Raw genomic sequence first — 143,886 nt, 5'->3', positions numbered from 1 at the left:
GGATTATTGTTGCCTAGAAAAAACTAACAAGTATGCAATGGTACATTAAAGATATTCTATAATGTTATATTCAACATAATATCTACCTAGTGATATACCTAGCATTATAAAGTAGTTTTAGACAGAATTGATCAAACTTTATAATGCTTGAGAATATGGATTCTAATCAAAACATTTAATACTGGTAAAAAGAAGGTGAAATCATTTCAGAGGCGACAACCAACCACATAACTCAGTTTTACAGAAGTCAAGTAAAATCTGATTGGGACGGTTCAGGATATCTTCACTTTAGTGCTCCCTAATTTGGATCCATTAAATATAAGCTGATCCATGAAATTGTTATTTCACTTTAGTGCCACACGGAAGAATTGAACTACATATCAATTGTATCACCATCCACACCTCAAAATCAAATTAACTGACATTCGACACATCTTTACACTACGACTTCATAGATTATAAATATCTAAGAATCACATAAATACAAGGAAAAATATGTCGACGCTTAAGATGTGCAACAAATTAGCTTCGCCTTATATGTTTCGAGTCAATTGATCTCTGCATATGTTTTTTTATGCTTGGTGAAAAACATCATTTACATAAATATTTGTAGTGGATTGATATATATTTCACAACTCAAATTGCCATTCACAACAACTTAGGCCATGTAGAAGAATTAATTGAAGTACATATCAGTTGTATCGTCATCCACACATCAAAATCAAATTATCTCCCATTCGACCTGTGTTTGCACTAGTACTTCTTGGATTACAAAAAATATAATAATCAAATAAAGATGAGGAAGAATATGTCAACGCTCAAGATGTGCGACAAATTAGCTTCGTTGTATATGATTCAAGTCAATTTTCATATCTTTCGTGATGTTTGACTCGAACATTCGATTCAAAATGTGGAGCTCACATTGATATATTTCTTGACCATACATTTTTCTCATTAAAATCTGGTTGATTAAATGGACATATGTATATGCCACACAAAATTACAACACACCGAGATACATAATCAAAAGCAATAAGTCCTATATACCCTTAGAAAAGAATCTAAGACAATGTCCTATATATCCTTGCAAATGTAGTTTACTTGATTATACCTAATCTTAGAGAAATATATAATGTAGTTTCATACTCTAAACACAATTTAATTAATATGTTCTCGAGTGAATTGATGTATACTTCACAACTCCAATTGCCACTCGCAAGAACTTATGTCATGCAAAAGAATTGAACTACATATCATCTGCATCGCCATCCACACCTCAAAATCAAATTAACTCACATTTGACATGTGTTTGCACTAAGAGTTCAAAAATTAATTGAGACCTCATTTTTACTATAATAGCTTTAGCATGTGGTGGCTTTAGCATGTGGTGTCTTTAATATGATGACCTATATGCACACATTTTACTCTGTGGCTACCCCTTGCTAACTCCTAGGTAACCTTTTGGAGGCTGGAACCTTTTTTTAGGACACACTCGAATGTAGCTGAGTAATACAAAAGGAACTTGGTTGCATCTATGAATCTATATTTTTGAGCTATTATATATTTTAGCCCAGGAACACAATAACCACATAACACATTCCAATATTTGATTATGCGACGTTCTCAAAAAAACAATTGATTATGTGGAAATTCCTACCAAGGATTGTATGTAATTGTGTGATGGACAACTTGTAAAATTTCCTATATTGTATCCAAATTGATTTCTGCATATATTTTTTATGCTTGGTGCAATACATCATTTACATAAATATCTACAGTGGATTGATATATACTTCACAACTCCAATTGGCATTTGCAACAACTTATGCCATGCGGAAGAATTAATTGAAGTGCATATCAGCTGTATCACCATCCACACCTCAAAATCAAATTAGCCCCCATTCAACAATGTCAAAACCCTACACAACCAGGCACTGCACCACGGCACGATGGCCGGCATCAGAGAGAAGAGGGGGGGCATCACACGGCCGGCCAGAGAACCGACTACGATGGCTCGGCAGGGAGGGGGATATGGACCTACTCACCGGCGGCGCTGCACCGCGGCACGATGGCTGGCATCACAGAGAAGAGGGGGGGCATCACACGGCCGGCCAGAGAACCGACTACGACGGCTCGGCCGGGAGGGGGATATGGACCTACTCACCGGCGGCGGCGGCTCCTCCTCGGCGCTGTCAAACTCAGCTGTGGCGGCTCCTCCTTGGCGCCATCGTACTCGGCGGCGGCAGCGGCGGCTCCTCGGTGTGGTCAACCTCGGTGGCGGTGGCTCCTCCTTGGTACAGTCACACTCGGCGGCGGCGGCTCCTCCTTGTCGGGGGCGGCAGCGGAAAGGGAGAGCGCGGGAGGCAAACGGATGGACAGCCTGATGGCGTGGTCGATGGTTTGTGAAAGCACTAGGGTTTTCGGGGCCGCGCGCGCTTATATAAATAAAAATGATTTCCACAGGCGGTTGACTTAAGAAACAGCCTATGGAAATAATTTCCACAGGTGGTTCATTAGGTGAACCGCCTGTGGAAATGGATTTTCACACGCGGTTCACCTAAGGAACCGCCTGTGGAAATCAATTTCCACAGGCGGTTTCTTACGTTAACCGCCTGTGGAAACTTGTGAAATGATTTTTGCTTGTTTAGGAAATACTATTCTATTACATATTAAAGCATCTTAAATATTCTATTACATATTAAAGCATCTTAAATGCATACAAGTCCTTAATACAAATTAAAGCTTATCCTAATTGTATACAAATTTCAGGGTTCTATCACATTGGAAATAATTCGCATAACATAGCACTATTTGCCTTGAACTGTTTTCCCTACACCATCCAGACGCATGTACGGCATCACAGATCTATCGAGGGTTGCTTCTATAAGTTTGATCTTTTCTGGATCTCCAAAAGACGGCACGTCATCGAACTGATTGTATTCTTCCTGATCTTCCACATTCTCGACTCCGACAATTCTTTGTTTTCTTGCAACAACTACGTGCTTCTTTTCATTCGCAGGGTCGAGTATATAGAAAACTTGTGCGACGTGATCAGCGAGTACCCACGGGTCATCTTTGTGGCCTACAATGCTGAGGTCGACAATTCTGAAGCCGTAGTTGTCCACCGCCACGCCATTTGGGTGTTTGACCGATTTGCACCGAAAGACGGGGATCTGCATATTCACTCCATAGTCGAGTTCCCAGATTTTTCTACGAACCCATAGTAGGTGACCTTTTCCCCTGTTGTGTCATAGGCTTCTGTTCGAACGCCGCTGTTTTGGGTCGTGCTCTTCTTGTCTTTTGCTTTGGTATAAAACGTGTACCCATTAATGTCATACGCTTGGCATGACGTAACTAAACTTGATGGGCCACAAGCCAACATTTTCACATTTTTTTTATCTAGAGATTCACCGTCCAGAAGGTTTTGGTTCTTGAACCATGTAGTGAAGCGACGCTTGTGCTCTTTCAAGATCCAATCATACGAACGGCCTTGATTTTTTGTGTAGAGCTCATTTAGGTGTTGCTCGACGTACGGTGCCACTAATTGGATCTGCTGCAAGATGGTGAAATATGCTTCTTCCACTGCTTTGTAATCATGATCGATGAATCTTTCCTTTCCTTTGGTCCCTCTCCCAGACAACCTCCCCTCATGTCGAGATACAGGTACACCAATCGGATTAGAATCTTTTATGTAATCGATGCAACACTCAACGACTTCCTCGGTACTGTAGCCCTCGATCATGGAACCCTCTGGGTGAGCACGATTCCGTACATAGCCCTTGAGAATGCCCATGTACCGCTCAAACGCATACATATGATGTAAGAATACTGGGCCCAGCGCAATTATCTCATTCACAATGTGAACCAAGAGGTGTACCATGATATCGAAAAAGGATGGAGGGAAGCACATCTCAAGTTGGCACAAAGTCTCTACCAAGGAACTATGTAGAGCACCCAGTTTTTCAGCATCGATCACCTTCTGAGCAATTGCGTTGAAGAAGTGACACAACCATGTGATGACCACCTTTATGTATCTTGGCTTGATACCCTTGATAGCAATAGGGAGCATCTGTGTCATCATCACATGACAATCGTGAGACTTCATGCCGATTAGCTTCAAATCTTTCATCGAGACTACGTTCTTAATGTTGGATGAGTAGCTAGTCGGGACTCTCACCCCACGTAAGCACTTGCACAATACCTTTTTCTCCTCAAGTGTCAGAGAGTAGCTAGCCGGCGGAAGATAATGTTTTCCATTTGGTCTGTCTTCAGGGTGTAGCTCTGGTCTAATTTCAAAATGCACCAAGTCCTTACGTGACTTGATTCCATCCTTTGTCTTGCCTGGTATGTCCAGTAAGAGGCCAATGATGCTATCACACACATTCTTCTCAACGTGCATGACATCGATGCTGTGACGGACGTCCAAGTCCTTCCAGTAGGGCAAATACTTAAAGAAAATTGGCATCTTCTTCCACAGCGTGCTGGTTAGCGTCTCACTTTTCTTCCTCTTTTTATCCTTCGGCGGCTTCCCAAAAACAACCTTGATGCTACTGACCATTTCAAACACTCGTGCCCCGTTACGAGGTTTCGGGCCAGTATCTTCCTCAACCGTGTTGTCAAAATGTTTCTTCATATTGCGGTATCTGTGAGTTCTGAGTAAGAACCGTCGGTGTCACGTGTACACTACCTTCTGTGAGTACGGAAGGTACACAGACGCAGTTTCATCCACGCACACTGCACATCCTTGCTTCCCTTTAACCTGTCCCGATAGGTTAAAAAGGGCGGGATAATCATTGATGGTAACGAAAATCATTGCTTTCAGCGTGAAGTACTGTCGTCGAAACTCATCCCACACCCGGACCCCCTCGTTCCACAGTTTCGCCATATCTTTCATCAATGGTTACAGAAACACATCTATATCGTTGCCTGGTTATTTCGGTCCTTGGATAAGAATAGATAGCATAAGGTACTTTCGCTTCATGCATAGCCATGGAGGAAGGTTGTAGATGGCCAGGACCACTGGCCAAGTGCTATGTGAGGTGCTTATGTCACCGAAAGGATTCATTCCGTCGGTACTCAACGAGAACCTTACATTCCTTGGTTCTTTAGCGAACTCTGGATACATGGCATCGAACTTTCTCCATTGCCTAGCATCAGCGGGGTGTCGAAGCCTAGTTCCATCCTTCTTGCGCTTATCGAAATACCAACGCATCAGTTCAGAGTCCCTAGGGTTCGAGTACAGGCGCTGCAAGCGGGGTATCACTGGTAGGTACCACATCACCATCGCAGGACTTCTTCTCTTCTTCTCTGCGTTGGAAGAAGTGTCTTCTTCATCGCGACCAGCATTACTCTTCTTCTTCTTCGTGTTGGCGGAAGCATCTTTGTCCTCACAATCATCATTCCTCTTGTACCGACTCGCATTGCACACTGGACATCTATCCAAGGCTTCGTACTCTTTACGATAGAGGATACAGTGGTTCGGACACGCGTGTATTTTTTGCACATCCAATGACAATGGGCAGATAAGCTTCTTCGCCAGATAAGTGGTGGTGGGCAAGGAGTTAGGCTTCGGAAGCATGTTTGCCAAGAGACTCAACAGATTCGAGAAACTCTTGTTAAACCATCCATTGCTGGCCTTCAACCTTAGAAGTTCAAGCACCGAATGCAACACCGTAAACTCCTTATCACAGCCCTTCGATTCCTCATTCAAAAGTTCCTTCGATGCCTTTTTTAACGCCTCGAAATTATCTAAACCTCTCGTGTCCCTTAAAACATGCGGTTCTGCGTGGCGCAGTATTTCCTCCAGATCAAAGTCAGCATCATCATCCATCATAACATCAATGTCACCTTCGATTGCTCCCTCATCATCACCATCTACTTGATCAGCAGCGATGTCCTGGTTTGGTTTGCTTATACGTTGTTTGCCATGATTGGACCAACATTTGTAATCCTCAACAAAACCTCTCAAGATCAAGTGCGATTTGATTATACTTGATTTATCTCACAATTTCTGGTTCTTGCAGTCAGAACATGGACAGTATATTTTCTTTGTCTTCTTAGTTAAAGCGTCATTCTCTGCGGCTTCAATAAAAATAGAGAGTCTTTTGATGTATATTTCTCTATGTCTTGGCGCATCATACATCCATACTCTGTCCATCTTTAACTTCAACCACAAAATTAGATACATTAATTAATTAATTAATTAATTTGAAAATCAGAATTAAAAAGATTTTTTTAAAAAAGAAAATACGGGCTTGTTATGATTATAATATGTCTACGTAATTGAATCTACATTAACGTAAATTTATGACTCAAAATAATGTGAATTCATTACTCTCTCTCCATCTCCCTCTCCCTGTCCCTAGATCTAGATCTAGATCTAGAGAAAATATCTCCATTCATGATGAAACCTCCTAAGGCTAAAAAACATCACATTCTAGCTACATTTTTAAAATATAATACTAGAATCATGTGAATCTACACAATTAAATCAATATTGCAACAAATTTGAGCTAATTTGATGATCTAAATGGCAAGAACCATGAGCATCTCTAGATCACATGGAAACTCTAATTTAGCCTTAAATCTAAATCTAAACTTCAAAAAAATGCAAGCTAGGGATGAGATATACATACCTTATTTGGCTCCTCAAGGAAATCAAAAACAAAACCTTCCCACCTATTTTTCAAATCGGCCGCCACAGTAAATGCTTACTGTTTCGAATAGTAAATCTGTCTGAATAGAGCTGGCCGAGAAGGAGTATTTATGGACTATTTGCATAGGCGGTTCCTTATGTGGACCGCCAGTGCAAATGACATCCATTTCCACAGGTGGTCCACGTAAGGAACCGCCTATGGAAACTACTTTTCACAGGCAGTCCTCAGCCGCACGGGGCCGCAGCCACTTTCTCAGGCGGTTCTTCCTACGAACCGCCTGTAGAAATCAAACCTAGGTGTCTCGGAAAATAGGTTTTATAGTAGTGATAGTCTAGTAAAAACATTTTATCATGGATGCAAAGCAATACTACTAAAAAACTATTTTTAGAGGCGGTTGATAACACGTTTTTACAGACGTTTAGCTCATCCACTTGTAATCAAAGGCCTGTAAAAATAGACAATTTACACATGCGTAAAAGAGTCATCTGTGAAAATCTATTACCACAAGCGGTTCACTTAAGGAACCGCCTGTGAAAACCTATTTTCACAGGCAGTTCCTTAAGCGGGCCGCCTGTAGAAACCAATTTCCACAGTTGGTTCCTTAAGCAAATAGTCTGTAAAAATTAATTTTCACAGATGGTTACTTAAGTGGACCACCTGTAATAATTGGTCCCCGAATCGACAGTTCTTTATTCAAGAAAAGCAAAAAAAAATTAACCGACCATGCACCCTCCACGGTCGCAACATCGCAAGTCACAAGTCATAATTTTTCAAGCACGTGTAGTTCTTAGCACTCGAACCCAGGACCTCTCGGCTCGTGCGAACCTTACTTACCATCCCACACTACTACAAAAAGGCATATCAATGCCCGTTGAAAAATGGCTTCACTACCGGTTTTTCAACCGACACTGATTATTCGGCACTGATAGTCACCAACTATCAGTGCCGAGTCTGCAACCGGCATAGTAACTCAACATCAATGCCGGTTCGAGCCACGAACTGACACTGATGGGTGGATTGAGAGAAAAAAAAAACAAAACAAGCCGACTTGGCTGCCGGTACTACCAGCGCGCTCCGCCGCCAGTCGCCGCTGGCGCGCTCTTCCTCCTCCTCACGCCAAATCTGAACTTAGAACACTTGCACCATGTAAAATTAATAAATTCACCACACAAGTCTTTGTTGGAGTCGAATCACTCAACTCTCTTCCTCTCACTCTCTCTGTATCTCTCAGTGCCTCATGCACACAATACAAACAAGAGAGGAACAAATTACACATAAGCAAAAACATTGTACTCCCTCCGTTTTCATTTAATTGACACCCATAACCTTAGCGTAAAGAACTAGGCAATCATTTGTTTATAATTTTGTGACCAAATTGCCCCTAGCCAGGCCCTCCACGGTGTGACACTACAGATGAAAAAAAATTGGGCCCCATAGTGGAAAAATTGGCATCGAACTCTCAGACTGCAGTGTGTGGCTTTGGTTCCTCTTCCTCAACCAACGTTTCCTTCGAGCGATAAAAATTCCCTTCTTCCCGTCGTCCTGAGCCCCAGCAAAATCCCCAAATCCCATCAATCTCTCGGTCTCCAAAAAAAATCGAGTTCCCTTCTCTCAGATCTGGGCTCCCTACCACTTCTCTCTAGCTGATTTGGTGTAATAGGAAGGAGCGCGCGTGCGAGGTTCAGCGCGTGCGGGCAGTAGGGAGGAGGAGCTGGAGGAGCCGCGCTGGGGAGGACGCGGCTAAGGCGGCGAGGCCCGCGAGGAGGCACGCTGGGAGGTTGGCGGGGTCCGCGGCAAGCACGCGCGCGAAGGAGTGCGGCGATGGGAGGGACGGGGGCAGGTGCAGCAGGACGAGGAGCGTGCAGCCTGCGTCGACGAGCAGCGTCGCCGCCGCGTCGACGACAGCGAAGGGGGTGGAGGGGAGGGGAGGACTGCAGGAACACTGCCTGCCTGCCTCTCACTTTCTCCCTTTTTTAATCGGCTGGCATCGACGCGAGAAGTGAGCACACGTGTGCAAGCGAGCACCACACAATCGAAGTGAGCAAATTGGCGGGCTGTTCAAATTTCAGAACTGGCGGCCAATTCTTGCGTGCTCATTTTCTCTGTTTTCCTAGCTTTTCCTCTCCTCCTCATATTCCCTTCTCAGCCATGGCTTTCTTTGACTTGAACAAATGCCTTGATGAAGATCACAGTGGGCAAGGAAGGAGCGAGGTTCTACAAGACTTTGATTTGAACAGATACCCTGAAGAACAAATACCCCACCAAGACTATACCTATCAACTGGTTCTGAGAGATTTCGATTTGAACCTCGTACCCCAACAGGAAATAGAGGTGGAGCGTCCCTACCAAGGTTCAGCAGCTTCCAATGGTAAGCTCTATTTTTCTAGCTTGTCCTCTAAATACATTGCTCTTCCCCGGGTGGAGTTTTGACAGCCTACCAGCCTGCCTCATGCATACGGCGAAGTAGAGGCATATCGACACAGAAAATTGCATCCCCTACGAGCTTGTCAACTAACGGGCCTATGCAATCTAGGATCATGACTTGGTCTTGCAAAGTCTAATTCTCAGTTATTAATGTAATTGTGCTTATGTACATCGTGGTTCTGTTGTGGAACGTTGCAAGGCACAAACAGTTTATTTTAGTTTCAGTCCCCTGCAGCACATGTTCTTATTGCACTCTGTCATTTTCTTATCCTGTTTGATCTTTTCTTCAGGTCATATTATTAAATATTCTTGCAAGAAGGAACTCACTAATGATCAGCGGAAGGAAGTGTATAAAGCTCTTGCTTTGAGAAGTACAAAAGGAAAGGTATCACGGGAAATTGTCAAAGACATTGCAGCATCATTCTTAGTTAGTCCTCGAACAGTTTGGCACATTTGGCGGCGTGCAAGTCAATGTTTCAAGCAGGGTGAGAACATAGATGTCACTAAAAAGAGGTATAACTGTGGTCGTAAGGATCTCCTGGTTGATCTAAGCAAGATGCAAGATATCCCTGTTTCCAAGAGGACAACATTGGATGATCTGTCAAGACACTTGCATGTTAGCAAAACCAAACTTTGGAAGCTTAAACAGCAAGGTCAGATAAAGAGACACTCAAACACAATAAAGCCCTTGTTAAAGGATGAGAACAAGAAAGAAAGACTCAGGTGGTGTATTTCCATGCTTGATCCAAGTAGCATAAATTGTGACCCAATTTTCAAGGACTTCTCTGATATTGTGTATATAGATGAAAAATGGTTTTATCTTACAAGGAAGACTGAGAGATATTATCTTCTTCCAGATGAAGAGGAGCCTATTCGGACATGTAAAAGTAAGAATTTCATCCCAAAGGTAATGTTCCTCTGTGCTGTTGCTCGTCCAAGGATGGCTAGTGAAGGAAATTGCACATTTGATGGGAAAATTGGGTGTTTTCCTATGGTTACATATGAAGTTGCTAGAAGGTCAAGTAAAAATCGGGTGGCGGGAACATTAGAGATGAAACCTATTATGTCAATTACGAAAGAAGTGATGCGGTCCTTTATTATTGAGAAAGTTCTCCCTGCAATTCGAGCAAAGTGGCCATCCGAGGACATTGGGAAACCAATATATATCCAACAAGATAATGCTCGCCCTCATGTTGATCCTGGTGATCCTTTATTTTGTGAAGCAGCACAACAATATGGACTCAATATTCAACTAGTTTGTCAACCGCCAAATTCGCCGGACTTTAATATCCTTGATTTGGGCTTCTTCTCTGCTATTCAGTCCATCCAATATAAAAAGGCTGCTAGAACAGTACCTGAGCTTGTTGCTGCTGTTGAACAGGCATTCCAAGAGTATTCGCCAATATTGTCAAATCGGATGTTCTCGACATTGCAGCTTGTCATGATAGAGGCGATGAAAGTAGGAGGCGGCAATAACTATAAGATCCCCCATATCAACAAAGCTTCATTAGAAAGAGAATACAACCTTCCAACCCAGATGAAGTGTGATCTCAATTTGGTTCAGGAGGTATGTAGGAAAATTGATTAATTAAATGGAGCTGCTGGTTCATGTGAAGTTCAGATGTCCATATTTTGCTTAAGGATGTCCCTTGTCAACTTACTTTGCTGGAATATCCGTATGCAAGTCTCTTTTGATCGATGTAGATATGTATAGAGAAGTCCTTTGTCACCATAAATATGTGTAGTCTTTTGGTCTATGTAAATATGTATTGTACAGTCCTCTATATAGAGAAAATATCTTGGTCAATGTAGTTCTCTGTATAGTAAATTGGTCTAATCTATTGCATTTGGAAAGCTGACATCTATGTGAGAGTATCAGAACGTATAAAGACCACTATACTTATATTACAACATTCCAAGAAAATTGCATCATAAAAACTAAACGCAGAGATAGAAGTATCCTTTGGTCATCAATTCCATGCAATGTTGGCACTTAAGCCTTGATTACATGCAACTTGACAAGAGCATACTTGTACAGACATTTTGCCAAACACATCGGCTACACATATGAGCATGAATGAAGAAATATACATAAGCGTCACAGTCCTTATTAGCAGCCTTGGCTCCGTCCTTTGGCACGACAGGGACGCGACGATGGGAGGTTGACATCCATCTTTGGCATCTGTTGCGAGTGAGAAAAATTCAAGAAATATAGTATGACATGTGAGTAACAAAATAGGCTTGGGTCCCTAAAAATATCTGGTGGGGGGTAGAGGGGCAAAATTGAAAACTTTGCATTGAAAAGCGTGTGGTGACAAGTATTTGCAAACGAATATTTTAGTCAATGGTGTCAGTTAATTGAGAACGGAGGGAGTACTTCACTCTCACCATAAGAATCAAAGCCGAGTACTTCACTCTCATTATACGAATCAAAGCCAAATGGTGAGCAACAGCTCAGCCCGGCATCGCTCCCCTCCTTCCAAGTCCGTCGAGCTCCAGTAGCTTGAGCAGCCCGTCCACAGCTGCGTAGCTTGAGCAGCTCGTCCACCGCATAGCAGCACGCGCCTCCTCAGCCTCTTCCAGCAGCGTGGTGGGAGGGAGAAGGAGATGGGGAGGGGAGGAGGCCTTTGGTGGGAAGGAGAAGGAGATGGGGAGGGGAGGAGGCCGGCGGTGGGAGGGAGTAGGAGATCGACACAAGAGCGAGAGAGAATAGGGAGAGAGCCAGAGCGAGTCACAAAGAGATAAGGATGGACGTGAGCCGGACGTGAGCCAAAACTCGATTGAAATATTTTTCGGGCCCGAACATGGTATTAGTGTCGGTTACTATTAAAAATCAGCACTGATACTATCAGTGCCGATTTTTAATACTAATCGGCACTAATGTTATTTATCAGTGCCAGTTTTTATTTGAACGGACATGTGGATGTCTAGTTTTGGTACGAACCGGCACTGATACTATATCAATGTTGGCTTTGGCTGAACCGACACTGATGAGCCGACACTTATGACTGGTTCTGTAGTAGTGCCACTAGAGAACTGCTAGTGATACTAACACCATATGCAATCCTTTTGATATCTTCTATCTGAAACTTCAAATGATTATTTGGGCATCTAAATGACTTCAAATGAAAAACTTTTTCAACTACAAAGTTGTAGATCTCGTCGAAGGCTATAATTTTCATATAGCGTTTGTGCTCATCCGACTTAGTATGAAAAAGTTATAATTTTTTAAGATACGTTGTCACTTATTTTCACAGGCGGTTCCTTATGTGAACTGCTTGTAGAAATGACCATCATTTTCACATACTGCTTTGTATGTGAACCGTCTGTGGAAATAAGTGACAACATATTTAAAAAAAATCATAATTATTTCATACTAAGTCGGATGAGGACAAACTCTATATGAAAATTATAGCCCTAGACGAGATCTACAACTATGTAGTTGAAAAGTTGTTCATTTGAAGTTATTTACATGTCCAAATAATCATTTGAAGCTTCAAACAATTATTTGGATATATAAATGACTTCAAATGAAATATGTTTCAACTACAAAGTTGTAGATCTCATCAAGTGCTATAATTTTCAAATAAAATTTATCCTCATCCGAATTCATATGAAAAATTATTGTTTTTTTAAGATAACCAATCACATATTTCCACAGGCGGTTCCTTATGTGAACCGCCTATGGAAATAACCTATTTTTACATGTGGTTCATATAAGAAACCGACTGTGAAATGACTTTTTACGTAGGCAGTTCTTTATATTAACTATCTGTGATAATCATCATATTTTTAGAGGCAGTTCATATAAGAAACCGTCTGTGAAAATATATTTTCACAGGCGGTTCTTTATATTAACCATCTGTGATAATTATCATATTTTTAGAGACGGTTCATATAAGGAACCGTCTGTGGAAATATATTTTCACATGCGGTCCATAACCACAGTGAACCTCCGCTAGCTAACTGCACAGACTGTTTTTTAAATAAGCCACCTATGAAAATGCACTTTAGGTGTCTCGAAAAATAGTTTTTGTAGTAGTGCAAGTATAGCCAGCATGGACATATTAGATGAGACAAGGTGCATTTTTTCCTAAGGATAAACACTAGGTGTGCATTGGTCTCTTGCGTATACATCTCCCTTGCTGAAATAATTGACGATGCACATCTTCATGCATATATAATTGTAAGTTATTTGTAACAACTACCAAATGGTCAGTTAGCGGAGTGTGTGTATATATATATAAAGTATATTTGGTATTTTCAGAGTATATATTTTTACATACGTATCTTATTACATAGGGAGTATCTCGTATGATAAATAGTATGTATATGGAGCATATGAGTATATAAGATTATCCAAGTGGTATATATGATTTTTTTAAAGTAGTTTGCACATTTTTTTTAAGTGCATTACATTTTATGTACATACAAATGTATTATCAAAATCTAATAAAATTGATAGATTTCTTTTCTATTTTTCATGTAGTTCATATTAGAGTATCTTAGGATGAGTATATAAGTATACTCAAAGGAGTTGAGTATATCTAGTTTATTTATATGGTATATTATAGTAAGGAGTATATACTCTATAAGTTTATTTATGTGGTATATCATAGGAGTATATACTCTACAAATATAGACTAGTTTTCCTATATATATTTAGTAATTCTTTTGATCACTTACTATAGACTATCGGCAAGATGCATGCATGAGAAGGGCGTCCTGTCTGGAAGACCGATGCAGCGTCTCTGACGTGTCGTCGCTGGAGGAGGGGTTGGGGAAGGAAGAAGGAGATGAGCTCCTAGAAGACCAGATCCATGCATGCATGCGGGCATGCAGAACGCAAACAGGCCGGCCTGCGATTAGCTAGTTGGCAGGCATACATCTGTCGTCACAAACAATTGCTCCCCCCGGCCCGATCGATTGAAGAAACACGTAAAAAACACGCATGCGTGCATGCATGGAGGGGCCGCGCGTGCAGGTGCAGCGTACGCGTTCACGTCAATCTCCCTCTGCCAATCCATCGGCACGTCTCCTCTAGCTAGCTCGCGACGGATGATGGATTGCATTGCATGGCTCGTTCGTAACTTTTCCAAGCTGAAAAACGTACTAGTAATATTACATCATTTTCATATGCCACGTACCGAGTAGTTGGCGTGCCATCATCTCCTTTTTGCCACATGCTCACTTACTAAGCCTTGGGAGTCAAGGAGAGAAAGATAGTGCGAAAAATGAATTCCTTCTACGTACTGAAAATAACTCTTTTTCTGTTGACAATTTTCCAATTGGCAATTTTATCCGACTCTCACAGGTACGTGCATGAGTATATCTTCCCCTAATTTGCAATTACTTTTCTCGGTTCAATTATATGCGAGTCAGAGTGATCCTATTTTGTGTGTAAGTGAGGTAGGTACCCAAGAGTAGTTCTAGGTCAGAACTTAATTCATTTTTTTAACTTAATTGGATGTGAGTGAATTTTACCTTTTTTGAGTTTTGGGCCGACCCAAAAGCTAAGAAAATGCAAAACTTACATCCTACATAAGATATATCAAGGGCATATACATGACAGAGAAGCCTAAATGAAAGAAGGGCTGAGGGCGGCACCAAATAGTTGACACGTGTGTGTGTGTATCTTCAACTTGACTATTCTTAATTTGTTATAACTCATACCCCCTCTGTCCACTTTATAGGCCTATTTTGATTTGAAAATGTCAAACTTGTTAGTTTCCGTTAGTCATGTGCATAGTTAGTGTACAAAAGTTGTATCAACGTATATATTCATATTCCAAAGAATTTTTAATATGATATTAATTTTGTAGCAACTAACAACATATTGCAGGAGAAATTAAATATTGAAATATACTTTTGAAGACTTTTTTATGCCACAATACGCACTACAATAATGGACAGAGGGAGTACATATCTGTCTGGCTAGCTAAGTCGATTATAACAGGGAAGATCCACAAATTCCATGTAAGTCACTTGTTTTTTAGTTTGCTAAAATATTTTGTTCTCGAGTATTGATGCACTGTATAAGTAGATGTACTCTCACAATTTTCCTCTACTTATTACATTTTTTGTCGAAGGACCATGTTATATCGTGGCAGATGAGACACGAAATGCAAATTATTTCAACCACAAATAAAATATTTCACACCGATATGATTAAGTGTGCAAACTAATAATTCAACCACAAATGCATGGCAGTTTTTGCTGCACCTAATTAATTGATTAATCTTTTAACCCTGTTATGGTATACCGTGTCAGATTGGTTAAATTTGTAGTCTGATATAAATGGATTCCTGCAAGAACCGCGAGATATATAGCGGGAAAAGAATGGTGGGAACAACTTAACGGGGATTTATTGATGACATATCTAACCTTAGAGGTGTTATGAGTTATGACAGGCAAACTGAAGAGAGTAGGTGACCTTTAGGGTTTATGTATTATTAATACAATCTGTTTGTTGTGAAATATATAAATGGATGCACTACTACATAACTACATATCAATATCGGTTGAATAATTACTTCATTTCCAGTTTTTCAATAGACACTCTTTATTTGGTACTAATACTTAGCTAGTATCAGTGCAGGTTCCCCACCTGACACAGTTGCATTTTCCATAGATTGAAAAAAGAGAAAATTGCCAGGGGCAGCATCCGAGCTCCTGTCATCGCTCCCCCGCCACCACTGTCACCGCCGCTCCCGCCTCTAAGCTCCCCTTACTCCGAGCGCGCATGACCCCTTCTCCGCCCCCCGCCTCATGCTCTCCGCCATACCCACCTCGCTTCCTCCGCTGCCGCTCGCACATCAGAGAATTTATGGTCCTCCACAGCTGCGGATCTGATCGACGGACTCGCCACCATTGTCGTGCTCCTCCACACCAAGCTCCTCCATGCTGTTGCCCTCCTCCATACCGTCGCCCTCCTCCACGCCGAGCTCCTCCATGCCGTCGCCCTCCTCTATACCGTCGCCCTCCTCCACGTCGAGCTCCTCCACACCAAGCTCTTCCCCGTCGTGCTCCTCCATGCAATCGCCCTCCTCGCCGTGCTCCTCCACGTCGAGCTCCATCTTAGTGACCTCCACATCCGCGTCGCCAAGCCTAAGTAGTCGATTGTGCTGCTGGCGATATTGAAATGAAATGAGGCATTTTAGCGATCAAGGAAATCGATCAAACGATCCCAATACCGTGAAAGAGAAACTTCCCAAATCCAGGCCATTCTACAGGGTGATTCGGAAATTACGGAAGCCTTATTTTATCTTCTAGAAAGTGTCAAACTTCAAAAAGCCAGGGTTGTTGATTTTGATTGATTGCCTGAGCAGGGGTAGTTATGTGATTGAGTACAAGAGAGAGAGAGGAGAGTTTGAGAGACTATGAGAGAGAAGAGCCGAGAAAAATATCTGGAGCTAAACTTGCTTCATCCAAAATTAGATTGGAACAAAATTTTAGGTCCATATAGATTATCAGTGCCGATTTGATCAAAACCATCACGGATAGTTGGAGTCGGATGTTTGATCAAGCCAAAATTAGAATGTATCAAAATTTCCAGTCCAGAAGAACTACCGGTGCCTAATTTGATTAGAACCGGTATTGATGTATTAGTGCTGATTTGTAACACAAACCAGCATTGATATAGACTATTAGTACCGGTTTTTAGTGTCTGGATCACTGTTTGGACGCGGGAGGTTAAGAACCGACATTGATACATCTTCAGTGACGGTTCATATACAACTGGTATTGATGTGCTGCTATTTTTTTAACTAGTTCTATAGTAGTGATACAATTAAGTCTTATAATCACAAAAGAAAGAATACGAATAGTATGTATTTCATAACTGAGGATACGCAGATAACGGGATCGCTACAAAAGATCTTCGAGTTATGTCAGCACAACAATTTGAAAACAGGCCTCTGTTTAAAGCGAAATTTGTTTACCTCCCCCCCCCCCCCCCCAACCCACAATCCATACAACTTCTTTTATATATAGCAAATGCTCACTTAAGGTACATGATAGTTTTGTATTGGCCGCTGGCAGCCCCTAATCTAGTAGAATTCCTTCAAGTATAGAAATAATAGAACTCAAAATACAGTAAAGCTTCTAAAAGTTGTTTAAATGAGAGGCCCTCGCGTTCCTTTCGGAGGGTGTGCGAGAGCGTACTCACACCCGCAGGTGTTGTTAGGTACAAGCTAGCGTGTGCAGGCGCACGCAGTTAGGCCACAACTCGCTCACATGGCTGGCGGCATGCCGCCGTGCGAGGCTTGTGATCGCTACGTGTGTGTTGAACCGCGTCTGCTCACATGGTGACGTTACGTCGGGGTCTGAAGTAGTCTGTATATTGGCATCTTGCTCACGGGGCTGTTTCTCCTGCTTTCTTCTTTCGGCAAGATTATTTCTTCAGCATCTTCATGGACGACGCTACTGTTGGGGCATAGAGTCACGTTTACTAGTGTCACGAGTGGTTGACTGCTACGGCTCACTCCTGCTGGAGGAAGGGCGCTGAGGTCCGGTGACCCCAATGGCATCATTACGGATCTGCCATTGGCGCCATGCTTCACGCGCACGGCTGGGGACCTACCCGAGCCAAAAACGTGCACGCCAACCGGCCCAAGTGCTGGACCCACCTACCTCCCACCAGGAGTCGTACACAAAGCCCGCCACTGATCACATCATCGTCCGGCCACCTCCACGCCGCACCGGAGCCTGCCCACCACCGCTCCGGGACGGAGGCACCCCTCCGTATGCGCCGGCCGCCGGAGCCCTCCGTCCTCCTCGTCGGACGCCGGGCTTTATGGCCACCTCTTCACCGTGCCCCGTGCTGGAGGACCAACCACGCAGCCGGAGCCCTCCATTCCAGTCACCGGAGGCCACGCTGCGCTTCGGGCGTCCGCGCCGAAGGCTAGGCCGCACTCCGGGCGTCCGCGTTCGAGGCTACGCTGCGCTCCGGGCGTCCGCGCCGAAGGTCAGGCCGCTCCCCGAGCTCCTCGCGTCGGAGGCCGAGCTGCGGTTCGGGTGTTCTGCTGAGGAGGCCACGATGCGCTATGGGTGTCCGCACCGAAGGCAAGGCCGCTCTCCGGGCTCTCTTCGTCGGAGGCTACGCTGCGCTTCGGGCGTCCGAGCTAAAGGCCAGGCCGCTCTCCGGGCGTCCGCGCGGGAGGTCAGGCCGCTCTCCGGGCTCTCCGCGCCGGAGGCCGGTCTGCGCTCCGGGCGTTCGCGCCGAAGTCCAGGCCGCTCTCCGGGCGTCCGCGCCGGAGGCTACGCTGCGCTCCGGTCGTCCGCGCCGAAGGCCAGGCCACACTCTGGGCTCTCCACGCCGGAGGCCGGGCTGCACACCGGGCGTCCGTTGCGGAGGCCAATTTACGCTCCAGGCGTCCGCGTCGAAGGCCAGGCCGCTCTCCCGGCGTCCGTGCCGGAGGTCGCGCAGCGCACCGGGCCCTCTGCTCCGGAGGCCACGCTCCGGGCCGCGTCCCGCACAGGGCGTTCTGCGGCCACCATCCATCCGCGCTCTGGGCACCTCCTCCCCGGAGGCCCACCCTTTGCGATCTGCGCCGGAGGCAACGCTCCAGCCGCACTCCGGGTCACGCTCTACGGAAAGACTCAGAGCTCCGGGCCATCCTCCTCAGCTCAGGCCGCCTCCACACCAGCCACCTCGCGCCTCGTGCCACCACCTGTGAAAATTTTATCGTCGAAAAAAATCGATAAACCCGATAATTCTGTTTATCGACGGGGCCGGTAAATTTACTTATCGGTCAAAAATATCGGTAATTTTTGAATTTGGTATCTTTTAATTTCTGAATCCAACATGCGAGCAAGAAAACGTCGGTCCACAGGCCGCAGGCTGCCAGACCACCCCTTCAATCCTAATTCATTTATGTGTTATTATTTAGTCAAATAATTTGGATGCAATCTATGTGATTTTTTAGGTAAATTAAGTTTTTTTTTCAAATTTTATCCGAAATATTTTGTCTATCTTCGATAGAATTTCGATAAATCCGATAATCCTGTTTATCGCTAACCTCCGATAAAAATTTTTTATCGATAAATTTTTTCTTGGCACCGTCACTCCAGGTTGCAGCTCGCGTACTGCAGCACTTCGATGCTACCAATAGGTGGCAGCAACAGGCCAACAGCAACTACATCAACGAGCCCGCGTGCATGGTCTTTTCTGCCATTCTTCAGGCGCCACGAAGCCTCGCCGCGCTGCACGAGCATCCGTCTCCCTGCACCCCCTACCTCATCTTGTGGGCGGAGGAAGAAATGGACGGCTTGAGCATCATGTTCTCCGAGCCTGTGAAATCCATATCCCAAGCTGAAGCTGGCCGGAGTTTAGTCCTGGTGCTGGAAGCTGCAAAAGGCGCCCTCTCCTACTCCTTGCTGAGGCCCCTCGACACCGTCTCCAAGCAAGATTTGGTTGACCTCATCGTGCCTCATTTGCGAGAGGTCGAGACCATGTATGCCAAGCAGCTAAAGGAGGACTACTGCAGATTAGGCACTGCCTGCTCGCAACCAATGGAAAGGATTTGTCACCCTCATACAGGAAGGGCGTCCACCCTCCTACAGGAAGTATGGACTTGTTTTCTACGCCAGAGGCCGTGCTCCAGCCGTCCTCAATGCCGGAGGTTGATCTCCTCGCCAGAGGCAACGCTTTGGCCGTCCTCCAGGCAGGAGCAAGTGGAGGAGATGGCCATACTGGTGGTAGGGCTTAGTGAGTTCCTGCACGGCAGTGGTGCCATCCCACGCGATGTGGCCAAGGCGTGCGAGCGGCACAGGTTCTACTGGTGGCAAACCACGGCTTGGGCTCGGCGCTGCTCGCTGAGGCGCACCACTGCCTAAGCACCTTCTACGCACAGCTGCCCGCCGGACAGCACCGCGTGCAGCACCACCTAGGGCTGTCTCCATAACTACAGCTATAGGTACCCACACAACCCTTTTTAATTGTCCAAAAAGCCAGAATAAACTCTCAGAGAATATTTACGTCAACTTAGATGAGGACACATCAATGCTACAGTCACATATTTGGCTCTCAGCAAAAATTTACGTAAATCCTTACTTGGCACTATTACAATTAGCTATTTGTCCATAATAGTACGTGCAAATCCTTGCTCAGATAGTGCTACATAGTGCATAGCAATAAAAACCCTTCGCCATGAGCTTCGAGGTCTAAATCCTTCGCTTTGAGCGTCGCGGTCTAAAAACCCTCTGCTATGGGCGTAGAGGTCTAAAAATTCTTCGCCATGAGCATCGAAGTCTAAAAACCCTCTGCTATGAGCGTCGAGGTCCAAATCCTCCACCATGAACGTCGAAGTCTAAAAACCCTCTGCCATGAGCGTCGAGGTCCAAATCATCCGTTATGGGCATCAAGGTCTAAAAACCCTCTACCTTAAGTGTCGAGGTCCAAACTCTCTACCATGAGCGTCGAGGTTCAAAAAACCTCCACTATGGGTGTCGAGGTATAAAAACCCTCCGCACCTCAACGTCATAACCTTGGTCGCGGCAGGGTCCAAATCAGCATATTGATTAATCCTAATTACTTCACACAAATATACATGGATGCATACATACATGCATACATATACATATACATATACATACACGTGGCATACATACAGCACCGATAAAACACACCATCTACCCGCTTGCGATCATAAGACACGAGGGTGTTGGGGGAATATTGCGTAAGATGTGAGATGCACCCTTTGCTCTCTCATAGCTGAAAAGCGCAAGGGGGCGCGGGGAGTCAGGGGGCCAAAAGGCTTGGTCGATCCTGCACAAGTTGCAGAATTTCGCTAACCCTACTAAAATGCACTATTTCAAGACAATTATAGGACCAAGATAGGAGTCGAGATCTCTCCTCTCTTCCAACTTATTTCATGTGCACTATTAAATTACCTGAAAAATCATAGAGCAGATTGATAAGTATCGTCGGCATTGTCTTTGGAGGGGTTCTGACCTAAACAAGAAGGGTAATTGCCTGGCAGCTTGGAAGTAGGTCTGTCGACCGAAGAAACAGGGTGGTCTAGGTATTATTAATCTTCGAGTTCAGAACAAGGCTTTTCTCCTTAAGCACTTGCATAAATTTTTCAACAAGGCTGATGTCCCTTGGGTTAAGCTAATATGGCAGGCTCATTACTCTGCTATGCTTGCCCCTCAAGCTCGCAGTCCTAGAGGCTCCTTTTGGTGGAGAGATTTATGCCGTTTCTTTGATGATTTCAGAGGTTTTGCTCATGCACAAGTAGCTTCGGGTGATTCTGTTTTATTCTGGAAGGACATTTGGGATTTTGGATGCTTGAGTATCACTTTTTCGTATCTATTTTCTTTTGCAAAGGAGCCAAATTGTTCAGACTCCAAATTCATGCAGCTGTGCCGGACATTGCTCAGCTATTTCATTTGCCTCTTTCGGTAATGGCTTCTTCTCAGTTAGCAGAGCTACTTGATCTTCTCTAGAGTTGGCATCGGCAGATGGGCAATCTTGACAAATGGATTTACATTTCGGGTACTGGTGATTATTCTTCCAAGCGAGTTTATGATCATTTGCTGGGAGTAACTGATTGTGCCCTCCCCTTTCGCTGGATTTGGAAAACCTGTTGTCAACCAAAGCATAAAGTCTTTTTCTAGCTCCTTCTGAATGATCGACTCAATACAAGAAACCTCCTTCGCCGTAAGCATTTTGATGTTCCGTCAGTTCTCTGTGTCTTATGTTCGTTGGCTACTGAGGAGTCGGTAAAGCATCTCTTTTTTTGCTGTCCTTTTGCACAACTATGTTGGACATCCCTTCATCTTTTTTGGGATCACTCGTTGCCTCTGGTGCAAATGGTTCAAGAGCAGAGACGACATTTTCCCTTTGGTTGCTTCATGGAGATTGTGGTTATTGCTTGCTGGTGCATTTGGACTCATTGCAATGGTATTATTTTTTATGGTGAAGCTCTCAGTTTTACTTTATGGAAAAGAGAGTTCCAATATGTTCTCTCTCTTACCAAGTTCAGAGCCAAAACATCTGTTAAATATGCTTTGGATGCTTGGCTGGCTAGCTTGTAATTTTTTCTCTTCTTTTGTTTTCTTTTTTCTTGTTTGTAAAACTCCTGGTTTTACTTATTAAATCGCAGTAGGGGATTCCCCTCCTATTTTTGGTCAAAAAAAAAAGAAGTTTGAGTGGGAGTCGTAATATGCCAACTCTAGCCACTGCTGCAAGGCTCCAGATGGCTCTGCCTCCATCGAGCCTCGTCGTGGCTAACCACTCAGGGAGTTGCGGACTGCCCCCATCAGCTTCGTAGTCGATTCTATCTCCGGCCTCCGCCATGAGACTACTAACGGTCCTACCTCCGTCAACCCTCGCCTCGTCCACCGCTGAGGAGGTCGCGGACTGCCCCCCTCAGCCTCATCATCGACTCCATCTTCAGTCTCCGCTGTGAGACTCCGAACGGTCCAACCTCCATCGATCCTTGCCCCATGTACCGCTGAGGGGGTCACGGACTGCCCTCCTCAGCCTCCTCGTCGACTCCATCTCCGGCCTCCATCACGAGATTCCGGGTGGTCCTACCTCCATCGAGCCTCACCACATCCATTGTTGAGGGGGTCGCAGACTGCCCCTCCCCCCCAGCCTCACCGTTGACTCCATCTCTAGCCTCTGCTGCGAGACTCCAAACGGTCCTACCTCTGTCGAGCCTCGTCGCTTCCACCGCTGAGAGGGTCACGAACTGCCCCCTCAGCCTCACCGTTGACTCCATCTCTAGCCTCTGATGCAAGACTCCGGACGGTCCTACCTTCGTCGAGCCTAGCCGCTTCCACCGCTAAGGGGGTCGCATACTGCCCCTTAGCCTCGTCATCGACTCCATCTCTAGCTTTTGCCACGAGACTCCAAACGGTCTTGCCTCCGTTGAGCCTCGTCATGTCCACCGCTGAGGGGGTCGCAGACTACCCCCTTAGCCTCATTGTTGGCACCATCTTCGGCTTCCATCATGAGACTCCAAACGGTCCTGCCTCTATCGAGCCTCGCCATGTCCACCACTAAGGGGGTCACAGACTGTCCCCTTCAGCCTTACTGTCGACTCCATCTCCGACCTCCACCGTGAGACTCCAGACTGTCCTGCCTCTGTCGAGCCTCACTGCGTCCACCACTGAGGGGGTCGCAAACTGCCACCCTTAGCCTCGCCGTTGACTTCATCTCCGACCTCCGCCATGAGACTCCGGGTGGTCTTACCTCTGTTGAACCTCACCTTGTCCATCGCTGAGGCGGTTGTCGACTGCCCCCCTCAGCCTCATCGTCGACTCTATGTCCGACCTCCTGAAGCATCTAGGCCCCAAATTCGTGTTTTGGTAATTGATGACAATATGTCTTTTGTCGACTAACATGTTTGAATAAGTTATGAAAAGGTTAGCCACAAAGATGTTACAGAGCTAGAAAATGCATGAGTGAAAAACATGAAGAATGGCTAGCTCAAGGCAAAGGTATAATTGTAGGGCATTTTCTTTTGCCAATCAAAAGGAGATTAGAGAAGAGAAATTGACCGGATTTATAGGATAAGTGTCGTACTATAAAAAGGGGTTAATGTGCATCTACTTGACGTATCTATAATGCCACAATTGCTCAAACTTGCATTCCATATAGAGTGGAAAATTTAGTTTGAGAGAAACCAAGGAAATTCTCATCTTTGGTATGTTTTTGAGTTCTCGCAGTCTGGCTGCTGGAGAAGCTGGTCTGGCAGCTGAATAAAACCTCGTCGATGCTGAGTAGAACCCAGTCCCGGTCCAATTGCTGGAGAAGCCGGTCTGACCGCTGTATAAAACCTCCTCGATGCTGAGTAGAACCCAGTCCTAGTCTGACCGAAGGTTGTGCCGGTCTAATCGCCAAATGAATAGAGGCATTTGGACCTTCTGGTCTGGCTAGCAGTCTGACCGCCAGCTTGGCTAATCTGACCGCCCTAGGAACAGAGAGTTATGGCACTTTGTTCCCTGCTCACATCTGACCATGAGGGGTCGTGGTCTGATCGCCGACCGTGTGTTAGGGTCATCATGACACTTTCTATAGCCGTTGTAAAGGCGGCACTTCAATTGCCAGGTGACTTGCGGTCAGACCGCCAGAGTCGCAGAGCTGTTTTTTCAACAGTAACGGCCACATTCTTGAGCGTGGGCTATAAATAAGAGCTTGGCTGGTTCAAGGAACCTAAGCTAGCATTTCATTACAACCCTTTGAGCTCTTGCCTTACTCATCTCCCTCTCTTGGCTTAGTGATAGCATCTTTGAGAGTGTGAGAGCATCTAATGCATTATTTTCAAGAGTTTGAGCATTGAGGCACTAGTGATCCTACAAGCAAACTTCATCAACTTGTTACTCTTGGAGGTTTCCACCTCCTAGATGGCTTAGAGGTTGTCATGCTGTTGAGCCCTTCAAAGAAGATTGTGAAGGTGCCATAGCTGTGATTGTGAGAGGCTTGAGCACGCTTCGCCGGAGCGGCAAAGTGTTACACTAGTGGAATCGATGTATTGGGTAGTTCTTGTCCTATTCCAATTTAAGATCAAGTTGCTCGATGTGAGCCCTTTCTCATGTGGAAATTGGAAACTTGATAGAGAAGCGGTGTGAAACTTGAACTCACCTCAACGTGGATTAGGGGTGATCAGCAAATCACCGATACCACAGGATAAATTTCTTGTGTCATCCATTAAGCAATTTACTTTTATGCAATTTACTTTATGTAATTTTTCTTCCTAGAATATAAATTATTGCATGTCATACTAGGATTGCAAACCTTAACATAGCTCTAAGTTTTTTTCATATTGCTCTAGTGATCTTTAGTTTGTTTCTTCAAGTTTTGTTGATCGCTTAGAAATTAGTTTAAAAACCGTATATTCACCCCCCCTCTGGTCAGTATCCTAGATCATACAAGTGGTATCAGAGTCTAGGACTCCTTTTTATCGCGGATTTAACCATCCCCAAGTAGGATTATGGCTAGTGACGCTCATGTTAATGTGGGGACACCTCCGTTCTTTGAGGGGTCAAACTACTCCTATCAGAAGGCTAGAATGACCATTTATCTTAAGGCTATGGGCCATAAGTTATGGGATATAGTGGATAAGGATTATGCAATTATTGATCCCACTAATCTTACTGATGTAGATAAGGAGAATACTCTTGCAAATGCTCAAACTATGAATGTTCTTTATGGTGCTTTAGATCTTAATGAGTTTAATCGCATTTGCAAACTTGACACTGCTCATGAAATTTGGGAAAGGCTCAAAGAGATTCATGAGGGCACAAACATGGTCAAGTATGCAAAACTTTTTGTTTATAAAGGGCAACTTGAGAAATTTACTATGTTGCAAAACAAAAGCAGTGAAGAAATGTTCAATCGTTTAAACAACATAATAAATGAGCTCAAGGGGCTTGGCATGGATGTTTCCAATGTTGATTTTTCTTATAAATTTCTTAGAGCTTTGTCTAACAAATATGACACGATTGTGACTTTACTTGTGAGGTCAAATTTGAAGAATATAACTCCAATGCAAATCTTGAGTGAAATTCTCACTCATGACATTTTCAAGAAGTCACAAGAAGATCTTCATGATGATGCTACCAATGCCATGAAAAAAGAATGTTGCATTCAAGGCTCAATCATCTAGAGACAAAGATGATCATGAAGAGAGTGATGAAGAAGATGAAGAAGATGAGGAAATAGCTCTCTTTGTGAGAAGATTCAAGAAATTCATGAAGAAGAAGAGATATAAAGGTGGATATAGCAAGATGGGATAATCTTCCAAAGGGTATCCCTTCGAAGAAAGAAGATGCTTTGAATGTGGTGAGAAGGGACACATTACCACAAATTGCAAGAACAAAGAAGAAAAATATTCCAAGAAGAAGAAGGAGAGTGATGGCAAGAAGGTATTTAAGAAATACTACAAGAAAAAGAAAGATGGTCAAGTATGCTATGTTGAGTAGGATTCGGATGCAAGCTCAAAATCTGACTCTGATGATGAGAAGCCATATCAAAAGAGTCTTGCCGGTGTAGCCATCAAGGAAGCACCTTCACTCTTCTTCACTCCTCATTGTCTTATGGCAAAGTGTGACTCTAATGTATTAAATGATGAAGATGAATATTCATATGATGATCTAGTTGAGCTAATAAATGGTTTTGATGACTTCATAAGCAAGGAAAGAGCAAAGTTTAAGGAATTAAAGAAAAGACACACTTCTCTTTAAGATTCCTATGAGGAGCTAAAGACGGCTCATTAGGGTGTAAAGAAAACTCATGAGATGCTTAAGGAAGCTCATGATTCTCTTATTGCTCATGAAACCAACAAAATAAAAGTAGATATGAGCATATCTTGCAATATTGTTGATGATGTATCTACTTTACCTAATATGAGTTCATCTACCTTGCATGATGATGTGTTTACTTTGCCTAGAGTCCTATCTTGCAATGATGTTTTGATTATTGATGAAAATATCATATTGAAAGAAAAGGTTGAAAAACTAACAGATGATCTTGCAAGATATTATGTTGGAGAGTCCAAAATTAGATAAGTTTTGGATAGTTAAAGGTTCTCCATCAAAAAAGGAAGGCCTTGGGTATGTTCCCAAAAAGAGTAAGAAGACATTCATTCATCGTAAAACTATTTTTGTGAAAGGTAGCAGTTATTGCATCAAGTACAAGAAAACCGGGCATATTGAGAAGGATTACAAAAATATCAAAGATAATTCATATGCATCTTTTATCCATGCTATGTTCTTGAGAGATGCTCTAATAGTAGTGTTAAAGCTAGATTTGTTAGCACTCCTATAATCGGTGCTAAAAAGAATGTCATTTGGGTGTCTAAAATGGTGACTAATATCCAAGGACCCAAACAAGTTTGGGTACCTAAAAGATCTTTTGTTTTGTAGGTAAACTACAAGTCCGGTGGGAGATATTGGGTGCTAGATAGTGGATACACTCAACACATGACCGGAAATCAAAGGGATGTTCACTTCTATGAGCAATGATGGATCGGAATATGACAAAATCACATTTGGAGACAATAGCAAAGGAAAGGTAAAAGGGTTAGGTAAAATTGCTATCTCAAATGATTTATCTATCTCAAATGTTTTACTAGTTGAATCTCTAAATTTCAATTTGTTATCCGTTGCTCAATTATGTGATCTTGATTTTTCATGCATTTTTTCTCCAAATGATGTAATAATATCTAGCATGAAGGATAATAGTGTAGTTTTTAAAGGTTTTAGATATGGTAATCTTTATCAAGTTGATTTCTCTTCTAATGATGCAAACCTAAGCACATATCAAAAGGTTGGTTTTGACATAGAAGGCTTGGTCATGTTGGTATGAATCAACTAAATCGTCTGTTAAAGCATGATCTAGTTGTAGGGTTGAAGGATGTAAAATTTGAGAAAAACAAGCTATGTAGTGCTTGTCAAGCTGGAAAGCAAGTGAGGAATTCACATCCATACAAAAGCTCCATATCAACCTCAAGACCTTTGAAATTATTACACATGGATTTATTTGGTCATACTACATATGTAAGTATTGGAGGTAATAGTTCTTACCTTGTCATTGTTGATGAATTTTCTAGATTTACTTGGGTATTTTTTTTACATGATAAGACTATTGTATTTAACACTTTCAAAAGCTTTGTTAAAAGGGACGAAAATGAATTTGAGTTCAAAGTTAAGAAAGTGAGAAGTGATAATGGCTCCGAATTCAAGAACACAAATGTTGAGAATTTTTATGAAGAAAAGAGTATCAAACATGAATTCTCACCAAATACACTCCAGAGCAAAATTGAGTAATTGAAAGGAAGAATCGGACTCTTATTGATATGGCAAAGTCAATGCTTTCGGAATATAATGTTTCGGGTAATTTTTGGGCCGAAGCTATCAACACCGCTTGCCATTCATCAAATAGATTGTATTGTCACCGATTATTGAAAAGGACTCCATATGAATTTCTTATTGGAAGAAAACCAAACATCTCATATTTTCGGGTATTCAGATGCAAATGCTATATTGTAAACAAAGGTACTCATTTATCAAAATTCCAAAGAAAATGTGATGAAGGTTTCTTACTTGGTTATTTTTCTAATAGTAAAACTTATCGTGTCTACAACCAAAATTTCGGTTTGGTAGAAGAGATACATGATGTTGAATTTGATGAAACTAATGGCTCTCAAGAAGAGCAAGAAAATTTGGATGATGTAGGTAATGAAAGTTTAAAAAGTGCTACCAAGAATATATCAATAGGGGATATCAAGCTAAAAGAGAAAGATGAATAGGAGGATGATCCATCTACCTCAATTCGGGCTATTCCATTTTCTTCCATTACAAATGATTAAGTTCAAGCTCATAATGTAGAAGATATGGATGATCAATTACAACAAGATACCACTTCATAAAGTCCATCACAAGTGCCGATAGGTCATCCAAAAGTTCACCATACCATTGCCAAGGATCATCCCATTGATCAAATTGTTGGTGACCTTAGTAAGGGTGTTCAAACTCATTCTCGTATTGTTTCATTTTGTGAATACTATTTTTTATCTTCTATTGAACCTAATCATATAGAAGAAGCTCTAAATGATTCGGATTGGGTGAATGCAATGATGAAAAGTTAAACAACTTCACCCGCAATGATGTATGTGAATTGATAGAAAAACCAAGATATCATAATATGATTAGCACAAAGTGGGTTTTTCGAAATAAGCAAGATGAAGAAGGAATTGTTGTGAGAAAGAAAGCAAGATTGGTTGCACAAGGATATACTCAAGTTGAAGGTTTGAATTTCGGTGGAACTTTTGCTCCCGTAGCTAGACTTGAAGCTATCAGAATCCTACTTGCTTTTGCTTCATCTCATAATATCAAGTTATATCAAATGGATGTGAAAAATATCTTTTTAAATGGTAAAATTAGTGAACTTGTCTTTGTTGAACAACTTCCCAGTTTTGAAGATCCTAAAAGGCCTAATCATGTGTATAAACTATCTAAAGCTCTCTATGACCTTAAACAAGCTCCACGTGTGTGGTATGAGAGACTTAGAGATTTTCTTGTTTTAAAGGGCTTTAAAATTGGAAAATTTGATACTACTTTGTTCACTAAATCTATTGCATATGCTTTCTTCATATTTCAAATTTATGTTGATGATATCATTTTTGGATCTACTAACAAAAATTTTTGTGAGAAATTTAGAGAAATGATGTCTAAGGAATTGGAAATGTCTGTGATTGGAGAATTGAGTTTCTTTCTCGGACTTCAAATCAAGCAACTCAAAGATGGGACTATCATTAGCCAATCAAAATATTTGAAGGATTTATTGAAAAAGTTTGGCATGGAAGATGAAAAGCATCAAGACTCCAATGGCAACAAATGGTCATATTTATCTTGATGAGGGAGGTAAACAGGTAGATTTAAAGGTTTATAGATCAATGATAGGTAGTTTGCTTTATCTTACCGCATCTATACCCGATATTATATTTAGTGTGTGCATGTGTGCAAGGTTTCAAGCATCTCCTAAAGAATGTCATTTGATGACTGTTAAGCGCATTATGAGATATTTGAAATACTCTCCTACCATAGGGCTTTGGTATCCCAAATGTGCTAAGTTTGAGATAATCGGATATTCGGATTTCGATTATGCGGGTTGTAAAGTAGATAGAAAAAGCACATCTGAAAGTTGTCAATTTCTAGGAAGATCATTTGTTTCATGGTCATCTAAGAAACAGAACTCTGTAGCACTTTCTACTATCAAAGCGAAATATGTTTTCACGGGTTGTTGTTGTACTCAATTGCTATGGATAAGACAAACTTTGTTAGATTATGAAGTTGAGTTCAAAATAGTGCATCTTTTGTGTGACAATGAAAGTGCCATGAAAATAGTCACAAATCTGGTCCAACACTCTAGAACTAAGCATATTGATATTCGTCATCATTTTCTTAGAGATCATATAAGCAAAGGCGATATCCTAGTAGACAGTGTGCGGACCAAATATCAATTAGTAAATATCTTCACAGAACCTTTAGATGAGAGTCGTTTTTGCAAGTTAAGAAATGAGCTTAATGTTATCGACTTTTCAAATGTTTCTTGAACCAATGGGCACATGATGTTTGGAGAACTTATATGTTCTAGCAATCATATTTTGATTCACATGTTCATATTGCTTGTATTTATTTCTTTTTAATATGTAAATTTGTTATATTTTTTAATTCAAGCTTATATTTCTATGACTATGTTTATGTCCAATTGCATATGGCTCTATCTCATTTCATATCTCTAAAGATCATATGGCTATCAATATCTCATCTGAAATTTCTGGAGCTATGTTGTTCTCGCGGTCTGATTGCCAGCTAGCTCGATCTAACCGCCATATCCATACAGAGAGAAATTTCCTTTCTGCGCTCTTGCGGTCTGACCGCACCAAGCCTCGGTCTGACCGCCAGATCTATACAGAAACTTTTTGAGCCTCTGGACTCCTACGGTCTGACCGGCCTGAGTCTCAGTCTAATCGCAAGCAACTGTTAAGTCCACATCTATCTTTTTCTTTCTCCCCCTGTCCCTATGTCTCTCAACCGAACACATCTTCTTTTCTTCTCTCACGAACTCGTGCCCTCGGTGAAAACTCAAGGGAGCCCAAAATCCTTCGTTCCTAATCGAACCGTGACCATCCCCGGTCCAACTACGAGCACCTTCTCCATGTATTCTCGGTATTTCCTTGATTCCCTCTCTTTTTACCATGGATTTTAAGGTTATTTTTTCATGCCTAGGGTTTAAAAGAGAGGATTCATCTTATGTGACCTGGATTTGAGATAACGTTGAAAGTAATGACTTGATATGTCTAAATTAGACTATGCTCAAAGTTTGATTGGTTGAAACTTCAAATTTCTTCGAAATCCATCAAATCATATCTGTCTGCATGCTCGCAGTCAAACCGCAGCATGTGTCGGTCTGACCGCCAACAGAAACAGAAGCTGATTTCTTCACTGTTTCATCTTGTATCAATTCGATTCCTTTATCTGATTCCTTGTGACATCTTATATGATATTTGGAAGTGGAAGTGGCCTTGGAAAGAGATTGAAAAAGCTTGTGGCCGGTCGAGGCAAGAGTATGAAAAGATTAGTGGAATCTAATTCAGAGGATGATCATCAGGACTCCGATTGGATGCCATCTCATGACATTGGTGAGGAAATCTCATCTTTTGCCGGTAATATTGATCATGATATGGAAGATGCAAGTGATAAGGACTTTGAGATTAATCATCAAGCATATGTTGGATATAGAAAATCCTGGAATTCAATTGGGTACACTAGAGCTAGAAATATTTATCAATATGCTCTAGATAATGATGCATCTTCACCACGTTTTCACACCATGGTGCAACAAGATGTCTTCTATGGTCATCTTCTAAATAAGAAAGTTTTTGAACAAAAATAGATAGATTGGGCCTATGTGAGAAGTTAGCCTAGCATGGATGGTTTAGTTGATATATTTCATAAGCTAGGTTTATATGAGTTAGTAAGTTTCAAATGTAATTGAAATGCCACTGCCATCAGGCAGTTCTATTCAACAGTTGAGATTTCTCATGAATCAAAAAAATTAAGTGGATGAAAGGAACAAGAAAATTTGAAGCTTCATTTAGCGATTTTGCAAATGCCATAAGAACCCCTTATCATATTGTTTATGGCACCATTGATATAAATGATGAAGCATGTTTGGTTGAAAATGTGTGGAGTGCCTTCTATGAGCCATAAGGGGTTGTTCCTAAAGTCATACTTGGGACAGTGAATGGATTGAAGGTATTGCCCGCTACAATCAATAAGATTGTGAGAGCCACTTTTGCTCCAAAAAGTGAAAACAGTTATGCTGTTTGGGATCACTACTGGAATATTAATCATATCATGAACAGGAGGAAAATCAATGTGATTAAATAAATTCTGAAGGCCATTGATGATATCACAGTGAGCATAACTCCAAACCTTTATTTTGCTCTATTTATAATATCTCTTGTTCTCATGAAGACAAACTTTTGGTATGCATATTGTGATATTAAACATATGGGATACAAGCCGTTCAAAGTTAATCCTCACATTTTGAATAGAGGTCAGGGAGGTCAGGATATCTCTACAGCTCAAGGAGGTCAGGATGAGGAACCTCAGCATTATGTTCCTACTTAGGCTCAGCCAGCTCCAGAGCCAGTTCCTCCTCAGTGAGTACCTCCAGCTGGTTTCTTTGATCCCTACATGGCATCCATTTAGCAGGGCTTTTAGTAGAGTTTGGATTCTTTCTTGGCTAGTTTTTAACAAAACTTTTATCAGCCTATGATGTCAGAACTCCAATCTACTCGTCTGTCCATCTCCCTGCCTCGTGAGGACATGGCCGCTCTCAATACTCAGAACCAAGAATTGAATGCAATGTTTCACAACCTCTCTATTGGATAGCAGTGGCTCGATGATCAGTTCACTACCTTCTCTGATCATTTCTATAGCATCTATCCTCCTCCTCCTCCTCCTTCTCAGGATGACTAGGTCTTTTGGTATTTTATGTCAAAGGGGGAGAAGTTGGAAGAAGTGAAGAAGCTATCTTACAGTGCATCCTTGTTTCTTTAAGCATTGTAATGAACTATGTTTGCATCTTTACATATTTTGGTTGAGAACTATATGATGAACTATGTTTATTTGCTTATCAATATGTTCTAACTTTGTTGGATGTCTCGAGGAAAATGTTCTTAAGTGATATATTAGATTTTGGTGATCTTATTGATTATATTGATCATATATCTTTCCTTGGATCCATATATACAAGGTAAACTCTATCAAAATTCTTTTTTAATCTATAACTTGTGTCATTTTTCTTCTTTTTAATCTTATGGGTACATATGTAGGGCAGCTTACATTAACATGATTTTCTATAGCTAATTATCTTTATTTAATTTCATTCTTGCTATAGAAACTCACCTCTGAGTCTTTTTTTTTTGCTTATGGCTAAAAGTGGGCTCAAAACTTAAATCACATCTCTTCTTAGTGTTATTGTCATCAATTACCAAAAAGAGGGAGATTGAAGCATCTAAGCCCTAATTCGTGTTTTGGTAATTAATGACAATATGTATTTTGTGGACTAACATGTTTGAATAAGTTATGAAAAGGTTAGTGACAAAGATGCTGCGGAGCTAGAAAATACATGAGTGAAAAACATGAAGAATGGCTAGCTCAATGCAAAGGTATAATTGTATAGTATTTTCTTTTGCTGATCAAAAGGATATTAGAGAAGAGAAATTGATCGGATTGATTGGATAAGTATCGTACTATAAAGAGGGGTTGATGTGCATCTACTTGAGGTATCTATAGTTCCACAATTTCTCAAATTTTCATTTCATATAGAGTGGAAAATTTAGTTTGAGAGAAACCAAGGAAATTCTCATCTTTGGGATGTTTCTGAGTTCTGGCGGTCTGACCGTCGGAGAAGCCAGTCTGACCGTTGTATAAAATCTCCTCGATGCTGAGTAGAACCAAGTCCCGATCTGACCATTGGAGAAGCTGGTCTGACCGCTGTATAAAACCTCCTCAATGCTGAGTAGAACCCAGTCCCAGTCTGACCGAAGGTTGTGCCGGTCTGACTGCCAAACGAACAGAGGGATTTAGACCCTCTGGACTGGCTAGCGGTCTGATCACCGACTTGGGCGGTCTGACCGCCTTGGGAACAGAGAGTTTTGGCACTCTGTTCCCTGCTCGTGGTCTGACCATCAAGGGTCGCGGTGTGACCTTCGGCTATGTATCAGGGTCATCATGATACTTTCTATAGCCGCTGTAAAGGCGATGGTCCGACCGCTAGGTGACCTGTGATCAGACCGCCAGAGTCGCAGAGCAGTCTTTTCAACTGCAACGGCCACATTTTTTAGTGTGGGCTATAAATAAAAGCTTGGCTAGTTCAAGGAACCTAAGCTAGCATTTCATTACAAACCTTTGAGCTCTTGCCTTCCTCCTCTCCCTCTCTTGTCTTAGTGATAGAATCTTTGAGAGTGTGAGAGCATCTAGTGCATAATTTTCAAGAGTTTAAGTATTGAGGCACTAGTGATCCTTCAAGCAAGCTTCATCAACTTGTTACTCTTGGAGGTTACCGCCTCCTAGATGGCTTGGAGGTTGTCGTGCTGTTAAGTCCTTCAAAGAAGATTGTGAAGGAGTCACAGTTATGATTGTGAGAGGCTTGAGAACGCCTTATTAGAGTGGCAAAGTGCTACACTAGTGGAATCAAGGTATTGAGTAGTTCTTGTTCTATTCCGACTTAAGATCAAGTTGCTCGGTGTGAGCCCTTTCTCATGTGAGAATTTGATACTTGATAGATAAATGGTTTGAAACTTGAACTCACCTCAACATGGATTAGGGGTGATCGGCAAATCACCGATACCACGGGATAAATTTCGTGTGTCATCCATTAAGCAATTTACTTCCATGCAATTTTCTTAATGCAATTTATCTTCCTAGAATATTAATTATTGCATGTCATACTAGGATTGCAAACCTTGACATTGCTCTTAGTTGTTTTCATATTGCTCTAGTCATCTTTAGTTTGTTTCCATAAGTTTCGTTGGTCGCTTAGCAATTAGTTTAAAAACTGCCTATTCACCCCCCTCTAGTCGGTATCCTAGATCCTACACCTCCGTCGCTAGAACTTCGGATGGTCTTTCCTCTATCGAGCCTCGCCGCGTGTACCATTGAGGGGTCATGGACTTCCCCCCTTAGCCTCATCGTCGACTCCATCTCCAGCCTTCGCCGTGAGACTCCAGATGGTCGTACCTCCTTCGAGCCTCACCCCACTGAGGAGGTCTCGGACTGCCCCCTCAACCTCATCGTCGACTCCATCTCTGGCCTCTGCCGTGAGACTCCGAACGGCCCTGCCTCTATCGAGCCTCACCAAGGCTAGCGCTAAGGGGGTCGAGGATGGCCACCCTCAGCCTCGTCATCTACTTTGCCTCCGGCCACCGCCTTCACTCCTTGCAAAATGACATCTGTGCTATGATAACAGGGAGCTATCAAGGATGGTCTGGCTTCAAAAAGGCTAGAGCTAGTTCTATGTACATCCGTTTGTCCTTTGGGACCTCAAAATTGGTAGATGAGAGGATGTTTTTGGGGAACGCCCTAACCTGGAGGTATTTAGACAATGTAACGTAGCATTACTATATGGATAGTAGTATCTCAGCCTCCACATCATATGTAAATAGGTTAAAAGCCTAAAATACCTCTCTGTATACATGATTATAATATAATATCTTAGGGACGGAGAGGTAATTTCTCTAGCTCCTCTTTCCTTATAAATAAGCCCTTAAATAGCAGGGAAAGGGGTCCCCCGGATTTTTTTCCCAAAAACTGAGATGCTACAAAATTGAGAAAATTTCAGTCACTGGATGACTGAAAATTAGCAGTCCCTTTAAGCGATGGCGGCTACCAAAACAGTAATAACTTGTAACTGAAAATTAGCAGATACAATATGTATATAGTTTCTTTTTGTTTCAACCTTTGTTTCCATTGTTTGAGTCCTGCGTATTTACACAGACTTTCCTTATCTCCATGCCAATTGTAGTCTCCATGACGCATACAATTGTATATTACAATGTCTGGTCAGATACATCGGTTACGGCTTGTTAAGAAGCTTTATCAATGGCCAGATGTTTTTCTTATTGTGGAATATTCTAGTCTTTGTTTTTTTTATTAGCATTCTTCATCCAAGGATCATCGTGGAGCTCCTGATTGGGGTTTGTTACAGAGCCACGAAGGATGAAAAATTGTGCTGGATCTTGAAGAACTCTTATGGCGTACATCATGGAGAAAACGACTATATGTTCTCGTCCAGCTTTGCTGACGCAAGGAGGTCTCTGCAGCATAGCTTCCGACGCTGCATTTCCCGCAACGAAGAAAAACATTATATTATAATATGGTTGTGTATCCCCATTATCTGGCGGAGCTAGGAAGAGATGTAGAGGGGGGCTGGTGGGCTGGTGGTGACGCTATCTAGACTACTAGGTTGGTACTGGACTGACTAAAAAATTTGAAACTTTTTTCGGTCCGAAAAATATTGAATTGAGATCGACTATCTAATATCAGTGTCGGTTAGAGCCACCAACCGGTACTGATAGTGATTTTCAGTGCCGATTCTATTCCCATAATTTTAAACCGACAGTGATGAGATGTTTTGATGTAATGTGCTGACACTATGTAAACTACTAGGTTGGTACTGGACTGACTAAGCTAATACTTAAGTTCCTAAGCTCTTTATGTTACATGGGCTGAACCCGTGCTGCAGTGAATCCGCCGCTGATCCCACTCTGTAGAAGTCAATTTGAAGATGATAGGATAGATTTTGGAGGGGGGCATGTATCCTGCCCCAGCTTAGACAACTATCGTCAGTTTATAATGTCGTGTTTTATCTTCCGCACTTTGAAACGCAATTCATCCTATTAACTAAGGGAGTGAGAAACAGATCCGAGACCTTGTGTACGTATACAAATTCAAGTGTGCTCCCTTGTTCATCTCTTGCATATCAAGAACTCTCAATAGCCCTTTTCCTTGTAATGCACAAACGATTAGTCATATCTTGGTCGTTGCATTCATGTTTTACATTATTGTTAGCAGAAATTAATCATCTCTGAGTCATGACTACACGTAATGGTACGCCGTCTGGCGTGGAGGATTTTGTGGCCCGGTCTTGTTGTGTCCATGATTTAATGGAATTCAGGTACAATAAGTAGTTGGCTAGCCAGGCCGGTCGGATGAGTCCGGTAGTTTTGAATCAGGCTGGCCGTGGCCGTATCAGGGACAGGGAGTAGATTTGCCGGATCGTCATCAACATTAAATGCAGGTTTCCTAATACCAGTGCAGGATTACGCGCGTACGTGATTAGGCCGATTTGTTTCCAGATAATGAATGCACGCGGCCGGGTTTGAGGCTCGGCGAGCACACAAAAGCGCAGGAGCCGATCACATCTGGCATTTGCTATTCCTCTCGTCTACTGGCTCTTGATTTTCCCAAAACTACATATTGCATAAGCACATGTTTTGGAATCAATATAAGTATAGTAATGTATAGAAGCTAAATATTAGATGTTTACGTATGAAAAATAAATAATGAGAGATTAAATGTATTTTTAGAATATATAGAATATAAATATTAGATGTTTAGATATGAAAGACAATTAATATGAGATTAAATGTATTTTTAGAAGAACTAACGAGGAGAATCTTTGTATGGTGATTATTTGATCAACTTGAGTGGATGGTGAAGATCGTTTGATTTTGCTACAATGCGTGTATTTTATAGAAGTATAGATATAGATATAGATACTTCCAACAGTTTTCATCCTAGTATATGAAACATTACTATTTTCACATGCAGAACCTTTAGATTGTATCTTATTGCTTTGTTGTTGTTATCCTGCTGTTCTACATGTGCAAGAACGCAAAGCTTTGCAACAAAAGCAGACAGAACTTTAGGTCAAACATCAGCATATGTTCCAACAGATAAAGAGCGAAAGTGGCATTACAACAATAAGATTGTCGATCATAAACTGTTACACTTGCAAGATGAATGTACATTAACTGTGTGAAAATAAGCCCTTCACTATCTTAATCTTTGACAATATCACATTGTACATGGTGCTCTCGGAAGAAGAAACGGTATTTCTATGACAAAACAAAAAATTGTTGCAATCTTCTCTCTATTTCATATTACTCTCCCATGGAACCCCCTAAAAGAATAATTCAGAAACCCACACCAAGCATGAAGAATGGCAAAAGTTACAAGCCCTTGCAACTAATTAAAAACGGAAGCAGACCAGCAACTGATAAGTGAATTAACAAGCTAGGCAAAATCGCGAGTCCTTTCAGACGTAAACTCCCAAATTAAAGCAAAGAGGTAGGATTTCTCCAACAAAAGCAGATGTCCGATTGGTATGACAAGTTTACATGCGTGTATTTGCCTGGAACCATGCTGCCTGCTGCAGGAACCAAATGGGATGAATGGCCTGGAACTGCTGCACAAGTGGGAAAGATAAAAAAAAGCACAATATGCCTAGATATCAAACTAAGTACATCAGAGACCAAAAAAATATTGATGGAAAGTGCTACCTCAAGCATATTTTGCCCAACTAAGAAATCCAGCCCCATGCTTGCTCCATTGTGTTGAAGAAGCCTGATCTTCCCTTCCTGACATTCACCATAAGCATCAGTAATGCATATATTTATTCCATCTCTGTTGTTGATCTAACTTGTAACTCACCTTCGTCCCATTAACAAGACCTGCTCGAGGGAAAGGATGAAAACATGCAACATTGACTTCATCTAAAGCACTTGGAAGAACTCTTACAAGCTCCATGTCTGAAACTGTGTACACCTATGGTAGAGGACAAAACAATGATGTAAGCTCATAACCTAGATTCTAACTGTAAAGGTTTGTCAAAATGCCACTGTTTTACAAATTTTCAAATGCCATTATTCTTGTGACATTTTGACATTGGATAAAAACCCAGTGGAATTTTTATATATATCTCAACTGTAAATTATACTGAGTAAATTGCATCTATTTCTAAGCATCAGAAACAAGTACCATGAGAGCAGATCTGCCAGCCTTTTTGTAAAATAATTTACTAATTCATATATTAGTGTAACCAACATATGGTTTAGGTTAAGTTAACAATATGTGAATATCTACCTCCAAAACAGTGTACACAGGAACTAGGGTTTTCCCATCCACGAAAATGCTCCTAAGCAGTGAGTTACGACGATGTCCATATGCCAATAGTACGTGTTCCGATGTAGGTGAAAACTGCAGCGAATGGAAAATGTCATGGTGCAGATGATTAAAAAGCTTCCCTACTGTGTGGATGCAAGTGTTCTCCCATCTGGACTAAATGCAGCTGCAATAGTTGACCTAGGAGCAGGCACAAGAGGGCAAAATTTGGCTGACAAGCGATGCAAGGACTGTGATTCAGCCCTGTAAAAATTAAGGTCCAAAAACCTTACTCAACTAAATGATAGAAGTACACCATACCATTTGAAGAATAATAGCTATGGCTTCACGGAAACAAACTTCGAGCAGAGCCTGGTGAGGTTTCAGATTTCCGAACCAGTTCAATGCAGCTCGACAGCCGATTCAAGCAACTGCAGGTCTGAATATGTGAAGAGATGGTGCTAGAAGCCACTTAATAGAGTATGCAGCCGCAGTGCCAATTTCAGAAGACAACATGGAGCTGTTGGGACCTATAGGGACAAGTTTTCATCAGCACGAACCAAATCTTTTGCCTAAAAAGCGCAGAGCTTGTCTCCTACACACTTCATCCTACAGTTGAAGTACTTTGTCGGGCCCGAACCACCAGGGTCAAGGGACGTCAGGAGTTCTTAATGGTGATTCCAACAACAGCATCCCGGCCAGTGGAGCGAACATCCCCGTGGTATCCGGAGCAGGGCCTCGAGCGATCATTGGCTCCGCGGTTACGGGCTCTCAGCCCTCCGATGATGATGAACTTGGAAGTGTCGGTCAGGGGTGTAGGTTGAAAACCTAATGTTACCTGTGGGAGAGAACATTAAATGCAGCATACGGTGGGTGATGTAGTCGCATCTATATGGTTGGTAGTGGGACGCGTGGAGCCTTGGTATTAGAGGATCATGGAGAATGGTTCCGCCTCCCTGTGAATGCGGGGAGAGGAAACAGGACATGCGCACGCACGGTGAGGAGGTAACAGCCCATTCCCTAATTTATAAGGTGGGAGTTTTGGACGAGCATCATTCTCATCTGGCATCTGGCACCTCTTTTTTTTCTACTCGAGTTCTTGCGCATGCACCCACCAGCTTCATCCTCTGTAGACTCCTGGGTAGAAAAGCTTCACACGCTGTGTTTTTAGCGAGCCATGGCTCGCTCCGGCACCCGCAGTGGAGCGGGCTCACCACCGAGGGGTCACACGTCGTTGTGAGATCATACCACCACAGCAGCGGTTACCGCCGCTGGCGTTGACGCAGACGAAACCACCGATGCTCGTGGTTCAGCAGAATCCCAGACAACAAAAAAGGCTTCCTCCGCTGTCCAGTCCAACGCCAGGTGTAGAGCTCCGTCGCGCCAGCAGGAAATACCCTCTTTAGACCGGCGCTCTTGGTGCATCGACCATCACCGAGGCCGAGCTTGATCGGCTAGTCGAGGAGGGGAAGATCCCCTCCAGATCAGTTATGCGCGTTCCATGAGGGGAGACTATCCCAGCACCACGGAGCCACGAAATCGTGGTCTTCCAAGCCTTCCTTGATGCTGGGCTTAGGTTCCCAGCGGCGCCGCTCCTCAAGGTGGTACTTTGGCATTATTTTGTGGAGCTCCCCAAGCTCTCGGCCAGTGCCAACACTTGTCTGGCCATCTTTAAGTGGGCTATGCAGGTGGAGGGTTGCAAGGGGTGCGTGAAGTTCTTTGCCGCCCTCCACGAGGCCAACTATCAGCTGAAGCTTTAGATGGAGGGAAGGGTGAAGAAAGCCCTCAGCTTCGCCAATGTGAACTTCTAGCTCCAGCCAGAGTATCATGGAGTGTTCCCGGCGAAGGCCATCAATGAGTGGTGGTACATCTGGTGGTCAAAGAGGTGGTTTTACTGCGTTGTGCGCTCCAGGTCTCCTCTTCGCTCTACCAACTGGGAGATCCAGTACATCTGGACCTTGGTAATGGAGATGCCTGAGGCCAGGATGACTTTGAGGGTGGAGCTCCTCCGACGGGTGGCACGAAGCATGATCATACTCAACCTCATAAAGGAGTTCACAATGCTGCACATCAGACCCCTCAAGATGGGTTAGGACTATGCCTTCGAGCAAGGTGAGGAAGGCAAAGAAGAGCAAAACACATACTTCAGGCCCGCTATTGACTCTGGTGAGTCCTCCCCGCTATCCAACTTCGAAATTGCAGATGAGACACCTTTTTCTTTCAGAGCGATGTCTGACGCTACACGAAGCCACCGAAGCCATGGACAAGTTCCTCGATCAGCCTTCCCTAGCCGAGTGGGAGCAGTGCATGGAACTGGGAGCGTCATAACCAGATTTGCTCACACCTCGGATTGGTGGCCCTGGTGTGGCATGATCTGGCAAATCCCCGGGGAGCCAGAAAGAGTGGGCATTCTACCACTAGCGGCACGGGCTCCGTGGCCGCAATGACCTCACTCCCGGCACAGACTCCCATCATCCCGGTGAGCTCGTATACTAGTTTGGTGGCTGGATCATCTAGGATGGAGTCAGAGGGGGCAAAGAGCTGGAGGCTCGTCCAGGACTCTAGGGCCAGTTGTGGTGTGTCCGAAGACGAGGCTCGGTCCGTCCTTAGCCAGGGCGAAGGAGGGTGCGAGGTTTCCCTTGATGACCTTGGACCTTGGGGATCCTTCCCCCTATTGATGATGAGGATTTGATGGGTCCGATGGTAGCCGCTACCGTTGGCGCGGGTGAGCCCGCAATTCTCCCTCTTTCTTCTCTCTGTTTCTTTGTGGGCTACAGTCATGACAACGGTCTTGACTTTGCCTTCTTGTTTGTAGGGACCGTTGGTAAGGACCCTTCCAGGCCCCCACTTCGGAGGTATTGGCTTCGGTCGGAGTCCCAGTGACTCCCCTAGTGGGGTGGAGGTGGTGCGTTGGAGGCCAGGGCATCACCTCCAAGAGCCATGGCCGCGGACCAGGTCTTGGCTATCACGACCAGGGCTCAGAGCTCTAGACCAGGGTGACCGCCTTCGCTCCTCTAGAGCAGGGCTCCATCCTAGAGGCCCTGACCCCGACCGACTTCGCACTTCGTCTAGAGGCGTTGAGCATCTTTGCCTCCACCTCATCTCTCTTCACGAGCGGGGAGGTAAGGCAATCTCTGGCTCAAAGGCCTCCAGAATAGGTGGTAGTGCATCTTCGAGCGATGGCTTGGTAGGTATTTTCATTTGTAAGGGACCCTTTGTGGTTGTAATTTTTTGCCTGCTGCCTTTATGCTCCTTCACTGCAACTAGCAGCAATTGGTCGTGGTGGAGGAGCTGGAGCGTTCACAGCGACATGCCCTCGTGGCAGTTCGCGACTCAGCTTGTGCTGATGTAGACAGATTATGTCACGCATTGGCAGAATTCGAGAAGCGAGCGGTGACCGTAGAGGGCCGCCTGCAAGAAGAGGTGATGTGCTGGGAGAATACGGAGGTGGTGGCCCGAGCGACTATTGAGGTCTACCGTGTTATGGAGGAAGCTATTGGCGCGAGCAACATGGTCTGCATTTCCACAGAAAGCGAGGCTCAGCAGGAGGGGGCTGGTCGGGCCGCAGAGGATGCACTGTGTTCTGAGGACCAAGGGTTGGCCGGGCGTGGAATGGAGGCGACCCAGACCCTTAGGAAGGTGCTGGAGGGCCTTAGGGCCTAGTCCCCACCTTTTCCCTCGATGGCAAAAAACCTACGCTCGACGCTCCTTTGGCTCTAGTCTACCACAGGGATGGCGACCAATGCTGTTGAGGCCTTCGCCAGCTCCAGTGTCTATGTGGTCTCAAGGGCGCAGTTGGCGCTGCTACACTGCACGGGGTGCAGCCATCTTGGGGTGCTAGAGTAACCAGTCCCTGACTCCGCGATGGAGGCCACCTTGTCTGAGGTGCCCCCAACGGAGGTCCACGCAGTAGTGGTCGGCTTCTGCCGAGGCATATAGACGAATCATGGCCAGTCCGCAACGCTGCAATTCATAGAAAATCGCCTAGGCTCAAGCGCCCGCGGAGCTCCTCACTCGAATTCTCCATCGGAGGCTTAGGCTCCACGTCTCGATGTCCCCTCTAGCAGACCGAGGCATCATCAGGATGTCTCCGGGTTACCTCCCCAATCGGATGCCACTTTGCAGCAGCTACCCCCACTTGCGGGTGACACCCCATGGGACATGCCATCAGAGGTGCAATTCTGAGCAGGGTTCATGTGTGTTACATTTTGCTTCTCTTATATTTCCGTGGGTTCCATGGGCATATCATGTTGGCCCAGCTAATCTTTTAGTGTGGCTATATCTCCCTTTTGTCTTGTCTATTTAATCTATTGATATCCTAGGTGCGTATGTCATGATGCTAATCCTTGAGTAGGGCCTACACGTGTGGGCCAAGTGATCTGAGACAGCTGGAAGCATCCCAGGTACTTGGACCATTGCCTCCGGGGAGGGGCCACGGGAGTCCGAACCCTCTGGGTCTATACCACCAGCCTCACCACAGAAGCGCCTCGCCCTTCCTCGCGATTCCTAAGGAAGTGTGGACCCAGGGGTGGCCATCGATGTTTTGGTGAGGGTGGGGCCAGGGGATCCCTCTAGTTCCACTTCAGAGGTTGGCTTGAGTTTTGCAGGTGTGGACGAGTAGTGGACGCCCTTCGAGACTGCTAGCTTGTGGGACTCCCAGCATTTTGTTATCCCCCATGGCTTTGATGGACTGGTGCCATCGGACATCCTTGTGGATGTAATGGCCAGAGTCAAGGAGGAGGATGCTAAGGGAGATGCGGTGGCGTCAGAGGAGCTAGATTTTATGGCCTTCGACTCATACCCCTTTTAGGCGGAACCCTCAGCTACTCGGGTAGGGGGAAATTCTATTTTCAACATGTTTTCGCGCCAGGGGTACCTGCTTCATCACGTCATGCGCTGTTACAGGTCTTCTAGCAAAGCTGATGGTTTCGGAGGCCAAGACCGGCCATCTTCGTCCTATCGTACTTTAGGGAGGCGCGACAGTCTGACGCACTTGTTAGGCCTAGATTGACTATGGCATATTGCCAAATGCAACATCTATATACATGATACATGAATAATAAAGTAATGTGTTATTTTTTTTGCTCCTCGCCTTTTGCTCACTCCTTTACTCTGGGAGTTCTCCCATTCCCTGGCCCCCTCGCACTCTGCGGTTGCTGATGTCCCATGGGTGCGATAGTAGGAGTAACTATTGGTGTGTTAGGTGCACAATGATAGAGATGGTCTTCGCAGTGCTGAGGGTGTGAACATGAGTTCCTTCCTCTGGACCTTGCATCAAAAGTACAGTCCCTTCCTTCGAAGACTTGAAAGAGGGAAGATTTTGTCAGCTTCTTCTATTCATGAAGTGATGTTATCGTAGGACATTTCTACTTTGGAAAAGCTGACAACACTATTGCACGACCGAGGCTGATGTCTTCAAGGTGCGGAGGGTTGGGACCTCGACGCAACTAAGGTCGATACCTTCGTGGTGCGGAGGGTTTAGACCTCAACGTGACCAAGGATGAATCTTTTGAGGTGCGGAGGGTGTGAACCTCAACATGACCGAGGTTGGTGCCTTTGAGATGCAGAGGGTTTAGACCTTGACGCGACCGAGGCTGATGCCTTCGAGGTGCGAAGGGTGTGAACCTCGGCATGACCAAGGCTGGTGCCTTTGAGGTGCGGAGGGTGTAGACCTTGACACGAAAAAGGTTGATGCCTTCGAGATTCAGAGGGTGTGAACCTTGACGCGACCGAGGCTGATGACTTTAAGGTGTGGAGGGTTTAGACCTTGACGCGACCGAGATGGATACCTTTGAGATGTGAAGGGTGTGAACCTTGATGCGACCGAGGTTGGTGCCTTCAAGGTGTGGAGGGTTTAGACCTCGATGCGACCAAGGCTGATGCCTTCGAGGTGCGGAGGGTATGAACCTCGACGTGAATGAGGCTAGTGCCTTCAAGGTGCGGAGGGTGTAGACCTCGACATGGCTGAGGCTGATGTCTTCGATGGGCGGAGGGTTTTTTGTGTGTGATATGCTATATGTGGTACTACTTAGTAGCGATGTATCTTGATTTTTAGTAAGGAACTGATGGGCATGATGAAGGTAGTGTGCCTGACTTCAGTAGGATTGGTCTGAGTCATGGGTCAAATCATCGTGGGTACTATACATCAGAAACCCTTCCATAGAGTGAGGTTGTGGCAAGGGAATCGACTCAGCTAACTCATGAGGTTTCGCGCCTATTGTCATTGCATGCGCCGGAAGTAGGTTGGGTAATAACTATGATGGGATGCGTGCATGAAAAACTGGGGCTTTTATGTGGTCATTTGTTTCAGATTCGGAATTGGACTCATTGCGAGCGACTTTATAAGCCATGCTCATCCTTGCGACGCTCCTAGCACTGAGTAAGATGAGATTTCTTCTTTGCAACTCATTTGGTAGCTCTTATGGTGTCTCCTTCGAGTTCGAGTGCAAATGGCAAGGGTGACCTACCACCAACACCGACGTTGGTCCCCCTGGCCATACTGCTACCGAGCGTGGGCGATCTCTGGGTCCTGCTCACCGGACTAGAGCTAGCCACCATTGTGCTACCATCCGTGCAGAGGTGCCATGTTCAGGTACTCCAGCCGACATTTGGTCCAGGCGGTTGCCCCAACCAAGGTTGTCAACATCTCTAATGATGAAGAGAAGGTTGACTAAGATCTTTTGGAGAGGGAGATCGACGAGGAGAAGAAAGACGGGGAGGAGGCCAGGGAGAAGGCTGAGGAGGTGTCCCCTAGTTCGTCGCTATCCTCTGATGGTGGGCATTATTGTATCAGTCTTTGAGGTGGGGCGCCACATTTGAAGGGCCTGTGCTGACCTTAGGGCTTCAGATTCTGTTGTTTGTTTGTTTTTGTCTGGAGGGATGATCTCTGTTTGCTAGCCCCCATCAAATGTATGACTTGTTGATTTAAATATCTTGGACTGGAACTTTAGACTTTTTTATTAGCATATATGTGTGCTCTTGGTGATGCTCCACTAGCTCCCTGTTTTTTACATATAGTACCTCCGGAGTGCCACCGCATTCCAGGTGTGCTCAAGGGGGGCCCCATCCGTATCTACCAAGCGATAGGAGCATGGTCTGTTAGACGTGAGGATGAGGTAGGGGTCCTCCATTTGTTGCGTAGCTTTCCCGAAGCCAGCGCCCATCGTAGGACTAGATATCTCTAGGCTTGAAGGCTCGTGGCATGACCTTCGAATTGTACCAAGTCTTGGTTTCAATGATATAGCGGTTGAGGTTTTGAACAGCATGAAGCATCATGCCCACTGTAAGGTCAAGGATACCTCCCTTTCTCCGGTGGTCTCCGACATGTGGACTCGAAGGGAGCGTCCCTTGATTTCTGCCAGTGTCATGGCTTCATCGCCGAACAGGAGGCAAAAAGGGGTAAACCCGGTGGGACGGGTGACCGTAGTGCGGAGGGACCACAACATCTTTGGGAGCTCTTCGACCCATAGGCCTTTAATGAGGACGATGAGACGTCAGTTTAGTCCAGAGATGATGTTACCGTTGGTGCACTCAACCGCCCCATTGGACTACGGATGACAAACCGTAGCAAAGCACATCTCAATGCCAAGGTCGGCGCAGAACCCCCGGAATGGGCCAGAGTCAATCTGCGTCCCATTATCGACAGTGAGGTGTCTTAGGATCCCAAAGTGGCATATGACATTTTTCCAGAAGAACTTCTAGACATTCTTGGATGTGATTGTTGTGAGGGGCTCAGCCTCGCTCCATATGGAGAAGTACTCCAAGGCCACGACCGCATACTAGAGGTTCCCCTTGGTGCAAGGGAATGGCCTAATTAAGTCCATCCCCCGGTGTGCTAGGGGCCAGATGGGAGTGATTGACTGCAGTGGGGATGGAGGACGGTGGCTCCGGTGTCCCATCCACTGGCACCCTTGGTAGGTGCAGATAAGTTCCTCGACGTCAGTCATGATAGTGGGCCAATATAGCCCCTGGTGGAGTGCTTTTTCTGCGAGGGCACGGGGTCGGCTCCTGCTCCTTAGTGACACATCGGAGGAGGGGCTACAAACTCCAATTTTGTAAAGGGCTCCGTCCACCAGGAGGTAGCCCCTAGCACGTTGTTGGATATGCCAAAGCTCAACCGGGTTGTCAGGCTCTTCGGTTCCTTTTAGGAAGGATAAGAGGGAGGCCCTCCAGTCTAGAGGCCCAATGGTTAGGACGGTGGTGGTGACCTCGTCAGAGCCACCTACTGTTGTCTTGTTGAGGACTTCAAAGAAGGCCCCCGAAGGGAGGACTCCGCTTCCGGTCGCAGCCTTTGCCAAGGCGTCTGCTTGATGGTTGTTTGCAAGGGGTATGCTTCATACTGAGATGCCCTAGAAGAACCCTTTGGCCTTTCTAGATGGCTTCGAGGTACTTTAACAGCTCCAGATGCCGGACCTGGAAGATTTTATCAACATGCCTGGCAACAACATGTGAATTGTTTTGACAATGATCCAGGCGGCCCCTAAGGCCCGAGCCTTGTGAAGCCTGAGGAGGATAGCCTCGTACTAGGCGATGTTGTTGGTGACCTTGAACTCCATGCGGGTTGTGAATGCCGCCTGTTGGCCTATCGGTGAGATGAGGATGGCTCTGGCCCTTCCGCCATTGGATCCATATGCTTCGTCTACATATATTATCAATATGTCTTGAGGAGGGGCCTTCGGGGGGTCCTCAGGATGGGGGAGTCCACTCGGCGATGAAATTTGCCAATACATGTGACTTAATGGCCGTGCGGGCCATGGATCTCACCGCGAAGGGTGCCAGTTCTACTGCCCACTTGCCTATGCATCTCGTCGCCTCCCGATTTCGGAACATGTCGCCTAGGGGGTATGAGATTTGTATGATGATGTTGTGGTCAAGGAAGTAGTGCCGGAGCTCGCGAAAGGCCATTAGGAGGGAATATGCCACCTTTTCGAGCTGCATGTAGCGTGTCTTAGCATCAACTAGAGCTAGGGCCTCCGAAATGTAGTAAATCGCCCTCTAAATAGAGCGGCCTTCCTTCTCCTCCTCCCATACAAGCACACCGCTCATGGTAGAGGTAGAAACGGATACATACAAGAGGATCCCCTCGCCCGCAAGTGGTAAGAAGAGCGTCTGGAGGCTGTAGAGGTGAGTTTTGAGGGCCTCGAAGGCATCCTAGCACTCTGTTATCCATGTGAATGGCCCAGAGCCCCTCAACATTTTAAATAATGTACGCCACACCCCCTCCCCCTGTACCTACACCCATTGCATCGTTTAAGGCTATGCTCGGCGAACTTGGCAAGGAAATGGTTGAGAGCCAACAGGCGACCGGCCAGGCGTTGTACATCCTTTGGATTGGTGGGGGGGTACCATTTCAGTAATGGCATGGATTTTGCTAGGGTTAGCTTCAATGTCGTGCCTAGAGATGAGGTACCCCAGCAACCTTCCAACTTTGGCGCCGAAGACGCATTTCTCCGGGTTGAGCCGTACACCGACGGCCTGGTGGCTATTGAAGGTTTTTTGAAGGTCCGCGATGTGGTCCGCTTCAATCTTGCTCTTCACAGCGATATCATAGACGTAGGCCTCCATGTTGTGGCCCAAATGTTGCTCTAGGATTTTCCATACTAGGTGGAAGAAGGTGGCTCTGGCATTCCGGAGACCGAAAGGCATCCAAGTATAGCAATACACCCTAATGGGGGTGATGAAGCTGGTCTTGCCCTCATCTTCAGCAACCATCCACACCTGGTGGTACCTGGAGTACGCATCTAGGAAGCTCAATAACTCATAACCAACAGTGGAGTCCACCAACTGGTCTATGCGAGGGGTGGGTATGGGTCTCGAGGGCAGGCTTTGTTGAGCACTGTGAAGTCAATGCACATGCGCCATTTCCCATTAGGCTTCTTGACCAGGACGGAATTTGACAGCCACTCCGAGTGGAAGACTTCCTGGATGATGCCAGCATTCAGCAACTTTTGGACCTCCTCCTTCGCGGCCTATGCTCGTTCAATTGACAACTTGCAGAGCCCCTGTCATACAGGCCTGGACTATGAGTCAACCTAGAGGGTATGCTCAATGATGCGGTAATCAACTCTGAGGAGGTCCTGCGGAGACCATGCGAATACATCATAGTTGTCCCCTAGATGGGCTACCAGCTAGGCTTCTTTCTCTGGAGCGAAGTCTACCCCGATTGGGAACATATGATCAGGGTTCCTCATACCCAACGGAACGTGATTGACGCCCCCCTTCCGGTTGGGGCTTCAAAGGGACTCGGTGCTCGGGGCACACTGGAGGGGGAGCTTTGAGGGGGCCTTCAGTCATGTTGTGCACGTGGTGGCTATCGAGTGAGGTTGGGTGCCTGTATTCGATGCGCCTAGCCAAGTGTTGATTGCTTTGGATGGAGATCAACCCCTGGGGCCCAGGCATCTTCATATAGAGGTAGTTGTGATGGGGGACTTCTTTGAAGTGGTTAAGGGTACCCTAGCTTAGGATGACGTTGTAGGTGTAAGGTATGTCTACGACGTCGAAGGTGATCATCTCGATCCACATAGCAGGGCCTTCGTTGAAGACGGTCGGTAGTTCTATTTGACCCAGGGCATCGATGGGAGCCTCATCGAATCCTTGAAGAGGCCTTCGGGCTGGGGAGAGTCAGCTTCGCTGAATGCGGAGCTGATCAAAGGCATGTATGAAGAGGATATCCATGGAGCTTCCCCCATCGACCAGCACCCTCCAGAACTCGACCTCGGCGATGTTGGTGGTGATGACCAACATATCGCTATGGGGAAGTTTATCCCTATAGCATCATCATGGGTGAAAGTCACCAGGGCTTCGGCCCATCTGAGGATTTGTGGTGGATGGTAGTGGCCTCAACGTGGTTGACCCCTCACGCATAGTCCCGCCACTGCCGCTTTGAGGAGCCACCAGAAGGTCCTCCTCCTATTATGACGAGGACCGCTTGCCTAGCATGATCCCCCTTGTCGACATGTTGCACCATGGGCAGCAGCGATGGAGAAGGTAGAGTCAGCGTGGGATGGCATGGCAAGGCCAGGGGATTTAGGCGCAGGCAGCGTGAAATGGATGCTCACCGCATACGTCTCTGCCACAATGCCAATCGTGTCATCTGCATACACTTCCTTTTAACACCCTGAGGACCACCACAAGTCTGAAATGTCACTAAAATCAATCTACAGGGTTGTCGAAGCTTAAAGGAATTTTGGCAGGAACTCATCATGATGGATTGCTTCTGCATTCGGAGTACTGGATGGGGAAGGGCTAATATCATCATTAGGACCATGGCATTCTAACTCATTAGAGATGATGGATTCATTTAGGTCAAGAAGGGGCTTTGGACTATGAAAGTCATAATGTTTTGTTACTGCTATCACAAGCTCTATATAGGCATGTGTGTTTGAGCGCGCAAGGAGCTAAACATACATGTGTGTTTAGTGTCATGTTAAAATTGTGTTTGAGCGTGCAAGGAGTTGAACAGGCATATGTGTTTGGCACCAGGTTAATGTGGATGCATGCATGTGTTGTCCCGAGTATTTACTTCAAAGCACAAATGGTACAATTAATATGGCTAATATGGTCATTTGAATCAGCTTCTTAATCTAGAGCCAAATGCTAAAACGTCGTATAAATCAGAGAGAGTATTCTATAGGTAGGTATATATAAATATATCTATTCCTTTCAATCAATCAATCAATATATGTATATAGACACACATCCCACACACAAAGAGAAGGTGTTTTACATCATTTCTAAGATTCCACCTTTAGATGTCAGATGTGCATTAGACAACCTTCGTGTCCTAGTAGAGTTGTATTCTTAGATTAATTTTTTCCGAATTTTTTATTAATGGCCAAGAAGTCCTATGTCAACATTACACAACGTGTGTTACGTTATAAAGTTAGCTTGTATCCTGCTAGCACTATACAATCGTATGTCACGTTCCGAAGATATATATAGCTCTCGTATATGTTGGTATTATGCGCAAAAATCTAATTCCAGATTCTATACAAAGGCATATTTCACAATCTATAACAGATGAATATACTTCTAACCCTAGCACAAATTTCTGGAGTATCAGATCTCACTACTAAAAATCTATAGGCCGTGCTATTTTGAGCATAACCCAAAAACACACAATCAACTGTTTTGGGTCCCAGCTTTCTCTTTTTCGGCGTAGGTATATTAACTTTTGCCAAACACCCCCAAGAACGCAAAAAATTAACATTGGGTTTTCTCCCTTTCCATCCCTCATACGGAGTGACATCTCTATTCTTTGTCACAACTCTGTTTAGTACGAAAGTGGCTGTCAAAATAGCTTCCCCCCACCATTCGTAAGGCATACTGGCACTCTCTAACATGGCATTCACCAAGTCTGTAAGTGTCCGGTTTTTCCTCTCAGCTATCCCATTCGACTAGGGTGAATATGGTAGTGTAACTTCATGGATAATTTCATGATCAGCACAAAATTGAGAGAATTCATTTGAGATATACTCTCCTCCGCGATCATCACGTAATCGCTTAATTTTCCTCTTAAGTTGGTTCTCAACCTCGGCCTTATAAATTTTAAAGTAGTTTAGAGCTTCGTCTTTTATTTTTAGTAAATAAACATAGCAATAGCGTGTTGCATCATCAATTAAGGTCATGAAATATCTCTTGCCTCCTTTAGTCAACAATCCATTCATCTCACACAAATCAGAATGGATAAGATCTAGAGGTGCCAAATTCCTCTTTTCCTCTAATCCTTTAAAAGGTTTTCGAGGTTGTTTAGCTTGAACACACGATTGGCACTTTGATCCTTTGACAAAATTAAATTTCGGAATTAACTCTAATCTGGACATTCGAGCAATGGTGTCAAAACCAATATGACAAAAACGAGAGTGCCAAGAGCTGGTCTCGCAAATATTATTCATGGATGCAACATTCAAATTATAATTACACTCAATAGTACTTAGGCGGAACAAGCCTCCGCTCTCATAGCCTTTACCAACAAAGTTCCCGAATTTAGACATGACAACTTTATTGGACTCGAACACTAACTTATAACCATCCCGACAAAGCAAAGAACAACTAATAAGGTTCCTGTTTATTATTGGAGCATGCTGCACGTTCTTCAAATGGACAATCTTCCCTGAAGTGAGCTTCAGTTCGACCGTACCAACACCAAGAACAGAAGCAGCAGATCCGTTTCCCATCAGGACGGAGGAAGACCGCGCTCCCTGGTAAGAGGAAAATAAGAAAATATTATAACACACATGTATATTGGCACCAGTATCAACCCACCAATCTATTGATTGTAATACTGAAAATACAATTGGTAGATTACCATACCCAGAAGATCCGGCCTCATTGCCGTTGTTGCCAATAGTAACATTCACAGCCTTCTTGCCAATAGTAACATTCACAGCCTTCTTGTTTGGTTGTCCATCTTCTCTAGTTTTCGGTAGCGGCAGTTCTTTGCAAAGTGCTCATCTTTGCCACACATAAAACATGCTTTGTCCTTCAATTTCTTCTCAGTGTTCTTCTTTTTGAAGTTAGTGGTTTTTTTTGGCTTTCCACCATCCTGCATCTTGCCCTTGTTCTTGTTGTATAATTTTTTCTCTATGATGTTTGCATTAGCACCATTTTCCGCTCCCGTGGATGTAATCGGCATGTCCTTTGCTCTTGCCTTTTCCTCCACATCAAGGGCTATAATAAGATCCTCAGTGGAGATCTCTTCCCTCTTGTGTTTCAGGCTAGTGGCAAAATCCCTCCATGATGCAGGAAGTTTGGCAATAATACCCGCTGCCACAAACCTATCAGGCAGGACACAACCCAAACTTGCGATCTCCCCAACTAGAAGCTGTAACTCATGCGCCTGTGCAACTATCGACTTCGCAGCATCCATGCTGTAGTCATAGAATTGCTCACAGGTATAAAGCAAGCGACCAGATTCGGAGACCGCAAATTTGTGCTCAAGTGCATCCCACAACTCTGTGGGGTTTGTGTAATTCATATACACATCGTACAACTGATCTAATAACAAGGTCAAGATGCAACCGAGTGCAGTGTCTCTTGCACTCCCAAAGTTGGTATTTTGATCAACCATGAATGGCATCTATGGATGGATTACCCACCACAATCCCAACGACATGAGCCAAAACTTGACTCCAGTCTGCCATCTACGGAAGTTCATGCCACCAGTAAACCTCTCAGGTTTCATTGCATCCGAAGCACCAGCCATTGCTGAATAAGAATTAGCGCGATAAGGTTTCTGGAATGTTGGTAATATGAGCAAAAATCTAATTTCAGATTCTATACAAATGCATATTTCACAATCTATAACAGATGAACATACTTCTAACCCTAGCAGCAAGCAACAGTACCAAAAATCTATCAGTTTCATCAAGAACTCACAGTCGGGTTGATGAAGGGATGAAGTTGACGATGTGTCGATTCGTTGCCGTGCAGATCGTAGATGAAGCAGTGCAGAGCGGTCGCGCAGGTGCGCTGCCCAGAAACCTTATTGCCGTCCCTCGTGCGGGCTTCACGACGGCAGAGGCTCGGAGATACCGCTCACCCTTCAACCTTGTGCACGGCAAGGAGAAGGGCCGGCGAGATCCGGCAGCACAGCACACAAGACAGTGATCTAGATGGGTGGAGAAGAAAATGTGGAGCAGAGAGATTTGTGCTCAAAAGCCTGGACGTCTCCAGGATTTATAGGGAAATAGCTACCCTCTTGGAGCCGTTTTCTCTCATAAATAGCCTATAAATTGCTGCCTCTATAACTGACTAATAATCCTCAGAATTAAGGCATTGATTACGATTAAAATGGCTGATTATGACATTGATCATAATTAAAAAGAGAGAGCAGCAAAAGGGCTTGTAATTTTGTGCTGCCACGCCACGCCACTCACAAGTCACGCAGATATTCACACGAAAAATACGCGGCGCGTGCGTGAAAGTATACTCTCTTTTTCTCATTTTCTCTATTTCAAAGAGGCCAAAGAACTCAAGTATTTAAGTTGGTCTACATCCCCTTGCCTGACAATACAGGACTAAACCTTCTTGCTTTGTATTCTCGTGATTGAGTTTTAAATGGACCACATTCCAACAGTATATACCTGACAGACTACCGACACGAGGATTAAGCAGGACACGATATGTACATTGTTTTCTTTTTTTAACCTTTGTTTCCGTTGTTAAGCCACGCGTATTTACGCATAGACTTTCATTATCTCGTTGCCGTTTACGACTGTATATTAGAGTCTAGGCAGATCTATCAGTTACGGTTTGTTATGCAGCGTTATCAATGGCCAGATTTTTTTTCTTTTTTGTAGGATTTTCTAGTCTTTCTCATTTTTCTTAGCATTTTTTTTAATTCGGAAGTAGAGGAGTCTCTACTTTATATATTCAAAAGCCCCGAAGTGCAATGTTCAGTTCGCGTTTTGCTGGGAGCTAAAGTGAACCGAGCACAAGAACAGAGAACAAAAACAAAAAAAGAAGGGTAATAATTAAAAGCGATGACCAAAAATAAGAAACAAAACAAAAGAGAAGAAACACAAAAGATAGCAGAAGGCTCAATCTCCATGAGTGATGAAAAGGTCTGCCCACTGCTGCAAGCGAAGAGCTTGTTCCTCTTTTGCCCGGATGACCCGTTGGCCCAGCAGTTTTCTTAGCATGTTTTATCCAAAGGATCAACCGTGGAGCTCCAGGACGAGCCTCCAATACGTGTAAACAGTTTGGCTAGCCGGAGTACTAGCTGCATTGACGAGCTAGTGTTTAACAAATTTGTTAATAAAGCTATTTTCGAGACGCCTATAGTATAGTTTTTTTTCTGCAGGTGATTTATTTGTCAAACTGTCTGAATAATAGGGAGAGCCTCGTGCACGGTTTATATCACTGTGAAAATAGATTTATTATTACCGATGATTCACATAAATAATCATATGTGAAAATGATGCATTTTTATAGACGGTTCTTTATGTGAATCATCTATGATAATAGAGATTTTTTTACAGATAGTTCACATAAGAAACCATCTATAATAATATCTCCATAATCAGTACCTATCTGCGGTATCTGCGGGGAGCTCTATTCAGATAGAGCTCGTAATGTCTGAACAGGGCAGCTCAAAGACGGCCGTAAGATTTGAAAACATAAGAGGGAGTTTTTGTTTTTGAATTTTTTATAGGAGCCATCTAAGGTAAGGGTATATCATCTCTAACTAGCATTTTTTAGTTTAGATTTATATTTAAGGTTTAATTAGGGTTTAGATGTGATCTAAAAATACTCATGATTCTAGCCATTTAGATCCTTGAATTAGTTAAATTTGTGGTAAATGTTGATACAATTATGTAGATTCATATGATTCTAGGAGATTTTATCATGAATGAAGATTTTTTGATATATCTAGATTTAGATCTAGATGTAGAGGGGGTGAGAGAGTAATGAATCTATATTGTTTTAAGCTATAAGTTTGCGCCAATATAGATTCAATTGCGTAGACTTATTGAGCTCCCTTTCTCCCTGTTCTTTTGTTTTCACCGGTTACAAATTTTTCTGAATTTGCAAGTTGCTATCATTTTATATTGACTAATCAATTGAGCTCTCTGGTTAGTCCTTTTGAAATAAGACAAAAACATAAAAAGGTGGTTCCTTATATAGTAGCATATAATAGCAACACTAAAAAGATAAAAAGAAAAGGTGGTTCCTTATATAATCTGCTAATTACACTTAGTTGTTGTCCTTTCCTTATCTAAATCTTTTGCATTCTAATAAAACAAAATTAGGCATAGCACATATATTGATTTTTTTTCTTTCCTCTATTGAGAACATAATATACTATATTTGATCCTAACTTCTTTCCTCTTTAATTTGCTACATAGCAGTCATTTCTATGAATTGATCTTCAATTTCCTCATAACTGTTTCAATCCATAGCGAATACCTAGCTTACATTGACATACCAAAGCCACAAGAACAATTCTTTTCTCATCTTCTTTTATGGAAGAACGCATGAAGCCGAAACAACATCCATGACAATTGAATATATAGGACTACCCTGCATTGATGTGTATACCCTACTCTAGCTTTCACATACATATGTAATAATCATGTTATGGTCTAAAATCATTTTTCTGAGATATAATTTCAGTGACCCGTCCACTATGCTATTTTCTAGGTAAACAATAATCTAGTTGGTTGGTTAAGTAACATAAGGTAGAAGAGGATAACAACCCCTAAAAAATCAGAAACACAGAGGATACTCACACTAAAAGGCATCTCGACATAAGATGGGGCGGATGCAAAGATGCTCATACTAGAGGGTGCCCCAGCATAAGATGGGACGGATGTAAATAAGAGGCGGATAGGAGCTTAAGCCTGCACCCGTCGTCCTACTCCGACATTAGTGAAAGTGAGAGCTCGTATCACAGTCCAAATCTTGTTCCGTGTGAGTGGAAGAGCCAACGTCAGGAAAGTAACCCCGACTACGATCCTGCCGAAAATGTATTAAGATGAGTTAATGCATTTTATTCTTCTTAGATGAAAAAAATTATGACATGTTCTTTGATCACAGAGGTGAATTGGCTAGCCATCTGAGACTTTGTCAGTGGGAGAGAAAGGATTTTTTAGTAATGTTAGTTAAGTTATTGTTGCACTTATGTTGAATATTAGATTGTGATGAATATTGTCTTTGATGTAAATATGGTGTTAAAATATGTTGTATTAAAAATATGTGTTCAAATACTGTTGAAATCTATGATGTTAAGGTGTCTTAAAAATTTGAGTTGAAATCTGAAGAAAATAAAATATATGCATATTATGAATTTGGAATGAAATACATACCACATGCGGGTCCTTATATCACCCACATGTGATATTCTATCTATCTACAGGTGGATGCTAAAGTGCGCCGTATGTAAAAATATATTTTCACAAGTGATTCACTTAAGAAACCATCTATGAAAATAATTTTTCATATGTGGTTTGTTACAATAACAGTCTATAAAAATAGGTTTTCACATACGGTTTATTAAGAGAACCACCTATGAAAATTAATTTTACAGACGGTTCACAAACGGCATGTAGAAATCTAATTTTATAGGCGATTCACTTATAAATCTATTTGGTTACTTAAGTGAATTACATGTGAAAATAAGTTTTCACATGTGATCTCTTTTGCGTCTGTGAAAATCATTAATTTTCACAGACAGACCTTCGATCACAGGCAGATGCGCTAAACGTCTGTAAAAATAGGTTTATCACCCACCTCTAAAAATAGTTTTTTATAATAAAATGTAATAATCCTTGATATTCGTATAAAGCCTCTTTTCCCGCAAAAAAATAATAGATTCTTGCTAGAACCGCAATAAATAGCTGGAAAAGACCGGTGAGATCGACTTACAGGGCTTTAATGGATGATGATATATTTAACCTTGGAACCTTGGAGGTGTCAGTAAATTAAATGAATTATGACCAAACCGAATAGTAGGTGGCCTTGGGGTTTATGTATTTTTTGATACGATTGTCTGTTGTGAAATATGAAGATTCAATATAATTAAGTCTTATAATCACAAAATAAAGAATACGCATAACTGAGGCTACACAAAGAACGGGGTCGTTAGTTCGTTACACAAGATCTTCGAGTTACGTCAGAACGAAAGAAGCGTTGCAAGAAGAAAAAACAATTTTGGAAGAAGCCTCTTTTTCACGGGGAATTTGCTTACCCACAATTCAGGGATTAATGTATCCGATTCAACTTCTTTTTTATATAGAAAATGCTCACTTAATGTACGTGATAGCTTGGTATTGACCGCCGGCAGGATCCAATCTAGTTGAATTCCTTCAAATATAAAAATAATAAAATTAAAAATATGTTGAATAAAGGCACACTTCAAATTTAATTTAATTCCAAAATAGAACATGAGCATAAATTGATAAACTAACATCATGATATAGCGATAGTACAATGTAAACATGTATATAACATAATTACACAAGTAACTCTGAAAAGTACTCGCTAACAGAAACATTCAAAGTATTATTTAGCGTGACAAACATAACTAAATAAAAGTTGATCATAGCTAGCGAACGTACCAATTGGTAGTGAGAGGCGCATAAGGTCCCGTGATGTCAACACAAAAGACGTCGGTGAACAGGAAGCAAACCGTGCGCAGTCGACAGTGAAGAGGAAGCAAAACACAAGAAATCGTGCAAAGAGCTTCCAAAAACCTTATTTTCTCATGATTGCAAGGACAATGGTTTCCGGAGACCTGCTCTCTCGATCACCTGTGCACACTGGCATAGCAGAACAGAGTAGACTACATGTGGTGGCGTAGCAGAGAGGAGAGGCGAAACCCTAATTGAGTATGTCCTCTTGAAAACCGCGTGATTAACACATGTCACGATCACACTCAGTTACACGCCGCACTCAGGCTCTTAACTAACACGATTTTCTGTAGATAACTGTGGAACGTTCTCCCACGCAGCAAAAGAATAAAACTGCAAAAGTAGATCGCACCAGCACAAGCAATTGGAGCCAATTTCAGCGAACCATTCATGCAAGTGTTATGCGTCGGCGCTTTTCATCCTAGCGAGACGAGGTGAGCGAGCGCGCACGCGTATTCTTCTAATCCTCTCATCCACATATGCTAGTTGGATGTGGGACACAACTAGGGATGAAAATGGTTCAAAAACGATTGGAAAATGCCTAAACCACTTTTAGTTTCACATTTTCGCTCGGAAATAAAGTTGATAACGATAATACTAGAAACAAATATGAAGTCAATAATACGAGAAAACCGAAAAGGTGTTATTGGGAAGGAAACATGTCAGTATCAATCAGAAATCAGTAATTCAAACCCTAAAGAACATATACATATACAGAATACAACATCACCTCAAACTATCGAACACGCACGCTACCAAATATGTGTGTGTATACATATTCTTTTAAAATATATTACTAGGGGTTAAATTCCCAAAATACATTAAACTAAATTCTACAATAAACCCCTTTTCTAAATTTATATTTGGCACACACATATATATGTATATTTGTTTACATTCTAATAAATTTCTTTTTATTGACTAAGTATTTCAATATACACTGAAGTTTTTTAGAAAATCATATGCATTTTTAGATAATCGTCTGCATTTTCTTGCTCTCACCTAGCAGCAAGCAAGCCCTGCCATCCCGGCTTCCCATCTCCTTCACACCGACAAGTGGGACCCACTGCCAAAACCGCCTTCCACCTCCAGATCTTTCCCAAATTGGTCAACGTTGCCCTGCCTCGCTTGACCCCTCCACGCGCGTGCATGCATGCTGACTGTTAGGAAACCTAGCAGGTTACGTATTGAAGTGGACCCATCTCGAATCCTAGTAGAATTGGCGTCCAACTCTTAGGGATTTTTGGTTCTTTATATATGGAGGGAGACCTCTCATTGTAACATACAGAAAAATAGATGAATAAAGAATAGACAGCTTTTCCCCTACGCTTGTGTCTTCTTTTGCAATCGCTCTCAGGGAACCGTTGGACTACGCTCGGTAGCAACAGTTCCTCAACACGTTATCAGCACGAGGCTCTGCCGGAGAACAAGCTAGCAGAACGAATCTACCTACGATCGATCTGCACTGCATCGACATCGTCGTCAAGCGGGCAGATCTTTGGCCTAGCCTATATGCCCTACGCGGCATGAATCATTCGCAAGGATTGAAAGGTACGATCTGATTGGTATGTATACTCGTTGCTACTGTTTTTTCTTTGCGTCAAATTGATCGGTAACGCATGAACAGTAGCGAGTACTAGCAATACTGTATGATCGTCGTTCTGTAGATTGATCTAGCACGATGAACAGTAGCCCGTAGCGCGATGAACAGTAGCTAGAGAATTTGATCTACACAGATTCGCACAGTGAGTAGGTGGGACCCGCATCCGTCGACCACCAAGCCATCGGCCGGCAAGTCGCCGGCCCTCCCTTGTAAGAAACAAGGTGGCTCGAAGGCCACCAACACAGAGAAAAAAAATATACAAGGGCAAACCGCCGGCATGTAGCCGACGGCCTCCTCCGCCGTCCCCCTTCACCCACTTCGGTTGCCTCCACCGCGACGCCGCTGCACTGCTGCCTCACCGGCCTCCGCAGCTCCTGCATGAGCACCGCCGCCAAGTGTCGTTGCTCGCCGTACGTGCCGCCCGACGCACGAGCATCATGCCGCGCTTCGACGCCGGCCCCTCCGGCCGCCTCCCACCGCCGCCGTCGCTCGAAGCGACCGCCGGTGACGCCCCTCACCCACACCGCCGACTTCCGCCAACCCCGCAGGAGCGCAGCCGCGTGCCGCACCACCGCCGGCTTCCGCCACCCCCGCAGGAGCGCAGCCGCGCGCTGCACCGCCGCTGGCTCCACCGCTCCCGTAGGAGTGCCGCCCGAACCGCGTCCGCCGCCGCCGGCTTCCGCCGCTCCCGCCCGAGCGCCACCACGCGCTGCGCCGTCCGCCGCCGCCGACTCCGCCGCTCCCGCCCTGCGCGAGCACCGCCAGGACACGCCGCCGCCAGGACATGCCGCCACCAGGACGCGCCGCCGCCGGACTGAGTGGCAGCTAGGGTTTGGAAACCCTAGCCGCCCCCATATATAGAGCTGGCAGGTGGGCCAGTTGGGCCGCCCAAATGTTAAGCAGGCCGGCCCATTAAGGGTGAAAACCGTAGGAAATAAGAAAAATAAAAGAAAATCCAAATTTGCATTTGGCCCCGGGGTTTTCCAGTATTTAAGCGCAATCCCTGAATTTTGCGTTTAGGCCCCTGGTTGTTCTGAAAATTATCCAGAGGCTCTGACTTTGCATATTAGACCATGTGGTTTCTGAAAATTACGCAAATTTTGGAATTTTGCATATAAACCATCGGTCTTTATGGAGAATCCTGAAAATATTTTTCCTGCATGAGAGTATCGCTAGAATTTGATTTTTGCATATGTTTTAGCCATTATGCAGTATTTATTTTGCTGTTTAAATTGCCTGTTATGCATTTAAATTCAGTAAAATTCACATAATAGCATAGAAAATATCAAAAATTGCAGCAATTCAATTTAGCAACATGATGAAACTTTACTAGTAGTAATGTTTACGTTATTAAAAAAATGTAGATGGCTGGCATCACGAACAAAGAGTTCGCTGAGCTGAGTGCTGATGGCCGTAACTATCTCACTTGGGCATCGGATGTCCAGATCGTACTTGGAGCGAAGAGGCTCCGCGCTGCAATTGGTCTGGGAACAAGCAGTGCAACAGTTCCCACGGAGGATGAGAATGATCAAGCACTTCATTTTCTCCGCCATCATCTCTCTCCCACTCTGAAGGATGAGTACATGGCAGTGACCAACGCTAAGGCACTATGGGACGCACTGAAGGAGCGTTTTGAGCGTCTTAAGTACACCATCAAGCCTCTAGCAGAGCAAGAATGGGTCCGGCTTCATTTCTGTGACTTTAAGCATGTCAGAGAGTACAACTCCGCGCTGCACCGTATATGCACACTAGTGTGTCTCTGTGGGAAAGAGATCACAGAAGAGGAGAAAATTGAGAAGACTCTCTCCACTTTCCACCCGAATGCGGCAGAATCCGCACGCAATCACCGTCAATCAAATTACAAGAAGTATTCAGAATTGATTGATGTGTTGCAACTCAATGAAGTTCATGACAAAGTCATAAACAAGAACTTCTTATCCCAGCCGCAAGGAAGGAGTAGTGGACTAGAAGTCAATCAACTCTCTTTCAAAGCGCGCAAGATCCGCAATAAGAAGCGGGAGAAGGGAGGAAAGAAAGTGGTGACAGGCAAAGTCAAGCCTAGTGATAATAACGGCAAGACAAAGGAAGAAGTCAAGCCTTATGGTGAGCAAAACCAAACATGCTTTAAGTGCGGTGTTTGGGGTCATTGGTCCCGTATTTGCAAAGCACCTAAGCATGTTGTGGAAGCATACCGGAAGAAGAAGAAGGATCAACCAAAAGCACACCTCACCATAGCAGTGGGGATGGAGGTGGACAAAACACTAGTCTCTGAAGAGAAAGCATATCTCATGGAAGTTGATAACACTTCAGCACTGGTAGTGGAAGACCTCCCAATGGATAATGCAGAGGCCTCCATTTTGTCCTCTTCCACTGCCATAGTAGATGCCGAAATGAATGAAGCGGAAAACAAAGCCATTAAAGATGAAGTGGCCAGATGTTTCGCAGACTCTATCTAGAATTAGAGTAATTAGCCATTTATTTAGTTAATTGCTGAATTTAGGAGGATTGAATAAATGTAAGCTCTAGAAGAGCGGATCTTAGCTGCAAATAAATTTTTTTTAATAGTATATATAAAGTATTTAGTCTTTGTGCTACTTTCTTGCATATGAATGATTGAATGCTTTATTTATAGAATATGTGTGGCGCCCGCATGGAGGAAGTGTGTATTGTGGATAGTGGAACCACAAATACAATCTTAAGAGAAAAGAAGTATTTCCATTCTATCAGAAATAGCTCTGGAAAAGTGATGACTGTCACTAGTAGTGATAAATGCATAGTTGGATCTAGAAGAGCCACAGTCACACTACCTATGGGAACTACTTTGCACATTGAAGAAGCATTGCTGTACCCTAAATCTACAAGGAATCTCTTAAGTTTTAAAGACATTTGCACTAACGGTTTCCATGTAGAAACTGGTGAAGAAAATGATAGGGAGTACATATACATCACTAAGCGTGATAGTGAAGAAAGAATATTAGAAAAACTTCCATCCATGAGCAGTGGCTTGTACTACACTCGTATTAGGGCACCTGAAGTGTTCACTACCTTAAAGACTGTATTCCGTAGTGCGGAATTATTCTCTCTATGGCATGATAGATTAGGTCACCCTGGTCTTAGAATGATGAGGAACATAATTACTAACTCACAAGGTCATGGCATAAATGTGAAGAATTTCCCGAATCATAAAGATTTTGTATGCCCTGCATGTGCTACCGGGAAATTAATAGTGAGACCATCTGTCTTAAAGGTACAAGATGAAATCCCTGCATTCCTGGACAGAATCCAGGGGGATATCTGTGGTCCTATTCAGCCGCTTTCTAGCCCGTTTCGGTACTTTATGGTGTTAATAGACGCGTCCTCGAAGTGATCGCATGTATGTTTATTATCTACCCGTAACCACGCCTTTGCAAAGTTGATCTCGCAGATCATACAAATCAGGAATAATTTTTCGGATCATCTAGTGAAGTCCATTAGAATGGACAACGCTGGAGAATTTACTTCGAAAGCGTTCGATGATTATTGCATTGGCATGGGGATTAAAGTTGAACATTCTGTACCACATGTCCACACCCAGAATGGACTAGCCGAAGCACTGATCAAGAGAATAAAGTTCATTGCTAGACCGTTGTTGCAGCACTGTAATTTGCCTGCTACATGTTGGGGACACGCAGTCTTGCATGCAGTAGCCCTCATTCATTACAGACTCTCCTCCTACAACATCCATTCACATATGCAACTAGTGCAAGGGGTGATCCCGAAGATTTCATATTTACGCAAATTTGGATGTAAGGTTTATGTGCCGATACCGCCGTCACAGCGGACTGCTATGGGGCCTTTGCGGAAAGTTGGAATCTATGTCGGTTATGAGACTGCATCCATAATCCGATATTTAGAACCAGCAACTGGAAATCTGCATACGGCCCGCTTCGCTGACTGCATTTTTGATGAAAATAATTTTTCGTCATTAGGGGGAGGAAATAAACCCTTAGATGAGAAATGCCGGGAAATTATATGGCAGACTAAAGGAATTGCAGCACATGATCCTCGCACTAGTGAAGCAAATGATGAAGTACAGAAAATCATCGACTTACAGAAATTAGCAAACAATCTGCCTGATCATTTTTGTGATTTGAAGAGCGTGACTAAGTCGCATGTGCATGCACACAATGCACCGGAGAGGGTGGAAGTACCAAAAGAAGGTACCCCTCATCTTGTCCTAGGAGCTCCGAAAAATAATAAAAGGACAAGAAATCCGGTTACTCAAGTCCCAAATAGCTGGAGACGTCTGGCGAAAGTGGGAAATGAGAGCTTACCACAGCCGATCACAAAAGTGCCCCAAAGGAAAAAAGAAGGGGAGCCAGTTGAGACCTGGCGATGGTATGGAACCTCAGAAAGTAGGCATACCAGATTTGAATCTTCCCACGTAAGAAGAAACCAGCGAAAATGCGCGCACTAAAATTGATGCTGGTAAACTAAAGGCCCTTGCCCCAAATCATGAAGAGCAAGATGAAGAAGCACCTGAAAGTGCAGCCCATGATGAAATAGCAATAAACTATGTGAATTCAGGGGAATCCTGGAATAGAGCAACCATGATAGTCGATACATACTTCGCAAATAAAATTACCACAGTCATAGATCATGACCCTGAGCCTGCATCACTCGCTGAATGTAGAATAAGGTCAGATTGGAAAGACTGGCAGAAGGCAATAACAGTTGAACTGTTGTCCCTGAACAAAAGAGAGGTCTTTGGGCCAGTATGTCGCACACCTCCCCACATCAAACCAGTGGAATACAAGTGGGTCTTTGTTCGTAAGAGGAATGAAATGAATGAAATTGTGAGGTACAAAGCACGACTAGTGGCACAAGGTTTCACTCAACAACCAGGCGTTGATTATGAAGAAACCTATTCCCCGGTGATAGGTGGATGGCAGTCAACCTAGAATTGAAAATGAAGTTGATGGATGTTGTGACCGTATATCTTTATGGGAGTCTAGATTCAGACATTTATATGAAGGTACCTGAAGGAATACCACTGCCGAATCAGGATAGAAGAAATAAACATCTTTATAGTGTACAGTTGAAGAAGTCACTGTATGGGTTGAAACAGTCAGGTAGGATGAGGTACAATCGTTTAAGTAAATTTCTTGAAAAACGAGGCTACACAAATAGCACAGATTGTCCCTGTGTATTCATAAGAAGGTCCCAGAATGGATTTTGCATAATACCTGTATGTGTAGATGATCTGAATATCATCGGTACAGAAGAAGATATTGAAGAAGCAAGTTCATACCTGAAGTCTGAATTCGAAATGAAAGATTTGGGTAGAACCAAATTTTGCTTGGGCCTGCAGCTAGAGCATGTGGCAGATGGAATCTTTGTACATCAGTCAAACTACACTCAGAAAGTGTTAGAGCAGTTTGGTTTTGATAAATCATTCCCCGCTAAAACCCCCATGGTCGGAAGATCATTACAAGCAGATCAAGATCCCTATAGACCTAGAGAAGAGGGGGAGGAAGTATTGGGACCGGAATTCCTATACTTAAGTGCAATAGGTGCACTGATGTATCTGGCTAATTGCACTAGGCCAGATATAGCATTTGCGGTAAACCTACTTGCACGGTACAGTGCAGAGCCCACTAAAAGGTACTGGAAGGGCTTGAAGGATATTCTGCGCTACTTGCAAGGTAACAAGGATATGGGCCTGTTCTACAGAAAGAATCAGGATCTAAGTCTTGTTGGATACGCAGATGCTGGGTACCTGTCAGACCCGCATACAGCAAAATCACAGACTGGCTATGTTTTCTTATGTGGTGGAACTGCAATATCCTGGAAATCGTCGAAGCAAAGTCTTGTATCTACTTCGATGAACCACTCAGAAATAATAGCTCTATATGAAGCCGCACGAGAATGCGCATGACTTAGAAGAGTGATCAATCACGTCCAGCAGTCATGTGGCTTGAACACTACTAACACCCCTACCATTATCTATGAAGATAATGCTGCATGTGTCGCACAAGTGCAAACGGGATATGTGAAAAGCAACTTAACGAAGCATATCAACCCCAAGTTCTTTTATGCTCATGAATTGCATAAAATGAACGAAATAAAGGTAATGCATACCAAGTCATGTGAGAATTTTGCAGATTTGTTCACTAAGTCTCTCCCTGCATCTAGTTTTGAAAGATGTGTTCGTGGCATTGGGATGATGAGGCTTAGAGAGTTGCATAGTTCAGGAGGAGATATTTCACATAATACCGATAAGAAGAATTAAATCTTAGTCAAGAAGATTAAGTACCCAAGGTTAATCATGAAGATTACTTGAAGCATTTGGGTGAATTGTACTCTTTTTCCCTTATATGAGTTTTCCTGAAGTTTCTCATGAAAAGGTTTTTAATGAGGCAATTCGTGTGACCATGTCGCGAGCTATGTACTCTTTCTCCTAATTTTTCCCACTGGGTTTTTGGGGAGTTTTGATGAGACATGCATTCCGCGAGAAGTGCCCAAGGGGAGTGTTAGGAAACCTAGCAGGTTACGTATTGAAGTGGGCCCGTCTCGAATCCTAGTAGGATTAGAGTCCAACTCTTAGGAGTTTTTGGTTCTTTATATACGGGGGGAGACCCCTCATTGTAACACACAGAAAAACAGATGAATAAAGAATAGACAGCTTTTCCCCTACGCTTATGTCTTCTTTTGCAATCGCTCTTGGGGAACCGTTGGACTACGCTCGGTAGCAACAATTCCTCAACACTGACCACGCCACCAACTGGAGAAGCCTGTTGGGATAGCACACAAGCTAGGATGCCTGTTGGATGAGCGGAGAAGCCTGAACTGTTGGGTCGTGGGCCAAAGAAATTTGAGAATTTCCGTCAGAAATTACCAGCCTAAAATAGAAAAACTTGAAAATGGTAGAATTGACATAAATCATTTTCGCTATCTTTTATGCATAGTTTTATCATTTCCATTTCCATTTTTTAAATATCATTTCCGGCTTCTCTGGTTGGTAAACTTCAAAAATGATCTCCGCAATTCCAAGTTGTACCATTTTCATTTTCATCCCTAGACATAACTCATTTTAAATTAGTCTTTCTCCACCTTCACTAGCAATGTGAGACTAATACCAACCACCTCCCTTCAATTAATGGGACTTTCAGATTTATTAGAAATTATTCTCAAAATAAAATTGGCTAGACCCATATATCCCAACAAAATGTAGTAAAGCTTCTAAAAAATTGTGTATTATTTATTAGTGTCCCAATTTGACCTAAGTGCTGTGTAATGAGTGAATATAAGACAACTTCTCTAATACTTAAAAAGAACCTAATGGTGAGGGTGGTGGTCGTTCATTCACCCCTTCCCATCCGACGGCTCCTATCAATTTGATTGGTCTGCCTCTTCATCAAACGGCTGATGTCATGTGGGTAGGGTTTGAAAATCATTGAAAACCACTTGGTATTCATGAATATCAGCCAATTCGGTCTGCATTGTATTTAGAATCGACCGATTTTTGAATTTAAATTCAACAAAATAAAAAATCAAAAAAGATTATAAAAATACTAAAGACAATTATAAGACCTTCTGTGAATTGTTTTTCAAAAATAATGTTGTTTGCATCATATTTCATGGAGCGGAAGTTTGAAAAAAAAAGAAAAATGTTGAAATAGTTGTATGAACATTATAATTTGACCCATCATGTTAAGAAAAAGCTTAACATACAAACACATATTTTTTATGTAGGGCATATCTTAAGAGGATATTTAAAATTTGTTTCACTTCATTTAGAGTTTTATTAATTTCTCCATGATCTTTACAAAGTTCACAAGCATAAAGTGAACATGTTAAGAAATAACACTGTAATTAACTTTTTTATGTCTACATAAAGAATAGTATAGGTAAACTAATAAAAGTGGTTTTACTAATTTTGGAGATGTGATGAGTTAGTTATAAATTAATCTAGTTGCAACAGATTTACACAATCATGCATGTTACAATAACTATTTCATGAGTTAATGTATTTTTAAAAGATATAGTATCATTTAGGAAGACTAAAAAAATTGGTTTCATGATTTTTAGATCAACAAAGAATTAACTATGCATTTAACTAGGTTTAGCAAATACATTTTTTCACAGAAAATATACAATTTTTTTATGATTATAAATACTTTTATCATGTAAATCAAACTTTTAATGATTTTTGACAAAACTGAGCAGTTTTTGATTGAATTCGAGCTGTTTTCAATCACAAATGAAATGCGGGAAATGCAATCAGTTTTTGATGTAATTTGAGCGATTTTTGGTTCAAATCGAGTGGCTACCAAATCGTCGATTCAATCAGTTTTTGCCTCCTATTTGCAAATTTGATCGAGTGAATTTGAGCGAATTCTCACCAATTTTAAGCGGTTTTCGTGATATTCATTAATTTTGAAAAATCATCGGGTAGCGAGTTCAGATCACAAACGATTTTGTTAACCCTATGTGGATCTATTGCTCCTTCACCACGCCACCCACTCCGCCCCTCACCCTGGGTGTTGTTGGACCTGGATCGAACCAGAGCTGGTCCATTGATCCATGCAATGGTCAAACCATTTTGCATGAACACCTAGCCCACGGTAGCCCAATGGATGGTGTGGGTCGGCCCATTCATTTTAGCGCAAGTATGGCCTGCTTGCTGCTGCTTGCGGACTGCAACGTCTCCAGTTTTGGCACGTACATGTCCTGATTCATAGCTAATTTTCTCACACAATATTTATACAATTTGTGCCAATTTCTACTACATTATTACTTGATCCAGTAGGATCACCAATTAGTTGTTACAGGGGCACATGCAGCTCTAATCTACCTAAAAAATCAGTCACCCAACTTTCCTAGCTTCCATAATCAATCACTGGAGTGTTTCTTAAAATTTCAATAACAGTTGCTTGTAACATGATAGGAAAACAGAAATCGTTTGTCCACTGCCAACAGAGAAAGATAAGCAAAGCAACAGTCATAACACAAACCACCGTATTATCCTACTACACAAATAGTGCATTTTCTAATAGTCGATTTCAGCTATTGATGCAACTCTCTGCAGGCATCCACATTACACATGAATAGATTGTTATGTCGTTTCAAAAATTTAACAGCATATCAAATAGGAGAGACCAACTATGATCCAGGGAAGACGATCTTCATGTAGCTGAACAAATTCCAACCGCATAGCTGCGAATGAGAGAAGAGCCGCGAGTGACCTTCAAAGGAATAAAAAAACAACGCACGAATAAAAATAGAAGATGCAATGTAGCAGTAAGCAGTTTAGCGACAGCAGTCTTATTGCATAAGCAGCAGTACAACTCTATAGTGGACAAAATATTTGAAATACTACAAGTCAAAGAAAACATAATGCAGCTCCACATGAGGGACAGAGAGCAGTATGGTAAATACAAGATCTGACCATAGTAACAGCAAGTGCCCTCTGGAATCCATCCATAAGGCCATCTCCAACAGAATCCCTAAAACTTCATCCTCTAAAATACTATTACAGCATCCCCTATCACTATTGCAGCATCCCTCATTCCCTTCATCTCCAACAGAATCTCCTTTATTTCATCCTCTATCTTCTCTTTCCTATTTTGGTGTGTACTGAGCATCGTGATGACATATAATGAGCATCCCGTTGCACTGGTTTGTTACAACGTAAATATTAGGGTCTTGCAGTAGAAGGAATCGTGTGGAGGAAGGCTGACGGAAGCTTGCGGGGGAAGGCGCCGAGAAAGTGGTTTGCAAGGGAAGGAGCACAAGTGGCTTCTCTTGGAAGGTTCGGCCTGGCACTATATATAGGTGCAAGAGGGGCTCTCATTTGCAAGCCACGAAATGGAGCCTCGTGCTGCATGGAAGCAGTACATGAGAGAGTTATGCTTCTCCACCGAGGAGTCCGATGAGGAAGATGAGTTGGTCCTAGCGACGCTTGCCGCATGGCATGCCGAAGTCGAAGCGTCGCGCAGAGGGCCGTGGGGAGGCTCCGTCCCCGGGCACCGGCGCATCCGTAGGAATCGTCAGGAGGGACACAATCGATTGTACAACGACTACTTTGCTGAGTCCGCAGTGTACCCCGACTACATCTTTCGGCGCAGGTAACACTATTCTATTTTTTACGAAAGGACGAGATATGAACTAGTTCTGATCCATCGCCGTGCAGGTTCCGGATGAATCGCGATTTGTACTGCAAGATTGTGAGGGAGGTGGAGGAACATGACCCGTGGTTCAAGCAAAGGAGGAACGCTGCCGGAGAGCTTGGGCTGTCACCCTTGCAAAAAGTAACTGCCGCTTTCCGTATGTTAGCTTACGATGCTCCTGCAGATTCTCTCGACGAGTGCCTCCGTCTAGGGGAGAGCACCATCATCGAGAGCATGCGGCGTTTCGTTCGGGCCATTGTCGAGGTGTTCGGTGACGAGTACCTCCGGGCGCCGACCGAGGAGGACACATCTCGATTGCTGGATATGAACCAGCGTCGAGGGTTCCCCGGGATGCTTGGAAGCATCGATTGCATGCACTGGAGGTGGAAGAACTGTCCCACGGCGTGGTCCGGTTCGTTCAGGGGCCATGTCAATGCACCTACTATCATTCTAGAGGCTGTGGCATCGCAGGACCTATGGATTTGGCATGCCTTCTTCGGGATGCCAGGTTCATTGAACGACATCAATGTGCTGCACCGGTCTCATCTCCTTGACAACCTTGCTGGGGGAGTAGCACCGAAGGTACAATACACTATTAATGGCCACCATTATACAATGGGGTACTATCTTGCAGATGGGATCTACCCAGAGTGGGCGACATTTGTGAAACCCATACCATCTCCAGTAGGCCCGAAGCATCAACACTTCGTGGTGCAGCAGGCTGCTGCACGAAAGGATGTTGAGCGGGCATTTGGAGTGTTGCAGTCCAGGTTTCCCATTGTCCGTGGCGCGGCGAGGTTGTGGGATCAAGAAATCCTCAGCGACGTAATGACCGCGTGTATCATCATGCATAACATGATAATCGAGGATGAGAGAACGGAAGGTGCTGTCGACTACATCTACGAGGGTTCGGGCGAGGACGCGGTGCCGTCTCACGAACCAACCCCCCCGCTTGAAGCATTTATGGAAAGGTACGGGCAAATTAGAAGTCGACCAACGCATCATCAACTCCGTGACGACATTGTGGAGCACCTGTGGCAGGTCGCAGGAGGACAATAGACCTCATGGCACCTTAAATAAATGTAATATCGTATCCTGTTTCATCGTGTTCAAATAAATGTAATCTCGTCTCGCATTACATCGTGTTAAAAAAATGTAATCTCGTCTCGCATTTACATCGTGTTAATAAAAATGTAATCTCGTATCGCATTACATCGTGTTAACAAAAATGTAATCTCGTATCGCACTCATGCACGTTGCAAATGAGACCACAATGTATTAGTTCGGTCCACAATGTAATAGTTCGGTCCAAAATATGCAATCGGCCAGCAAACTTCATAGCACTCAACACTCGGCCACAATGTAATAGTTCGGTCCAAATTATGATTAAACAGGCAATTAATACAAATTGTAGGTACTACATAGTACTCAACAGACAAAACTGAAATTCATGTTTGCTTGAAAAGTAAAAGTCTGTTCGCATGAAAAGTAAAAGTCTGTTTGCATGAAAAGTAAAGCACCAAAACTCAGGGGGCAGATTCAGCTCGGCGTGCTGCAATGATGCTTCGGCGAAGGCTCTTGTAATATGCCTGCTGGTCCTCGTCCATTTGCGAAATGTCCATGCTCATGATCTCCCTCTCCTCCCTGATTTTTTGTCTCTCCTCCTTCACCTTTTCCAGTTGGACACGCTCCTCCTCCAGGCGCAACCTGTGCTCCTCAATCCTCAACAGCTCTGCAAAGCGATCGGCGCGTTCCTTCTCAACTTTCTCTTTTACCGCAAGTTGCCTGTCGAACATCTCAAGCACTGGTTTTGTGACCGATGTTGATGAAGCCGAACCGCGAGCGAGGTCCCTTGCCTTGTTTCGGCCTGCTGGCCGCTTCTGCCGGCTGCTCCCGCTGGTATGCGTCGGCGTCGCACCGTCACCATCAATGCAGCCGGGGGAGGTCTCTCCCTCCTGTGTAGATGGCGCAGTCCTCTGCTTCTTGCGAGAAGACTCTGATTGCCATTTCGGATGGTGGCGTAACTCGGCCCAGCATGGCATCAGTGTGAACTCCCTTTTCTCTGCTGCCTGGAACATCTGACATGCAGCTGCAATCTGAAATTTGGCCACAACATATTAAATGGCACAGTACATATATTGAATGGAAACTACACATGCGCATTAAATGATGCATACCGTGTCGGCCTCCGTCATCCCACTCCGCCTAGTACGAAGGGCTTTAGCATAATGCCCGCAGAATCGCTGCACCATGCCGTTGACGAATGTCCACCTACCCTGAAGAGACTTCTTGTTCCGAGTGGTAGGGAACTCCTTGTGCTCGTGGTAAAATGACTCGATCCTCTGCCAGAAAGCCCCCATACTCTGGTTCGTTCCCACCACGGGATCCATACTCACGTTGAGCCACGACTTGACTAGCAGAAGGTCCTCCTGGATAGTGTAACTGCTTCCACGACCACATGCCGCTGGCAACTCGTTCTGTTCATCGGACGTAGGAATCTGCGTCCCGATGAAGTCATCCTGAGTGGGCGGCACAACATCGTCCCACGGAATGTCATCCTCATCACCCCGAAGAAAAGGGGCATACTCCATACTGCTCCTGAAATATGGGACAAAGGCTATGAAATACATGCACCATTCAGTTTATTCGACAAAGACAATACACAAAGACAGTAAGGAACATATGTTTTCGTCATATCAGTACAGCACATGAAATATGAGACAAAACTGAAATACATGAACCATGCAGTTTATTCGACAAAGGCAATACACAAAGACAGTGGGCGTCATATGGTTTCGTTATATCAGTACAACACAACACTACGTTTATTACCACTGCATTAAACCCTACTACATAGAGCAACTCACTGCATACGCCACGACCTATCGGATTCTACTGACAAAGAGTCCGCGGAATCTCCACACAACAGCTCATCGCCGCTCCAATCCACTGGAACAATGTCGTTGCAGTCGACATCCTGTGAACCGGACCCATCCTCGACCAAAGTGGTGGCCTCCGACACTTCTTTGCGGCCATCACCAGTCTGCATCGCATCTTCCACTTGGAACACGAGCATCTCCAGTTCCCCGGCAATGTTCTCGACCTGAAAGAGAGCTCGGTTCAGGTCCACATCGGCGGGGGTGCCCTCCGTAGTCAAGTTCTCTTTCACGACTTTCTTCAGTTCTACCGCCATTTGTTCGACGTGGTCCTGCATTTTGGAGACAAGGGCGGCGAGCGAAGCGGCGTCCATCTACAACCAATGACACCGATGGCTCAACTGAGAATCTGTTACCTACCAATCATGCATGAAGTCTGTACATGTACCTAATGTTCCTCTCCATGCAGTCACAGTACAGTAGGAACACAATGCTTACACTAGCAGTAATTAAGCAGAAAAGTAAAGAACCAATAAGGACCATTAATTCAGGTGCATGACACTTGGTTTGGACCATTATTTACTATCTGAAATGAATGAAGCATTCTGGTTCATTGGGTTATTGAATATGCCTGACACAAACAGCTCATATGGACGAAATCAACAGGTCCCAGCATGGTATTTGCAACTGGATATCATTACTGTGGCCAACATGTAGGAATAGCTATGTGTATATATACCAAAGGCAGTGTGTATCCTCAAAGGAAGACAGTGTGAAGCATCAATTATATACAGTGTGTCCATATATGAAAAACAGTGCCTACATAAGAAAGAGCAGTGCATATAGCTCAAGCAAAGGCACACTAGCCACACCAGCTAGGCCAGGAGAGCCCTTTATTTCATCTCAGGTTTCAAAAATAAACAATTAGGTTTCAGCCGGGGAAACATTTTGCACACATTACCAAACATAGTTTCCACAATATTTGCTATGTGTATATAAACCAAACATAGTTTGCACATTTTTAGGGGCAAGGGAAATGTCTGTGCATACTACACATAGCTCAATCAAAGCAACAGTTGTACTAATACACAGACCAAAGCAACACTTTCACTTAATACACAGACCAAAGCAGCTCAACTTCATTGCTTATCAACTACACAGCTCAAATGCAAGTGTACCACCATTTACAAATCTTCAGGTCTACCACATGAATGCAGAGGGCCAAATATCAATTCAACTACATTGCTTAAGCTACATTGTCATCACCAAAGCAGGTCTAGCACATGAATGCAAAGGGACCAAATACCAATTCAACTACATTGCTTATCAACTACACAGCTCAGATCCACAGCTCAACTACATTGCTTATGAACTACACAGCTCAAATGCAAGTCTTCCACAATTTTACAAATATTCAGGTCTACCACATGAATGCAGAGGGACCAAATAACTACATTATCATCACCAAAGCAGGTCTAGCACATGAATGCAGAGGGAGCAACTATCAATTCAACTACATTATCATCACCAAAGCCTTCACTGGCTGCTTTCCAGATCAACCAAAGCCTTCACTGTGTGCGCAACTGTTCCAGTTCATGTGCTAGACCAAACCTTTCCAGATTAAAACCAAGCACGGTCTCAACTACCTGTGGCACGCCCTGAACTACCTACGGCCACCGTGAATCGCCGTCGAAGCTACATGCTCTGCGTCTACGCGCTTGCCACAGGCACAACCGAACCGAGGCGCCGTGGACAACCCAATCCCTAATGCAAAGTGAACACATCGCAAATCCCTAGCGCTAAAGTGAACAAATCGCAAATCCCTAATGCAAAGTGAGCAAATCCCTTAGGCCAATCCCTAGCGCCGTCGACTACCCAATCCCTAACGCCGATGCACCCACCTCGCCCCCCCCCCACCAGCGGCCACCGCAGGGTCTCCAGTAGCGCGAGAGGACTTACGTTGCTGCACTGGAGGTCTTCCTTGGTGCTGTAGCCGAGCCGGCGGACGGCGGGGACGATGGAAGTGCCTCCGCCGGATCTGCTCCCCTCCTCTCCTCCTCCGCAGGGACCGCCGCCGAGGGCCCCGATCTTCCGCGCTTCCGCCCGAGTCCGCCCCCGCCGAGGGCCCCGACCTCACCGCCGCGGCGCCTCGCCAGATCCCCTTCCGCCGCGTCTCGGGAGCTGCTGCCTATCCTATCCGCTCGCCCGAATGCCGGAACCAGCGTCATCGGGTTTTGCCGACCGCGTCGCACACCGCAACCCTGTGGAACGCGAAACCGACTCCGTTGGAGCCGCGTCCGGGCGCCCGCCATCCGCAACAGTCGAAATACCGACCCGATACCGATTCGGTTGGAGACGGTCTAAGCAATTACAAGGAAAACAGTTTTGCCCCTATAACCAAACTTCTTTTTTATGCTTACCAGAACTTTAAAGCACAATACTCAAATGAAGAGGCATTCCAGCACAACAAATTTTGAAAACTAAAAAAAAAAACTCGACCTACAGGGGAAGACAGCCCACCATAGCATCACATTTAAAGGTCAAGAAAAGGCACCGAAGACCGGCCACCCAGGGACATCTCTGAAAACGACTTCACAGTCGCTCAGGACCACACTGAAAGTGACACACAACAAGATACCTTTTTTTTTTATGAGAACCAAGGTTCGAGTCCTGGTTGGTAGCACCAACTGCTAAGTGACTTACCACCGTGCTACTAGCACATTCTCAATTTTGATAACTACAACCTAAAGCATATAACCTAATGGAATATTTATTTTACATTGGCATAAACTTCAAATGTTAGCAGCTCTAAGAGATCTGGAATTACAACTGCTCCACGATCTCTTTTGCACACATGTACTCTAAAAATTGTATGAAGCTAGATGCATCAGAATCAAGTAAATAAAGTGGTCCATAAGCACAAATTTTGCAGACAATGTGTTTCTGATGCAGCCAGCTAAACCTTTGATGCAACAGGAGCAATTCAGAACACAATCAGTAGACTATATGATAATGAAATTTTCAACAGAATACCATTGAAGGCCCACTAACCGTTTCTTTTCATAGAACCAGATTCAGTAGGTCATTCAGATTCACTATTACCTGGTTCAGTAGCATATATCCAAAACTCATTATTACCTGGTTCAGTAGGTCATTCAGATCGATCAGCTTGCTCAACGAAGTCATGAATAGCTTCCATACATAGTTGAGATGAACCTGCCCAAAAGACTTTCAGAATACCATTGAAGGCATATTAGCGCTTCCACTACCTCGGGAGTTAATCGGCTTTGAAAATCAGATATCACTCTCCCTCCGGTGCTAAATGCTGATTCTGAGACGAATGTTGAAGCAGGTACCACTAAGGCCTTGAGACCAAGTTGACCGCAAAAACAAATGCTCGTAGGAGACAGGACGGAGTATGTTTCTTTCGAATTTGCTAACACAGCTTCTTTCTTGGCAGATTGAGCAAAAGGCAATAGCCTTTCAAATTTGCAGAGTTTCTGTCTAATCAGCCTAACTCCCAAAAACAGGATCCTAAACAGTTTCTCCTGGTGGTGGGTAAGAACTGTATGGTTCTGCCATGATCCGTAGATCCAAGAAATTAACCGAGCAACAATAATCACAGCACCAATCAATATCACACGGAGATACTAGATATCTGGAGCTCAAAACACAGTATCACACAGCCACAATCGGTGCAGAAACACAGATGCAGATGGGATTGGGAGCGCTTACCGGAGACGAAGCTGGAGATGACTTGGAATGAGACAGGGCGGAGCTTTGGGCGAGAATAACGACTAGTTTCTTACTAGTAGATTGGCGCGCTTTACTGTATGAATAAATGTTATACTTAAATGTTGCATAATATAGATATATAATATATTACTGAGCAGTAGCTATATCAGTAATACGGAACTAACAAAATTTGTTTCGTATTAGTGCACTGATTTTTCCACCGTTAGTATATGTTATTGAAAATAGGATATTGAATTCATCTAAATTCATGTATGTAATATACATATATAAATATGAATATATATTTATATCTATATAGATTTATATATATATATATATAATATATTTGTGGACAGTAGTTACGTGAGTAATATGAATGTAACAAAATTTGTTATGTATTTTTTTAGTTTTAGTTTTTTTTCTTTACAGTTTAGATTGTTTCAGTCGATTTATCAATATAACAAATTTTTCTTTCACATTTTCTAGTATTTCCGAAAATAGAAAGTATATTATATGTATACAAATACGTATATACATATACAACGATGGGTGTGGCTCTGCTATAGTAGCTACAGTAACAAAGTCCCTGAGCGTCCAAAGATTCCACCGCCGTTAGTATATAGGATAGATAGCTAACGTTTATCCCGGACGAGCCAAACGGCTAAGCCCGGTGGACCGTGGGTCGTGCAGCGTGCACCGTCCGATGCTTCGGGAACGGTGTGGGATTGTCTCTACCAATGGACTAAGGTTTGGGCACGGCGATGCGGATGGCTCCGGTAACAACCCAAAAATTTGTACCAAAAAAAAATCTTCGACAAATAATAAATAAAAGTCCTTTAGGCATAAAAGAGATAAAGAAATGAAAGAAAATAGAAAAAAAAGAAAAAAAAGGAAATCAAAATGGAAAAGAAAAATAAAAAATATTAAAACCCCAGCCCCCTCTCTCCCTCCCTATCCTTCTCAGCCCAGCGGCCTGCGCCCTCTCTCTCTAACCTCAGCCCGCGCTAGCCCTGCCCAGCTGCACCATGGCCCACCCCCACCTCCCCTTCCTTCCTCGCCCGCGCTTCGCTCCAGGCCACAGCCACAGCCGCACTGAACGGCATGCGCTCATGTCGGCTCACGGCTTCACGCCTCTCTCTCACGCGCAAGCTGGGCCTACGTGCCATTCCTTCCTCCCATCGTCTCCTCTTTTCCCCTCTCTGTGCTGTGTCTGGCGCCGACGCTAAATTCGCGCCCAAGTTTGGAAGGAGATCACTGCATGAGCATGTTTTTGGAAACCGCGACAGAGGAGAAGGAAGGAGAATCGATCACAAGGCAAAATTGAAGCTCGGAGAAAGGAAATTGCTTGTGGAAATCTCACCGGCTGTCGAACCCCCAAACAAACTCGACCTCACCTCCCCTGCCTATTTAAACATCCCCAGGACACCCTCTAGCCTCACAAGCCTCCTTGTGACCTTTTCCCTCGATTTCCAGAGCGAAAGCGCCACCCAAGAGCTCGCTAGCCGCCGTTGTGATCGCTCGCCATCACTAAGCCTCTCCACGCCGACACGCCCCAAAAACAAGATCGTCATCGCCTTTGTGTCCTCTTCCGCCGCTCACCATCTCCGCCCCTCTCCGACGATCCTCCGTCATAGAACGTCGCCATCGTCACCCTCGAGTCAACGGAGCCGAGGTAATCCACTCTCCACCGTGCAATCTCCAAGCAACGGCCATGATTAAAACATCCCTGTATCAGTTCGCCTCTAAAGACCCTGCCCAGTCAGACGTCCATGTCAGCCACCACGTGGGTGATCCTGTCCTACATGGCAACCACGTCAGCCTCGCCAAACCAGTCAGCAGCCACGTTGGTATAATCTTTTTTTCCTTTTCTTTTAAGCCTCTGCTGACATCAGCCATGTGCAATAATCCCATTTTTTAGGAAAATAATTTATAAACAAAGATAAATCTGAAAATAGGGTTTTCTTTATAAGAAAATTAGGGAAAAAATCTTTATTAATTCTGCAAATCTTTTATAGGTTTTCCTTCAAAAATAAATGTTTTAATATGTTTTAGGGTTAAAAATAATAAGTAAAATTTTGAATAATGTTTAATAAATCTAAAATAAATTATTTTAATGTTTGAATACATTTTCTATAATGTTTTAAATTCTAGAAAATTGATAAATAATTAGGATAAATTAATAAATGAGTTTTTCTTTAGTAAAATAATTTGGAATTATCTATTATAATTCTTTTTAGTGTTTTTAATGCCTAAAAATCCTTTTGAACTCTAAATAAATGCTAGAAAATCCAAAAAATCTCAGAAGATTAGAGAAGCCTCCCCTTCTAAAGCCCTACCTACACTGTTGTAACTCCAGTCTAATCTTTTCCTTCGCTAATAATTCACCAAAAATCATAAAAATAATAAAGTAAGTTATTTCGTGTGCTTTTGGCTTGTTCTTAGCTTTTGGTGTTTATTGCCCTATTTTTTCTTTTACGATTAGACGTTGTCGTCCCGGAGGAGGAATTTGCAGGTTTCCAAGACCAGGATTTTGAGGAACCCACTGAGCACCAGGGTGAAGACAAGTTGTCATTGATGTATTTTGATCCTAAGTTTCTAATATTTTTATTTTTTTTTGCAAAGTTGCATGCTATTAGTTGTCGGTGGAAAACCCAAGATAGGATTGACTAAGTTTTCTCCATACATACCTTATCGCCTCGATTTTAGTAGGATCAAGGGTAGGATTGCTTAGCCATGCTTGAGATTTGGATCATACACTTGGGATAATAATTTTGATAATGGTTCTCTGTAGCATGAGATAAAATTGTGATAATGTTTTTAGCAACATGAAAATTAGGGTATCAGCAAGTTGGCATGGGCGTTGGCCTGTGATGTGTTCCAGGCAGATTTTGAGTCTTTGGTGGTTTTTGGTGATCTCCCTGTGTATGATGGTGGTGGTCTTGCCGAGACCATATTAAGGATCGGTTCATTGTGCGATTAGATTGAGCTTTATAGTACAACCACAAGCTTGGTATCGAACAGGTATGGCCAACTAATTAGTTTTCTCCCAACATAGTATAGACCAGAGTGTAGAACGGGAAATGGATGGAACTTCCCTAGAACCATATGGCGCCAGAGGGGGCTTTCGTTGTTGAGGTTATTGTTCACATGTTAGTGAAACCTTAGCGGGTAGACACTTGTTGAGAGAGACTTTGTAAAGGCCTTGTAGTGATAATCCTAGCTGCACACCTCGAAAGTGTGTAAGTGTTTCGCGAACACGGGCATAACAGATAATCACGTATTGTGGGTAAAGTGTGCAACATCTGCAAAGTGTAAAACTGATTAATTAGATATGCTCGCGGTGTGAAATGCCACACATTATTAGAATACAATGGTTTGGGATAACTTTGGGTTGGTAGTTTATTCATGGTTGCGGGAACCATGTTTAAGGTGGTCAACTTCGGTTGAGGTTGTTTATATCAAGAAGGTTAATTCTTGAGGTTGTTTATATCAAGAAGGTTAATTCTTGAGGTTGTTTATATTTAGTTATTTATTCTCGCTTTTATTAACTATTTTATTAAATTATTCCTTTATGCAAATGAGCCCCTATAAGCTTTATTATTGTGAATACCTTTATTTCATTATTTTACCATAACTTGTGGAGTATGAGACATACTCACACTGGATATAACTACACTGCTCAGTCAGGAAAGATTCTGAAAATTATTTTGAAGATGGAGAATTTAAGGTGGTGCTCTACATTGACTACTTGCGGGAATGGGAGAATAAGAAAGTGTTAGTTGTGGTTTTATTTGCTTTTTCGACCCTTGAGGGTCTCCTTGAAATAATGGATAATTACATTAAATTGTGACACTATGATTTCATTCCTGACTCAATGTATGACATAGATATTGGTCTATCCTTAGACCAGTCCCAATAGCTCCAAATCGGACACGAGTGGGAGATAAAAGTAATGGAGGGAACCCCTCCACATGCACATTCATTACCCTTTTCATTAACTTGCATCTCTTCAAGTGAGTTTCCATTGCACTAGTTCCTACCCTATGCTTGGCAGTCATCTGACCATTGCAGTGCTTGCATTGTCATTTGACAACTAAACCACCCACACAGACTTTTAGGAATTCAGTCCAAACCTTGGATTTGAATCGCCTCACCTTATATGAATCCATCAATCATCCCAGGTTCAATTTTTCCCTCAACACGATCACCCTCAACATGTTCATCCTCACCCTCGCCACCATCACCCACATCCTCTCTACCACCATAATCCTCACCAACCTCATCCCCACCAAACATTTCAACATCATTGGTAATGCCTATCACTGGGCTCTACTGCAAGTGAGGCACCTCCATCTTCCTCCCACCTTCCACTAGTATTCTTCATTTTTTTGAATTTGAAAGATGCACAATCATCAGCTAGTAGCAATGTAGCATAAAAAATAGAATATCAAAAGTAATAAAATAAAAGGTAAATTTATACAACCGATAAACCCAGCTAACATAAAACAACATCCATTTATTTAATATTGCTTGACACTGACGTAGAGTATAAAGAATTCCTGATAAAGTTGTAGCCACAAATGAACCAATACTGCAACCAGCAGTATAGCTGTTCTCGAATATTCAGAGTAGAACAAAAGGGAGTTCTATTTCAATGTTAGTTCTAAAGTAGATTTTCTGCTAATATGAATTATGGCCAGCACTCAGCACTAACCCAACCTTGTTCTGTCTATTTTAGCCACCAGGACATCGATTGGTCAATTGGCTGCACTATATATCACTATGAGAATCAGCTGCCACTGATCAAGCTTCAAGGGAAATATAATTTGGTAGCTATGAAAAGGAAATTTAAGGTTTCCAGTGGAACATGCAAATATTCTCGATTCCATGTAAAAAGAGCACAAGACAGATCAGTTGACATAGCCATGCGATTTAGTCAGGAGTGGCAATTGCAACGTTTAATTCCACAAAGTCATCATAGTACACTAAAAAAAATCATGGTACTAAAAACATAGATGTTGCCATCTAAACCAAAATGTAGTGAGTACCACACAAGTTATTAGTCGCATAAATTCACCAACATATATTCACTAAAGTTATTGTGACGCAACACAATGCTCTACATTGACTAAGCATAAATGATTTGGGTAGCTTTTTCCCCCTAAAAAATCTCTTCAGCTAGGCCTTAGATGGGCATAAAAAGAATTGCACTGATTTTTTAGATGAAAGTTGAAGAGACATTGGGTCTGCATTACTAAGTCATGACACAAAACTACATGAAGGTGGTTAAGTGCGAGCGATTTGGTCACATCAGCTGTTACCTTTGTTCATGTATCACTTCATCTCCTTCCTTCCTTGTTGCTTGCACTGGTAATCTAGTTGAGTTGCTCGTCTTCTTGGCCGCCACCTCTTGATCTCACGAATGGCCGACAATTACACAATCACAAGCAAAAAGGAAATGGAAAGACCTTCTGCACCAAATGTTCACATCATTCAGCTACGAATTTTAAGCCTTACATACCTGGATACACCTAAATTCGGCATGCACAATACTCTGATGATGGAGCGGTAGCAGTGCATCTCACTGTCAAATAAGGCGAGCTCGTGTCTGGAGAGAATGTTGCGGTGGCGGATCATTGGAAGCCACAAATGAACTACTCCTGACGCGTCTGGAAGCAGCCAATGGAGGAGTAGGGTCTCGTCACAGCCGGTGGAAGGAGTAGACAAGGAGGAGCAAGGTTCCAACGCCGTTATGGCGGCGCAAGCAAAGCGATGGGTTGACCCACTCGACCCTATGGATTATTTTGGATCCGGTCCAGTGGCTCTTACATGTTTTGTAGGCCAGACGTCAGATCCATTGGACACATTTTTATGGAGTAGGTCGAAGATCCAATCGCTCCACTCTGCACCGCCACCCCATCACCAGTCCACCACAACCTGGCATCCCTCCCGCTCGCTCTCCTCGACTTTCCAATCGCTCCTCTCAGGCGACCGATTCCTTCTCCCCACTATCTTTATGAGCACCCCAGGGCCTCGGGCCTCCCTGGCATCATTGCAATATTGCACGCTGATGGACCCGTAAACGATTGAGGACAAACACGAGCGGATCAACAAACTTCAGGAAGGAATTTGGTGGAATTAGGAAGAACTGAGGTGGGCTAAAAGGGGAAAACCGGCTATATTCATCTTAGTTCATCGAGTAACAAACAAGAAAACAACAGAATACCGATTCCCCACACCAACCAGCAAGTTATAAACTCTCATCCGCGATTAAAAGTTCATTATCTTAAACTAAACTAGCTTAATAGAAGCTAAACAGGTTTAAGAACGTAAACAGGTGGTACGAACGGCCTGAGTAACTGTTTATTGAACAAATTTAAATGACTAACATAGTAACTAAAGTGAGTCATCCGATCAAAGGTAAAAGGGTAGGCGGTGATCTGGGCCATCGTTGAGCTTGGAGGTAACTTGGGTCATGACAATTCCCCCCCTCCCCCTCCCCACCCTTGAGAGCACACTTGACCTCAATTGTTGTTGTTGTGCTGGGAAGGATCCTGACCATCAGGACATCCGATTGAAGAAAGGTCCTGAGGCCACCACTTGGAGATAATGCCTATAGAAGGAAGGAAAAGTAGATTTGATAAATGCCTTATCCTCCCAAGTTGTTTCGGCAGGTGAACATCCTCCCCACTGCACAAGCCACTGAGTAACCACATTATCTTGCCTTGGTAGAGCCCGAACATCCAAAACGTCAACAGGATCATATTTGATCCTCCCATCAAAGTCAACCATTGGCAGATCCTTACTAGGTACAGCATGGGTCCCAATATCTTCTTCAACTGACTAACATGGAAGACTGGGTGAATTAGTGTGTTAGCAGGTAACTGCAACTTGTAAGCAACACTTCCAATCCTCTCCAAATCAAGATGGACCATAATATTTGGTTGTCAATTTAAAGGAATTCCTAAACCCAAATGCAGATTGTCGGTATAGTTGCATTTTTAGATACACCAAATCTCCAACATTGAAGCTGCGCTCAGACCTTCTACAATCTGCATACTTCTTCATCCTTGCTTGGGCTTGAGACAAGTTCTCCTTCAATTTGGACTGCATCTCTTGTTTCTGAGCTAGAAACTCCCTTGCTGGGCATTTTGGTCCTGGAACAGCAACCTCACTAATAAGAGGAGGAGGAAAGCCATATAAAGCTTGAAATGGTGTGCATTTGAGGGAGGTGTGGTAATTTATGTTATACCACCACTCTACCAAAGGTAACCAGAAAAAACACTTCTTTGGTTCAGCAAATGCCATACACCTAAGGTAACCTTCGAGGCATTGGTTGACTCTTTTCGATTGACCATCACTTTGTGGATGGTAAGCAGTGCTAAATCGAAGAGAAACCCTCAAAGATTTCAATAGAGATTGCCATAAGTCACTAAGGAAGATCCTATCCCTATATGAGACAATGGCAGTGGGTAACCCATGGAGTTTGAATATGTTGTCCATGAAAGCATGTGCTACTGAAGCTGCAGTGAAGGGATGGCTTAGAGGTATGAAGTGGGAGTAGTTTGTAAATCTGTCAACTACAACTAGAATAGTGTCCTTCACATTGGACTTAGGCAACCCTTCAATGAAGTCCATAGTGATGTGAGTCCAAGCCATGTCAGGCATAGCTAATGGCTCAAGCATACCTGGGTATTGGCAATGCTCTTCCTTTGCTCTCTGGCACACAGGACAAGAGGAAACAAAGTTAGTGACAATTTTCTTCAGACCTGACCAATGGAAAGTCTTTTTACTCTTTGATATGTGGCAACAATTCCCGAGTGTCCACCAACTGGAGATGAGTGTAAGGATATCAAAATATTTTGCTGGAGTTCTTGGAAATTGCCCACATGAATTCAACCCTTGTACCTAAGTATTCCTGAATGCAATGTATACATTGTTGTAGGACCTGGAGCAATGGCAAGCTGAGTCTAGAGCTACTGACTATGAGGATCATCAACATAGCTCCTAGCAATTTCAATTACCCAAACTGTTTGAAAAGATGTAATAGCAAGGCAGGAATAATCCCTTCTTGAGAGAGCATCAGCAGCCTTATTTTCTCTCCCCTTCTTATATTCCACAATATAATCCAGCTGAAGTAATTTGAACATCAATTTGTGTTGAATCCCTTCCGATAACCTCTACTCAGCAATGTATTTTAGGCTCTGTTGGTCAGTCCTAATCATGAGCTTAGACCCTATAAAATAGTGCTTCCATTTCTTTACAGCTTCAAGTATTGCAAGTGCTTCTTTGTCATAGGTGGAGTATGTTTATGCTCTAGCACTTAATGACTAGCTGAAGTAGGCAATTGGTCGACTATTTTGCATCAGGACAACTCCAATTCCATTGCCACTAGCATCAGCCACTAGAATAAAGGGCAATGACACTACTACAGAAGGGGTCAAAAATAGCGCTCTATCAGTACTGGTTCAACAATAACTGCTACTGAAGATGTATCAGTGTCGATTCGTAAACTTCTGCACGCGAACAATGAGTGAGGCGCTAAAAACCGGCATTGATAGTCACTACCAGTGCCGCTTTGTGGCTGGAACCGGCATTGATACTGACTATCAGTGTCAGTTGTAACCTTCAACTGACACTGAAGCAGAGCCAAACCTGAAATTTTTATTCAATTGGATTTTTGCTCGATCTTATCTCTCTCGCGTCCGATCGGCGCTGAGCTTATCTCTTTGCGTGCTCGTCCGCTATGTCTCTCTCTACCTTATCTCTTGCGCTCGTCCATCGCTCTCACATGCTCCCTCTTCCTCGTCCTCACTTGCTCCTGCTTCACTGCCCATGACCCTTTCTTCATGGTCACCTTGTCGCAACACAGCAAGCTGCCCATATTGATCGGTCTCTTCTTCCCTCTCTTTGCTGCTTGCTCGCGGTGGTCAGGTCGAGCTCTTGAGTGGTGGTGATGGCGCCCTTCCGCCACCGTCAACCCTAAAGGACCTGTGGCGCAGCATTGCCTCCAGTGGACGCACAACGTCGGGGAACACCGAGGCTGTCGTCGACTTCATTGCGGACAAGGTGCTTGACGTTTCTCGTCTCCTGCATTTGGGTTTTGTGTGGGGTTCCTGATGTCGTGGTTTGGATGCGCAGATGAACCAGGCGTGGATTGGGTTTAGGAGCACGCTGTAGGGATCGATGAAGAGCCAGATCCACAGGTGAGTTGGGGGTTAAAGGTTTGGTGTTGAGTGCGTGGAATCAGAAGTGATGGAATGATATTGAGCTATTGGGTTTACGCGCCTTTTGCTGTTGTTGTGGTGTAGCTTCGGGCTGAAGCTGCTCTCGTGGGTGTGGCCGTCGGAGGTGCTCTTGAAGTTGGTGACGAAGGATGTAAGCGCGGTGGGGAGCAGTGGGTCCGAGGACAGCGACTCCAAGGGCGGCTGGTCCGAGGGCGCGGAGCAGCGGCTCCAAGGGTGGTGGGTCTGAGAGCACGGCAGCGGCGACGAGAGCGACAATGCCCGGCAGCAGCAGCATCTGACACGGCTCGAGGCTCGATTCCGAACCGGCTCAGATGCCACTCTCATCACTGCCATTTTTTGCTTTTTTTTTAATCGCTGGAAATGGCAATAGTGACGGGTGGTGAACTTGTACTGATAGTAGTGGACTATCAGTGCTAAGTAAAAAGTGCTGGTTGAAAAACCAACACTAATGTAATTTTTCAACTAGCATTGATCGGCTTTTTTTACAGTAGTGTGAGAAGTTTGGAAGAGTAAGTATAGGTGCAGTAATGAGTCTTTGCTTGACATCTTCAAATGCTTTAGTCTGCTCTAAATCCTAGGAAAAGGCATTCTTTTTCAGCATATCATGGAGTGGCCTACAGATAATACCATAATTTTTGACAAACCTTCTATAGTACCCGACTAATCCCAAAAACCCTCTTAACTCAATTATGGTTTTGGGTATGGGCCAATTCTTTACAGCTTCCACCTTTGATTTATCAGTTGACAGACCATATTCATTAATAACATGTCCAAAATACTCAATTTCTTTGACTGCAAACATGCATTTGCTCTTCTTAGCTTTCAGTTGGTTGTTCTGTAGGACTTGCAACACAACTGATAAATGCTCAACATGTTCCTCTAGTGACCGGTTGTATACCAGTATGTCATCAAAGAAAATCAACACAAACTTCCTAAGATAAGCTGAGAATATATGGTTCACCATTTCTTGAAAGGTAGCAGGAGCATTTGTGAGTCTAAATGACATCACCAAAAATTCATAGTGGCCAAAATGAGTCATAAATGCAGTTTTTGGAATATCCTCTTGCTTCATAAGGATTTGTTGAAACATAGACATGAGATCAAGCTTAGAAAAGTACCTTGCACCATGGAGTTCATCAAATAAATCATCAACCACTGGGATTGGAAACTTATTCTTCATTGTCGGTCATTGAGCTATCTTTAATCTACATAAAATCTCCAGGTTCCATCTTTTTTTTTAGCCAATATAGATGGTGAAGAGTAGAGACTTTCACTGGGCTGAACAATCCCTTGATCAAGCATTTTCACTAATCTTTTCACCTCATCATTTTGATAATGTGGCATTCTATAAGGCCTGATATTATGAGGGATATGGTTGGGAATTAATGCAATGGAATGCTCATATCCTTTAGGTGGTGGCAAACTAGCAGGTTCCTCAAACACTATTGAGTACTTCCTCAGGAGCTCAACAATTACAGACTCTAGGGGAGTATGGTGTCCTATATCCTTGCTGATCGGCTGTATGTGTAACACATACCCCATCACACCCTTGATCATCATCTTACTGAACTTCTTGGAATCCGCAGGACAGTCATGTTGTGCTTGAACACAATCTTGGAACTTAAGCTGTTCAGTGCCATTTATATAATAATTAACTCCCTCTTCTTAAGATTCATACTGATGGGGCTATGCTTGTATATCCAATCACAACCCAATATGACATCATAGCTAATGAGTTGGAGTAGTTGAAACAGTGTGATGAACTTCTCTCGTTGGATCTAGTAACAACATTGAGGGATGAAACCTCCAGAATGTAACTCTCTCCCTCCAGTTACTCTGACTAATTGCAATGGAGTTTGCTGAATTTTACAGCCTACTTTGTGAGCAAATGTGAAATCTACAAAGCTGTGAGTACTACCACTGTCAACAAGTGCTACTACCCTCTTTCCCCAATAATCAACGGTAGACAAAAGGTTGCTGCTGTTCTAGTACCCTGCAAAGAAAGTTGGAAATTTGCATTAAATAAGGCACCTGCTCTTGAATGTCTAGTTCCAGATTCCTTTGTTCTTCTATATCTCCATCCTTGATTGTATTTCCTTCAGATTCTGCAGTCAAGGCATGAGCTGAAACTTGGTAATACTTGCATTTTGTCTTATGCTTAGGAGTCCAAGGTGTTGAACACTTCCAGCATGTCCCTGGTTCCTTAGGCATGACATTGATGCTTGGTAACTTCTCAAATTTCTATACCACATCCCCTTTTGGTGCAGAATTGCTAACAATTTGCAACTTGGACATAGTTTGCTAGGTTGATGGAGCTTTGCTGTTAGCAATGAAGGATGATGGGAAATTCTTCCTGCTTAGGGCTACACTTTCTAAATCCTTGGCAATCAAGTAAGCCTCCTCCAACAAAATAGGTTTGTAGGGTTTCAAATAGTGTTTAATATGCTCCTTTAGGCCTCTCACAAAGCATCTGACAAAGTAATCTTCCTATAGGGCTGGGTGTTGCCTTTGCATTTGGGCCATCAACTCCTCAAACTTATCAATGTAAAGTGAAACTGAAGTATCTTGTACAGATAATGAAATAGTTCAACTATATCATACATGCTATGCTCAGCGAATATGTTGCAAACCATTGAACAAAACTGAGACCATCTGACATTCCTTGCTGACACTCTTAACCCATTCCACTAATGTTCAGCTTTACCCGAGCAGTGTAATGTAGCCATTAATACCCACATATCAGATGGAACACAAGCCAAATCAAAATATTTCTTGCATTGCCTAGTCCATCCAATTGGGTTTTCTCCATGAAAGGTAGGGAAATCTAGCTTGGGGCGTGATATAGATAAGCTGAAAGCATTCTCAGTAGCTCTGGGTCCCCACCTATCTTGTGAATTCTCTGCCCTATGATAATCTTGTGTCCTGGCATGAGGATGAACATAAGTTTGATGCCTAGTGTATCTATGGGGCATTTGGGAGTGCAATGGTTGTGGTTTATCCTGAATTTATTCCCCATCCGTTGTATGATATTGTGTTTAGTAGGTACATCAATGTACACAAATCCAAATGGTGGACTATGCTGTGACTGGGAATTATCATTGATCTCATAGTTACCACCTAGGATCTGTTTACCTGTCTTCTCTTCCAGCAAATTCCTATTCACTCCCTTGTCACCTTCTTCGTCCTGAGAATTGGGTTGAATGTGTTCAGGAGGCTTGATGGGAGCTTGAGAAGATAGAGTGTTCCTGACCAACTCGATAAGAGTGGTCTGCATTGCACATATTTGTTCCCGCATAAGAGTCATATGAACCTCAAAATTCATCATCCGAGACTTCATGGCCAGGACTTCATCATGCATAGCCTCCGCGAAGCTTTCACTTGATATCTCTAGAGTGGTCTACCCATCTGTGCTGGTAGCGCTAGAAACGGCTGGGGCCACTGTAGTCGCTGCAGCAATTTTGGTGGTGCGCGTCATGTCAAATTTTAGAGCAACTCGGTTCAGAGCTTGCCCCTCCCCAATTTGTCCACTCCGATGAGGTCTCCCGCTATCTGGATCAAAGATCGGCTAAGGAATTTTACGCGCAAATATGCCACACAACCCTCACACTGAATCTAATCCCCTCCGTCGCCACTGTGAATTCGAATCGATCACTAGTTCCCGAGATTTCATGAACGAACAGGTGCCGAGCAACCATCACCGATGATCAATTCCATCGCTAATTCGACCGAGAAATCACACTCTAACCCTGGGGATTTTACACGCAGCGATGCCACGCAACCCGACACCGATTTCCTCACCGATCAAGCCGAGAAACGCTTGAATCTGATACCAATTGACAGACCTACGAACGATTGAGGATAAACACGAGCGGATCAACAAACTTCGGGAAAGAATTTGGTGGAATTGGGAAGAACTAAGGTGGGCAAAAAGGGAAAATTGGCTAGATTCATCTTACTTCATCAAGTAACAGAAAAGCAAATAACAGAATATCGATTCCCCACGCTGACCGATGGGTTATAAACTCCCGTCCGCGATTACAAGTTCATTAGCTTAAATTAAACTAGCTTAACAGAAGCTAAACAAGTTTAAGAACGTAAACAGATGGTAAAAACGGTCTGAGTAACTATTTATCAAACAAATTTAAATGACTAACACAGTAACTAAAATGAGCCGTCCGATTCAAGGTAAAATAGTAAGCGGTGATCTAGGCCGTCGTTGAGCCTGGTTACTCAATACGGGATCCCCCAACCCCGACCTCAATACGGGATCGCCCCGGCCGATCCACCCGGCGAGATCGACTACGCGCACCCCCCACTGCCCCTCCGCTTCCACCAACTCCACCGCCACCACATCCTCCACAGGGCTCCTACCACTGTCCGCGAATGCCAACGGGACGAACAATAGGGGCATGCGCAGATGGATTGTGAGTTCCTCAAGGCCATCTACCACCGCTTCCTCTCATGCCTCTACGCCCTTCTCACCGAGTTCTCCGACGCCATGGTGAGCTCCGCAACCGGCTACTTCCGGGCTGTTGACGGAGGCCGATGTCACCATGCAGGTTGGCAACGTCACCACCAAGCTCGAGGGTTACCTGCGCTGACGCCCAGGCATATATCGCCGCCACCATGTTAAGAGCCGAGGTAGGCAGGGACCTGGTCCAGTGGATGGCGTCGTGCCGTCCTCAGCCACATCTAGCCGACAAGTTATCTCCCCGCTCCTCAATCCATCTCGCCCTCATCGGCAAGCCACATCTTCAGAAGCGGACGGACTACAGCGGCGACGATGACGGTACATTTCCTCGCCCTCGTCGGTTCCCACAGTGCCCATGCTGCCTTCTTAGTTCTTACCTGACCAATTTGCGAAGGAGGAGATGGATGGCATTCGAAAGCTGCTCGGCGTGGGAGGGGAGGCTAGAGGAAAGCGCGGTGAAGGAGAAGTAGAAGTGGGAGAAGGTTGGGGAGAGGAAGGCGTAGAGGAATTTGTCGGAGGTAGAGCCCAGCGTCTGCAATCGATCCTCCATTCCTCCACCTCCTAGCGCACTATGATGTTGTTTTCATCCCCTTGCTCCTCCAATCCACCCCGGTCACCATCTACTACCCACGCAACAGCATTCCTGGTCATCCACTCCATCCCCATTGAAGGAAGGTGCATAAAGAAGGGGAGCTGCCACCAGAACACTCTTTGTGGCAACCATCTGCAGATCGGCTCCGCTATTTGGCTATGCTTGAATGCAGGTAACCAACACACCACGTTGAGAATGTGCCGCAGCGAGTCTTTCGAGTTGTGATTGCATACAAATATTGGAGGAACACAATGACTTGTGCATTGGCAATTATGCCAACTTTGAATTTGTAATCCTACATTTGTTGTTTTTCAGTTTTCATTACTTGATTATACAAACATGGTTGTGATCTCAGGGTCCGGGTGTTAAATTTCAGAAGCCAAAACTTGTGACACTGTTTCAATACAGTACAATTAGCATTGCGTATATTGTGATAGGATAAAGGTGAGGTAGAGCCAAAATTTACAGCTGTCTTAATCTGACAGGTCATGATGTGTCCATTAGATTGATTACATGCTAATATTATTTTGTAATGGGATCGGGAGAGTTGCTATCATTTCATTAATTAATTTAGAAGATAATCCAAAGCATAGGGATATCAAGCATATATGTGGAGAAAAATATAGCAAAATAGGATGATATTTTTTTCATTCCAATTGGTTTACCTGGATGAGAAGAAAGTTCAAAAAACAAAAACATGTGTTGTTTATGGGTAAATCCTCCAACACCTCCTCGTGCTCACTGATGACATGGTCAGATTGATTGCTTTATCACATTTTGTAATTTTAGATTGTGTTACCTGGATCTTTTGCATTACTTTGAACTTGTGAAAGGGGAGTATACACTTTTCTCCCTAAGGATGCTGCCATCTGGCTCTCGTATACAATTCTCTTTCATTTCACATTTACCTCACCCCTGTCTGATTGAGCTAAACAGTTTCAAAAATAAAATATGCAGTAATCTATTCTTGCCATCCCTTTCCACCAGAAGATCTGACCGAACATAACCATTTTTTTCTGAAAAATGCAGACCTCGTTTTGAACCTTTGAATTAATTTGACAAGATGCAAGCAGCAGGTAAGATTTCGACCTTGCTGTTTCTTGTGAAGAGTTTTCACTGCTTGTGACGATCATGTTTTCCCTTTATTTTTTCAATCAATGCCTAAATAATTACGAGTAGGAAGAGAATTTGACATGGTGCCAAGCGACTTCCTGATTTATTTAGCTTTGCTTGGAAGCTTGGTTCTGGCACTACTTCTTGGCTGGTGCATTTTTCTTGTGATCAATGCATTGAATGTTTATCTCACAGTTTCGTTTTGGATCCTGATTTTTTAGTTCTATTACAAATCTGGAAGTTATGCTTGTTCTTTCATATGAAATTTATTTCATTTTGTTAAAAATAACATGTTTTTCCTTCCCTTTTGTTTTCCTCATTGGTTTTCTTCAATATTCCCAAATATTTTTTATTTTTTTCCTCTAATTCATGAGTATGTAATTAGCTCTTCAAGTGAAACCATGCCTAGATAAGAGACTACCCTTTTCCTTTTCAATTATGTTTGGTCTTTCTTTTTTTCTTTTGTGAGGTTCCAGTGGCCCTGTCACGTAAGCAATGGAATGAATGAACAAGTTCATCTGCCTTGGCCTAGTTTTTTCAGTGTCCTCTAAATATTTACTATGGTTTAAATTGTTCTAATCCGCATCTATGATTACATCCATTATATTATCTAAATCTGCATGATCTTGTCATGGATACTTCGGTTTATGCCTATATTAGCTCTAAGTAAGTCTTCTTTTTCGATTATTGTAGGCTACTCCAAGATTCAAAATTATTTGCACTCACGTATGCTTTGTCTCTGCTCTGCTCTACCACGTGTCTACTTATATATCAGTCCCTGGGAAGAATTATCAAGATTGTCAAAGGTCCTGGTTATTTATGGAATGCCAATAAAATATGCTTCAACTGTTGTAAATGTTGTATTAATCACCCTAGAGATCAATACAAAGTCCAGGTTTCAAATATATTGTAAAAGGCTGGATTTCAAGTTAAACTTCATCGATGCCTTTGAAGTTTTCCTCTTGCATGATTTGTCCCTTTGATGAGAGTTTGTTCTTGTGGTTCTACAGTCCTATCCCATAGTTGAACACAAACATGTATATTAGTGAGAGTTTATTCGTTTCATTTTTATCGAGCATGCTCCTGACTAACCAAAATGAATTTATGTTTTAGTTCACATAACTTGAACACAAAATGGGATAGACGATATGATCCTCTACTTTGGATGGAAAGCGAAACATAACATCTTTATTTATTGTTGGATAGCGCAAAGTTTAGCGTTTGTTGCAACACACGATGCACCTAACTTGATAAACACTTTATAGATATTAAAACTTGCAGGATCATCTATTTAGATCTGTTGCAACGCAATGGCATTTAGCTAGTAATGAAAAAATGCGAAAAAATTTCATGTGGCTGGATGAATGTAAAGCAAATCCATTTAGGGTGTGTTTGGTTCGAGAAATATTCTTAGATAGAATATGACCGTCCAGTTTTCGAAGGTGTTTGGTTCAAAGATAAGCATGAATAGGGTGACCACCTTTGAGAAATATTCTCCTCCATGCTGGATGAGCCTATTCGTGAAAAAATGCTAGACGGAGCCATTCATATTCTGCATAAGTTTTATCTCTACTGATGTAGTCTATTTTAGTTGGTTAGAGTAAATGTATTTTTTAAATATATTTTAAATGATATTATATTCTAAACCGTTTATCTAATTTATGATCCAATTGTATCATTATATTCATTGCAATTAAACCAACAAAAATAAGATCACGCATGATTATATTTTGATAAATAAAATAAAATATATGACATATGGATCCCATAAAAATTTGACAAACCCTATTCAAATTATATCCATCCATCTAAACAAGAAATTAAATCACCGTATACATCCTACCAAACAAGAAATTAAATCGGTCCGTTCAACAAAATATAGACAGTCATGTACTCATATCACATCTAACCTTTCATCTAACCAAACGCACACAAAACTGTTCTAGGCCAGGCCAATAGCAGCTCCATGGCCATGGGCCAGAAGCCCACTACTGTATCATTTTATCTAAACCCTAAACCCCGCGGCCGCCTCCGGCATTCCCGTTCGTCCCACCACTGCAAATCCGCAATCCACTCCCCACTCTGACGAAACCCTAGCCATGGCGTGGCGCGGCGCCGCCTCCCGCTCCCTCTTCGCTGCCGTCCGCGGCCGCAACGCCTCCTCCACCTCGCGTCTCCGTGCGGCCGCGCCTCTCCCGGCCGCCCCTCGCAGACGCATCTCCGCTTTCGCCCCCTCGTCCTCGCCCTTCGCCACCGCAAGGTATTGAAACGGAATTCAGCCCCACGTGGTGGGTGACGCGGGCTTATTGTGAGTGACTGGTGGTTTCGGATCCGTGCAGGCCGTTGGCAACGATGATGGGGTCGCCCGCGGCGGTGGCGGCGAGGCTTACCGGGCACCCGGCGGCCAGCCTGCGGGCATGCTCTGAGCTCTCCCAGGGTACCCTCTTCTGCCGCACTTGTCCGGATCGCTAGCAAGTTAGTGATCATGAATCATGATATATAAATTCCATCATCTTATGATACTGTGTCCGTTTGCATCAAAAGATTGTTCGCCTGATATTAGATGTGTAATTCCTATGTTTGTTTAATTTATAATGATGTGATGATTTTGGTACGTGTGCATTGGGAGAGTTGCTATCTTAGCACTATATATTTTTCTTTTGTTGCTGGGTTGTGGGGACTATTTCAAGAATTTTGCATACTTGTTGAACAAGGAATGCATTTTTGCATGAGGTTTTAAATCATAGTTTGAAATTATGTCTAGGTTCGATTATTCCATGGTTCTGATTGAGAACTGAATTATTGGTGAAATGTTGTCCATCATATAATCAGCACTAGGATCACTGAGGGTTGAATATTTCGCTGGTGGTTTCATTGGTTGGAAATGTGTTTATGCATGGCAACTGCATGCCAAACCATAGGTTATATTGGAAGTTGATCATTTGCAATTGTTAAGTTGGTGCATGTGCATTATTTCCCATTAGCATCCAAGCTGGTTGTTTGGAAGCAAAATTCAGCATCATGAAGAATTGAAATCTTTATGCAAGAAATATATAAACCGTTTTCTAGTGCTCCCACATCCAAACATGTTTGTGATACTCCTTTTTTCATTTAGAATCAGGCCACTCTCGGTGAGTGGTAACACAGACATTGCTGTATTGCAGTAATGTTGGGAATGCTTATTTGTTCTTTTTATATGATAGCCCTCCTGGAGCTTTTTTAACTTTTGTCCGTTTTTACTTATGTAATAAACATCATGGGATAATGTTGACCTCCCTCCCTGTTGTTGTTGTTGTTGTTGTTCAATGACCAAAGAAATATTATAGCAGACTTTTTAGGATCTGTCCTATGTTGTGTCCTTTGTTCTTTGTGTAAAGTTGTTTGTCAACTAATACAAGAACTAAAAATTGGGATTTGATAGGGCAAAAGGCGAAAGATGGTTGATGAAGAGACCAGACAGAATGATTGGTATCCCATTCCCTAAGATTATGTAGGCCCCCTTATTTACCTGAGTGTTATCTCTGCGTTAAAAAATTAGAGAACTTTGGTAAGAATGATTTGTGATTTTTAAGGAATGGTTGTATCACAAGTTTACCGTCTTGGGCCCTACTAGTACGCTGCTTTTACTGCTTGAAGTGGATCTGAGGCTCTGAGCAGTAATCAAGCTTTCCTCAGAAACATGTGGCAATTGGTTAAAAAAGATTTAGAGATAAATGTTTTTTTTTTGCAACAATAAATGTTGGTGTAATTTATGTTATACTGCTTTTTTGTGATGTTTCAATTATAGTTCCCAAAATGTGCTATTATGTTCAATAAATCTGTATTTAATTATAACCAGAAATTAACTTCATAGTTTTAGTGCACAATAAATGTTGGTGTAATTTATCATTTGTCATGTTGATCTACGTCCAAGAATCATGAGAATACATTAGTACTATCGCGTATTCGCATAAATGGTTCACTATATCATTAGTATCATGTATTTGCCCTTGTATTACAATTTTTCTGATCTTCTGTTGTGAAACTACATACTCATATATACTACAAATGTGAACTTTAATTTTAGTGGTACCAATTCTCATGCGCTGTGCTTCTGATTTAATTACTGTAAAATGCGCAAGCAATTCCTATACCGATGGTCTCTCCACATACACTAGGTTACTAGCTCATAATAATTAGTTTTGTAATAATGAAAGTGGTTGATTTGAGAATTTCTGTGGTCTGAATCTATTAGGAAATGGAGATGATGCATGATGCTTGGGAAGCAGCTTTAAAGCATGGACAAGGTGCTGATGTTAAAACAAATTGTTTTTTGTTGTTACTTTGGACTCATGAAGAAATCATTCATCCAGATTGAACATCTAAAAGAAAATGGTAGAATGGATAAAATCAGTCATAACAATGAAAATGGTAGTTTTAGCTTTTAGGGCTCCATCATGTGTATTCAATACAATGTGGGACTGTTTGACAGTTTTGTCTACTATGTTAAAACTGATAATAATTCTGAATTTCGAAAATTAGAGTTCTGAATGGCCAGCAACTATCATATCTTCCATCCTGTTACAACTTTCAAGTAGAATCACATAACCTAGGGAAGGTATATCCTACCACATCAGTTTGATGGTTAAGGGCCCTTGACATCCTAAGGTCAATACTGTTAAGTAGGGGTTTTCTACCATGATGTCTTCCACTACCGTATAGGGTCCTTATTATACACATTAGTAATATAAGAACGCTATATTCTTCTTTTCATTTTTTTTATATTTGTAATCTGAGACATCAGCCCCCTCTACCCTCCCCTTCTGTATCACCACAGATTGAGAGTATACTTGGATTTTATTAAACATGCTACGCTAATTTTTTTACTTAACATGCTCCTCTGAGTTTGATAAATAAAAAACATGATGTTATATGACCTTAATATTCTTGTTGTCTTGTTATTTTTGTATTCTGATCTGATTCTGTATGAATAACATGTCCAACCTACCTGTTATGTGACCTTATTTTGCAGGTACTTAATATGCTGTCCTTCAATGCAAGAATACAAATTCTTTAGTGGTTGCATCTTTTGGAAGCTCTTCCGTCTTGCGTCCCTTTTCCTGCATTTTGCAGAGTTCTTGTGTCTTTTAGACAAACGGACATTATACTTGCCCCAACTTTTGTATAAATAATCTTCTGCTAATCAGATACACATTGTTTCGCTATGTTATTAAACAGTGTTTGAGCCATTGGTCGGTTCCGGTTGAACAAAGGTTTCATTTTCATTGTTTCATGATGTCCTGATGAGTTATCAAACTCCTCACGCTTCTCGCACGAATCTAAGTTTGTTTCTGACACTCAGAATCCAACTCCCAAATTGTTTGATTTGAGTGGCATAACGAAACGACGAGCACTTGTACTCAGGTGCAATGCTAACAGGTTAGAGCTGAAGAAAGAGTTGAAAGAAATTTGTACGAATATGAGGCGACAGAAAGATGGTATGTATTTCTTTTTTGTATGAGAAGAATCCATCATTCTGCTAGGTTGTGCCTTATGCATCAGCCCAAGTTGTGTGAACCATGCAGCGGCACGGTCCAGAACTCACTGAGCCAACATACAGAGATCAAACACACTTCTTGCAGATCTTACTAATCCCACACGCACAGTTCTTACTGACCCAACATACAGAGATCAAACCAAAGTTTCACTTACCGAATGGGTTTCGGTTACAGAGCCCGTCCGGTAACAAAAATGAGCAGTTATCGTGATAATCATTCGAAATTCGGTTAAATTTCGCATAAAATTCATTTGTTAAAATTTAAAATTTCGACAAAAAAAATGTTAGATTCTCGGTAACCGATCGAATCCGAACGATTTTATCGATTTATCGAGCAGTTTTCTCCAATTTTTCACATTGTCAGTAACCGCTCGATTTTGTCTGTAACCGCTCGATAGGTTTTCTCGATTTTCAGTGAAATAAAAAAACCCTAAAAATTAGTTTAATCTTGTAAAATCAATAACTAATTCACCTAGGCTTCAAATCAAGTGAAATAAATTTTATTGGTTTCCTTATAACATGATCTACATGATAAAAATATTTATACTCATAAAAAAGTTAAAAAATTTCTGTAAGAAAATGTATTTGTTAAACCAAATTAAATGCACAATTTACTCTTTGCTAATCCAAAAATCATGAAACTAATTTTGTTAGTCTTATTACATGATCCTATACCTTTTAAAAATACATAAACTCATGAATTAGTTATTGTAACATGCAGGATTATGTAAATGTTTTACGCCTCATTAATTCATAACTGACCCTTAACAACTCCAAAATCAGTGGAATCACTTTTATTAGTTTATTTATACTATATTTTATGTAAAAAAATTAATGATAGATATGAAAAAATTAATTACAGTGCTGTTTCTTAACGTATTCAGTTTATACTTATGAAATTTGTAAAAATCATAGAGAAATTAATTAAACTCTAAATGAAGTGAAATCAATTTTAAAAATCCTTTTAAAACACATTCTACACAAGAAAAATATATGTTTGTATGTTAAACTTTTCTTTAATATGAGTTAATAACTGAACCGCATGCTTCAACTTTTTTTATTTTTTTTCAAACTTCTTCCCTATAGAATATGATGCAAACGATATTATTTTTGAAAACAAAAATTGACATAAGGTCTTAAAATTGTCTCTAGTTTTTTTAAAGAATTTATTTCAATTTTTTTATTGTTTCGAATTTTTTGAATTCAAATTCGTTTACCGTTCAGTTTCTAAAACCGAACCGGAACGGTAAGCTCTGTAACTGCGAATTTCGACCGGTTACCGTTGATAAATTAAACCCTAGATCAAACACAACAGTTGATAGATCTCCATCGAAATCAAACACAGAGTGAGAACTTACTGACGCGACTAGGAAAGATGAAGACTTCCTGCAACGTTACAGTTTCCTAACACAGTGACCAGACACAGAAACACACTTGAGTTCAAGCAGGAGCGCAGGAGCCAAGAGCTCAGCGCAGCAGGACGAAGCGGCCACGCACCTTGCGCAGGACGTGCACGGTCATCGTCAGCCGCCTCGCGCCATTGATCAGCTCGAAGAGGCAGATGTCATGGTCGAGGAGGCCATTGTCGTTGACGAAGCTGCACCAGCCACGGCCGCAGAGGCCACGGCTGAACTTGTTGGAATTGTAGCGGGCGTGCCACTTCTCCTTGCTGCTGGTTTTCTGAAGGATGATTTCCCTTCGGATTGTTCCCAAGTACTTGGTCGCAAATTCTGAAGAAATGCCCTGCGAGAAGCAGAACAAACAGGTCTCGCATAAGGCACTCTTGGAATTCAGGAGTTTTTTTTTCCTGGATCATATGAGAATTGAATTGTTTCTTGTGAGATTCTATGAAATTTCACTGAAATGTCTGCGTTTCAAACTTGCATTAGATAGTAAATAAGCTTAACATCATTTCGGAGGACAAGGGATCATGAGTTCATGACTTTTTACATTCCATATAATGTAGTATTGCAAAATTTAAAATTGCAGATCGCAATGCAGTGTATAACACTGGTTTTCAGAAAGTAGGTCACTTACTACCACACCGGATTTCTTGCCACGGACATGGCTTGGGTGCATCACCTGCACGAACACCGGGTTCCTCGACTGGACGGGGACACGGATGGTTGATATCTCTTCTCTCTCTTCCTCGGTCAGATGGTACTCGCTCACCGGACCATTCTTGCAGAAGTAGTACCCGGTCTTGGCAGGAGCGTTGCCCTCGTCTAGCTCAAGATCATCTTCATCATCTTTAACTTCACAATGAGCTTGCTCTGCAGGTAAATACATCCATCAACACAAGTTACATTATCATATCATTTCACAGTGAACAGTACAGTTCTACACCGTCAAATGCTGTATAACCTACCAATATCATGGTATAGGTTGCGTTTACATGCTTTGGAGATTCTCTTGCTGGTGCTTTTGTGAAGTGCCAACTCCAGATGGGCATTGTCATCATCGCTCGGTAGCGATTGCGGCGTGCAGTCTTTACCTCCGTTGAATCTGTGGCGGCCGTGTCGCGCTCCTTCAACCCCTGCAGAACTCTCGATTCTTTCACATCCATGACTGTTGGCGAAAGGTGCCGATGTTTTCTCGCAGCCGCTTGAATCGAAGATCAGGACATCAAAGGAGGACACTCCAGTGTACTTGAAGAGCAGGTAGTCTCCTTCCTCTATGCTGTGAGCACTGACAAACTCTTTCCAGCCGGATCGGAGGACTACTTCATCAGTGTCGTTGCCTACTCCAATGCTCCATGTTTTGCCACTAGGAGACTTCACACTGACAGTATCCGAGATGTGCCCGTTGAAATTATTTGCAAATCTAGTAGGTATGCTCTGCAACAAGAACAGATTTTTTGTGACACATTCTTCCTTTTTTCTCCCAATAATCATGCTTGAGTTTGAGATGGAAGTACATGCAACTAGAAAGCCTATTGACTGACTACTGAGGTGTGAAAGTAGCGTCTAGTATTATTTACTGCATAAATGACGGAACAGAAATATTCCTTTACAAACCAACATTCATCTACAGAACTTCAGCTCTACCTTCTTTTACCAGCATTTATACAGAAATAACCCAACCGAGTTCATTCCTCGAACACATTCACAAATGGAGAAAAAAGCAAGGGAAGCTTGAGATGCTTTCTCACCATGCTTTCTGTGAAGTCCCCAGCCACAACCTTGAAGAAATGCTTCTTCTCATCGGCCATGTGGCTCCAGTAGCAATGTTCTTGCCACTCCATGCAAACCCTGCAGTTCTTGCCCAAGTTCTGCATACTCTTTAGATCCGGAAAGGATAGGATGAAGTTAGGGGAAGATCACAAAAGAAAGAGAGAGAAGTGCAGAATGAAAGAAGGGGAGCTCAGAGACTTCAGGTTCCCCGTGGCGTCCAGATAGCACTGCGCTACCTCCTACTGGACTTCTGAGGCGGATAAATAGATGGAAGCTAACAGAGGTAAAAATGTAAAAACTAGACCATATATATCGACGTATTTATTAAAATAGATAATAGATCGATGTATTTATAAATCTAGTATATGTATTCAATATCTCGAAATTAAAAACCCGAATTCGGTACTCAAACACCGAAAAAAAGCCAGTGTATTCGGTATATGAGGTGTCGAAAACTTCCTGTAGTCACACCGTGCACCGAAAACAGAGATAGGACGTGACCGCGCAGCAAATCGGGCTATATTCGACATCTAAGGTGCTAAATACGGTACTATACAACATTCGGTACTTGAAGTGTCGAATATGACATTATTACCTATATTCGGCACTTGAATATGGTCTGAACCTATCGTTCGAAGGTTTTTTTTGAATTTGAGGTACTGAATACGAGTACTAAATTTATAAATACATCGATATATTATCGATTTAAGTAAATACAGTGATGTATATTATCTATTTTTTCTATTTTTTCCGCTAACAGACTTAGTAGGAGCTTATTAACCGACCAAATACCACCTCTTTTCTATTTGACATTTTATTTATAACTAGTAAAGTTATAACATTCTGAAAGTATTTTCTTAGTGACAAAAGCATTTTCATCTGGTCAGTCTATATAGTTTTCAACGTGTGAATTATCAACACCGAAACTTTGATGGCCCAAACTATAGGACGTCAAATGAAAAAAAGTGAAGGAAGCAATTGTTTTTAATACCCGCATACGGCCAAAACAAACATTGTTTTACGTTTTACGTTTTAGTTTATTAGTTCTTTTCTATTTTATGTGATGCCATAGAATCCGTTCCATTGATTTTATAAAGTTGAAGCGTTAGTACATATGAAAACATTGTTTAAAACTATCAAAATAGCCTATATTAAAAATAAAAATACTTTTATATTAGTACCGTCGGAGGATAAACTCCACAAGCGGAGATCCGAAAGGATCCTTTGAGATTCGATCGGGGATGATTCTGAATCTATCTCGTATGTGAAATAAATGGGAGTAAATGAGATGCAGGTGGTGCGGATGATCGGATGCCAGAGGAAATAAATGCTCAGGGGATTTTAGACAGGTTCAGACCGTACGGAGCGTAATACCCTACTCCTGTGTGTATGCTATAAATGCTCAGGGAATGTCTCTCTGAGGATCTCTCGTGTTACACGAATGTTTGTATAAGTCTAGAGCTTCGTGAGCTTGTCTTGGTCTTGAAGACTTGCTGTTCGTGGTTGTTCCGTCGTCGTTGCCTAGAATTCGTTGTCTTCTCCGGGGAGCCCGCCAATCTTTTGTACCCGTCGGGGTGGGTAGCGTGTCCAAAAAGGATGGCGCAAGTCTCAAGCGTCATAAATAGAAAGCAACTATCATGGGCTACAGCTTGAGGTGACGGGGAGGGTTGAAAACGCGCCCCCGTTCGGTCTTGTAGTCATCATCCCGTTTTTCAGCGGGTGATGCAGAGAGGGCCTGCCGGGCAGCCACCGAGCAGCCCCGCGTGCCCGCCCGGTCAGAGCGAGCCTGACACAGCAGAGCGGCAGACATTACGCATTGAGCCCTGCGACGTTATCCCGAGGCGCGCCGGATAACGCGCGATGGGACCCGCGCATTAAATATCCCCACGCCTCCCTGCCAGACCGTGGCAGGGACTGACAGCAGGCGTGGGGGGGTGGTTGGAAGTGACAGGCCACGTGTCTTCTTAAATGCAACATCGGGCTTCTCACTAATTGATACCTCACTGCTGAGCCCCTGTGGGGTCCACCGGTAAGGGGCTCATCGGGCCCTCTGGGAACTGCGAGTGCTCGGGGACTACTGTTCATAGCTCCGAGCACTCTTTCCCGGATATGCCCTTTTTTATCCTCGGGGAACTCAGGTGCTCGGGGACCACTGTTCATGGCCCCGAGCGTCTTCTCCCGGAACTTGACTGCTCGGGTCCTCGGGGAACTCGGGTGTTCGGGGACCACTGTTCATGGCCCCGAGCACCCTCTCCTGGTACTGTGACTTCTCTTGTCGTTAGGGAACTCGGGTGCTCAGGGATCACTATTTATGGCCCCGAACACTCTCTCTCGGAACTGGGTCTTCTCGGGTCATCGGGGAACTCGGGTACTCAGGGACCACTGTTCATGGCCCTGAGCACCCTCTCCCGGGACTTGGTCTTCTCGAGTCATCAGGGAACTCGGGTACTCGGGAACCACTGTTCATGGCCCTGAGCACTCTCTTCCAGAATTTGAACTTCTCGGACCTCGGGGAGATAATCTCTAAGGGAGGGCGCTATGTGGCACTCTGCTGTTCCGACCTCAGAACTCGAGAACCTCCGGTTGCCATGTCATCGACAAGTACGTAATGATACCAAGTTAAAAACTTATGGTAAAAAATATTTCACGAAGAATAAGGGACTGTTAATGATATGCAAAAATATTATTTAAGAGCTGATTTCGTAATATATATTTTATTAATTGTTATAAACATACTTTAATGTTTAAGTTGCTTGCAATATCCAAAATGCATCGCTATCCGTGTCCTAAAGTGCTCGTGTCAATTCTTGACATGACGTGTACCAGCAAAGTAGTACAAGTGCCGACGTTGCATAAAGAAATTGCACAACTTCTACTGTTTTGCCTGTTGTTTAGCAGAGGCAACGACGGGTGCGGTGGTTGCTGTTTTTCTTTCCCTTGCCCCAAAAAGACTTCGCATTGAAACTGCAAAAAGCACCACCCATGGTATCCGATGTACACATTACACAGGAAACTGGTCTATGCGTGCTTAACTACAGAAAATGTGCCTCTTCTTGGTATATGATTTTTCTTTTATTTTTTTTCATTTTTTCTATTTTCCAATTATCTTGGTAATGGAAAAAACAAAAACGTCCATAACGGAATGACGACAAAAATGAGAGGCTCCGACAACTAGCGACATAAGGAACAAATTGGGGTTTGCTTATTGCCAAGAGCAAAAAATGTCCTTAGATTTATCAAAAGAAAAATTTACTACTAGATTTTTCATCATCCAATGTACTTCCTTTGTTCATAAATACTTGATGTTTTAACTAAGATTTAATCAAATTTTTTAAAACTTTGACTGTTAATATTTTTTAAAATATTTAGTTTAGAAATATAAAAATCATACGTGTAAATTTGTCTTAAAAAATAGTTTTATAATATTATATTTTTATTAGATATTATAATTATATTATAATAAAAAATAGTGGTCAAGTTATATGTCGAAGACCATAAAAAATCAAAAACGTCAAGTATTTTTTACTGGAGGGAGTACTTCAATATTGTTGTATTAATTTTCCTAGCACATGTAATTTGGAAAACCTAAAGTCAAGTGAAAAGGAGAACAAAGATAACATCTAAACCCTTCTTAAAATCTCCCAAAAAATGTTGTTCTGCCCTTTCAGAAAAAAATTGTTCTACAACTGAGTCAAGAAGTAATTCATTTGCTTCACTAAATTCTGTTGTATGATGTATGGTGTGAAAAATTGCGTCACAAGATGTGTAGCGTGGAGAATTTTTCCATGAAGCATGCATGCGTGCGTGCTGTGGACTAGAAAAGGAAAAGACGCTTGAGTACTTCCTGGTGTGAGGTACTGTGCTAAGGCGGCCTGGTATTGTGCCAGGCGTGGCTTGGTCTGGTGGCACAGTGGTTCATCTGGTGCTCCGAGGCGTGGTCCAAGTTGGAGTTAGCCCAGGCGCCGAGTGCGAGGGCCCAGTGGGAGCGATTGGCGCGCGAAAGCACGGGCGAGGACAGGCCGTGTACGTGTTGGAGTTGTGTTGGAGTTGGACGTTGATGCATTAAAGAAAAAAAATCCATTTTACCCATCTAAACTATTGATCCATTTTGAAAGATCACTCGTAACTGAGATATCGGAAATAGAACCCTCTCATGTTTGGAAACTAGAAGTGGAATCCCCCAAGGCCGAATCTAAAGCAATTTTCGTCCGAGGTGACGCATAAATCCCTATTTTGGTCTGAGGTGGCGCAAAGGCCTAGGAGCCACTTGTTGCTGCCACGCCATTGCCAGATCTTGGACACGAAGAAGCTGTCACCACGGGCGAACACCTTCTTGCCCTGCTGATCACCATCACTACTCATCGCAGTTATGACACTAGCGATGGTGCCCATGCTATCGGCATTGCTAGGCCTCAGGTGTACGGAGATCAGCATGTGCTCGTCAGCAAGCACGTACTGGTACAAGCCCATGGTGTAGCACCTCCTCGCATCAAGGCAGCTGCTGGTGCTTGCCTTTCCCTTCCCCTTCCCTGACCCCCTTGTCGCCGCGTCTGACGGATAGCTCGCCATACGCGAACTTTGGCAGTGCGTCGATGGTGGCCTAGTTGAGCCCGTTGCCGGCGTCGTCCTCGTGCGGGGGGGGGGGGAGAACAGGCGTTGTAATTGCCGCTCGGCCCCATGGTGTCAGCATGATGGCTCCTGAAGAAGAGCCGGCACAAGACATGGAACAGCCCCCGACATGAGCAGCACCAACCAGGGTTCGAAAATTCGATGGTTACCGAGCAAAAATCGCGATAACCGGCCATCTCGGTCCGGCTCGGTTTCAGAAACCGAACGGTAACCGAATTTGAATTCAAAAAATAAAAAAATTCAAAAAAATATCTTAAAAAAAACACTAGACACAATTCTAAGACCTTAATGTCGTTTGCATCATATTCTATAGGGAGGAAGTTTAAAAAAAAGAAAAAAGTTGAAGCGTGTGGCTCAGTTATTAACTCATGTTCTATGGCAAACTAGGCCTACTTTTATAACTAACTTTGCTCTATGGCAAACTAGGCCTACTTCTTCTTTCATGTTGTATTTCCAACGATCAAAGGAGAGGGTTCCATTATCGAAGATGATATTGTTCCTCTAGGACCAGCACTAACGACATTTGGAACATTCATGTTCAAATTGTCAATGATTTGCTATTCGGTAAGCACAATACTGCTGATATAAGTGTAGTGAATAACTTATTTTGAATCGGTTAGTGTTTTTTATGTTTCTTTGTTTGTGTTTTTCCACCATGATTAATATTTATATGTTCTTTTCAATCTTTTTTCATATGTAGGTACACTTTTGTCTAATAACCAGAGGGGATAATTTGTACATGATATATGAAAATATGCAGTTATATAATATACACAAGTTCAAAGCTAAAGAATGGTTCATAAACTCTATAGATAATAGCAGTAGTTACAAGTTATTGTTTTTTACATTTCTCAAAGAGACAAAAATGGAAGACACTCATGTAACCTTTTTCTGAATAATGTGTTGCTTTTACATATACATATATATTGCCTCTCTTCTCTCCCAACAATAATTTTTTTCTTCTAGAATTGTAATTTTCTCCTTTTCATTTTCTTGCTTGTATCATCTGCTTCCTGCTTCTTGGTGCGTAGTTGCTTGCTCCAGTACCTGCATATATTTTTTTTTAACATCAAAATTGTTATGTTTTATATTTACATGATACAATATTTTTATCTTATTTTTGTTTCAGCTATATCATATATGTAATAGCAGAATGTAAATTCTATATGCTGATGGTATGAAGTTTTTTATGCATGTGTGTGTTTTGAATATTTTGTCTGTGGTGGTATAATATAATCCTGTAGAGATAGGCATGGTGATAAATCAATTTAAAATTTTTATCCTTTTAGAAAGTTTATGCTACCAACATATTTTTGTAGCTCATGCTTGTTTGATGTTCAGATATTTAGCTATTAGTTGTCTTGTTTCTGCATGTTATGTGAGACCCTTAGCATGACTATGTTTCTACTGCTCTTATGTTTGCTAAGCCTGGGTCTTATGATCTTATGTCTACTAAGTCTGGGTCTACTATTATGCAATTTTCAACATAATTGCATACATATCATCTAACTTTTTACTTGTTTTTATATCTTCTTTGCTACGCAAACATATATTTTCACATGTTGTAGATTGTAGTTAGTCTGTTATACTTTTTAGTTTGCTTTAAATTGTCTTATTTTCTATTATGAACTAATGATTAGAGCTATTTAATATCTTCTTCTATCATATTTTCTCATTCACCATACTTTGTTGGCCAACATGTTATCTTGTTTGCTACAACTATGGCGGAAATGGTCCCTAGATCAATGCTAAGCACTATGATTCTAAAATGCAGAAGCTGCTGTAAGTAATATTGAACATATTTTCTTTTTTTATCTTGCCTACTTGTCTCTTCTTTATCTGATATGTCATAACACTTTTTTAGTCTTTTGGTTGTGAAAATCTCTCTTATTTAATCTTATGCTATCAAACTTTAATACTTTTTTTATATGCTATTATGAGTTTTTATCTAAGGAGTGTAATCTTGAGCCATAGCACAGTCCATAGGCTAGAATAGACATAGTTGAGTATTACCTGGAAGGAACAGCTTGATCTAGTCCAGATGTGTGTCGTTTTAATGCATGACTAACCATCAGATGTTTGTGGTGAAAATGCATTGTCCGGTAGAAATAGTTTGATCTAGTTAGTTTGTTTGTGTATATAATGTTTTTTTTCTAGTCACACTGTCTAGATTTCTAAGATGATTTGTATCTGATCTAAGTAGCTTGTAATTCCAATAATAACTATTGTGGAATCAACAAATAGTAGAAGGAATTAGGGGAGCAGTGGGAGCTGGAGAAGGAATCAAATAATTTTGTTTTTGATACATGTGTGTACCTTGATCCATCTCTCTTTTTGATGCTTTGATGCATCTACCGTTGCATAGATGATCGTGTGTCCTATATGGTATTCTTTTCTTTTCTTTTTTTTAGCCTTTCTTCCTCTCCAAGTTAATCTCTATTTTTATGGGCTATATGCTTAGTTTATAGACTTTGATATTTGTCTTGTTTTTTGTTGGACCTTTTGTTGCCTTATTTAGGTAGACAGGTAGACTAGCAAACTTGTTTAGATCTTCTTTTTTCTTCCCACCCATTTGTTATTGGGTTTGTGGGCTTTTTGGGTGGACCCATTTAGTCCTGATGGTGCTTCAATATTGCGGGTTTTTGATTGGACAAAAAAAATTTGACAGCACAACATAGAAGCACCTGATTAGTATAAAAACTGATAGATTTTGATAGACAAAATATGCTACTAGATAGCTAAACAGATTATTCTTTTAATATAAGTACTAATTTTACATTACTCTTGCCGCCTCAGGGCATCCCTCTCCCAAAAAAGCTCTAGTCCACTCGGCCGTTGCCACCACGGCGAGAGGAGGCGGCTTCGTTCGTTCGCCCGCCGTCCTTGGGTAAGTTCGGCCTTCTTTTTTACTTGGTCGATCTGTGGTTGGCCGGTTGCTAGGCGTCGAGCCGAGGGGTCATGAGGGTTTCCTCCCTCCCTTCCCTCTTTCTCTCTCTGTCGCCGTTGCAATTTGTTGAGGCCATCATTGACGACCTCACTGCTGGCGAGGGGGAGCGACGAACAATCCTGGCCTCCTTCCTTCCGCTTAAGTCTTACTTGGCATCTTGGCGCCCTTCCACGGCCTCTTGCTTGTACTGGACAGGCGTGAAGATGTGGAGTGGGTCTGTGCGGACTTGGATAGATTTCATATGTTCTTCTTGCTTGGACGTATTGTTGTAGGAGTTCTTTTTTCCCTCCAGGGAGACCTTTCCTTGTCTATTACTGAGAACAATCTAATCCAAATATTAATCTCCACTCAGTTAGTTGCAGGTTCGGTTAATCTAGTCCATCCATGGTGCAGTTTATTTTCCAAATGTGTTGGAGGTCTAACTGAACTCCCATTTGCCATTGCCCCACACTACTCTTTGGAATGCAAGAACTTGATATCAAATTTGTAGGCATTTCAAATGAAATATTTTTATTCCTGCATAATCGGTGAAAATTATTGTGCAAATGCATGCAGCTATGCTTTGCATGCTTATTCTAAAATACACCTGTGATAGTGTAGTAGAGCTTCCCTAAGAATTGCTACCCTATTAATAGTTGTCATACTGCAATTTTTTCATATGCTACATTGGCATAACAAAATGACGAGGAGATGTAGATGATTTATTTGTTTCATTCATAGTGGATGATAATGCTGAGTTCAGTTGCTAAATCTGAAGCAACACTTTGTAGAGATGGATGCATCAAGCCTTCCAGCATTGTCAATGGAGAGATTCTGAAGATGTTTGTTGGGCAAAGAGTGTGCACAGTGGTCCAGATCCAACGCAAAGAAGGCGAAGTGCTTGTTGGGCAGTCCAGCGATGGGCATTAGTTGACTATCAGAGGTGCCTTGGATGTCCCTGAATCACACTTTATGGAGGTTTTTAGAATTGCTGGAAGTGACTAGTCCATGTGTGCTAAAGTTTGCACAGATTTCGGCAACAACTTTGGTGAGATTCGGTGCACTTATGGTGTTCTTATTTGCCTCTCTCATTAACGCTATTGTGACCTGTTAGTATGATCTGATTTCTGCAATGGTTTCCCACCTTTAATTTTTTTGTTAGCTTTTACATGATTCCATCGAAATAAGAAGAATATGATGTATTTGTTTTCATGCTCCACCCTAAACATTGCACATTAAGAGCATGTACAAACGATTTTTATTTGTTAGTTCCCTTTTGTTTTTGAGCTTTGTTATTTAGTTGGGTTTGTTATTCTTGGGTTACATGAGTGAATATCCATACATTTCTCTGGAACTCATCTTATTTGAGAGCATCAAAGCTGCCTAACTGATTGTTTGTGTTTACATATACAATTGTATAAGACAACTTATTTCTTGACCTAGTGCTGAAATTGACTTGAATTGTTGTGAAGAACTATGTTACACGGATATAGATACGTGTATCGGTACTGGGCTGATACCTATACGCGGATACACCATTTTCCCAAAAATCCTGATACATGGATACTTTTCAATAATATTTTATTAAAAATAAGTAATGAGTCACATGAAAATTATAGCAGCTAGCAAGAAGCCAGGAACAATAAGCTACCTTGTGATTAAGCCATTTTGCTGCCATTCGGGCCATTCCAGTGAGTGAAGTATTGAAGTGAGCCAACAACCAAGACTCCATCTAAATAAGAATGTACAAGAGGGTTACAAATTTACAACAAATGCATAGTGTAAAATACTAAATTTTGAGGCATGAAAGACAAACAAATTACATCACCTTTGAGGAGTTACTTCTAGCTGACCTATAGACAGCCTTTCCCTTCTTCCCTTATTGACTGAATAACACATAAGAACATAAAAGAAACACAATCTCACGAGTCTCAAATTGGAAAGTTCAGTAGTTCACACAACAAAACATAGAAGTTAATAGCAGATAGCAGGTTCTACTTAAGTTCTATTACATAACATAGTAGTCTCAAATTTAGGAACTTATAAAGGACATAATAAAATGCCTCGGGGACGTCTCTCCCTGTGGGTTGAGTTTTTTTCATAAAGGACATAATAGCTAGGATAGTGCAGCAGGCAACAACTGTAGCTTGTAAGTTCATCCAACTAGGCTTCGTCGGGATTTTCTTTAGCTTCATTCTCCCAAATATCAGCCTCCACATCTCCAAAAGACACGACTTGCAATTCAGGCTCATCAAGGGAAAGGTTAGCCACTTCAAGAATCCCTAAACCACTTAGAGATTCAAAAAAATCTCCAACCACATCCCACATCCTTGATTCCCCTTTCTTGTAATTATAAGTCTTTCTTGAGAGATGTCTCAGATTTGAGTGCACATAGACCAAATCTTTAGCATGCTATGGAGTTAGGGTATTTCTTTTGACACTGTGGATGAAGATAATGTACTCTAATTTCTCTCATAACATGACGATGAGGTTGATTGGCTAACCAATTTGATGACTAAATTAATCAATAAAGGAACAGATTGTGCATGATTTATCCATCAAGTCATAGGAGAAACAAACCATCTATCATGAAGAGACTCAAGATCATTGAATTCTTCTGAACAACTAGAAAACCTTGCCTATTATTCTTTCACTTGAGACAATTATGTTGGTATGCGAAAGTACTTCTTGAAGCATGTCATCCTCAATTTTTATACCTCTTTGTCTTTGTGTGGAGGTACACCACTAACACCTCCATCCAGCTATTGTTTGCTATAATATCTACAATATAAATAGAGGCAAGTGAATTAGCAATCGAGTTATGAACATAAGCAAGACATCAAGTAAAGTGGAGATTATTACCTTGGGTTGAGTGAATGAACCAAAGAATGAAGTGGATTATTGCCTTTTGTCCACCTATTAACCAATATCTTATGAATAACCAAGTACAAGTCCGACTCATCATCTGGTTGCTTCCTTTCCCATTGATATATCCCTTTCCTCACTTTCTCAATCATAGAATCCCACATCTCATAAATCAAGTGAAGACGAGGTGTGTCAGTGTCCACCACACGTATCATATCATAGATAGGGGTAGTAATCTTAAGAATATACTCCACATTCGTCCACCACACCTCACTCAGTACCTTGTCATGACAAGAGCTGTTGTAGATGTCCCATGCCTCACTAATTACCATTTGCTTAAGAGGCATTTTTACCTCCATCATTCATTTCAGGATACACACAACTAATGCAAACCGTGTTTCAGCAATAGCTAGCAACTTCAAATGGCTAAACTCATTGAATATTGAAAGTTGCATGCCATGGTTCATTATAAAATTCTTGATGATTTGAGCATCACTTCTAATAACATGTATAAATTCAAGTTGTTTCCAAACAAATTCCTCTTCTTCATTCTTTGGGACTTTAGACTCACAAATACTTTTCAAAGCAAGATTGAGAGTATGCACAACACATGGTGTCTTTGGATCTCACTTTTTCACCATATAATCTAGATTGGAAATAATTTTAGAAATTAGTCCATCATATAAGAAGAATATTAGTGAATTTGTTTCTTATTTTTGGGATATTATTTGAGGCCCTAACAATTGTTAGGAGTTATAAAAGTAGCCTTTTGAAGAATTTTAATTTAAATTCTACACAGGCTTTCTGGGAGAGTCCAATTAAAATGGTTTGCACATGGATTATGGAACACATACAAAAAGTTCTAAAATTTGGAGAAACATAAGACCATTTTTGGGTGAATCTAATTAAAATCGGGTTTTGTGTGAAATTAGTGCACAATACTTGTAGTTTTATGTTACTATTCATAATACTTATAGTTTTATGTTACAAATGACACAGTAGTTAAAGTTTTGTGCAATTCACTCAAAAACAAAATTAGCACAAGCAAAGAAAACTTAAAATTGTAGATTTATAATGATCAATGCACTGCAATGCATACCTCCAAAATAAAATGATCTAGCAATTAGAGTATCCAAGTGCTTGCGGTCTTCCATTGCCCAAGCTTTCTCCAATGCACTTGCAGGTCTCCTCTTGTTCTACGTGCTGTCACAACATGAAGAACCCGTAGTAGGCAAGGACACAGTTCTCTGTCTTGACCTTTCTACTAGTTCTTTGCACCTTTGAACATCTCTCCTCATTTGGAGGAGCAAATCTACTAACACCTTTGGGCAAACACCGACTCCCTTTCCCTTCTTCTGCAGCAAGTACGCTTCAACTCAAGTGTAGCTACTGAATCCTTCATATGGAAAATACTTACACTTCCATCTAGTATTACCCCCCCCCCCTTGCTCTAGGTCTCTCTAAAATGTCAACATGATCCCACAATGGAGCCTTAATGTTTGTTGACGATGCATAACCACCAGCACTAGCATCACTACTTGAACCCTCGGTCACAATCTTCTCAGTTCTCACCGTCAAAAGTTGGTTAGGTGCCGAGTTGGATTAGACATTGCTATTGCTAAGCCAATCGGTAGGGAAAAAGGGGAGGGGGAGAAGGATAACTCACTCCCGAGTGAAAAATGGAAGCTGGTCGTCGGTCCTATGCTGGTGGAGTTCCTCGCCGGTCCGCCATCGACCATAGCTGATAAGGGCACGGCTCCCTCCGATACACACAAGGTGAATTCACCCCTTATTGTTTATATTTTCTTCATAAAAGAATAAAATACTACTAAGTTTTTTGTTATTTTTAGGAATATGGGAGAAGTACCACAACCATACTCGGACGTCACTCCTCGAAGGCCAAGTCTACTCGGACTCAAGGCTGAGCTCTAGTCACAGTCATGGTCGTGGTCGAAGTCGTGGTCGTAGTCGAAGTCGTGGTTGTGGTCGAAGTCGAGTTCCAGGACAGCACGTCAGTAAAACTCTATCATACAAAGTCCGTTTTAGGTAATCTTAGACATTTTGGAAAGCTTACAATGAGCCATTTCCAATAGATATGAGTTCGACCAGATATTCCTTATAATTTAGTCAGAGTTAAAGGAATAAGGTGTTGCATCACCGTTTTGAACCCTACCGGGTTTTGTAGTTGTGTCGGAGTCGGAGTCCAGGTTATGCACGCCTCTCTCCATGGTTGCACAACCCTAGTTCAACCTCCTCACGTCCCCTATATATACATAGTAACCATCGTAGTTAGGCTTAGGTTTAGCTTAGATTATTCTGTTTAATACAGTTTCGCCATTTATCGGTTTGTTGAACCCCAAACTCGAGTGCTTCATTGGTAAGTAGCAATATTCAGATTGCATCTACCTGTTCTTGCTTGTGTTCTCGATTTGTTTGCAGGAAATGCCTTCTTAGCGAGGTCAACCACGTCTTGACACGGTTGATAACCACAGAGTAGTAGTGTAGTGGTTGCGAGGGTTCTCGATCTATTCTGGTCGGAGCATTTGGATCATCAACGTCGAAACTCCACCAATCGACTTATCATATTAGTTTTCGAAAGATCGGGCAAACGCGCATCAATAGCGGGCTAGCGTTGAGCACCTCCTTTGCTTTGGTGCTTCCCACCGCCTGCCATCGCCCAACCTCCCTAGAGCTTCATTGTCACCACAAAGTCGCCGCCCGCCGGTCGTCGTTGCGGGTGTGGAGGCAGCACCGCTGCTACACGCCTACGGCTCGTTGCACCCATGCGTGACAGCGTGTGTGGGCGGCTAGGGCAGGAAGCGTGCATGTGGATATCGGTCTAAGTGGGTTGGGTCGTATCGTGTAACTGGGCCAATATGCATTGGCCCACGTATTAGATTAATAAGTATTTATTTTTGTGTGGATACTCCACAGATTCGTATTGGTGGCATATCCGTATCGGATACGGCACCAAACTAGAGTATCCGTGTTTTAAAGGTGAAGAACGAAGTATCTTGTTATTTTTCATCTGTACGTGAGCTACCTTTAGAAAGTTCAATCCTATACTCCTATGTCCCAAATGGTGTCAAACTACCACTATGATTGACCAGCATCTTAGAATAGATTTCAGGATGACAAAAATTATTATCTTGTGGGACATATATGTCTTGCATCTTATATATAATCTACTGGTGAAGTAAGGTTTTCTTTTAAGAAAGCGAAGTAAGGTTATTGGAGCCAACATGCCAAATGTTTCAACATTTATTTACAATGGAAAAAGTAATGTTTGTCCATTAAGAGGAGCGTATTATGCTTTCAAGTTTGTGTAGGTTATCTTTGTTGCACTCTTCTGATGCAAAGCGTAATTAATTATACGCACGCCTCTTTTCTATACTGTGCCTTGCTGCAACAGCTTTACAGTTGATATTGTTACCGTGTTTATCTGGCATTCGATGGGTTATGCAAGTTTGCGAACAAGGTCGAGGAGCCGTTCATGTAGAGTTCAGCATTGCACCGAAGGTATTTTGTCCAACTAAGCTTGTCAAAGTTGATGTCTCTAGATTTAAAGACTTGGCTAAATGTTCATTCATTCACCTCACTAATTTGTTACTTACTATCAGTATTGGACACCAGTTAGGACCTATTAACCTAAGCTATGTAGCAATGAAGACAAGTAAGTCTCTCAAAGTCTCATGTAGTTGAAGAGCTTATTATCTTTGTTTTCTCTATTCAAAGCGAGCAGAAGCTTTATGTTACTGTCACTTCATTTGTATCCAGAGAAGTTGCTGTGATGGTCTCATGCATTTTATGAAGATCTATGCTGTGCGTTGAGATGAATATACTACAAAGTACTTGAAACTAGTTGCTAGTTTGAATGTCCTGAGCTGAAATATTATTTTGATGTTACGCTCTACCTCCTAGTTGGCATTGTTTTACTGAGGCCCTTGCTATGCAAATAATTGTAAGTAGATTCCCTCTTGTTTACTTTTAAGTTATTATTAAACATTCGTTAGAGCAAGAATTTTTTTAGGGAAAAATGTAGTTTAGAGCAAAATTTCAATGAGAAATCTAGTTACCATCACAGCTCATTCTCTTAAGATGCAATGCACCTCCTTTCATGCGATGTACTGAACTACTAATGTAGCTCTGTTGAATGTGCATTTATGCATAGTCACATCTCTATGCACTAACTCTGCTATTCAGTTCTGTATTTATGTGCATCGGATGAGCTCTTTCTCACGCTTCACGTGACATAATAACTGTAAATTTCAACATTTCTGCAAAAAATAATTTAAGATTGGACATGAAATGAATAAACTCAAGTGAACTATATATCACTTGCCGAAATAAAAAAAATCTTTTTATTGCTCGCCGAAATAAGAGAATCTTTTTATAAGCAAGTTCATGGCTTCACCATACTGATATTACGAGCCAAAAGAAATATACGCATCACAACAATACATGTTACAGTAGCTAACTCCAACATAACAGAAACAGAAACATTGATTAACTACAAGCGAAGTAGCCTGAACTTGGGCACTACAACAGAACCAACAGACAATCAGGTGCTGAATAGGGCCATAGATAGTGTATCAGTAAACCAAGCTGGACGCTTATCAAGCCACTGCTTCCACCATTGCAAAAGTTGGCAGTTGGCACCGGCAGCTTTCACAAGTAGTCAATTTTGCGCGAATGATATGCACATTCATCGCATACTTCTGGTTCTTTAGCAGCTCGAAGAGGCAGAGATCTCCCAGTTGCAAATTGTTGTCACGTGAAAACACCTTCCACCCTTTTGGAAGCCTTTGGGATCTGCGCCTGCTCTCCTGAAGGCGGGACCGCACTTCCCAACCCTTGCCATGATGTTGAAGCATCAGTGTTCCCTCCTCAAATGGAAGATACTAGTCTGACTGGCGCGTACGTCGCGTCCATTTTTATTTTGCTGTGTAGAGCGTGACAAAAGAAGACTAAAAAATTAAGTTCACAAATTCTACATATTTCAATATTTATTTATAAAATTATTAATGTTAAACACATTAAATTAATTATAGAGAAAACAATAGTATTTTTATGCATGCACATAGTTTTAACGTGTAGGTGAAAGTAATACTAACCTAAAAAAATTTGTTTCATATTTTTTTGAGTTTTAGATATTTTTCTTTGCATTTTAGATTTTTTAGCTGATTTATTAATGTAACTAATATTCATTTCGATATTTTTCTAATTTTTTTTGGAAAAGAAAATTACATGTGTATGTATATATATATATATACACATACGTACTTGTGGCCCACTGCTACAGTATCAAGGCCCCTGAGAGGGCGTCATTCCTTCCACCGTTAGGGTATAGATATTGATGCATCAGCGTATTCTCTAGATAGGTCCTGGTTACAGCAGGAAAGGGTTTTCAGCAATTCAAAATAATTGAAGTAGTACTCCACCAAGATTGTAAATTTCTTCAAGGCAATTGGGAAGCTAAACAATCTGCTTGCTAAAGGACGTGCAATTACTACAGAATTTCAATTCGAGACCAGAGAACTTTTTAACTCACCATAGTACGATTTCTTCCAGAAATACTGGTCTTCCTCATAACACATGCATACATGGGGATTGCAGAATGTATAGCTCGGACTTTCTCTTTCAGTTTCTTCATCTGAACACCAGTAAGACGGGTGCCAAATGGGAGGATGTAACTCGGAACAGAATTCGCTCTGTGATCCTCTGGAGATACAAAATCACACATGCAAAAGAAACATAAATACAATGATCTTCAAGACGTAGACAGTGCAACTTGTAATCTCATGACTCGAATGAAGAGCTTGACGAACTGATATTCACAATCTTACCCCTCTGTCTTGAGTTACCCCTTTGCTTCAGAGTTTTCTTATCAGTTGGCAAAGATTTGATGGGAAGATCATGGAAGCTGCTTTAAGATGCCAGTGGGTTTTCCCCTCTTTCCTCCACCATGAGCAGCATTTTTTGCAACAAGGCATGGCGGTACTTTCTCGCAGCCACTAGCATCAAAGATCAGAACCTTCAAGCGAGAGATCCCGTCATATTTGAATACCAAGAAGTCCAACATTTTCAAGTCATCAGCACTAGCAAACGACTTCCATCCCGACTGAAGCACTAGCCTGCCCAAATTCTTTGCAACTTGAACATCAAAAGTGTAATTACTGCGTGATTCAAGCTTAATACTTCTTGCTATTTGGGCTCTGAAATGATGTGCAAATTTATCTGGTATGGTCTGCATTAACAAGATGAATGCAGAACAAAGCTCATGTGAGGTGAGGGAGCAGTATAAAGACTATTGCTGTATCAAGAGTTTGGTTAATATGATCACAGCTCAATATCTTCAAAGAAAGTGACACACCATCGCATAGCGAAACACTAACTTACTTCCAGATGCAAAACAGTTAGTAATTAAAGAATGCAAAGAGTTGCTCAAATATATGTTTGATTAATTCTATTTCATTCCTAGAAGGCGTTCTATAGAATATCTTGAAGAACCAATAAATATTTTTTCCTCATCTCATGGTGCGGAAGCATTCCTGTAAATTAACAACAACATCCCCATTTGTCTTGTATCTTGTAAGTGATGGTATTGGCTTTCATGTTACCAAAATAGAACTTTGATCAGCAGTCTTAGTAGCAACATACATTGAAAACACTACCACAGTATGAAGGAATAGTGAGAAACCAAGTGGATAATGTTTGAGTTGAGTTGGACAAAGTTAGCATGTGTTTATTGATGTTTGTTCTTGTTCATGAGTAATTTGAGTTGAAGGAGAATGGAATTAGAATAATTTTCTCTGAGTCCAGTAATTTATTCTCACCAGATTATCTGGTGCCTAGGAAATTGACTTCACCAGATGATCCGGTGTGGTGCTGATGCTGACACCGGAGGTTTTTAGTTTGGCGGCAAAATTTGAAATGAGCATCAGATAGTCCGGTGTTGGCTACTTGTGTGCACCAGACTATTTTCAGCAGAGAAGGACTCAAACTGGGTTCTAGTGAGTGGTACTCATCAGACAGTTCGATGATAAGCTGTGTGAGCACTGGAAAGTACACCAGAGTTTTTCTTGTAGAGAGGGTGAAGTTGTTAAGTCTAGTGCAGTGGTACTGACCGGAAAGTCCGGTGTGTGCATGGTTGAACGTCGGACTAATCACCGGACCATTTCTTACAGAGTGATTGGAATAGTGTGTTCTGGTAGAGGTGAAGGCACCGGATGTTCTAGTGACTAGATAGTGAACATCAGAGTAATGCACCGAACTTTTTCTTGCAGATACGAGATTCTTTAGTGCACAAAGGAGTTGGACTCACCAGATGGTCTGGTGTTCAGATGCAGAACACACCAGAACATCTGGTGCTCACAATTTCTACATGATGTGCTTTCATTTGAGTATTTTTGTTTTGAGCTAACCTGTAGATGGTTTGGAGTGGGAGAAACGTGTTTGCTTATTTCATGATGTGCAAATGATGGATGTGACTTGGCGGTCGACGGTGAGATGATCGGGGCCAAGTGGAAGGTTTGGTGCTAGACGATTAAGGAGGCCGGATGGAGTCAAGCGTGATCCTAGTGGTACACGTGGAGGTCAAGCAAAGCATGGATGGAGAAGGATGAAGACAGCGTGTTGATAAAGTCAAGCGAAAGGGGTGTTGGTGCAAGTAACAAGACCGTTCGAGGGATCAAGAGCGGGAGAGACTTGCTGGTGGTCAAGATCGCAAGATAGAGTACACGTGTCGACATCCAGACACTTACTTAAGGCAAAGCAAATGGCGACTAGTCGTGCTTTGAGAAGCGTACTAGGGTTTCACGGTTTGACCACAAAACCGTGGGAGGACTAGAGGGTCACGTGGCATCATCGCGAAGCTTGCGTTGAGTTGAAGCTAAGTCGTAAAGAAGTCGTGGCCATTCGATAGAAGGTGTAAAATCTGGACCAAAATGGCTCAATGATAGAAGTGCACTACCGGTGAATGGTATTTTGGGAAAAAAAAAACTTAAGGGCCAAGGAAGCTTCCAAGAGCTATAAATAGAGGGGTAGAGCTGTAGAAGAATTTTGAGCCAGCCTTTTTGAGAGCCTAGTGATAGGTTTTAGAAGAGAGGAAAGAATAGGTTTAGTCTTTGTAATAGGCTAGAGTTTTTGTGAGAAAAATAATTTTGTAGTCTGTCAAAAATAGGGCTGACTTCTGTACTTAATGAAGTTCATTTTCTCTCATGAGCTTGTGTTCATCTCCTTCCAGTCTCCTATTTTTGGTTCCAATGGCTTCGGTGCAAGTTTTTTAATTTTCTTATTGATTTTCGTTTTTGCCTTTGAGCTGTAACTTTTCAACCTTGGTAAGCTGTTCTTCTTGTTGGTAGAGGCATAAATATTTATATTCTCATGTATTTGAGAATGTCTTGAATCTTCTTGCCTCTAGACCATCAACTTGAAGAGTTGCTTCTTTCGGTGAGTGTCATTTACTTTGTTTTTCGTTCAAGTTTCAAACTTTTATGCACAAAGACACATGAAATGATCTTGAATAGGGTCTATGGCTTATATTCTATCCGTAGAGTCATGTTGCCTTGGAACTTTCTCTCTCCCTTTATCTCTTTAAAAATTATGTTTCTGTTTGTAGGTTTTTTAGGAGCTTTTGGTGAATAAGGAGTAAGACATCTATTTTGCAAAAAAATTGTAAGACGTCTATTCACTCCTCTCTAGTCGTCTAGTTTGGTCATACAAATAGTATCAAATCACCAACAGAAAACATAGCGCAGAAGAAAATTGATCACCAATCTTTTATGAAAATCACCAATCAAAACCTTGAAGAAATGCTTGTCTTGGTCATCTGTGTGATCATTCCAGTCATAATATGCAGCATCCCTCTCTTTGCATCCCTTACGAGGCTTCCTCATCTTGGAACCACACCTACATCAAAAATGAAAACATTATCCCACTATAATGTGGAGGAAAAAAGAAGATTTTTTCAGACAGGTTATAGCTAACAGGGAAAGGATAAGGAAAAAAACAACTTTTTTTTATCACACTTCAGGGTACATGTTGGTAAGTCCTATTTAAAATTTCACATTCCATTTGTTATGGAACTTAAACGCGTGATAAAGGGACAAAAAAGCATACAGGTAAGGAATTATCTCATACCATCTTCAAAAGAAAAAAAGGAAGACCTCCCACCTACCGAGCTAGGTGTCTCCTCAGCGACGAGTCGTGCCGCTGGCACATCACCTGTGTTCAACGTCCGGCCGCCCGAGTGCAGCGGCGAACGATTGCAACGGACTGCTACCGCGATGTGAGTTCAATCCTTCCCTTCCTCTCATAGTTCGCCATTTCCCCCATGCCCTTCAGTTTCTTCCCAATCCTCCGCTGGAGCCGAAATGGGTCGCCGATGAGCGAAGGGCTCGATGTGCCTTAGAGATCCGGGACGCTCTGTTTGTACCAATAACTTGGTCGGCAGAGGTCATCAAACTGGGGGTGGTGGCCGACGAGCTGGAGAGGGCGGTCGCGCGAATCCCTTCTCTGAGGATGATCTCAACGGCGGAAGTTCCTCTAGGTGCCAGTCCGTCTTCAGGGGGGAAGACGAGCTTCAGCCGGTCCTCGTGTCAGTCCGCGGCGAGGATCTTGGGGCGGTCGCCGGTGGGGGCGACGATGATTTCGGAAGCCTCACGGCAGGCACCGCGCAGGGAGTCTGCCGGTGAGCCGGAATCCCCTCAGTTGGGCCGGCCTGTGCGCTTTTCTTGGCCCACGGCCCTTTCCCATGTTGATATGTTCTCACACTCAACTCAAAAGTTTCCAGAGCCTTGGGTGTGGGTGTCGAAAGCTAGCGCGTGGCTAGGGTTAGGGTTTTCGGCAAAAAAAAGGAGAGATCCGATGATTGGGGACGATTGCGAGGAAAGTGAGGCGAATCGGCACCCCTCCACCACTTCTCCACTCCTTTGCACAAGCGTTGAGTGCAGACCACATGGAGAACCGGCCGGAGCAAGGTCAGGGCCGGGGGTAGGGCAAAAGGAGACCTGATGAGGAGTCGCGGGTTGAAGGGGGTGACTTTCGGCGGGGATTTCCAAAGCGAGCAGGATCTTCGTCACAAGCTCCAGTGAGGCATGGGGGCCTCACTAGAAAGGCGTGGGTTCCAACCCCAGTGTCGAGATGCTCATTAACAACGTGACCAGAGCGGTCGCCGGGATCTTCAGCAGCCCTCAAGAGGCAGATCTGCCCAGGGAGGGTGGTCCTCACACCAAGATCCATGGAATAACCCCTCCCAGGGAGGGTGGGGGGCAGGAATAACCTGGACGCACAAGGGAGCTCACGGAGCCAGAGATAGAAGATCCCTAGAAGGACCAACCAGATGCAGGCCGGGATCCATCTTGAGGTAAAGCTCCAAAACTGAAACCTCCCGAATCTATCAAATGCTTTAGATGTACACAGGAGGGTCACCATCAGTTAGACTGCACCAATGACCCTATCTGTTACAAATGCAAAAAGTCTGGCCATATGGCTGCTGAATGTGGCTCTTTAGCGGTTAAGGACAAAAAACTCAAGATGTTTGGATTTAGTATTCCTAAGCAGGGTTTTTACAGCATTAGTATTCCTGAGACAAAGACAAAATCTTTTTTGACTGCTGGAGTAATACATGTCATCAAGGGTGATGCAAGTGAGGTCAAAATAGAAGCTGAACTGAAAAACTTGATTGACCCTAAATGGGACTGGAACATTAGGAGGCTAGACAGTAATGAGTATATGGTAGTCTTCCCTAACAAGGAGTCTTTGGAAACCTTTTCAAGGCTATCCATGGTGGAATTAGCTTTACATGCTCTGGTGGTTAAGGTTTCCAAGAGAAATGTTGACCCGAATATCACCAACCTTCTGCACACGGTGTGGATTAGGATATTTGGCATTCCTGACTATGCCAAAGATGAGGAAGTGGTCAAGGAGATCACTTCCTTGGTGGCCGAACCACTGGTGGTGGATGAGCTGAGTTTAGTAAGGGCTGACCCTGTCAGGGTCAAGGTGAACTGCAGGGAGCCTTTCAAGACCAGAACTGCAATTGAGATATTCTTTAACAAGGAGGGCAAGATGATTACCTTTGCAGTGGAGAGTTTTGGGGGGAAAAGGCAGGAGGATGTCCCTTCCAGGCCTGACCCTAAGGACCAGGATGATGATAATGGGGAAGACTCTGACATGGATGACTCTGGCTCCAATGATAACAACCCCAAAAGAGTGTACAAGGGAGACAAAGGGAAAACCCAGGAAGAAGCAAGAAAAGAAGGGGGTACACCCAAAACCAAAAAGTGCCAGAGCCAGGTGGAAGAGGAAGAGGTAGTGAGCTATGAAATGGTTGAGCCTCTTGCATCTTTTGACCCCAAGGTTGGGACTTTGGTTGTGTACAATGCCGCAGGAGGGGATGATGAGGGATCTAGCCACTACTCCCTTGGGCCCAGTTGTATGGAATTGGAGAAAGTACCTGGGCATCTAACTCAAGAGGCCTTGGGTTGCAAGGAACCCACTGTGATGAAAGCAAATGTGATGGGTAGTGGTCCAGAAGTAGGCCACCAGCTTCAGGTGCCTGAGGGCAAGATTCTGGTGTATAACAATGAAGGACCCTATCTTATGAATGCTTCCCATTGGCCTGCTCTCATGGTTAACACAGTGAAACCTACCCTGGGGATGGGGCACATTGATGGGTTCTCTAGGGTTGAAACTCAGACTTTGCACTGTGGTGAGGTCCTGGCCCCTAACCCAGTTCTTGGTGAGTGTGATGATGACCTTCAAGGTCTGGAAACCAACTCAGCTGGGAATGGTTGTAACCAAGGGGAGGAGGACATAAACACTGATTCTGACCAAGGGTGGTCCATCCCTGTTGGGAAGAAATCAAGAGGTAGGAAAAAGAATCAACCTTCTATTGCAACCAGATTCAGCACTAGGGTTCCTAGAGGTGGAACCCCAATCCTGGAGAAAGCTATGGCTAGAAGACAACCTAAAGACAAGAGGCTTCAAGGTCAGTCCTCTTCTTCTAACCCTTTTACTATTCTCTGCAATTCTTCTGCCCAACATATTAGTTCTGTTTTGAATGATTTAGAGGTAGAAATAGAGGATATGGAGGGTACTATCACTGCCTTCAAAGCTGAAGAAAGGGCTAGGGCTGCAATTGCTGAGGCCAATTATAGGAACTACCTAAAAAAATGGAGGCAAAGAACATGATGCATGAATCGGATATGAAATCCCTTTTAGGTTTGGCCATGGAGGCTATTGATAATAGCAATAGGGGCATATCAATTCAGGTGAAAGGTAGTCCCACAGGGAGTGGGAAACCTAAAGCCAGAAAGGATGGTCTAAATAAAAGTAAAACAAGAAAATGAGATTTCTTTTTTGGAATGTCAGGGGTCTGGCTAAAAAAGCAAGGAGAGGTCAAGTTAAGGATATTATTAGACAGGAAAGGCTTGATGGTGTAGGGCTACAAGAAACTATGAAGGGAGATTTCTCCAACAAAGAGCTATCCCAGCTGGTTGGTGGCATGAACTTCAGTTGGTTCTGGCTGCCCTCCAGAGGGCTCTTTGGTGGCATTCTAATGGGCATCAAGGTGGATGCCTTGGAAGTGGAAGACTCTTGGATTGGTGACTTCTGTGTTCTACTTACTATTAGAAATAAGGTCTCAAACTTCAAGTGGAATTTGGTGACTGTTTATGGACCTGCTAACCATATCTCCTCACCTGACTTCATTAATGAACTCCAGGCTATATGTGACAAGGGGTCTCTGCCTTTAATCTGTGGGGGTGATTTCAACCTGATTAGGTCTAAGGAGGACATCAATACTGGGCTGATCAATCCTAGACTAGTGGACTTGTTTAACAGCTTCATTGATAGGAATCACTTGGTTGAAATTAAAAGGAATGGACCCAAATACACCTAGACTAATAGGAAAGATAATTTGGTCATGGTGAATTTAGACAGAGTGTTGACCACCACTGAATAGGAAAACCAGTACCCTTTATGCTCAGTAATCACCCTGACCAGGGTGGGGTCTGATCACTGCCCCATTTTGCTTGACACTGGTGAGAAGGCTCAGCCCAGAAAAAGTCTATTTTTCTATGAAAAACAATGGATCTTGCAGCATGATTTCAAGGATAAAGTTTCCCAGAGATGGATTGCTTGGAGGCAAAGGATGCCAAGTCAGATCTGCTCTCTAGACAAATGGCAAGGGGGCTTAGGCCACATTAGGCAATTTCTCAAAGGATGGAACCTCACCCAAATTGGGGATAACAAGAAGAAAAGGCAATCTATCAAGTCAAAATTGGAAGCTTTAGATAGGAAAGCTGATGAGCAGGGGCTCAGTGAAGCTGATTGGGAGACTTGGTATAACTTAGAGCATGAAATGGAACTTCTTTATCACATGGAAGAGATATATTTGCAGCAAAGGGGTGGGCAGGACTGGATCCTGAAAGGGGACAATAGCACTAAATTTTCCATCAGTGTGCCAACGGTAGAAGAAGGAAATGTCAAATCCTCTCCCTGGAAACTGAGAATGGGGTTATTACTGAACAACCTGATCTGGAGAAGCATGTTGTAGTTTTTTACAAAAAACTCTTTGGTTCCAACCCTCAACCAAGAATGCATCTTAAAGAGGGATTCTGGGATGGAGGTCACCAACTATCTCTTCAGGACAAGGAGTCCTTAATCCAAGAGATCTCAGAGGAAGAGATGAAACAGGTAGTTTTTAGCATGAAAACAGATTCAGCTCCTGGCCCCAATGGGTTTGGGGTCCATTTCTTCAGGCACTTCTGAGATGTCCTCAAAGGTGACGTCATGGACATGGCCAAAGATTTTCACAAGGGGAGCCTTGACCTGAAAAGACTGAACTATGGTGTCATCACCTTGTTGCCCAAAATGGAGGAAGCAATTTCTATCAAACAATACAGGCCAATCTGTCTGCTGAATGTGGACTTCAAAATTTTTACCAAGTTACTCACACAGAGGATCACTCCCTTGGCTCCTCACCTAATCAACCACCATCAGACTGCTTTTATCAAGGGGAGGAGCATTCTGGGTGGGGTTGTGGTCCAGCATGAGGTGCTACATGAACTGAAACAGAGTAAGGCAAAGGGTGTCATCCTCAAGCTAGATTTTGAAAAGGCATATGACAAGGTGAGATGGAACTTCCTACAAGAAATGATGGCTGGGAAAGGGTTCCCTGATACTTGGATAAAATGGGTGATGCAATCTGTCCAGTGTGGGCATGTATGCATTAACATAAATGGGCAAAGGAGCCCCTACTTTAAAACCTATCAAGGGTTAAGATAGGGTGACCCACTCTCCCCAATCCTGTTCAACTTGGTGGCTGAGGTCCTGGGAGATATGGTTGACAAGGCTGTAAATAAGAACCTATTTAAAGGGGTCCTGGCTCATTTGATACCAAGGGGGGGTGTCACATATCCAATATGCTGATGATACCATTCTGATGATTGATGGGTCAGATCAATCTATCCTCAATCTGAAGATTCTTTTGTACTGTTTTGAATGGCTGTCAGGACTAAAGATCAACTTTCATAAAAGTGAGGTATTTGTCTCTGGTTTTGAACAAGCTGATAAAGAAAGGGTTGCCAACATGCTGAACTGCAAATTAGGGGAACTCCCTATGAACTATCTAGGGATTCCTATCTCTGACCAACACCTAGGGGTCTTTGAGCCTTTGAGTTTGAAAATGTGTAAGAGATTATCCCCCTGGAAAGGGAAGGACATGTCCTCAGGGGGAGACTCACCTTGACCAACTCCTGCTTAAGTAGTCTGCCAATCTATACTATGGGGTTCTACCATCTTCCAGCAAGGGTGCATAGGAAGATGGACTCCATCAGAGCGAACTTCTTCTGGCAAGGTGCCAATGAAAAATTTAAATACCACATGCTGAAGTGGGAGGCTGTTTGCAGACCAAAGGAGTTTGGAGGCCTAGGTAAACACCAAGAGGCTGAATGAATGTCTTCTAGTCAAATGGATTTGGAAGATAATGAACAATAGTGATGAAGCTTGGTGCCAGATCATAAGAGCAAAGTATATGCCTGATGGGTTATTTTTTAGAGCCAAGAAAAGAGGGACCTCATAATTCTGGCAAGGTGTTCAAAAAGTCAAACACCTTTTCCAATTGGGAGCTCAGTACAGGCTAATAAAGGGGACAAGATTGTATTATGGAATGATGTATGGCTGGGAAATACCCCCATTAAAGTTCAGTACCCATACCTCTTTGACCTTTGTGAGGATCCTTAGGCATTGGTGGAAGACCGCACTTCTGAGGGCAGCTGGGTGCTAAAATTTAAGTGAAATCTGAATCAGCTGGAAGGTGATAGGTTGCAATTACTGTATGAACAGCTGCACAAAATTCATCTTAATGAGGGAGAAGATGAAGTGCTTTGGATGTTGGATAAATCTGGCAAATATACCACCAGAACCTTGTATAAATTCCTTACTTTTGGTGGGGTGGTTAGCAAGGGTGCTGAAATGATCTGGGGCAGCAAAATTCCACTCAAAATTAAGATCTTTTTGTGGCAAGCTTCAACAATAAACTGCAATCGGCAGCTAGTCTGAAAAAGAGAGGGTGGAAGGGATGTGCCAATTGCTGTCTCTGTGGGAGACTGGAAACATCAGACCATATCCTATTTTCTTGCCATTTAGCCTGTTTCTCCTGGTGTAGCCTGTTTGAGTGCTTTGGTTGGATGGGTTAGCCAAAATCTTTGGGGGATTTGTTGGTTTGGCTCAATTTGAATTTTAAAAATTTGCGCTTCCTGGGTTTGTTTCTTTTTGCAGGCTTTGAGTGGGCTATTTGGAGGACTCGCAATAAAATGGCAATTGAACAGAAATTCCCTGCTGCTCCAATTGATATTCTGTTTTCTGGGATCTCATTCTTGCAGAGGTGGAGGGTTCTTCTCAATCCTGATGAACAGGCTAACATGGAAACTATGGTGTCACATCTGCTCCGTTGGATCTATGCATTTCATGCTAACCCTGTGCCTCTCATGGATGTGGTGGAGATTTAGTCATTGGACAGTTGGTTGGTGAGCTGAGCTTGAGGTGCTCAAGGGTGAGCGTCGGCTATTTTATTGTGTGTGACAATGGTTGTAATCCTAGTGCTCATTTCGTTAGCTGGTATCTACAGCTGGTTGTCTGGTGTTTTCCTGTCTTTTTGTTCTGTTTTGTGTCTGTATTAGACCACTTTTTTGGCTTTCAATATAAGCTGGGGAAACCCTTGTCTAAAAAAAAGAAAAAAAGGAAATAAGAAAGGAGGAAACACTAAGGAAGAAATCATAAAGGCAAAGGATTAGGTAAAGGCAGTTGCAAGGAATCATCAATGAACGAGAGGTAAGAGCGAATTTTCTGCAGAGCCCAAGCTGCGCGGAAATGTTTCCTGCAGGACAACAAAGTCCTCCTCTGGGCACTGGCTTCTTGGTGTTCATGCGCCTATCGGTCTTCAGAGTTCAAAGGCGTAACTTGATGGAAGAACGGGGGAGAGCAAGGGCCGTATTACCAAAGCCCCAATGGCTGCCAGTCGGAGGCCAAACCTACATGAGTACAAAATGGGGAAGGCCAAGGGACCTGCGTTCATATTGTCTGAAGGCCATAAATACTTCAACTGTCCAACTCCACTGTGCTAGCTCCGGTTGCAAATACAGATCATTTTAGACTTGTACACAAGGATTAAGAAAGTATATTAAATGACTTTGTTGACTTTTATTTATTCTGCATTGAAAAAATAACTCATTTATTTGTAAGAGTAGTAGTATTTATTAAACAAGAGTAATAAGAAGGAACAAAAGAGAAAAAAGTGCATACAAGTTCAAGAATAACATATATTTAGAGAATAGTTAAAGAGGCTGAAACGATCTATATTTGCAATCAGAGGGAGTACTCTATTACTAGCAGTGGAGTATTTTAGATGGATGTTTGTATGTTTCTGACCAGTGAGAGCCTTACAGACACAATTTTTGTACTTCTTGATTGGAGCGCCCTTCGGGTGTCCATATTTTGGCCGATTTCCATCTCAACAAAGAAAGAACTCAAAATAAATGGGAGGAGAGGTGAAACTCAACTAAAAAGGAAAAGGGAACTTATAGCTCAAAGTTTTTCAAATAGGTCTTACTGAAAAAATTTTAGACAGAGGCCTAGTATCATCTTCATCAAGTTTCATGGATAATGGATTGGCAACCTATGCACAGTAAAATGCAATGCACTTATAGAAATAAGATTGACGACTAGAGAGGGGTGAATAGACGGCTCAACAAATTTCTTGCAAAATCAATAGCCTTCTCCTATTTGGATCACCCAACGCACCTCAAAACTCAAGCGGAAGCAAAAATCGAGATAAGTTTTAACAAGAGAAAATAGAGGCAACATGACTCCACGGATGGTATATGAACCATAAGTTATATTTAAGATCAATTCATGTGTCTTAGCACTTGAAAGATCACAACTAGTAAAGAAACAAAAAAAATGAACACCGAGCAACGAAACTCTCTAAATTGATTGTCTAGAGGCAAGAGAATTCAAGACCCCATCACAGAAGCGTATGTATGCAAATTTTATGCCTCTAGCAACAAAACAAATGATCTCACAAGATGCTAAAATTTTAGTCTAAAAATAAAAATCAAAATCAAAACCGGAAAAGAAAAACTTGCACACAAGGCAAGGGAACCAAGAGAGGGAAACTAGAAGGATGAGAATTTAAGCATATGAAATAAAATAAAATTTATTACTCAAAGAGGTCAACACTATTTTAAGTGTATTACAAAGATTTACCTTTTAAAACTCTCACATATTAAATAGGTTAAGCGCACATACTCTTCTTCACTAAAACCCTAGCACAGTACTATCATATGGGTGGCACAAGGGGCTCAAATGGCTGGTTTATTCTCTCTCTAGCCCTACCCCTCTATTTATAGGCCTAGAAAACTTGACCTCTAAGTTTCCTAGCTTTTTACCAAAATACCCATATCTTGTAGTACACTTCCACCTACCACCGAGGGTATTTTAGTTTATTTTCTTCTCCATTCATCGGACGACCGCGACGCCTTTACAACTTAGCTTCGCTTCGATGCAAGCTTCGTGATGGTGACACGTATTCCTCCAATCCTCCCACGATTTTAAGATCAAAGCGCGAAACCCTAGCACGCTTCTCAAAGCGTGACTAACTGTCACTTACTTCCACCTAAAGCAAGCACTCCGGTGACGACACGTATCCTCCGTCTTGCGATCTTGACCGCCGGCAAATCTCTCTCGCTCCCGATCCCTCGGGCCGTTTTGTCACTTGCACCGGTATTTCCTTCGCTTGATTTTGTCAATATGCTATCTTCATCATCTGTTTCATGCTTTGCTTGATCTTCATGTGTACAGTTAGGATGACCCTTGACTCCGTCCGGCTCTCCTTGATCGTCCGACACCAAGCACCCGCTTAGCCCTGATCACTCGCCGTCAACCACCAAGTTGCATCCGTCACATGCACATCATGAAACAAGCAAACATATTTCTCCACACTCCAAAACATCTCCAGGTTACCATAAAATCAAAAACTTCAACTCAGAGCACATTCTGCAGAAAACGTGAACACCAGATGTTCTTGTGTGTTCTGCTCCTGAACACCGGATCATCCAGTGAGTGTAACACGAAAATTTTGCTCTCTACAAGAAAAGGTCCGATGAGTACACATTGTCCACACCAAAACTTCCGATGAACACCGGAACTTTCAGTGTGTGTAATTTTTCTACGTACAGAGAAGAATTCACCGACTCCAAACACCGCCAACTCGAATTAGACATGAACAAGAACAAGCATCCACAAACATATGCTAACCAAGTTTAAGACACATCAACTATTGTCAATGCCTCATCACATGCAAGCCAAGGTACTTCTCCACTTGGTTTCTCAATCTCCCCCTTGATGAGTCAAGTAGTGTTTTTGCGACATAAGGAACACATGTTCCCCCAAGAGTCTATCATGAGCTAAACATTTGACAAAGATAGAAAATATAGTGCAATATTTCCTAGTCCACAATCTTGAATCAAGAAGCCTAGAGCAAGATATCCATCGAGCTAGCCTTAACACAAGTATTGACTAAGCCAAAGAATATAGTGATCAAGAGTGTAGCATTTCATAGCCAACATGATTCATAAAATTGCTAAATTTCATATTAAGGAGGGCAAGCTTGCTTGAAATGTATCATGTCAAAACATCAAGAAGAGCCTAAGATTAAAATATTGCTCCACACAACTACTCAACTTAGTCCAAATTCAAGTCTAGCAATCGAAAATGCTAAACACATATAAGTCAAAGCTCAACTAATATGAGTATCTTACATTATGAAATGTAATGAAAATACAATAAAATTAAAATAGAGAATCTACAAAGGACAACTCCTCACACAATGTCATAGGGATGATACACACCAAGCTCTCCTCTCAAATAGAAAAATCTTGTAGCATCTAGAGGCTTGGTGAATATATTGGCTAGTGGTGTTAGGTATCTATGTAGCTCAACTCAATATCTACCTTCTTATTGTGGTCTCTTAGAAAGTGAAATATCATATCTATGTGTTTGGTTCTGAAGTATTGAACTGGGTTGTTGGCTAAGCTTATTACACTGGTGTTATCATATAAAAGTGGCACACTCCTGAAATTCAACCCAAAATCCCTCAAAGTAGCAACCATCCATAAAATCTGTGAACAACAGCTAGCAATAGCTACATATTCAGCTTCATCAGTAGACTGCGCAACGCTAGACTGTTTGCGAGAAGACCAACACACAAGAGAAGTACCCAAGAAGTGACCAGTACCAGAGGTACTTTTCCTATCAATTCTACAACCAGCAAAATCCGCACCCTAAAAACCTTGAAGAGAAAGCCAAGAGGAAACAGAAAACCAAAGCCCATATTCGAGAGTGTGCTTGAGGTACCTCAGAATACGTTTCACCGCTTGGTGGTGAGACGTCCTTGGTGATGCCTGGAAGCAAGCACGCAAGCAGACACCGAAGTGGATGTTGGGTCTTATCGCCATCAAGTGCAGGAGAGAGCCGATCATACTCCTGTACTCCCGTTGGTCCACCTCCTCACCATCTTCATCTGGATCAAGCACGGTCGAGGTAGCCATCGGTGTTGCCATGGGCTTCGCATCACTCATGTCGAACTTTTTCAGTAAATTCATGGTGTGCTTCCTTTGGTGGACGAATGTACCTTTCTTGCATTGCTTAATTTGCAGCCCAAGGAAGAAGTTGAGCTCGTCTATCATCGACATCTCAAACTCTCTGCTTATAGTTTCTGCAAACTTGGCCACAAGTGCATGCGAAAAGCCGCTAAAATGATATCATCCACATATATCTAAACAAGTAAAAAATCATTGTCATGCCTGAGAGTGAACAAAGTTTTATCAGCTGACCCCATCACATACCCATGCTCTAGCAAGAAAGACCTAAGCCTATCATACCAAGCTCTAGGTGCCTGCTTAAGCCCATACAAAACCTTTCTCAGATTGTAAACTCTATGTAGGTATTTGGGATGCTCAAAGCCTGAGGGTTACCTAACATAGACCTCTTCCTGAATGAAACCGTTTAGGAAAGTACTCTTGACGTCCATTTGATACAACTTGAAACCCTTAGATGCCGCGAATGCAAGAAAGGTCATATTGGCTTCTAGCCTAGCTATGGGTGCAAAAGTCTCTCCAAAGTCTATCCCCTCAACCTGAGTGTAACTCTGAGCCACTAGTCTAGGCTTGTTTCTCACTACAGATCCATCCTCCCCCTGTTTATTTTTGAAAACCTATTTTGTACCTATGGTGTGAACATTAGGGGGTGGCTCTACAAGGGCCCAAACTTGGTTTCTCTCAAAATTTTCAAGCACTTCATGCATGGCATTGATCCAACTTGAATCAGATAAAGAATATCCAACATCATGAGGTTCAAAAGAAGTAACGAATACAGAATCAGTAAAATGAACATGAGAAGCAGATTTGGACCTCGTTAGCCTCTCATTGATGTCACCGATCATCGTCTGTGGAGGATGTCGCCACTGAATGTGTTGAGGGGCCTCATGCTATGAGTATACCTCCCCCTCAAACACTGCTGGTGCAGGCTCAAAAGCAGCTGAAGTGGAAGTAGAGGCTATAGGAACCTCTGCTGGAGGAGAAGAAGCAGGAGCCAGCTCTGAAGCAGCTGTGATAGAGGAAAGTAGTAGATCATCATTGTCATCGCCAAGAGCTGGAAGGTCGCCATCTGCAAAGATACTCTCGCTCATCTCCTGATTACCTGTACACTCAAAAACAGAACTAGCATAGGGGCTTGACTCATCAAAAGTCACATCACAGGATTCCATAATGATGTTAGTGTCAAGATTGTAAACCCTGTAAACATGACTATGAAGAGAATACCCCAAGAAAATATTATCAGAAGAACATGACTCAAACTTGTCAAGATTGCCACGCTTTAGGACGAAGTACTGACACCCAAAAACTCTCAAATGCGAAACCTTCGGCTTCTTCCCAAAGAGCAACTCATAAGAAGTCAAATTCAAGATCGAGCATAAGAAAATCCGATTTGAGATGTAACACGATGTGCTAATGGCCTCAGTCCAAAACTTTCTAGGAGTCCTATACTCATCGAGCATCGTCCTAGCCATCTCAACCAAAGTCCTATTCTTTCTCTCAACCATGTCATTCTGCTGAGGAACACGTGGGACAGAAAACTGATGCTCAATGCCATGCTCAAGATAGAAAGCATCAAAGAGATAGTTCTTGAACTTGATGCCATTATCATTGCGAATTGCTTCCAATGCACCAAGGAGTTCCTTGAACAATTTCAAAGCTATGCTCTGAAAGTGTGAGAACACTTTATCCTTGCTCACAAGAAAGAAGACCCAAGAGTAGAGAGAGAAATCATCAACAATAACAAGAACATACCACTTCCCACCTGATGAACGAACTCGAGAAGGACCAATAGTGTCTATATGGAGAAGTTCTCATGGTTTTTCAGTCATCACTAGATTGATTGGTGGGTGGGAGGCAACAACCATCTTGCCATACCGACAAGGAGCACAAACAAGATTCTTCTCAAACTTGAGCTTGAACAATTCTTAGATCAAACCTAGGGCACTCAAATGAGTAAATAAATCAAACCTCATGTGTCCTTGTCTCCTATACCACATCCAAAGCTTGGAAGAATGTTGAGCAATCAAACAATAAGAAGAGCTAAGAGACTCAGAAAAATCAGCTCCAAAAACTCTCCCAACTCGAGAAATTTTGCAAATTAAAGTGCCAGAAGAATCGAGAACTCGAGAAATACCACGTTTGAAATGCACTTCCAAGTTCTCATCCAACAACTAAGATACAGAGAGAATGTTGCATCCTAGATGCTCCACCAAAACTATATCCTTGAGAGTGAAACTCTCATTCACTCTTACCATACCTTTGGCTTTCACTCTTCCTTTCCGATCATCCCCGAATGTGATGTACTCGTGTCGCTTCACGGGGGTGAGGCTTAAGAACCATGATGAATCTCCGATCATGTGACGCGAACAACTGGAGTCAATTAGCCACTTGTTCTCCAAGCCTTCACATGCCGACTATATATAAGAAGAACAATAGGTGGATGACTCAGTACTGGGGTTAGTCAAAAACCTCTTAGGAATCCAGTACTAGGTCATCCGCCCTGAAGTGGTAAAAGCATGTGCAAATAAAACAGGTCTGGCATGCTGAGAGTGAGTACCACGATTAGGAAAATGTGGTCCGCCTAAGCGCTGAGACTCAAAACCTCTTACACATGGACCAAAACTATATGAGTCATGGTAAAATCCACGCCGTGCAACACCTCTAGGAAGAGACTGAAAAGCGCTAGGGACTCATGAGTGGAAGCGAGGAAAAGACTCATGTACACCAACAAAGGGGCGACACATGTCCCGGGTGCTCCATTCCTACTCACATCGCTCATCTCTCCTACGGCGAAAGCCAAACCCAACCAAGTGACCCTCTCTCTGGCAGTAGTGCAGTGGTAGCGTCTCTCAGGAACTCGACTGCTGGTCACTCGGGGCTCTCTCATCTTTGGCTATGGAGCTCTTTTGGGTTGTGATGTAGGTTTCTTCTTTGTGGGTTGAGGAATGGGTTTCTTGATGGATTGCTGTGGCATTAATTTTGGACTTCTCAGCTTCTATGATACTAGTTGTGGTGAGCATAGTCTTACTCTCCTCACTGTAAGCCACCCTCTCAAAACCCAACCCAAGAGCCAAACCCACCTTATCAGCACATATCTTGGTCTTGGCCAAGATCAAATTCATTTTCCCTTTGGCCTCTGAACACTTCTACACCAGAGAAAAGAGGTACTCATTCTCAGTTAAAAGCTTTTGAACTTACCCTCTAACTCAGCTGAGTTTGTCCTGAAAGATAGTGCAGGTGGAACAATTTAGCTGCACATCCTTAGAAATCCCAGCACTCTCCAATCTAGACTCTGGCTCCTTCAGACACTTGTCTTTCAGTTCAACATCATTTACAAGCAAAGGAAAATTCTTACAAGCACCTAAAAGAGTAGACCTAAACTCCTCCTCAAAAAGCTTCTTCTCGGCACTCTCAAGACGACTGACGACTTGAGCATGCACATTATGAAGCTCGGCAAGTTCAGCCATAACAATTAGGCAACTCTCACACTTCTCAATATCAGGCCTAGACCTAAGCAATATAAATTCAGTAAAGATAGACTCATACTTAGGTCTAAGATCCTTCAACTCATGCATAGCTTTCTTAAGTAACCTATCCTGGCTGCTAACTAATTGCCACCACCAGGTCCGGAAACCATTGTCGTGTTCTGAGACAAGGGATTTTCGAGATCAATCCGAGCCGCTTTGGCTATCTCGGTGGACTTGAGCTTATTGAAGAGCTCATCACAAATCAACGTGTCGTAACTTGGAGACTCTTTAATGCTCGAGATCTTCACTTCCCATATGCTACAGAAAATAGCATAGAGAAGCTTGATCGCTCTCTCGTGATCAGAATAGGGCAAAACACCAATTGATCGAAGATTGCTAACAATCTCATCACAGCGAGCAAACATCGCATCCAAAGACTCTCTAGGGTTTTGCACAAACAGTTGGTATTCTTGGTTGTATGTGCTTCCAGATCTCCCGAACAGTACAGAGGTGTTGAACCCTGTCAAACTCATTCCGACTCAGGCTAGTGAACAAAATATACTGACCTTATTGTTGGCCTCGTACTGTTCGATTTTGAACCTGAGTCGTGCGACCAGCAGGGATCTCGTAGTTGGAATCAACTACTTCCAATATTGCACTTTCTTGGCTTAGAATATAGGCCTCCATACGCACCTTCCAGTATAAAAAATCACGACCATCAAACAGCGGAATCTTCTCACTTCTCTTCATATCACCTACAGATCACACAGCCGGTTAAGGTCAACAAGTGATCAAACCGGCTCTGATGCCAATTGTAGCAATGAAATTGACGACTAAAAGGGGGTCAATAGACGCCTCAATAAATTTCTTACGAAATTGATGACATTCTCCTATTTTGACCACCCAGTGCTCCTCAAAACTCAAGCAAAAGCAAAAATCGAGAAAAATTTTAACAAAAGAAAATCAAGGTAACATGACTCCATGGATGATATATAAACCATAGGTTCCATTTAAGATCAATTCATGTGTCTTAGCATTCGAAAGATCACAACTAGCAAAAAAACAAGAAAAGATGAACATCGAGCAACGAAACTCTCCAAATTGATTGTCTAGAGGCAAGACAATTCAAGGCCCCATCACATAAGCGTGCGTATAAGAAATTTTATATCTCTAGCAACAAGAAAAATGATCTCATAAGATACTGAAATTTCAGCTAAAACCAAAAACGAAAATCAAAACCGGAAAATAAAAATTTGCACACAAGGCAAGGGAATTAAGAAAGGAAAACTAGAAGGAGTGGAATTCATGCATATGAAACAAAATAAACTTCATTACTCAAAGAGATCAGCTCTATTTTAAACGGATTATAAAGATTTACCTTTTAAAACTCTCGCCTATTATATAGACTAAGTATTTATCCTCTTCTCCACTAAAACCCTAGCATAATGCTCTCATATGGGTGACACAAAGGGCTCAAATAGCTAGTTCATCCTCTTCCATAGCCCTACCCCTCTATTTATAGGCCTAGGAAAGTTGACCCCTAATTTTTTTAGCTTTTTCCCAAAATACTCCTTTCTTCTAATACATTTCTACCTCCCATTGAGGGCATTTTAATCAATTTTTTTCTCCATTCATCGGATGGCCGCAACGCTTTTATGACTTAGCTTCACCTTAACGCAAGCTTCACGATGGTGTCACGTACTCTTCTAGTCCTCCCACGGTTTTGAGGCTAAACTGTGAAACCCTAACATGCTTCTCAAAGCGTGACTAGCCGCCACTTGCTTCCACCTGAAGCAAGTGCTCCGATGATGACGCATGTTCTCTGTCTTGCTATCTTGATCGTCGGCAAGTCTCTCCCTCTCCTAATACCTCAGGCCACCTTATCACTTGTACCGGTATCCCCTTCGCTTAACTTTATCAACACGCCATCTTCATCCTCTGTTTTATGCTTTACTTGACCTTCATTTGTACAGTTAGGATCACCCTTGACTCCGCCCGATCCTCCTTGATCGTCAGGCACTAAGCACTCGTTTAGCCCCGATCATCCGTCGTCGACCACCAAGTTGCATCCGTCACCTGCACATCAATGAAATAAGCAAACATATTTTTCCACACTCTAAAACATCTCCAGGTTAGCACAAAATCAAAAACTTCAACTCAAAGCACATTCTGTAGAAAATGTGAACACCGGATGTTCCGGTGTGTTATGCTCCTGAACACCGGACTATCTGGTGAGTGTAACATAATCTATCCTAGAAAACTGTTGCTCTCTACAAGAAAAGATCCGGTGAGTATACACTGTGAACATCGGAACTTCCGGTATGCGTAATTTTTTTACGTACAGAGAATAACTAGTTTGATTGGTGCGCCTACGTCGTACCCATTTTTATTTTGCTGTGTAGAGCACGACAAAAGAAGACTAAAAAATTAAGTTAACAAATTTTGTACATTTCAATATTTATTTATGAAATTATTAATGTTAATCACATTAAATTAATTATAGAGAAAACAATAGTACTTTTATGTATGCACATAGTTTTAACATGTAGGTGAAAGTAATACTAACCTAAAAAAATTGTTTCATATTTTTTTGATTTTTAGATACTTTTCTTTGCATTTTAAATTTTTTCAGCCGATTTATTAATGTAACTAATATTCATTTTGATATTTTTCTAGAATTTATTGAAAAATAAAATTGCATATATATGTATACGTATATATACATATATATACGTATACATATATATACGTATACATATACATATATATGTACATAGTATACATATATATATATATATATATATGTATACCTATACGTATATATACGTATATACACATATATATACATAAGGCTCACTGCTACAGTAGCAGGGGCGCTGATTCCGCCACCGTTAGGACATAGTATTGATTTGATTGGCGCACCTACATCGTGCCCGTTTTTATTTTGCTGTGTAGAGCACGACAAAAGAAGACTAAAAAATTAAGTTAACAAATTTTGTACATTTCAATATTTATTTATGAAATTATTAATGTTAAGCACATTAAATTAATTATAGAGAAAATAATAGTACTTTTATGCATGCACATAGTTTTAACATGTAGGTGAAAGTAATACTAACCTAAAAAAATTTGTTTCATATTTTTTTGAGTTTTAGATATTTTTCTTTGCATTTTAGATTTTTTCAGTCGATTTATTAATGTAACTAATATTCATTTCGATAGAAGCTTAAAAAGTATGCTACACCGACAAAATTCCTCAAACATAAGCAAAGCTTGTTGCTAACCTACACATTACATCTGTAGGACTAAGGATAGCATATATACATTCCATTGAGCGAACCAGAAGGCTGCCAACAGTTCAACACAAACGCACTACTGTTGTAAAAACTTCTAGCTACATCAGAGAACTATATAAGCAATCTCTATTTCCGAACTATATGAACGTTCATCGTGAGCCTCATTTTGTTCTTCAGTAGTTCAAAGAGGCAGATATCACCTATCTGCAGCCTGTTATCACTTACAAACTCCTTCCACCCTACAGAAAGCCTCCTCAAATTCTTATTCGTAATACGAAACTGCACTTGCCAGAGCTTGCCGTTTAGCTGAAGCTTTCCAATTTGGTCCTCCCATGGAAGAAACTGATTGGCATATTTTTTACAGAAGCCCTGATCACAGAGTGCGGGAAATGTTTTAAGGTGACAGTTCAAACAAATTATGACAGCAAATTAAGATGCCATCATAATGCAAGGCTCATATACTACATGGTTATGAATTTGCAGATCTTACACTGATAATTACAACTCATTCAAGCATGGAAAAATCGAACTCACCAGATAGCAAGGGTGTCGAGTAATGTTGCTTTTTGTCATGACAGTCCCAAACATGGGGATGTCAGGACAAACGGCTCGGACTTTCTTTTCTACTTTCATACTTTGCATTGGAGTGAGATGTGTCTACGATGAGAAGATGTAACTAGTCACATAAGGTATTTCTTGATCATCTTCTGAGGAAGAAACATCTGCAGAATCTTCAATGCCCAAAATAAAAAAGAGTAAGCATGATCTAGCAAAGGTAATTGCAGATAAGCTGTGCACAATGGCACACAATAGTATGAGTTCTGTTATTACCAAATAGGCTGAGGTGACTGGTTGGTAAACTTATATTCATCTTGTTGCACTGGTTTGATCCCTTTTTTTGAATTGGAGTTGGCTCTTCACTTCTTGCCGATTTCATGGGCTGGTGGTCATCAGAGTCGCTTGAAATTTCAATAAGATCTCTGTGCCTTTGTTGAACATGATAGCAAATGTTCCCAGCAACATTTGAGGATTCTTTCACACAACAGCTCGTATCAAAGATTAGAACCTCAAACTGAAAGTTTCCATTGTATCTGAATACGAGGAAGTCACCAAGCCTTATGTTATGAGTGCTGACAAATGTCCCCCATCCTCCTTCGAGGACCAACTTATTCGGATAGTTGGCAACCACAACATTGCAAGTGTTACCGTTACATACTTTGATTTTGACCGTTCCTTGGATCTTCTTCCTAAAACGTCGTACAAATTTATGTGGTATGGTCTACAATGATAAGAGAAAAAAAACATTGAATTTAAAAGCAAAAGCTCTTATGACGTCAGGAAACAATAATGTTACAACTAGGATGCTCAGGAAATTTTTGCTAGGTTAAGGTATTGCTACACAAGTATTAAAATGTTTTAGGCTTTTGGCGAATTTGTTCAGAATTATTGTGTTTACAAGAAATAAACTATCCATATTACGGTGGAACAACGAAACTTATATACTGAATCTCAGCTTCTTACGTACCAAATTAGGTGCAACTGAGAATTCTATTTGAGATGTAATCTTAAATTAGTTAGAATCAGTGAAATTTTATAATGGCTTACCATTTGATGTCGAAAATCACCCAGCATAACCTTGAAGAAATACTTGTCCACATCACCTATATCCCAAAAATCCCTTACTCTGCATCTTTCACAAGAATCGTTCATTCTATGGTCGAGTCTCACCTACTATATAAAATATTGAAATGTGGTTAGTATTACAAAAGGGAAACTTAAATGGAGTTCAGATTCAGACTAATTGACGAAAATAAGATGTGTAGAACTCCACTTTGTTGTGAGACTCCGTGATATAGGGTAAAGTAGGATGAGCAAAGCATCAAGAGTCAAGACTAATCAAGAATGGCAAGCGTCGGAGAGAAACCAGCACCTGTAAGCGCCGCAAGAGGGAGGAGGCAGAGGAAGGAGGGCGACGCACGCGTGTCCATCCGCCGCAGGAGAGCGTGTGGTGTCGACCGGCGCCGCGAGAGGGAGAGAGAGCCGAACCGACGGCGAAGCTTGGAGCGGAGAAGCGATCGGTCGGTCACCAGTCCAGGGAGGCGCCAAATGGCAGGAGGGCGACGCACGCGTGTCCGTCCGCCGCAAGGAGCGCGTGGCGTCAACCGGCTGCAGCCCGCCAAATGCTGCTGCACAGCGGCCGTACAACTGCCAGCATTTTCATATGTAATCATCATCGGATGGCTCCTTCCAATTCTGCTACAAGTCTCAGTGGAATTTTTACTTTTCAGCTTTTTTGAAAAACAATTTTTACAAAAATGTAGTTCAAAAATAAATCTTTTTAACAGTGTCACAACTTTTAACCACGACACCACGTGCCACGTACATCTAGGCTCGAAGCTCCTGGCTAACGTAGCACGGCGCCATGGCTTTGACGTTATTCAATTGTACGAAGCCACTGATTTGCCGGGCAAGTGAGCGGCGAAAGCCATTTTTACTATAGTAAATTTGATCATTTGTTTCTTAAAAAAATTATAAATATTTGGAAATATATTATACTAATAAAATTTATTTTATGATGAATTTAATATATAAAAGTTTTAAATATTTATAAATATTTTTAAAAATATATACAGTTAAATTTGCTAAAATAAAAAATAGTGATAAGTAAAAATAAGTGGGGATAATACTTTTCTTAGCTTTATAGGTGCATGGATACGCCGGTGTGTGCCTGTCTTTTCATCACGTGCAAGCAATCCAGATAGCAGACTTGCCTGCTGGGTCAGTTGAGTTGATGGAATGTTTAAAAAATAGAATTTTTTTAAGTCTCTCAATTACATTAAAACAATATAACATATAAAAATTTACTTTCGACTTCTATAAAAAATATACGCTACCAAACGAAAGAAATAAAATAAACAAAAATAATCTTAAACAAAAGAGAATATATCTTCGATGAATCGACTAAGATGACGGAGCTTCACTAGAAAATTAGAAAGACACCCAAATCATGTACAGAGCCTCTGACCACTCTCTAAGTGTATAGATCTCTATATAATTAACTGACGATATTCATATCGGTGAAGCACTGACCATATACGGAATAAATATGAATAGGTAAAAATAATCTGTAACGGAGGAATGATTTCTTTTATTAAAAAGAATACTGTATAACCATAGGAGTCACCGCCGCTAGAATCATAGCTCTCCCTGCTATGCAACAATCAATACCAGACGGTCCGACCTGTGCGCCAGACTGAGGAAAGCGATTTCCTACGCCCCGCCGTGTGCTCAGACGCCGCCCCGCCGCGTCAAATCAACAGCTGACGCCGGACCAAGCGTCCATCTTCCCGTGTGCTGTCCGTCAGCTGCCGTCAGGGTGAAAATAGATGGCAGAAAATTTGAATTATTTAATTTTATATCTGTTAAAATACGAATATAGATATTGTATTCGTATTTGTTTTTAAAATAGATACTAGAATAGATATATCCGAATTCATTTTTAGATTCGGATTCAAATGTAGATATCCGAATTCGAGATATATCCGATTCGTATCCGTATCCGCCAACCAGGGAACTTGCTAAAATTTTAGAAATTTCAGATATGAACGAAATTCCAACCCAATCAAATTGGAACAAATTTCAGTCAAATTTCAGTTAAATTTGATCAAAAATTTAAATTTCCAACATGAATTTTGAACAAAATTTCTAAAATTCCGTCCCAATCAAATTAGAACAAATTTCAGTCGAATTTTATCAAATTTCAGTCAATTTTTTTCAAAAATTTAAATTTCCGACCTGAATTTCGAAGATCGAGTAGATATCCGAATGCGGATTCGTATTCGAACTATCCGATTCGTATTCGTATTCGAGAATATTCGGATACGTATTCGCATTCGGATTAAAATATGATAAATTATACTATCTGAATTCGATTTCATACGTATTCGATCCGTATCCATCCCTAGCTGCCGTCCATCATCTTGCATTTCTAAGTGTTCAAACCGAACAAAAGAAACACGCCATAACTTGTGCTTGGAGTTGGTAACAAGGGCGACCTCAAACTTGTTGACCGCCCTTAGAACCGGGTTAAAAAAATGTGACGGATACCGTCTAAAATTACGATAACCACTTTTATCCTTCCGCTCCGGTTTTATAATATAAACGATTATCGAATTTAAATTTAAAAAATCAAAAAGGATTTTAAAAAAATAATAAAAAAAGAAAAAAAATCAATAAAAAAATTAGAGACAATTCTAAGGTTATCTGTGGAAAAAATTAAAAAAATATTGTTTGTATCATGAAATATATGCTCAATCATTGAGAGTTTGTAAAAAGGTAAAAAGAATAGAAAAGTCCCAAACGGGCTTAATACATAGTGCAAACAGCATGTTTCGGCCCACCTCAATGGGATAAAGGCGTGGGAGGTCTCCTCCTCCATGCTTAGTTCTCTTGCTTCGTTCCACAGCAAAAACCTCCACCCTCCTTGCCCGGCCATCCAGATCCACCGTGTTGCCATGCAAATCCGACAGAGACAGCGCAAATCTCGGGTGAGAAGGAGCAGTTACCGAGTGATAAGGGTTGGTTACCAACCGAGAAGAAGTGGTTACCAACCGCAGAGGCAGCGCTAATGGCCGAGAATTTTTCGCTCGATTCGATTGGTAACCATTAAAACTCTAGCGATTTTTCGCTCGATTCGTCGATATGCGTGCTTAGAAGGTCGTCGGTTCTGTTAATACGTTGTAGTGGCAAGGGTATTTTGATGAAGTTAATTATTTCTTGAGACATTTATGCATGATTAGAAACATATACATAGTTAGAGTCGATTAGGGTTCGTTTTTAGGTTGTTAGGGTTGGTTAGTGTCCGATAGCGTTGGTTAACGCCTAGTAGTTAGTTTGGCTCAATGGTTACTCTCTACTGGAATTTGTGTTGTGCTAATAAGATGATATATGTTGTTTTATAGTAATCGCTGGTAGATAGAGATGTGGTGTGGCAGCACAGGGACAATTTAGCCCTAGGGTTTAGATGCAATTACTGCAATAAAGAAAAGAAAGGTGATGGTGCCACAAGGTTGAAAGAATATTTGGCAAGGCACGGATCAAATGTTATACATTGTGATAGGGTGTCTCTAGATGTGCGTGATTACTTCAGGCGTGAGCTGGATAGGGTAAGAGATAAGAGGAAGGGAATGCCTGAGAAGAAGCTTCGGAGGTAAGAGTCAGCAAGAGTTCAGATAGATTTGACATGTGATATCACATCCCAAAATGCTAATTACAGGACTAAGCATGCATAATCATCATGATGGTATATTTTATGTGATTAGTTATTGTTTTGGATATTTCAGGAGTGAAAATGGTATAGTAAGAGATATGAAGACCCTAAATACTTTGGAGAAAGAAGAAAGAAAAGAGTGGGAAATTAGAACAAAATTTAGCAAAAACTCTTCTCGCGGTCTGATCGGGCTCAACCGTGGTTTGACCGCCAGGTGGACAGCCACGTAAGCTTGCCACGTGGGCTTCCCGCGATCTCACCGACCCTTCCCGTGGTCTGACCGCCAATGCATAGAGGCTCCCTTAAGTGATCGATCGCCTCTCTCAGTCCTTCTCTCTCTAATTTGCCTCTCTCTCCCCCTCTCATTCACTCTCTCACTCCATCAAACCCTAGAGAGAGCTCTAAATCGACATGTCAATGGCTAGAGATCGGAGGTGGGGACTCCCACGAGTTTCCCGGAGGACTTCCCCGAGCCTCTTCCCCCTTTCCTCCCCACCAGAAGTGTTTCCTCGTTGTTTCTTCCTCTGCGAGTTTATTCACCCTCAGGGAGTCAAATCGACAAATTGAAGCTTCCCTGGAGGATTCCGATCCAGAACAAAGTTCCTCTACGCCGAGGTAAACATCCTCCTACCATTTTCCCATCGTTTTCTAGCCCTAAGCGATCGCCATTTTGATTTTTGTCGTGAAACCCTAGTGAATACTAAGTCTAGATCTCATTTTTGGGGTTTTATGTGTTTAGACCGTGCATGTCATTCGAACAATCATAGAATATGTTCTCTTAGTCATATAGAGTATTTTGGTGCCCTTCATCGTCGAAGGTTTCACCGGAGTTCTCGCCTATGAACTCGTGAAGGTGCTACTGGTAGGGTCTAGCGA

At 42.5% G+C, this 143,886-nt stretch overlaps 9 protein-coding genes, 1 long non-coding RNA gene and 1 pseudogene across 19 annotated transcripts; 5 read left to right on the top strand and 6 right to left on the bottom strand.

The window, feature by feature from the left end:
* Positions 1-8,083: 8,083 nt before the first annotated feature.
* Positions 8,084-10,938, top strand: LOC133912882 (uncharacterized). Of its 4 annotated transcripts, none has more exons than XM_062355839.1 (3): positions 8,084-8,655; positions 8,842-9,024; positions 9,400-10,938. In XM_062355839.1, exons 2-3 carry the CDS (start codon positions 9,022-9,024, stop codon positions 10,666-10,668), a joined length of 1,272 nt encoding a protein of 423 aa, XP_062211823.1. In that variant the 5' UTR covers positions 8,084-8,655; positions 8,842-9,021; the 3' UTR covers positions 10,669-10,938. The 4 variants fall into 4 exon arrangements, with proteins under 4 accessions (XP_062211823.1, XP_062211822.1, XP_062211821.1 ...); XM_062355838.1 differs by having other exon boundaries at positions 8,084-8,693; XM_062355840.1 differs by having other exon boundaries at positions 8,091-9,024; positions 9,371-9,803; positions 9,938-10,931.
* Positions 10,939-59,938: 49,000 nt separating this feature from the next.
* On the top strand, positions 59,939-60,319 carry LOC133910677 (uncharacterized). The gene has a single exon (XM_062352990.1). The coding sequence runs from the start codon at positions 59,939-59,941 to the stop codon at positions 60,317-60,319; it is 381 nt and encodes a 126-aa protein (XP_062208974.1).
* Positions 60,320-68,469: 8,150 nt separating this feature from the next.
* On the bottom strand, positions 68,470-76,311 carry LOC133911166 (uncharacterized). The gene is made up of 2 exons (XR_009908612.1): positions 75,667-76,311; positions 68,470-68,699 (listed from the first exon to the last, which is right to left on the bottom strand). It is a non-coding gene; the product is annotated as an uncharacterized LOC133911166 (long non-coding RNA).
* On the top strand, positions 69,477-70,854 carry LOC133911164 (uncharacterized). The gene is made up of 2 exons (XM_062353371.1): positions 69,477-69,610; positions 69,676-70,854. Exon 2 carries the CDS (start codon positions 69,683-69,685, stop codon positions 70,709-70,711), a length of 1,029 nt encoding a protein of 342 aa, XP_062209355.1. The 5' UTR covers positions 69,477-69,610; positions 69,676-69,682; the 3' UTR covers positions 70,712-70,854.
* LOC133911162 (uncharacterized) lies at positions 71,178-71,958 on the bottom strand. Its single transcript, XM_062353370.1, has 2 exons — positions 71,830-71,958; positions 71,178-71,748 (listed from the first exon to the last, which is right to left on the bottom strand). Exons 1-2 carry the CDS (start codon positions 71,902-71,904, stop codon positions 71,179-71,181), a joined length of 645 nt encoding a protein of 214 aa, XP_062209354.1. The 5' UTR covers positions 71,905-71,958; the 3' UTR covers position 71,178.
* On the bottom strand, positions 72,730-74,887 carry LOC133911165 (uncharacterized). The gene is made up of 2 exons (XM_062353372.1): positions 74,488-74,887; positions 72,730-72,902 (listed from the first exon to the last, which is right to left on the bottom strand). The coding sequence occupies exons 1-2, from the start codon at positions 74,838-74,840 to the stop codon at positions 72,836-72,838; spliced, it is 420 nt and encodes a 139-aa protein (XP_062209356.1). The 5' UTR covers positions 74,841-74,887; the 3' UTR covers positions 72,730-72,835.
* Positions 76,312-89,806: 13,495 nt separating the features above from the next.
* On the top strand, positions 89,807-92,727 carry LOC133912881 (uncharacterized). 4 transcript variants are annotated; one of them, XR_009908913.1, is made up of 4 exons: positions 89,808-90,500; positions 90,621-90,746; positions 91,604-91,650; positions 92,164-92,373. XR_009908913.1 is itself a non-coding variant. In XM_062355836.1 (3 exons), exons 1-3 carry the CDS (start codon positions 90,383-90,385, stop codon positions 92,668-92,670), a joined length of 534 nt encoding a protein of 177 aa, XP_062211820.1. In that variant the 5' UTR covers positions 89,807-90,382; the 3' UTR covers positions 92,671-92,722. The 4 variants fall into 4 exon arrangements, 1 of the variants encoding a protein (XP_062211820.1); XR_009908912.1 differs by lacking the exon at positions 92,164-92,373 and adding an exon at positions 92,381-92,727 and having other exon boundaries at positions 89,809-90,500; XM_062355836.1 differs by lacking the exons at positions 91,604-91,650; positions 92,164-92,373 and adding an exon at positions 92,381-92,722 and having other exon boundaries at positions 89,807-90,500.
* Positions 92,728-93,703: 976 nt separating this feature from the next.
* Positions 93,704-96,953, top strand: LOC133912880 (uncharacterized). 4 transcript variants are annotated; one of them, XR_009908911.1, is made up of 4 exons: positions 93,704-93,947; positions 94,027-94,162; positions 95,922-95,973; positions 96,699-96,953. XR_009908911.1 is itself a non-coding variant. In XM_062355833.1 (4 exons), the coding sequence occupies exons 1-3, from the start codon at positions 93,787-93,789 to the stop codon at positions 95,939-95,941; spliced, it is 279 nt and encodes a 92-aa protein (XP_062211817.1). In that variant the 5' UTR covers positions 93,705-93,786; the 3' UTR covers positions 95,942-95,973; positions 96,699-96,953. The 4 variants fall into 4 exon arrangements, 3 of the variants coding, with proteins under 3 accessions (XP_062211818.1, XP_062211816.1, XP_062211817.1); XM_062355833.1 differs by having other exon boundaries at positions 93,705-93,947; positions 94,027-94,124; XM_062355834.1 differs by lacking the exon at positions 95,922-95,973 and having other exon boundaries at positions 94,027-94,124.
* A 1,572-nt stretch (positions 96,954-98,525) lies between these two features.
* On the bottom strand, positions 98,526-100,660 carry LOC133911161 (B3 domain-containing protein Os03g0622200-like). The gene is made up of 5 exons (XM_062353369.1): positions 100,595-100,660; positions 100,375-100,503; positions 99,592-100,060; positions 99,261-99,496; positions 98,526-98,966 (listed from the first exon to the last, which is right to left on the bottom strand). The coding sequence occupies exons 2-5, from the start codon at positions 100,498-100,500 to the stop codon at positions 98,691-98,693; spliced, it is 1,107 nt and encodes a 368-aa protein (XP_062209353.1). The 5' UTR covers positions 100,501-100,503; positions 100,595-100,660; the 3' UTR covers positions 98,526-98,690.
* A 14,772-nt stretch (positions 100,661-115,432) lies between these two features.
* Positions 115,433-120,143, bottom strand: LOC133910676 (putative B3 domain-containing protein Os03g0621600; annotated as a pseudogene).
* Positions 120,144-137,867: 17,724 nt separating this feature from the next.
* Positions 137,868-139,617, bottom strand: LOC133910675 (putative B3 domain-containing protein Os03g0621600). The gene is made up of 4 exons (XM_062352988.1): positions 139,347-139,617; positions 138,550-139,020; positions 138,276-138,398; positions 137,868-138,110 (listed from the first exon to the last, which is right to left on the bottom strand). The coding sequence occupies exons 1-4, from the start codon at positions 139,449-139,451 to the stop codon at positions 137,868-137,870; spliced, it is 942 nt and encodes a 313-aa protein (XP_062208972.1). The 5' UTR covers positions 139,452-139,617.
* Between the last annotated feature and the right edge of the window lie 4,269 nt (positions 139,618-143,886).

This window comes from Phragmites australis, chromosome 3, assembly GCF_958298935.1.
Source record: "Phragmites australis chromosome 3, lpPhrAust1.1, whole genome shotgun sequence".
Lineage (NCBI taxonomy): Eukaryota > Viridiplantae > Streptophyta > Magnoliopsida > Poales > Poaceae > Phragmites > Phragmites australis.
The sequence above is the reverse complement of the archived record's forward strand: the minus strand, read 5'-3'. Positions and strand labels throughout refer to the sequence as shown.

Coding starts and splice junctions, on each gene's coding strand:
- LOC133912882 (XM_062355837.1), top strand. CDS start 8,805: ATGGCTTTCTTTGACTTGAACAAATGCCTTGATGAAGATCACAGTGGG. Junction 9,025..9,370: donor AGGTTCAGCAGCTTCCAATG/GTAAGCTCTATT, acceptor TCTTTTCTTCAG/GTCATATTATTAAATATTCT.
- LOC133910677 (XM_062352990.1), top strand. CDS start 59,939: ATGCCGCGCTTCGACGCCGGCCCCTCCGGCCGCCTCCCACCGCCGCCG.
- LOC133911164 (XM_062353371.1), top strand. CDS start 69,683: ATGAATCGCGATTTGTACTGCAAGATTGTGAGGGAGGTGGAGGAACAT.
- LOC133911162 (XM_062353370.1), bottom strand. CDS start 71,904: ATGGTGCAGCGATTCTGCGGGCATTATGCTAAAGCCCTTCGTACTAGG. Junction 71,749..71,829: donor GGATGACGGAGGCCGACACG/GTATGCATCATT, acceptor GCCAAATTTCAG/ATTGCAGCTGCATGTCAGAT.
- LOC133911165 (XM_062353372.1), bottom strand. CDS start 74,840: ATGGCGGGCGCCCGGACGCGGCTCCAACGGAGTCGGTTTCGCGTTCCA. Junction 72,903..74,487: donor AAGACCTCCAGTGCAGCAAC/GTAAGTCCTCTC, acceptor CATTGGTTGTAG/ATGGACGCCGCTTCGCTCGC.
- LOC133912881 (XM_062355836.1), top strand. CDS start 90,383: ATGGATGGCATTCGAAAGCTGCTCGGCGTGGGAGGGGAGGCTAGAGGA. Junction 90,501..90,620: donor CGTAGAGGAATTTGTCGGAG/GTAGAGCCCAGC, acceptor CCCACGCAACAG/CATTCCTGGTCATCCACTCC. Junction 90,747..92,380: donor TTGGCTATGCTTGAATGCAG/GTAACCAACACA, acceptor CGATTATTGTAG/GCTACTCCAAGATTCAAAAT.
- LOC133912880 (XM_062355832.1), top strand. CDS start 93,787: ATGGCGTGGCGCGGCGCCGCCTCCCGCTCCCTCTTCGCTGCCGTCCGC. Junction 93,948..94,026: donor TCGCCCTTCGCCACCGCAAG/GTATTGAAACGG, acceptor GGATCCGTGCAG/GCCGTTGGCAACGATGATGG.
- LOC133911161 (XM_062353369.1), bottom strand. CDS start 100,500: ATGCAGAACTTGGGCAAGAACTGCAGGGTTTGCATGGAGTGGCAAGAA. Junction 100,061..100,374: donor GGGACTTCACAGAAAGCATG/GTGAGAAAGCAT, acceptor TTCTTGTTGCAG/AGCATACCTACTAGATTTGC. Junction 99,497..99,591: donor CAACCTATACCATGATATTG/GTAGGTTATACA, acceptor ATTTACCTGCAG/AGCAAGCTCATTGTGAAGTT.
- LOC133910675 (XM_062352988.1), bottom strand. CDS start 139,451: ATGAACGATTCTTGTGAAAGATGCAGAGTAAGGGATTTTTGGGATATA. Junction 139,021..139,346: donor GTGATTTTCGACATCAAATG/GTAAGCCATTAT, acceptor TTATCATTGTAG/ACCATACCACATAAATTTGT. Junction 138,111..138,275: donor CTCGACACCCTTGCTATCTG/GTGAGTTCGATT, acceptor CTCTGTGATCAG/GGCTTCTGTAAAAAATATGC.